General features: G+C 46.0%; 2 protein-coding genes across 3 annotated transcripts; both read right to left on the bottom strand.

Moving 5' to 3' along the window:
- Positions 1–27913: 27913 nt before the first annotated feature.
- On the bottom strand, positions 27914–102509 carry elp3 (elongator acetyltransferase complex subunit 3). Its single transcript, XM_056294774.1, has 15 exons — positions 102382–102509; positions 101541–101640; positions 99076–99214; positions 87446–87516; positions 64208–64271; positions 63526–63594; positions 58922–59076; positions 54680–54841; positions 54435–54561; positions 43669–43862; positions 43355–43445; positions 42084–42149; positions 38208–38435; positions 29873–29954; positions 27914–28828 (listed from the first exon to the last, which is right to left on the bottom strand). Exons 1-15 carry the CDS (start codon positions 102401–102403, stop codon positions 28737–28739), a joined length of 1662 nt encoding a protein of 553 aa, XP_056150749.1. The 5' UTR covers positions 102404–102509; the 3' UTR covers positions 27914–28736.
- A 13786-nt stretch (positions 102510–116295) lies between these two features.
- On the bottom strand, positions 116296–118595 carry LOC130125523 (hatching enzyme 1.2-like). 2 transcript variants are annotated; one of them, XM_056295108.1, is made up of 8 exons: positions 118550–118593; positions 118367–118413; positions 118064–118133; positions 117872–117986; positions 117004–117176; positions 116815–116896; positions 116602–116723; positions 116296–116415 (listed from the first exon to the last, which is right to left on the bottom strand). In XM_056295108.1, exons 1-8 carry the CDS (start codon positions 118572–118574, stop codon positions 116396–116398), a joined length of 654 nt encoding a protein of 217 aa, XP_056151083.1. In that variant the 5' UTR covers positions 118575–118593; the 3' UTR covers positions 116296–116395. The 2 variants fall into 2 exon arrangements, with proteins under 2 accessions (XP_056151083.1, XP_056151082.1); XM_056295107.1 differs by having other exon boundaries at positions 118367–118595.
- Positions 118596–144179: the final 25584 nt, after the last annotated feature.

Genomic DNA, 144179 nt, shown 5'->3' with positions numbered 1-144179 from the left:
CAGTTTCAGTGCGATAAAAACGTTTGGGAAGGTCGAGTTGAGCCCATGTTTGATCAACATCTGCAGCAGTTGTGTGGGGGATTGTTGACCAGGCTCATCTTTCACAAACAAAAAACGAACTGTAAAAGTTCGTCGGCCAAATCTTTTTCCAAGTCATTTGGATAAGCAGCAGCCAATTCCATGGCTCGTTTGCTAGCGTCACTCAAATCAGCAGGGCTATTTTCGAACAACACCCCAAAAAGATTGTTCACCTGCATAGAGGCCTGCAGTCGGTGATCCAGACAAGTCATTAATCGATCAGTGATAACATTAAAAGTTTCGACTCTGAACTTCTGGCTTCCTTCCAGTGATGCTGCAGGTTCGCTCGAGTCATCAGAAAACACCCTCGGCTTCCTTTTGCGATGCAGTTCATGCTGGTACTGTTTAGAAACACCGTTGACGCTTGTGGCAGATCTTTCAAAGTCTTCAAACTGATCTCGCAGCGAAGCTACAAAATTTCTCAAAGAGTCGAGTAATCCGACTGCTGTCTTTAAGTCAATGTCATTCTTTTGCAATTGAACACTTGTCATTTTAAATCGTTGCAAAACAGTGTTCCAAAATTTAGCCATAAAAACAGTGTCAAGTTCGCCCAGTTTACCGTGCAATGAAGCAGCCTCCCTTCGAGTATCAGCTGATTGATTCGCATCCTCAGATAACGCCATCAAGGCTTCTCTGATCGGGACATAACTCTGGCCAAGTGCTTTCGTTGAATCGGCTCGATAGCTCCACCTAGTATCCGATAATGTTTTCAGCGTTAGGGAGCGGCTGTCACTGTCACCAGGAAAAACTTTGTTCCAACGGTAGGTAGACGCGGAACAGAAATTACAGCGACTGTAAAACTCCCAAAAAATTACTAGCGGTTGGGCAGCTGTTCTCAACACTGTTAACCCCTACTAAATTCAGGGAGTGGGCAGCGCAAGGGATGTAGTGAATAAGAGGGTTGCGTTGTCTCAAATGGGCCTGACAACCATTGTAGCGCCCAGACATACTAGCGTTGTCATATGATTGCCCACGACAATTTTCCAGCTCCAAACCCAAGTCGGCGATCATTGATAGCACACAATCCGCGAGGCTTGCGCCGGTGTGGTTTTCTATGGGCTCAAATGCTATAAATCGTTCAACGACTTTTCCATCAGTGCTTACAAATCTAAAAACAAAGGTCAGTTGATCAACATGGGATATATCGGGCGTTGAATCCACAATTACGGAAAAATATTTGGCCTTCTGGAGTTCTGCAGCTATAACGCTTCTCATTTTTTCCCCCATCAAGTCGATAATCTCTTCACAAATTGTTGCGCTTAGATAAGAGGTCTTTCGCCTACCCTTTTGACCATATTTCTCGATATGCTGGGCTAAAAACGGATCGTATTGGGCCATTAGCTCGAGAATACCCAAATAGTTACCGTTGTGTTCAGAGCCCAATAATTCATCTCTGCCACGAAATGCCAATCCACGCTCGGCCAGAAATGTAATCACTGATACAACTTGTCGCAAGACCTCCTTCCAATAGTGACATTCTGACTCGAACTGCTGAACAAGAGCAGAATCGACAGTTCCAGTTCCCCTTGACCGATACATTAAAGCCACCATACTGTTCCGATGGTCCGGGCTTTTCTCGTGCTCTCCAACACGCTCTGGGTGCTTCCAGTCGCAGAATCCATCGACAAACGCATTCTTTTTCGTTAGAAATAATTTGCAGGCAAAACAAAAAACGCGTCCATTTGATGGAGAGTAAATCAGCCATTCACGAGCCACCTCTTCCCCGTTGGGCAAACGACATAAAAACAGTTCATTAGAAAGTGATCTTAACTTTCCATTGATTTCCCGAGCAGATGCAGGATATGTCTTGCTTCTATTCTGACAAGCTGTCGGACCCTTCTGAAGCAAACAACACATTAAATGTTCACTAATCTTCTCACCCCACTCCCCAGGATCGCTGATATATTGTTTGTGATTGTCGTCATGCTGCTCATCACCGTTTTTCTCCACGGTTGGGCTTGGCGGTTGCTCTTGCTGCAGTAACCCCCCGAACGTGGCGACAGTTAGCTCGCCTGCTGATGAGCAGCCACTTTTATCCAAATGCTGCTGCTGTCCATTCATGGCGGTTGCTGTTAACGTTAGCTCATCTTCAGTAGGCCTAACGTTGCTAGCTTCATCACAGTTGCTAACGCTTGGCGGTAGTAGCGCTTCTTGTTCTTCCTTATCCGGAGTTTGAGTTTCTTTCTTTTAAAAAAAAACTATCCAATTTTGGGATCTTTTGCAACTCGGACGCCTGTCTTTCAACTTTTTTCTGTTTTGTTTTTCTTTTAAGGAACCCACTAGCATAACGCCTCTTCTCCATTTTTGTTTTTTGTATAGCCTACAATGACGTAGCTACATACCTGAACGTGAATCATGATCGTCAAGAGCAAATCTATTGGCCCATGATGCAATTTATTTTAATTTTTTAATGATTTTTGTTTTTGTTTGTATGTGTAGCCTATAACATTTAATTGTACATTGGTGCTAATGAATACATATTTGAAATAATACAGGAATATTTTTGGCATACAATTGGAAAAAATATTTTGCCACCATGATTGAGAATTCTAGTGAAATCATGTCTTATATAAACCCTGGTAATCGACATTACCTCTAGTAATGATTATTTATAGAAGGGGTAATCATTGGGCGGATTTCAGAGGACGTAATTTCGCTAATCTTGGGGGCCCCTAGAAGGGCGAGGCCCTGGGGCCCGTGCCCGTCGGCCCATGCATTAATCCGTCCATGCCAACAACTGAAATGTTGTGCTGAAACACTGAAAATTGCTGAGTCCAATACAACAATAATAATCAAAGTAATGGTAATAGTTTTCTGTTTTTTTGTTTTAATATATTGTGGTTTGAAGTATTATTAGTTCAGTCAGACAACTCTGAAGTGCGAAAAATAAATTATTGAGCATAAGGATAGCAAGCTGAAGCACAGCATAGGGTTCTTGAACATGGCTGCAGCAGGTTTGACATCAGGCTCTGTCTCAGTTTATTCATTCCCTGAATAATGATCTGCTTGACAGACATTACAAGAATGAACAGCAGACCCCACAGAGGATCATAGAAACAGAGCCCACAGGTGGATGCTGGGGAGGTGCAGTACCTCAGGAGCAGTACGAGCAGCAGCAGCAAATGCAATAGCAAAACAGAGGCAGCAGCAGAGCAGCGGTGACGGCAGAATAGCCAGGAATGGGCAGGTAAGCATGCGACTGATCAGCTGATCAGGATGCGCGCAACTTGAGTAGTCTACCTGAACTACAGTAACTCCGCAGGCTTCACATCATTAATATCAATGCATAAACATATTTCAGGATACAGATGCAGTAAATGGGGAAATCTTAGGGATGGTCTCAAATACTATGAAGCCGAGAATAGCTACAACCACAATAACAGCCAATCAGACAATAAACCAATCAAGAAGTATAAATTCAAAACTTTAACTTTCGATACTATAAAGAGTTATCATGCACAGAAAATAAGCTGTTCAGTTAAGTTATCACAATACTAAAATAACAGTATCTTAAATGTAAATAGAATAGAAAAAGACAAATATTCATACCACACACAACAATACATGGTGTACTTGGAAGTTCAGCACAGTCCACTTCAGTGTAGCACTTTCTAACAAAGCCAAAGTATCTGTGATTCATGAGAGTTGTGTCATATAACTCGCGTGGCTTGCACCTTGGCCAGAGCGCAGGGGACAAAACACAACGTGTTGTTAAAGACAAACTCCAGGAGAACGTGTTGTTATAGACAAAACACATGGAGAACGCCAATATCTTGTGTAATCAAGAGACTTTATTAGTTAAACAAGATTTAGACAAACGTAATTCTGCTAATATTGACGTCCATTGGGCAGGGGAGTCCACAACAGACCTAAGTATGGGGATAGTGCGTGGCAGAACACCTGGGGGAGTGGCCATTCTCTGGCACAAGAAATATGATCCACTAGATTAGAGGTGGACTGGTGCATAGCAGTCCAAGTTGTACATAAGATGAATGTCTTTATAACTTTAAATGTTTACACTCCTTATGAATATTACCAAAACGAGGATGAATACCTTAATAGGCTCGCTTTTATTAGTGCATTTATCAAAGAAAGTGCAAATACATGTATATTTGTTGTGGAAGACATGAATTATTGACATGAATAAACCCAGCCACTGAGGATGCACAAGCCAGTGCATTCAGTGCTTGAATTGGAATCAAAAAGGTGCCAGTACTCTGAATCAGCAACTACTCGGCACATGCACTTGTGTTTCTCGTGGGTACCATGTGTTTTTCCTGGTTTGCCTAAATAAACCTTAGATAAACCACATAGTAGTTGATCATTTTCAGACACATTTCCCTGTAAAGAATAATAATGAGTAAAAAAACTTCAAACCTTATCTTCAAATGTATTTAATTCATATTTTTGTACAGGAAAAGAGGGTTTGCCTAAATCGATACAATGTACCGTGAGTTGGCAACTGTGTGTGGTTTTATTGTAGCTACTTGCTTTCTGCTGGCTTGTTTGTTCTGTCTCTCAGGTTGCTTGCCCTTGTCCCAGCTCTGTCATCTCTGATTGAAGTAGCATATCTGCAAATTAGACACCAACAATTAGAACAGAGGTGTGTGTGTGTGTGTGTGTGTGAGAGAGAGAGAGAGAGAGAGAGAGAGAGAGAGAGAGAGAGAGAGAGAGAGAGAGAGAGAGAGAGAGAGAGAGAGAGCGAGACAGACAGAGAGAGAGAGAGAGAGATGACCACTTGATTATACAAGTGTCTTGGAATAAAGATATCACAACTTAGATACTCACTCTTGAATTTATCTGTCTAGTCGTCTCCATCCAGAGAGGGAGACCAGTTTTCTTTTTCCATTTCTGCTCCCTGTACATAAATAGAAATATTGTTTAACTAATCACTCAAACCAATACTGTGACGGTCAAGATGGGTCAACAATTAAGTGTTCGGGTACATATTATAAATGTGTGAATAAGGAGCATAATTTTAACATACAACTTACAGTTTTAAACATTTCAGTGAGAACTTTAGAAGCAACTTATGAGAACTTGTGATTATCTGCTTATATAAGTACACATCATATAAGGAAATATTAAGTGTTTCTAGACATTTGTACAGTTTAAAACATTTTAAATCATGAAAAAGGTGGTTTTAATGTTGTGGCTGATCGGTAGGTATTCATTATATATACTTTTTCAATATTAGTATGTATTGTTTTATACTCACATTCTTAAAAAAGGCTCCAGAATGCCTTGGGAACAGCAGCAGCAGGGGCTCGACGATGTTAGCGGGAGAGAAGGCTCTGTGGAGCCACTGGACTTGGAGCAGGAGGACCGACCACAGAAGGCTCTCAGTCACACAAAGTTTCTAACACAGCATTTTCTGCATTTGCAGTTGCACCAGTATTAACTGGAGTTTCTCTCGGCTCCTTGTCCAGCAACAACCGCTCTATTTTCATACTATTAAGCCAGGCTAACGTTTTCGAAATAACGTTATGGTAGCTAGCTAACTTAGCTACATGTGGTGGGGAGTGCTTCATTGGTAGGTTGAGTGGTTGTGAATGCAGCTCCAGGCCTGACTCTTCCCTCAGCCAATCTCCTCATCAGGGCCAGGTTATCTAAGCCACCTGTGCAATCCTTTTTTTTGTCTTCTCTCTTCCTCGTTGTCACATGTGTCTGGTAGTTGGTGATACAGTTTCTGAACTTCTAGCGTGGAACCTCTAGTGTTTGCTGCCACTGTTGTGCTGGTTATCAGGAGTATTTCCTGGTGTCAAGGTTCCCTGCAGGAGGTGGTTCTGCTGCTGTTTTGCCCTAGTTTCTTTTGATTACTAACTGGGTTGACCCTTTTTTTTAGTTAGTTTTTTTGTGGACCTATTTGACTTATTTTGTTAGTTATTCCCCTCAGCGGTCTGAGTGTCATCTTGTGGGAGGCTAGGCACTTGTGGTGAGGTCCCTGCATGTGTGTGCGTGTGTGCGTGAGTAGGAGCACCAGGACACATGTGGAGAGTTCACCAGTTTGCTGTGGGTTTGCTGTGCTGCACGGAAGGTGAGTATTGGTAGCACCCCTGGGCACTCCTCAGTTAGTCTGCCTTCCACAGTTGGCCTCAGCCTAGTTTGGTTACCATTATTTGTGTAGGCTGGGCATTTTTTTGTATTTTAAAGTGGTTCTTTTACATTGTCTTAATTGTATTAAAAGATAATTTTTACAAATTATTTGTAATAAAGATTAAATGGCTTCATGTTGGTTTTAATCGTTTTTTCTTGATTTCCTTAGCAGCTCCAGTTCTGGTCCTTTCTTGTTTTGATTAATTAAACAAAGTATTTATATTTTTGAACCACGTCTCTGTCCTTTTTCAGTAGCGAGTCTGTTCAACTGGCTAAGCATCAAATCCTTAACTCTGGTTTTAAAGAAAAATAGTATTTCCTGGGGTGCAATTCCCCAGGTGGCGTTGTTGGCCCTTTTCTTCGTCTTAGCCCTCCATCACATTTTGGCGTTGTCGGCAGGATACTGATAAGGCAGAGACGTGTAGTTTTTTTCTTCTTCTTCCAACCCAGTTAGTTTATTCAGTCACTTGTATTGAGTTTTGTGTGGGCAAAACAGCAGCGGGTCTTGGACGGATCCGTGAATTGCCGGCCGGTGCTCTGATCTCTTCTGCTCTGTGTCCCACCATGGAGGAGGAACTTGCCCAGCTAAAAGACTTGGTCACACAGTTGCAAGCTGAGAATTGAAGGATGTGGCAGGAACGGGAAGCCAACCAGCCTGGGTCCACCACCACATCATTTGCTTCAGCTTCTGGGCAGTCTTCAGTCCAGGTCCCAGTAGCAGAGAGACTGATTTATCTTCCCAGAGACAGGAAGTGTCCAAGGTTCAGGGGTAGGGCTGGCCTGAGCATTGTTGAGTGGATTGAAGAGGTCCAGGCTTGTATACGGGCTCGACACTTATCCTCATCTGAGCAAGCACTTTTCATGTATGATCATTTAGAAGGAGAGGCAAGGGGAAGAGATTAAGTACCGGTCACAGGAGGAAAGGGAAGATCCAGCTAAAATGTTAGCTATATTACAAGAACTGTATGGGTGTAGTAAATCATATGTGTCCTCACAGGAAGACTTCTTTTCCAGAAAGCAGCAGGAGGGGGAAACGCTGCAAGAATTTTCTCATATTTTAATGGGTCTAATGGATAAAGTGGTCAAAAAGGCTCCTAATGGTCTTGTAAACAAAGATATGTTACTCAGAGACCAGTTTGTCGAGCATGTGTTTGACTGCTCCCTACGCGGAGAACTTAAACAATTTGTCCGGGGTCACCCTGCCACCACCTTGATAGATGTCCGCAATGAGGCCATTAGGTGGGAGCAAGAGGGGATGCCAGGGGGTGGGAGAGGTAGAAGTCATTCTGTCCCCTCTGTAATTGGTTTCCAGCACATAGTCCAGGGCGGCCATGCCAGCTATAGCAAGACAAGTAATACCTTAGTCAGTTCTGAGCTAAATGAACTGAAGGAAATTCTCAGAAATCAGCAAGAGCAGTTGAACCAGCTTACCAGAAGTTTTTCAGCCCGTAATAATGCCCCCAAAACTCAATTGAATCATCGCAAGAGAACTGACATTTGTTGGAGGTGCCAACAGCGTGGTCACTTATCCAGGGAGTGTGGTAGCGAGTATGTAGCTGCGCAGCCCCAGTCAGCCTCTGTAGCAGCGCACTCCAGCTCTGATAGGGACTGTCCTTTAAGCCAGGGAAACTTTCACCCCCTGAACTGTTGAGCCAAAGTTCAGGTGGGGGCGCCTCCAGCTCAGAGTCCGTAGCAGATGGTTCAGAAAATTTGGTGTCAGCTTGCCCAACTATGAACATACTAATGGGTGGGGTTTCAGTTCCATGTCTGGTTGACACGGGGTCAATGGTATCAACTGTGACTGAGAGTTTCTTTGTACAGCATTTTGAACTTTGGGGCCCAGAAAAACTCCATTCTTGCAACTGGTTAAAGCTAAATGCTGCTAATGGGCTGGCAATCCCATATGTAGGCTACTTTGAGTTGGATGTACAGCTATGTGGTAAAGTGATTGCCAACCGGGGATTGTTGGTGGTTAAGGATCCCCCACACAGTGTACCCTCAGTACCGGGTGTGTTGGGGATGAACATTATTAGGGAATGTTACAAGGAGTTGTTTGTACAGCATGGCCCTGCCCTCTTTAACTTTAACTGTTTTGCAGGCTCCCACCACAATTCAGCAGGCCCTCCAGTAATGTCATCAGGCCCAGGCGAATGCCCCCCCTGATCGCTCAGGTTGTGTAAAAGTGAAAGGACGGAGGGTATGTAGAGTCCCAGGGGGTACTATGAAGATTGTGGCAGCTACCTGCTCCCAACATTACCTATCAGACAATGTTTTATTTGAGCCCCTTAGTCAAGGTTTGTCTGCAGGGTTGTTGGCATCCCCAGCACTGGTCAGCGTGACTAGGGGTACTGTTTACATCCCTATTGTCAATGTAGGGACCCAGGATGTTTTGCTGTACCCACGCACTGTGCTAGGTACACTGACTCATGCTCACCTGGTGAGCTTACCTACGGGTCTTGGGGAAGAGGTAGTAGCAGCCACAGTTTCCTCTCAGACTGTTTCCAGTTCAGTGCAGGAAAAGACTGCTGCAGTTGACTTAACAGCTCTCACAGAGCCGGAGCAGTGTCAGGTCAGGTCCTTGCTGCAAAAGTATAGTGGTGTCTTTTCTGCTAATGATGGAGACATAGGCTGCACTAATCTCATTTCTCATGATATTCCTCTAGTAGATGAGGTACCTGTATGTCAGAGATATAGGCGGATCCCTCCTTCAGAGGATGAGGCAGCCAAGGCCCACATCCATCAGCTGCTTAAGGCACGGATTATCAGAGAAAGTAGTAGCCCTTTTGCCTCTCCCATTGTGCTGGTAAAGAAAAAAGACGGTAGCCTTCGTTTGTGTGTCGACTACCGGCTCTTGAACAGCAAGACCGGCTCTTGAACAGCAAGACCCGCAAGGATGCCTTTCCCTTGCCCCGTATTGAAGAGTCCCTCGATGCCCTATCAGGGGCCCGCTGGTTCTCCACCCTTGGACCTTGCTGCAGGCTATAACCAGGTACCAGTTATAGAAAAAGACAATATAAAGGCTGCATTTTGCACTCCCTTTGGGCTGTTTGAGTGGAATCGTATGCCCTTTGGGTTGTGCAATGCCCCAAGTACTTTCCAGAGACTAATGGAGAGGATTTTTGGAGACCAGCACTGTCAGTCATGGTTACTGTACTTGGATGATGTGGTTGTCTTCTCTTCCACTGTAGCAGAACACGTGGAGCGTTTGGATGCTGTGCTGGGTCGCTTTCAGCGAGAAGGTCTCAAAGCTAAGCTGGAGAAATACTCCTTCTTCAAGCCAGAGGTAGGCTATTTGGGCCATGTTATATCAAGGGATGGTGTGTCCACAGATCCCAGCAAGATTGAAGTGGTTTCAAAGTGGCCACGACCTAATCATGTGTCTGAGTTGCGCTCTTTTCTAGGATTTGCAAGCTACTACTGACGTTTCATTGAAGGGTTTGCAAAGTTAGCCGCCCCTCTGCATGGCCTAGTAGCTGAACTGACTGGCACAAAGTCCTGGAAACCAGCGGAGAAGAGCCTACCTGCTGCATGGACGGAGGAGTGTGAGCTTAGCTTCGAGGGCCTTAAAAGTAGGTTGGTGGCTGCTCCCGTCTTGGCCTATGCCAACTTCAACTTACCCTTCATTCTAGAGGTTGATGCCAGCTACAATGGACTGGGTGCTGTGCTCTCCCAAGAACAGGACGGTAAGGTTAGACCTGTAGCTTATGCTAGCCATGGCCTTAGGCCTACAGAGCGTAACATGAACAACTATAGCTCTATGAAATTGGAGTTTCTGGCCCTTAAATGGGCCATGACTGAAAAATTCAGAGACTACATACTGGGACAGAAATGTGTGGTGTACACCGATAACAACCCTCTTAGTCATTTAGCCACAGCTAAGCTAGGGGCTACAGAACAACGCTGGGCTGCACAACTTTTGGCATTTGATTTTACCATCAAGTACAGGCCTGCCTGAAGTAATCAGAATGCAGACGCCCTTTCTCGGCAGCACCCCACCAGTACAAATATAAGAGACTATGTAGCCTCTGGCATCCACATCCCAGAATCACTGCAGCAGGCTTTTAGGACTAAGCAGGCAATTCTGGCTACCGAAGCCACCATCTCAGCTTTCCCTTGTTACACAAAATCTGACTTGCATGTTTTACAGGACGCTGACCCAACCATCAAGGAATTTAGGAGATTCTGGACCAGGAGGAAGTGTCCTGATGCAGATGAGCGTTGCCAGGTCTCCAAGGAAACTCTTATGTTGGTCAGGCAGTGGGACCGGATAGTGGAACAACACGGGGTGCTATATCGTCGAGTTTGCCACCCGGAGGAAGGAGAAGTTCTTCAGCTGGTGCTACCCCTGTCACTTAAGAGCCAGGTCCTGCATCAGCTGCATAATGAACATGGACATCAAGGGGTTGAACGAACAACTGATCTGGTCTATCGGCGGTGCTATTGGCCTGGAATGCACCATGACATCAAGCAGTGGTGCCATGAGTGTGAACGTTGTCAGGTAGCTAAAGATACTCAACCTGCTGCCTGTGCTTACATGGGCCATTTGCTTGCCTCCCGCCCAAATCAAATACTAGCTGTTGATTTTACTGTGCTAGAGCCATCAAAAAATTGAATGGAGAATGTCCTTGTCATGACGGATGTTTTTTCAAAGTACACTCAGGCAGTCCCAACTCATGACCAACGGGCTTCTACGGTGGCCAAGGTGCTGGTCAATGAGTGGTTCTGCAAGTTTGGAGTGCCAGGCCGTCTCCACTCTGACCAAGGCAGGAATTTTGAGAGCCATCTCATCCAACAGCTCTGCAGTATGTATGGCATCGAGAAAAGTCACACCACTCCCTACCATCCAGCTGGTAACGGCCAATGTGAGCGGTTCAACCGCACCCTACACAACCTCCTTCGCACCCTGCCTGTCACCAAAAGGAGAGATTGGTCATGTTACCTGCCCCAAGTGACTTTCTCATACAATACCACAGTGCATCAGTCCACCGGTGAGTCACCATTCTTTTTGATGTTTGGGCAAGAGCCACAGTTGCCTGTTGATTTCTTTTTGGGCAGAGTACAGGAACCTGTGGGCGGCAGCACCCATGACTGGATCGTGGAACATCAGACCAGGCTACGCCATGCATTTGAGGGTGCCACCAAACACTTGGAGGCCACAGCTGATCAACGTAAGAAGCACTATGACCAATGTGTGCGACATGTCCCCCTGCAGGAAGGTCAGTTGGTATACCTTAGGAATGTTGGTGTTAAGGGCCATCACAAGATCCAGGACATCTGGAGCTCTATAGTGTACAAGGTGGTGAAGGCCCCCGCAGTGGGAGGATCAGTGTACACTATTGCCCCTGTGGACAACCCTCAGCATCTAAAGCATGTCCATCGTTCATTATTAAAAAGTAAACTGGATCAAGTGACTGTCTGCCCCTCTAATGAGCCATCGCAAGAGATGGAACCCCCTTCGGTGAAGGACTCTTCACAAGATGGTGAATGGCTTGTGGTGGTCCAGGAACCAACTCCTGTGCCAGTGGACAGGCGACAACGTTTGCCAGCTCATGCCATCCCTCTGTTAACCCAGCCCAAAATGACTGTGCCCCCTTCATATACAAGCCCACTGACTGATACTACTGATTCTCCAGGCACCAGCGAAGCGGCCCGGAGAAGAACCACCCGTACTAATGCTGAGAGGCACCCAAATCTCCATCATCTACCCCAGGCAGCAGGGAGTAGAGCAATAGGGGCTACAAACTCTCAGGTATCTGTGCCTATATACTCTGCTATTTTTAGACCCTGGCAGTAAGTGCCAATCGTCAGGACGACGATTTAAGAACCGGGGGGTAGATTGTGGTGGGGAGTGCTTCATTGGTAGGTTGAGTGGTTGTGAATGCAGCTCCAGGCCTGACTCTTCCCTCAGCCAATCTCCTCATCAGGGCCAGGTTATCTGAGCCACCTGTGCAATCCTTTTTTTTGTCTTCTCTCTTCTTCGTTGTCGCATGTGTCTGGTAGTTGGTGCTGCAGTTCCTGAACTTCTAGCGTGGAACCTCTAGTGTTTGCTGCCACTGTTGTGCTGGTTATCAGGAGTATTTCCTGGTGTCAAGGTTCCCTGCTGGAAGTGGTTCTACTGCTGTTTTGCCCTAGTTTCTTTCGATTACTAACGGGGTTGACCCTTTTTTTTAGTTAGTTTTTTTGTGGACCTATTTGACTTATTTTGTTAGTTATTCCCCTCAGCGGTCTGAGTGTCATCTTGTGGGAGGCTAGGCACTTGTGGTGAGGTCCCTGCATGTGTGTGCGTGTGTGCGTGAGTAGGAGCACCAGGACACATGTGGAGAGTTCACCAGTTTGCTGTGGGTTTGCTGTGCTGCACGGAAGGTGAGTATTGGTAGCACCCCTGGGCACTCCTCAGTTAGTCTGCCTTCCACAGTTGGCCTCAGCCTAGTTTGGTTACCATTATTTGTGTAGGCTGGGCATTTTTTTGTATTTTAAAGTGGTTCTTTTACATTGTCTTAATTGTATTAAAAGATAATTTTTACAAATTATTTGTAATAAAGATTAAATGGCTTCATGTTGGTTTTAATCGTTTTTTCTTGATTTCCTTAGCAGCTCCAGTTCTGGTCCTTTCTTGTTTTGATTAATTAAACAAAGTATTTATATTTTTGAACCACGTCTCTGTCCTTTTTCAGTAGCGAGTCTGTTCAACTGGCTAAGCATCAAATCCTTAACTCTGGTTTTAAATAAAAATAGTATTTCCTGGGGTGCAATTTCCCAGTTGGCGTTGTATGCCCTTTTCTTCGTCTTAGCCCTCTGTCACATACATTTTCAGTGACAAAGCACCTTTGGAGCGCTCTATCCACGTCAATACACGCGGTAATATGTTACATTCTGGGTAGAGAAGTCTTTATATGTGTAACCCGGTGGTAAAGGAGTATTAGTATAGAATGTAAAGAAATTCATTTAAATTCTTATAAACTCGGAAACCACGATTCAAGTCCCTATTTCTGTTATGACATTTATGCTACTGTAGCTTTAAGAATGGGATGTGTATCAGTGACGCTATCACGCTGTCAGGAAGTGAATAATGTTCGGTGTGGCCACGTTTTTTTGGACCATGCAGAGCAGAGAAGGCGAACAGTTGCAGACCAGATGATGGCGAGGGTCTTGTGTCCGCCATAAGAGCTTTCAACCTTTGAGGTTTGTTAAAACCGTTTACAAATGTGAATCGGATGATAAGAGTTTTGTTTGTATAACTTTGAGTTGCATATGTATGTTTGTGCATAAGAACAAGAGTTAGCTAATTGATTTCACTGTTGTAGACTTCAAGACAATAGGCTAATGCTAATACAACAGTAGGCTAATGCTAATACAACAGTGTAATGGAGATTGTTTTATTTTTATATTTTCTCATTGTATTGTAACGTGCATGGATAAGTAGACACGTTAGCCCTTGGCTAACGGTTCGGACCCTTTAGTCGAGTGGTTAGCAATGTCGCCCGCGGTGCGGGAGATACGGGTTCGCGCTGCGGCAGTTCCTGTGGTTGTCCCCCCCGAATTCGCTACATCGGTGTCAGAAGTGGGATAGTGTTTCTAACGTAGTGCTTCTCAGTTACTGCAGAGCTTTTATAAATGTAAACAGAGGGAATGTGAGAACATACGTGACTTTTCACATGCTTTGTCACAAGCCCTAACCTTAGAAACAAACTCCCGGTTCTGTGGCTAATGGAAAAGTGATACTCAGGGATCAGTTTGTTGAGGGAGTCAGAGACCATTCATTGAAACGAGAACTCCGTAAATATGTCAGAACTCGCCCAAACGCTACTATGATAGAAGTGCATGAGAAAGCTTACTTGTGGATTATGGAGGAGTCAGGAGAAAATGTAAAGGTGACTAAAAGTAAAAACGCGGGCTCTAGACATCGGACTACCGATGTGCAATGTACAACAGTTACAGCTACTGAGAAGACAGTCTCTCTAGAGGATGTGATGAAAATTATTGCAGAGCAAGGGAAAGCCATCAGTAAATTAACTCAGACAGTACAGGAATTGGCTATGCAGACCAAGGGCACTGGTGCCTTTTCAGGTAGCAAACCTAGAGCTCAGCCTTAATTCACAGACGATGGTAAGCCTATATGTTTCAAGTTCCAGACTGCAGGACATATTGCTAAGAATTGCAGACAGAAGCGTCACAATGCTTCTACAGACCTTGCCTTCACATATGCTCAGGGTAACGAGACCCCCCCAGTTGTAAAGAGTCGGGCAATTCGGGGACAGATAGACAACTCACAGAAAGTTCAGCCAACCCGAGAGCAGGTGATAGAGCGAGCAATAGGAAAATTCCCAGTAAAAGAGCTTAATATCAGTGGTACTACAGTACATTGTTTAGTGGATACTGGTAGCAATGTAAGCACCATCACTGAAAAGTTCTTTCGGAAGCACTTGGAAGGGAAGGATGTGCATTCCATCTCCAGCTGGCTTCGAATAACTGCTGCAAATGGACTAGAGATACCTTATCCAGGTTACATTGAATTGGAAGTTGAAGCAATGGGTATGAAAATCTCAGATTGTGGCTTTTTGGTTGTGAAGGACTCTAAGAGCTCCCAGATGACAGAACCCTGTATCATTGGTATGAATATCATTTGTAGGTGTTGGCAATTGGTGCAGTCTGAATTTGATACTACACTGGGTGGGACATTCGATTCAGAATGGAGAACTGTGTTTCAGCAAATGCAGACATGCAATGTTGATAAGAAAGCCATAGCCAGAGTCGCTGGTGGAGATAAGGTACACATACCTGCATCATCCGTAGCCACTGTCATGGTAAAGGGAACCCTTAAGGGGGCTGAGAAACATGCTCAACTGCTGGTAGAACCTGAGAACACACCGCTCTCTCAAGGTCTGGCGGTCATTCCAGTGCTGGTGAGTGGTCAGCGTCAAACCGTCCCAGTCCAAGTTGTCAATTTCTCACAAGAGGATTTGTGGCTCTCCCCGAGAACCCGGCTGGGTATTGTATCTCGAGTTGAGAGTGTTGACAGTGAACAGACGTGTGAAGTAAATTTTCAGCGCATCTCTGCTGATGTTTAGCAGGTCACAGTGGAGAGAAATGATTCTGATGCTCAGAGTAGAGTGCAGTCAGTTATTAACAAGCTTGACATTGGTGGCACAGTTGAAGAGAGAAACAAACTATGTGAGTTACTAGCTAAGTACATAGATGTTTTCACTGATGATGATAATGACCTTGGCTATACTTATCAGGTTAAGCATGAAATAAAGCTGGTTGATGAGGAACCAGTTGCACAACCGTACCGTCGCATTCCACCGACACAGTACAGAGAGGTCCAAGAGCACATTTCAAAGCTATTGAGGAAAGATGTCATTCAGGATAGTGACAGCTCTTATGCTTCTCTTGTGGTGATAGTACGAAAGGTTGATGGCACTATACATCTGTGTGTAGACTATAGAAAGTTAAATCAGAAGACAAAGAAAGTTGCATTCCCATTACCCCGCATCGACGAGAGCTTTGATGCTTTACAAGGCGCAACCATTGATCTTGCCAGTGGATACCACCAGGTGGCAGTAGATGAACGTGACAGGCATAAGACAGCATTTACAATGCCTTTTGGTCTGTTTGAATATCTTCGCATGCCCATGGGTGTTTGCAATGGACCTGCGACGTTCCAACGGTTAATGAAGGCAACAATGAGTGACCTGGACTTCCACATTATGCTAGTGTATTTGGACGACATAGTAGTGTATTCGCAGAGCTTCCAGGAACACTTAGAGAGGCTAAGAACAGTGCTAAAACGCCTCAAAGAGACAGGACTGAAGGTGAAGTTGGAGAAATGCCATCTCCTTCAAAAAGAAGTCAAGTTCCTGGCTCATCAAATCTCCGCAGACGGTATAGTTACAGATCCTGGAAAAGTAGCAGCTGTAAAACAATGGCCAGCCCCTGCTACATTGTAGGAACTTAGATCGTTCCTTGGATTTTGTAGTTATTATAGAAGATACTATGTTGAGGGTTTTTCAAAGATTGCCGGTCCCCTTCATGATGTTGTAAATTTGTGTCATAATGCTGGCAGACCAACTAAAGTCAACCAAATACTTTGTGCATTATGGAACACAGAATGTCAAAATGCTTTTGACACCTTGAAAGAAATACTTAACGGTGCACCCATACTTTGTTATGCTGATTTTACCCATCCATTCATATTAGAGACCGATGTGAGTAGTCATGGCTTAGGAGCGGTCCTATATCAGCAACAGGATGACAGAAAAAGGGTAATTGCATATGCCAGTCGGAGGCTGAGAAATGCAGAAAATAATGACAAGAACTATAGCAGCATGAAGCTCGAACTACTGGCACTCAAATGGGAAATAGTAGAGAAATTCCGTGGATATCTGCTTGGTTCAAATTTCACAGTAGTGACTGACAACAACCCCTTATATCATCTCAAAAGTGCAAAACTAGGGGTCATAGAGCAAAGGTGGGTAGCGCAGTTGGCCGCATTTGATTTTGAAGTTCAGTATCGTCCAGGGCGGTGCAATGCAGCAGCTGATGCCCTCTCACGGCAGTCGTTAGCAGGGGAGCCTGACACTAACGGGGAAGATGCTGAGTTTGATGACTGTGTTACCATTTGTAAGATGACATGCAGAGGAACTACGTACACAGTTCGACCTGTTGAGGGAGGGCCTGTTAAGAAAGTGAACAGGGTAGACATTAGACCATGTGTAAATCCAACTCTTCCTAGCACTGTGCCTAGAAAGAAGGTTAACATCGGTACACAAAAGAGCCACGCATATTTATGGCTCTGTTAGCGACGGGCGTTGGTAAACATCGGATCACAGAGAGCCACGCATATCAATAGCTCTGTCAACGACTCCTAGAGGATAAATTCTGAGTCTCATCACCAGCCAGTCAGACTAGCTTGGTCTAGTCAGAAAGGCACGAACTGAGGAAGCCTCTTGGATGAGAGGCGAAATGTCTTCATGAATATATACCAAGCACAGTTGCACTTGATTCAACTCCTTTGGATAACCATGACCTGGATGAATGAGAACATTCACAGACATGAGACTGCAAGATGGTGACAGGGGAGAACGTAAGCATCGGGTGGTGGTCTGTAGGATGACTTTGGAGACCAACAAGAGGAAGCGAGTGAAGGCAGAGCTGAAGATCAAATGGGGGAAGTTGAAGAAGGAAGACTGTTGTGTGGAGTTCAGGCAGGAGTTAAGACAGGCACTGGGTGGCAGTGAAGAGTTGCCGGATGGCTGGGCAACCACTGCAGAAATAGTGAGGGAGACAGCTAGGAAGTTACTTGGTGTGTTATCAGGACAGAGGAAGGAAGAAAATGAGACTTAGAGGTGGAATGAGGAAGTACAGCAAATTATACAGAGGAAAAGGCTGGCAAAGAAGAAGTGGGATAGTCAGAGAGATGAAGAAAGTAGACAGGAGTACAAGGAGACACAGCGTAAACCGAAGAGAGAGGTGGCAAAGGCAAAGGCGCATGGTGAGTTGTATGACAGGTTAAACACTAAGGAAGGAAGAAAAGGACTTTTACCGTTTGGCTAGAAAGAGGGACCGAGCTGCGAAGGATGTGCAGCAAGTTAGGGCGATCGAGGACAGAGATGGAAATGTGCTGACAAGCAAGGAGAGTGTGCTGAGAAGGTGGAAGGAGTACTATGAGGGGCTGATGAATGAAGAAAATGAGAGAGAGCGAAGGTTGGATGATGTAGGGATAGGGAATCAGGAAGTGCAGTGGATTAGAAAGGAGGAAGTGAGGGCAGCTATGAAGAGGATGAAGAGTGGAAAGGCAGTTGGTCCCGATATACCTGTCGAGGCATGGAGATGTTTAGGAGAGATGGCAGTAAGGTTTTTAACTAGATTGTTTAACACAATCTTGGAAAGTGAGGGATACCCGAGGAGTGGAGAAGAAGCATACTGGTACCGATTTTCAAGAACAAGGGCGGTGTGCAGAACTGTAGCAACTACAGAGGTATAAAGTTGATCAGCCACAACATGACGATATGGGAAAGAGTGATAGAAGCTAGGTTAAGAGGAGAGGTGACGACTAGCCAGCAGCAGTATGGTTTCATGCCACGAAAGAGCACCACAGATGCGATGTTTGCTTTGAGAATGTTGATCGAGAAGTATAGAGAAGGTCAGAAGGAGTTATTGTGTCTTTGTAGATTTAGAGAAAGCATATGACAGGGTGCCAACAGAGGAGGTGTGGTATTGTATGAGGAAGTTGCAGAGAAGTATGTAGGAGTGCTGCAGAATATGTATGAGGGAAGTGTGACAACGTTGAGGTGTGTGGTTGGAATGACAGATGGGTTCAAGGTGGAGGTGGGATTACATCAAGGATCGGCTCTGAGCCCTTTCTTGTTTGCAATGGTGATGGACAGGTTGACGGACGAGATCAGGCAGGAGTCTCCGTGGACTATGATGTTTGCGGATGACATTGTGATCTGTAGCGAGAGTAGGGTGCAGGTTGAGGAGAGCCTGGAGAGGTGGAGGTATGCACTGGAGAGAAGAGGAATGAAACTCAGTAGGAGCAAGATGGAATACCTATGCGTGAATGAGAGGGAGGACAGTAGAATGGTGAGGATGCAAGGAGTGGAGGTGACGAAGGCATATGAGTTTAAATACATGGGGTCAACTGTCCAAAGTAACGGGGAGTGCAGGAGAGAGGTGAAGAAGAGAGTGCGTGAGTGCAGGCAGGACGGAGTGGGTGGAGAAGAGTGTCAGGAGGGATTTGCGACAGAAGGGTACCAGCAAAAGTTAAAGGGAAGGTTTACAAGATGGTTGTGAGACCAGCTATGTTATATGGTTTGGAGACAGTGGCACTGACGAAAAGACAGTTGGTGGAGCTGGAGATGGCAGAGTTGAAGATGCTAATATTTCCACTGGGAGTGATGAAGGACAGGATTAGGAACGATTATATTAGAGGGACCGCTCAAGTTGGAAGGTTTAGAGACAAAGCAAGAGGGGCAAGATTGAGATGGTTTGGACATGTGTGGAGGAGAGATGCTGGGGATATTGGGAGAAGGATGCTGAATATGGAGTTGCCAGGGAAGAGAAAAAGAGGAAGGCCAAAGAGGAGGTTGATGGATGTGGTGAGGGAATGCAGGTGGTTGGTGTGACAGAGGAAGATGCAGAAGGCAGGAAGAAATGGAAATGGACGATCCGCTGTGGCGACCCCTAACAGGATCAGCCTAAAGTAGTAGTAGTAGTAGACATGAATGCTGATATCTCAGATAATAATTCCTTAATTGGCCAACACCTAATCCAGTTTTGTCAACATTGCAAGTTGGTTCTTTTTAGTAAAATGCTGCTGCCAGTAGATAGCTACACATACACCAGTGAATCATGGCATACAACATCCTGGCTGGATCACTGTATATATATAGCCGATGCTCATGATTGTTTAGAGAAAGTGGAGATCTTATGTTGTCTGGCAACAACAGATCACACTCCTGTGTCTATGATGTTAAATGTGGAGAGTCTAACTGAGTTAACCAGTTACGGTGGTGGGTCACTCGACAGAGACAGCCCTCCTTGCAGTGACAGAATCGCTGCACGCTGTGAGAGCAAACTCTCTCTCCTCTGTCCTGATACTCCTGGACCTGTCAGCTGCATTCGACACTGAACCATCAGATCCTCCTCTCTACCCTCGAGGGGCTGGGTGTCACAGGTTCTGCACTCTCAATGTTTGGATCCTATCTGACGGGTCGCTCCTACCAGGTGACATGGAGGGGATCTGTGTTGGAGCCTCGCAGACTGACTACAGGCGTTCCACAAGGTTCGGTTCTGGGTCCTCTCCTTTTCTCCCTGTACACGACATCCCTGGGTTCTGTTATTCACTCGCATGACTTCTCTTACCATTGTTATGCCGATGACACCCAAGCTGATCTTGTCCTTTCCTCCCTCTGACACACAAGTAGAGCTCAATCTGGACAAGACAGAGCTGATGTTCCTCCCGGGGAAAGGTTGCCTGCACCAAGACCTGGCCATCACCATTGACAACACCGTGATGACGCCAACTCGGACTGCAAGGAATCTGGGTGTGATCCTGGACGACCAACTGTAGTTTACTGTAAACGTTGCATCGGTTGCTCGTTCCTGCAGATTTCTCCTCTACAACATCAGGAGGATTCACTCATTCTCACCGACGAGACAGCACAGGTGCTCATTCAGGCTCTGGTCATCTCCCAGCTGGACTACGGCAACTCCCTCCTTGCTGGCGCCCCGGCGTTGGCCATCAGACCTCTGTAGCTTGTTCAGAAAGCTGCAGCTCGTCTGGTATTCAACCGCCCTAAGTTCTCCCACACAACTCCCCTTCTCATGTCCCTACACTGGCTCCCAGTAGCTGCTCGCATCCAGTTTAAGACTGTGGTGCTAGCCTACAGGGCAGTGAAAGGAACAGCTCCTTCCTATCTCCAGGCCATGGTCAAGCCCTACACCCCCGCCCGACCACTTCGCTCTGCTGCCTCGGGACGCATGGTTACCCCGTCGCTCAGAGGCTCCTGCTGCTGATCGACCCGGTCACGGCTCTTTTCTGTCCTGGCCCCACAGAGAATGAACTCCCCACTGATGTCAGGATAGCGAAGTCGCTGCCCATCTTTCGGTGCAGGTTGAAAACTCACCTCTTCAAGAACTACTACTCTGTTAATGGCTCAGCACTTATTGTATTCACTCATTTAAAAAAAATCTTTCTTGCACTTTTACTTTAACACTGGTTTTGCTCTTAGATGCTTGTTTAGAGAGAAGATGCACTTATGACCTCTGATGACTAGTAGTTCTCCTGATTTCCTACGTTAAATGCACTTATTGTAAGTCACTTTGGATAAAAGCGTCGGCTAAATGACTGTAATGTAATGTAATGTAATATGTTGTCTGTTTTACTAGTGCCAGCAATCAAAGACAAAACCGGTAAAATATCCAGCATGGAAAATTATAGGCAAATTGCTCTGGCTAGCATACTTTCCAAAGTATTAGAACGAATTCTCTTGGCTAGGCTTCAAGAATACATATCAACTACTGACAATCAGTTTGGTTTTAAAAAATAACCATGGCACTGAAGGAAGTTGTTAGTAAGTACAGAAGGCATAACACTACAGCATTTATGTGTTTCCTGGATGCATCAAAAGCTTTTGACCGAGTTGATCATGGTAAATTGTTTGTTAAACTACAAGAGCGAGGGGTCCGCTCTTATTTGATAAGGAACTTGCATTTTTGGTATTCATATCAGACCATGCAAGTCAGATGGGGTAAGAGTATATCTGCACCCTTCCCAGTGACCAATGGGGTCCGACAAGGTGGAATACTGTTACCTGTTCCCTTCAATTTGTATATGGATGATCTTTCCAAAATGCCACACCTTAGAAGTGAACTGGGGACCACGGTCAGAGACAATGTCCAGGGGGATTCCATGGAGTCGGACGACAAGGGAGACGAGAAGGTCCGCCGTCTCGGCTGCAGAGGGGAGTTTGGTGAGGGCGACAAAGTGGACGGCCTTGGAAAACCGGTGACAATGGTCAGAATGGTGTCATTGCCTAAGGACACGGGGAGGCCAGTTACAAAGTCCAAGGCAATGTGGGACCAAGGTCGGCCGGGGACAGGAAGGGGGCGCAGGAGACCTGCTGGAGAGCAATGGAGAGCCTAGCTGCGGGCGCAGGTGGTGCAGGCAGCCACGAACTCCCTGGTGTCTGCCTCTATGGTGGGCCACCAGAAGCGCCTGTGGATGAAGGCCGCCGTTCGGTGGACACTGGGGTGGCAGGCAAAACGGCTGGAGTGGCCCCACTCCAGCACCTGGGGCCGGACAGAGGGAGGCACAAATAGCCGGTTCCGGGGTCCATTGCCTGGGTCGGGTTGGGCGCACTGGGCCCTTCTCACCACCGATTCGATGGCCCAGGTGAAGGATGGTGTCTGGGGCATCAGGGGACCCCTCGGGAAACAGACGAGAGAGGGCGTCTGCCCTGACCTTCTTGGTGCCCGGGCGGTAGGTGAGGGTGAAGTTAACCGGCTGAAGAAGAGAGCCCAGCGCACATACCTGGGGTTGAGCCTCTTAGCTGTCTGCATGTAGGTCAGGTTCTTGTGATCGGACGATGCGATGAATGGCTGCCCTGCTCCCTCCAGCCAGTGTCTCCACTCCCCTAGCGAAGCGTGGACAGCCAGCAACTCTCTGTTGCCGATGTCATAGTTCTTCTCCGCAGGACTAAAACGCCGGGAGAAGAAGGCGCACGGGTGGATCTTCTGGTCCTCCTCCGATGCCCGTGTCCGATGCGTCCACCTCCACGATGAACTGCCTAGACGGGTCCGGGTGGGCGAGCACCGGAGCCGTTGTAAACAGCCTCTTCAGGGCCGAGAAGGCGGCCTCTGCCTCCGGGGTCCAGGAGAAGGGGCGGAGAGTGGAGGTGAGTGCAGTGAGGCGGGCGGCCACACGGCTGTACCCCTGATGAAGCGCCGGTAGAAATTTGCAAACCCCAGGAAGCGCTGGAGTTGCGTCCTGTTGGTGGGCCGTGCCCACTCCTCCACCGCTCGTGTCTTCCTGGGGTCGGTGCGGACGAGCCCCTTCTCCACGTTCGAACTGGGGGAGTGGCTTGAACATGCCGGGGAGGCAGCTCGGGGTGGTGTAACCACAACAGTAAGACTGGCTGTATGGTTGGGGATAGTCATTAACCATCTGATGTACGCTGACGACTTAGTTGTCCTGTCTCCTTATAGTGCTGGCCTACAGCAACTGCTCAGAGTCTGCTGAAGTTATGGTGTACAGCATGACATTAAATTTAATTCTAAAAAGAGTGTTGTCATGATTGCTAAAACCAAGGAGGACCAGAAGCAAACATTTTCCTCATTCTTCATGACAGACTGAGCACTAAATGTGGCGAACAAAGTAAAATATTTGGGTCACATCATCAGGAATAATTTATGTAACGACGATGATGTGCAACGCCTCCCATCTGTAGATACGGGCATCCGTGTCTGCAGGGATGCCCAACCAAGCGGGAGGCAACAGGAGGACTTGAACCGGCAATCCCTGTGTTGGTAGGCAATGGAATAGACCACTACGCCACCCAAATGCCACTCTTTTGTAGTTTTACCATGAGAAAAAATAACTATCATCAGCATACATTAAGATGTCACATTTTCCACTCACAGAAGATATACCATTAATGTACATGCTGAATAGGATTGGACCCAGTATAGAGCCCTGTGGGACACCAGTTGATTGATCTAGAGAATTGGATTTATAATTATCGATTTTGACAAGTTGGGAGCAAGATGAGAGGTAGAATCTGATAAGGTTGGCAAATTCTGTGGAAAGATTGAAATTGAGTAGTTTATGCAGTAGGACGTTATGATTAATGCCTGAGGAGGAAGTCTCCAAGCTTTTGCTGGACTCTTGTCCCACTACACCCCGCATTCACACACAGCATCAACTCCTCGCTTACAATGGGTGTGTTCCCCACCGAATTTAAGCAAGTTCAGGTCACCCCGCTGCTCAAAATACCTACAATCAACACATTCCAGGTTGAAAACTACAGACTGGTTTGAATCCTACCCTATCAAAAATACTTGAGCGCATGGTCTTTAACCAAGTCTCTGCATTTCTTTCCGAGAACAATCTGTATGATTGTAATCAGCCTGTCTTTAAGCGGGGTCACTCTACCGAGACTGCACTCCTGTCAGTAACAGAATCACTGCATTTGGCTAGAGCTGCTGGTCAGTCCTCAGCTGTATTGCTGCTAGATCTGTCAGCTACCTTTGACATTATTAACCACCAAATCCTCCTCTCCAAACTCAACGAGCTTGGTATATCAGGATATGACCTCCGCTAGTTCATGTCCTACCTCTCAGGGAGATCTTTTAGAGTATCTTGGAGGGGAGAAGTATCCAAACCGCATGGCTTATTAACAAGGGTCAGTGCTCGGTACCCTTCTCTTCTCTATATAGAACACCTCACTTGGTGCAATCATCCAGTCCCATGATTTCTCATACCATTGCTATGCTGACGATACCCAGCTCTTCCTATCATTCCCGCCAGATGACCTCACAGCCTCAGCACGGATATCGTCATGCCTTGCAATATCTCTACATGGATGAAAGAACGCCACCTCCTTCAGCTTAACCAATATAAGACTGAGCTCCTTGTCATTCGAGCCAGTCCATCCTTACAACAACAGATCAATAGCCAGCTCGGATAAACCCAACTCATGCCCACAAAGTCTGCCCAAAACCTGGGTGTCATGATTGATGACCAAGTAACGTTTGAAGTTCACATGGCCTCGACTGCTCGGTCGTGCCTATTTGCCCTGTACAACATTACGAAAATTAGACCTAACCTGTCGGGGCATGCAGCACAGTACAGGCTCTTGTAATATCATGCACTGACTATGGCAACTCCTTACTGGCAGGTCTCCCTGCATGTATTTTAACACCTCTGCAAATGATCCAGAACACAGCGGCGCATCTGGTCTTCAACCAACCCCAAACAGCACATCACTCCACTGTTCACATCCCTCCACTGGCTCCCAGTAGCTGCCCGCATTCAAATTCAAAACCTTAATGCTTGCTTACAAAACAACAACTAAAACGGCTCCCGGCTTCCTGAACTCCCTCATTCAGGTCTACACTCAGTCCCGCTCTCTATGCTCTGCCAATGAAAGGCACCTGTCACCTCTGACACAATGGGGCCCTAAGTCACTAGCCAGACTCTTCTCTTCTGTAGTTCCCTGGTGGTGGAACGAGTTGCCAAACTCCATTCGACCTGCTTAGTCCCTCTCCATCTTAAGAAGAAGCTAAAAACCCAGCTCTTTCTCGAACACCTCCACAGCTGATTATATATATATATATCAATACAGATGCAGGAAAAACGTTTTAATACATAGCAGTACAAGCCTGTTCCATGCGTCGTGCACTCATCAGTTGCTAGTCACTATATCTATATATATATATATATATATATACATATATATATATATATATAAGCCTGTTGACACCCATGTCTTATCGGATTTGAACCTATTTTTTTGGCATTTACTTGCGTTGTCACTTCCTGACTAGATCCTTGCTTGTGTTGCATTAACTCTCAGATGTACGTCGCTTTGGAGATAAAAGCGTCTGCTAAATGAAATCTTAACTTTGAAACATTTTAAATGAAGATACTATTATTGCTGAATGCTTTGAAAACTGGTGAGTCATTCTCTGACTGAGGAGGGAAGATAAACAATTTTTCATGTCTAATTTTGAAAAATTTGCACAGCCAAGGCAAGACAAAAATATAAACTAACCTATGAGTTCATATGTGGTTAACTGGCGCAAGATGAATACACTGAGTATAGGTTGGTTGAGCAGTGCTTTGTGAACACTTGTGCAGGGTAGCATTGTGTGGTGCAGAGATGAAGAACGTCTAGTTTTAATTACTTTTACATCTGCTCAACTGTAATGATGCTACTTAGTATATTTAAAGTTGTACTTTTCCGTCTGAACTGCCAGTTACTGCGTTTTCCTTAAATATACCTGTACGTACACCTGCGTAGGCTTTATTTTAGGTATAAGAGTAATGAGATCAGTGACATTTTATTTTTATAATAATTCTAGACAGTCATCCTGGCATTTGGTCATAACTGATGCATTGATACAAGTAATAAATAATCTAATTCCAATTCAAAATACTGGCCAAATAAAAAACAGGAGTAACCACATATTTGAGCATTTTATTGAACTTCCAATAAAATGTATACACTTGAGTGAAATTCAATTCAAATACATACTTTTGCCTTGAATAAAATATTTTTGTTCAGCTGTAGTGTAGATAAACTTATCTATTGCAGAAAGCACCGATCACCTTAACTCGAACTCCTCCAGCTTGCGGGTGAAAGACTGTTCAGATTTCACAGCTGATAGAAGTGAGCAAGCATGAAGACAGAGCAAAACGGGTCTGTTTTTCACTGTGTTCTACGACAGCATCTTGCAGCATGGCAAAGTAATGACACAGGCACTGTATATGGGAAATCATACAGGATGCGCGAAGGGAATCTTTTGGGTCTTTTCCAGAGCAAGATCAAATGGTTCTGAGCACAGAGAGAAACCATTCCTATGACAGTTCCATTACTGCACAGTTTGGCATGGAATGGTTCCAAACCTTGCTCATTTCTGGATTTTTGCCACTGGTTGATGACTGTGCTGAATGCAGCCACGTCATGTCAGTGAGGCTTCATGAAGTCGGTATTCAATAATTGGCTTTCCATTCAAGTCATGTCCAGTGATGTTAAATCTAATACAGTACTGGTGCCATTACTACACACAGCACTGATCCTACAGCACGTATCCAAATCTAAAGAGCAGGGTTTTTTCTTTTTCATCAGAAAACAAAACAAAAAAGTCCAAATCTTTATTGTGGTCGGTGAAGGAGACACTGGCATCACATCATATGCGTTTTTTTTGGGGTTTTTTTTGTTTTTTGTTTTTTTTTGTAGACAGATGCTGTTGCATGGGATCCGTTGTTATAGTCACTGCAGATTTCCTAGTCCTGATTTCATACCCAATGCTAATGGAAACACAATCGATAACCACTGAGTTTAAAACCAAGGAGTTTTAAATACGGGTAAAGACTCCATCCTGTGTTCTATCATTTCTTCCTAACTATTAAACGGTCCTACCAAGTGTTAGTGCACAGCACCGGTTAAGATTAGACCTGTTACACAGCCTATGCAATCAACACAACCACAAATGCATGTACGTGACCTTACACAACTCTTTTTCTTTCAGTACACATTTTGGAGTCATAAAAGACTAATCCAAAAAGGGGCATCAAAGCCACTAATTTGGTAGGAAGAAGCATTGAATGGGGAATTAAAAAATGGCTACTGAGCCATTGTTTGATACTTTAAGTTCTCAACCACTGCAGAAAGATGAAAAAAGAGATGGTCACAGTACGTCGAGAATGCAAGATGGGGAATATTATTCTCTGGTCTCATCTAGACCAGCGGCCTCACCCAGTGCCAATTATGCAGTGTCTTTGTCCACGTCTACATCTGCATCTAAGTTTGAGTCATCGTGTGACGTTTTTATTTTGATCGTCGATTTCGCTTGGCTGGGAGATCTGGTGCTGGATCGGCAGCGTCCTGTGGGCCCGAGGAGGAGGCACCGAGGGCAGTCTGACAGGAGGCAGAAGTGGGGCAGGCTAAGCTAACTACTAGTCCACGGCCCTGCCTGAGCGGAAACACAGAGGCGGTCTGGCGGCGGCCTCGCCTACCGTTGATTGTGCATTGTTTTTGTCTGCATCTACATTTGTGTCGTCGTGTGGAGTGTGGGGGAGGTGTGTCAAAGGTGTCTAGCTGGAAGAGCTGGCATTGTATTGGCTGAGGAAAGAGGAAACACCGAGGGCAGTCTGACAGGATACAGAGGTGGGGCAGGCTAGGCTAACTGCTAGCCCATGCAGACTGGCAGTTCCAACAGTCATCCTGGCTGGCGTTTGTTCCCTGGACGGTGGAGATTTTGGACTGTGTTGCACTGGGTGGACTGTGCTGCACTGGGTGGACCGTGTTGTTGGCTGTTTGTGTGTGCTTTTTGCTTTGTTCTCTGTTTTTGGTGGTGTTGTTTTTGGAGGTTTTTGGATATGTGTTTTTGTCTTTTGTGTTGCATTGCTGTGGGCTGGGGGAAACAGAATTTCGTTTCTTTTGTGTACATAGTACATTTAGATGAAATGACAAATAAATTGTTCCTGATTCCTGATCATAAATACAATGGTGGGTCAACAAGGTTTTTCACTTTATTACCATTTTTCAAATGAAAACCCTTTACAAAAATAGTGTGCAAACCACATGAAGCAGTCAGTGAATGTTCAGTAGACAGGGAACTGATGAAGGCATAATTAAATGGTGGTGCCAAAAGAGCCAGGAAAAGAGTAATCATCAACGGTCACCCCAAAGTGCTGGGATCACTGACAATATAGAAAGGTTCGTCAGAACTTGCTCCTGTTACTCTCCATTAAGAAAACAGCGATGTTCCATTTTACATGTCATTTTTACACTTCTTCTGTGTAATTTAGGCTTAACTCATATTGTCATCTGTGTGAAAATAAAACATCAGAACAAAAATTAAATGCAACTACCCTTGCTTTTTTTGAAATATCAAGAGCATCCTACATGTTGAGTACATGTTGTCAACAAATGCATGAAGGAAAAAGAAATAGGATTAGCTGAAGGTTTTTAAAGAACAATATGTAATGCAAAAAAAAATCCTGCTCAGTAAATAATATAATCTGCAAATACACCATTCTAGTGAGAACATCCATAATTATTTCATACAGTGATAATGAGAAGTAAATTCATGTTCTTCCTTGTAATTGTAACCTAAATATGATCAACAAACACATGAAGTTAAGAGGTTTTCTTGTTCTAGATCATCTTGGAGTAGTTTGGCACTTTATAATTTTTTCATTACAGGGGCACTGACTTCAAAGAATCAGTCATATAATAAATAAAATCATGAGTATGATTGTGTGTGGATGCATGTGTACTGTCCATATAAACATGTAATATTAAAAAAAGCCTAGCACCTGGAAGGTAGTCAATTCAGTCCTTTCCAGTTTCACAAAGGTTCTTCACCATATATGGTCCCTCCAATTCATATCCAATCTTCCTGTAGTAGTTCCTGGTCCCTACCCCTGCAGAAGAGGAGGTGTATTGAGAAGTATGACATGTGGAGTATGAGGAGTACATTACACGTAACACTTTAAAGTTCGGTGGGGATATAATCCTTTTGCTCAGTCCCCATCACGGGGAGGTGAAGGGCATTCACGAGAGTGGAAATATGGCCTTGCATATGCCCCAGCCATACTACTCAATAAGACTGGTTTGTCATTATAAAACTTTCTGCTGACCTTTCAACATGCAACCAGTGCCTTCACAGTCTGGCCCTTGTGACTGTAGTTCAAAACTTTTTTTGTAGTCTCGAGTCACTCCCATAATGAAAGTGAAGCTGTGTAGGTGTATGTGTTTCAGATTCTTTTGAGCTACCCAATGATACAATCAAAGCACACAAAAGGAACCATAATCGACATGAATGTCAGTTTTCACATGGATCTAGCAGGTCTGTAATGAAGACGTTAATGTAGCGTCAGTGGAACAGCTGGAATTTAAAGTTAATGCTATAGCATTTAACATGTAACATGCAAGCTAGTGTAACTTGCTAACAAGTTGGCTGAAAACATGTCCAATTGGTGCCACCCACTTTGCCACAGTGCTTAATTTTGCTTTTCACAAATCAATGATTACAGTGACTCTCATGCAGTAATATGAATGCTACTTTAGAGTACAGAGTCAGAAATGTTACAGAAAAGTTTAAATTTATTTTCCAAAGATGTGAAAATAAAAAAAATTCTAGAAAATGACAATCTGTATTCCTACAATATGGAGTTAATTAAATTTGTAAAATATTCCACTTAGCTATATTTAACTACTGTTGCAAAACATATTAAAAACTACTAAAGATATATTTTCTGAAATGGCACACAAATCTACATTTGAAAAATTAAGATAAAAGAAACTTTTTCTTTACTCACTTGGGAAATTCTAAAAATATCAAACATCACAAAACATGAAATATATAGAAGTAATTTTTGCACAGACATTTTAAATTATCACTGTTTTATGAACTAGTGTGTTTTAATGTTTGAGGATGATATTCTCCTGTCTCATCATGATCTCACCTGAGATAATGGCCAGCTTATTAGAGCCATGCTCCTCACAGGCAATTCTTTCTGCTTCCTCCATCAACATCATACCAAAACCCTGCAGAAGTAGGAAGACAGAAATAACTGACAGAAAAGGCAGGGTAATGACAATTCACAGCTCTAACAGTTCAGGCCCATCACATTAGGGGGAAAAGACAGTTTCCCAGCTAGCTGGGTGGTTTGGTGGTATTTTGGATATACAGTGCATCTGGAAAGTATTCACACCCCTTCACTTTCCCCATATTTTGTTATGTTACAGCCTTATTCGAAAATGGATTAAATTCCTTTTTTTCTCATCAATCTACATACAATACCCCATATTAACAAAGCGAAAAAGGTTTTGTAGACATTTTTGCAAATTTATTAAAAATAAAAAACTGAAATATTGCATGTACATAAGTATTCACACCCTTTGCTATGACACTCAAAATTGAGCTCAGGTTCATCCTGTTTCCACTGATCATCCTTGAGATGTTTCTACATCTTGATTGGAGTCCACCTGTAGTAAATTCAATTGATTGGACATGATTTGGAAAGGCACACACCTGTCTAAATAAGGTCCCATTGTTGACAGTGCATCTCAGAGCAGAAACCAAGTCATGAAGTCAAAGGAATTGTCTGTGGACATCCGAGACAGGATTGTATCGAGGCACAGATGTGGGGAAGGGTACAAAAAAATTTCTACAGCTTTGAAGGTCCCGAAGAGCACAGTGGTCTCCATCATTTGTAAATGGAATAAGTTTGGATCCACCAGGACTCTTCCTAGAGCTGGCCGCCCAGCCAAACTGAGCAATCGGGGGAGAAGGGCCTTGGTCAGGGAGGTGACCAAGAACCCGATGGTCACTCTGACAGAGCTCCAGTGTTCCTCTGTGGAGATGGGAGAACCTTCCAGAAGGACAACCATCACTGCAGCACTCCACCAATCAGGCCTCTATGGTAGAGTGGCCAGACGGAAGCCTCTGCTCAGTAAAAGGCACATGACAGCCCGCTTGGAGTTTGCCAGAAAGCACCTAAAGGACTCTCAGACCATGAGAAACAAGATTCTCTGGTCTGATGAAACCAAGATTGAACTCTTTGGCCTGAATGCCAAACGTCACATCTGGAGGAAACCAGGCACCTCTCATCACCTTGCTAATACCATCCCTACAGTGAAGCATGGTGGTGGCAGCATCATGCTGTGGGGATGTTCTTCAGCGGCAGGAACTGGGAGACTAGTCAGGATCGAGGGAAAGATGAATTGAGCAAAGTACAGAGAGATCCTTGATGAAAACCTGCTCCAGAGCGCTCAGGACCTCAGACTGGGGCGAAGGTTTACCTTTCAACACCACAACGACCCTAAGCACACAGCCAAGACAATGAAGGAGTGGCTTCGGGACAAGTCTGTGAATGTCCTTGAGTGGCCCAGCCAGAGCCCAGACTTGAACCCCATTGAACATCTCTGGAAAGACCTGAAAATAGCTGTGCAGCGACGCTCCCCATCTAACCTTACAGAGCTCGAGAGGCTCTGCAGAGAAGAATGGGAGAAATACCCCAAATATAGGTGTGCCAAGCTTGTAGCTTCATACCCAAGAAGACTTGAGGCTGTAATCGCTGCCAAGGGTGCCTCAACCAAGTACTCAGTAAAGGGTGTGAATACTTATGTACATGCGATACTTCAGTTTTTTATTTTTAATAAATTTGCAAAAATTTCTACAAAACCTTTTTCGCTTTGTCATTATGGGGTATTATATGTAGATTGATGAGAAAAAAAAAGGAATTTAATCCATTTTGGAATAAGGCTGTAACATAACAAAATGCAGGGAAAGGGAAAGGGTGTGAATACATTACATTACAGTCATTTAGCCGACGCTTTTATCCAAAGCGACTTACAATAAGTGCATTTAACGTAGGAAATCAGGAGAACTACTAGTCATCAGAAGTCATAAGTGCATCTAAACAAGCATCTAAGAGCAAAACCAGTGCTAAAGTAAAAGTGCAAGAAAGAATTTTTTTTTTAAATGAGTGAATACAATAAGTGCTAAGAACAAGTAACAGGGTAGTAGTTCTTAAAGAGGTGAGTTTTCAACCTGCGCCGAAAGATGGGCAGCGACTCCGCTGTCCTGACATCAGTGAGGAGTTCATTCCACCACTGTGGGGTTAGGACAGAAAAGAGCCGTGACCGGGTCGATCTGCAGCAAGGGCCTCTGAGCGATGGGGCAACCAGGCGTCCCGAGGCAGCAGAGCGAAGTGGTCGAGCGGGGGTGTAGGGCTTGACCATGGCCTGGAGATAGGGAGGCGCTGTTCCTTTCACTGCCCTGTAGGCTAGCACCAGAATCTTAAACTGGATGCGAGAAGCTACTGGGAGCCAGTGTAGGGACATGAGAAGGGGAGTTGTGTGGGAGAACTTAGGGCAGTTGAACACCAGACGAGCTGCAGCTTTCTGAACAAGCTCCAGAGGTCTGATGGGCGACGCTGGGGCGCCAGCAAGAAGGAAGTTGCCGTAGTCCAGCCGGGAGATGACCAGAGCCTGGATGAGCACCTGTGCCATCTCGTCGGTGAGGAATGGCCGAATCCTCCTGATGTTATAGAGGAGAAATCTGCAGGAGCGGGCAACCAATGCAACATTTTCAGCAAACGACAGTTGGTCGTCCAGGATCACACCCAGATTCCTCACAGTCCGATTTGGCGTCACTACGGCGTTGTCAATGGTGATGGCCAGGTCTCGGTGTGAGCAACCTTTCCCCGGGAGGAACATCAGCTGTCTTGTCCAGATTGAGCTTCAGGTAGTGTGTCGCCATCCACTCCGAGATGTCAGTCAAGCACACAGCAATGCGTGTCTCTACTTGTGTGTCAGAGGGAGGAAAGGACAAGATCAGCTGGGTGTCATCGGCATAACAATGGTAAGAGAAGTCATGCAAGCGAATAACGGAACCCAGGGATGTTGTGTACAGAGAGAAAAGGAGATGACCCAGAACCGAATCCTGTGGAACACCTGTAGTCAGTCTGCGAGGCTCTGACACAGATCCCCTCCATGACAACTGGTAGGAGCGATACTTTCCGGATGCACTGTATATATATTAGTGTGATTAAAAATCAACTTGGGATTACGAACATGGCTGCGAGCTGAGCACAGGCACTGACTGACATTTGCTCCCTCTAAGCTAAGCAACTAATCCTTTACTTTTATCCTAAATACTTATGATATATAAATCATAAATACTTGTTATAAAACTATATTGTGTATTCATGTGTTTGGGGTAGGGGGAATGCAGTCAGGTTCTGGGAGACAGCATTACACACACACACACATACACACACACAAATACAGACACACACGCACATACACAATATATATATCAGAATCAGAATACTTTATTCATCCCTGAGGGGAAATTGGGTCCTATTACAGACACTCACATTCTAGTAAAAATGAACTAACAAGGTACAAGATAACAAAACAATAGAAACAGAAGATAAAATAAGAAATACATTTCTTAAATACTACTACTACTGCTACTACTACTACTTTCGGCTGCTCCCGTTAGGGGTCGCGACAGCGGATCATCCGTTTCTATTTCTTCCTGTCCTCTACATCTTCCTCTGTCACACCAGCCACCTGCATGTCCTCCCTCACCACATCCATAAACCTCCTCTTTGGCCTTCCTCTTTTCCTCTTCCCTGGCAGCTCCATATTCAGCATCCGTCTCCCAATATACCCATTATCTCTCCTCCACACATGTCCAAACCATCTCAATCTTGTCTCTCTTGCTTTGTTTCCAAACAGTCCAACCAGAGCTGTCCCTCTAATATACTCATTCCTAATCCTGTTGTGGAGGATGAAAGAAAGGAGACGAGACCACTTCTCCTTTTGACCACACAGCCGTGGGGTCATTTATTTCCTCCAACAAACTCTAAGTCAGCAGTTCACTATGCTAAAAACCTCAGCCTCATGTCTACCCACAATACCCTTTGCTAACCCCTGCCCACTGCCTTAAAGGGACCGTCTCTGGCCCGCATGGTGAATATCTAACCTGCAAGTAGGTCACTACACACGCCCCCCCAGGATTCACCATGACAAAAAAAAAAAAAAATCAACGTGGCGGGGGACGAATAATGCGGCCAAAACGGCTCCTCTTGATGGGTGTAGGGGCAGGGGGGTGTCCACGCCGAGGGGGCAGGGCCAGTTGAACCGGCCTGTCCAAGTCCATTTTAGCCAGCATGAGGCCGTCCACCGAAACCCACTCCTGCTTACCACCGACATCCACAACAAAGTTCGTAGCCCCCGCCGCCAGGATATGGAAGGGGCCATCGTAGGGTGGCCACAGGAGCGTATGGTGGGCATCATGCCTGATGAAGACGTACCCGGCCAACTGCAGGTCCTTGGGGATGTAAGACTGAGGGAGGCCGTGTTGCGAAGTTGGGACTGGAATGAAAACGCCAGCAGCATCCTGGAACACAGCCCGTTGGCGGGCAGCAGACCAGGGTGCTGCGCTGTCTGGGAGAAATTCCCCCGGGACCCGCAGTGGCTGGCCGTAAACCAGCTCGGCCGACGAGGACTGGAGGTCTTCCTTAGGGGTGGTCCGCAGGCCAAGCATGACCCACGGGAGCCGGTCAACCCAGCTACTGTCTGTGAGGCTGGCCCAAAGAGCGGCCTTCATAGAACGATGAAACCGCTCACATAAACCATTGCCCTGCAGGATGTACATCGTGGTGCGGTGCAGCTTCACCCCTAGGCTTTCAGCAACTGCAGTCCAGAGCTCGGATGTGAACTGCGGGCCCTGGTCAGAAGTGAGGTCAGATGGCATGCCAAACCGGGCTACCCAGGACCCGATGAACGCCCGGGCCACCTCAGCAGATGTGGTGGCTGACAACAGAATAGCCTCTGGCTACCTAGTGGTCCTGTCCACCATGGTAAGGAGATGAGTGAAACCATGGGAGGAGGGAAGGGGTCCTACTAGGTCCACATTGACATGGTCGAAATGCCTACCAGGCACTGTGAACAGCGCCAGGGGTGCCTTGGTGTGGCGGTGAACCTTGGAGCGCTGACACGCAACGCAGGTGCCTGCCTAGTCCTTGACATCCTTCCTGAGGCCATGCCACATGAACTTGGCCCCTACCAACTTCGTTGATGCCTTCACGCCTGGGTGTGAAAGGCCATGGATGGCGTCGAAAAACTGTCGCCACCATGGGCCGGGACTGATCCATGGAGATGCCACAGAGAAGCGTGGCCCCGGCATCGTTGAACAACACATCCTTCAACTGCAGCCCGGTGTCAGCAGGCTGGTAGGCCTACACTTCTGTGTCAGCAGCCTGGCCTGCAGCCATGGCTGTGTAGTCGAGTCCCAAGTGGACGGCCCCCAACATCGCCCGGGAGAGGCAGTCAGCGACGAAGTTGTCCTTGCTGGCGACGTGCTGGATGTCAGTGGTGAACTCCGAGATGTAAGAGAGCTGGTGCTGCTGGCGCCCAGACCACGGCTCGGTGGCTTTGGCTATGGCGAATGTCAGTGGCTTGTGGTCCACAAACACAGAGAACCGGCAGCCTTCCAGCAGGAACCGGAAGGGGTGGATGGCAAGAAACAGGCCAAGAAGCTCCCGGTCGAAGGTACTGTATTTCCTCTCGCTGCTGTGCAGCTGGCGGCTGAAAAAAGCAAGCGGCTGTCAGGCTCTGCCCACCCACTGCCCCCACGGCATAATCTGAGGCATCCGTGGTGAGTGCTACTGGGGCAGTTGGTAATGGGTGCGCCAACAAGCCGGCGTCAGCCAGCGCAGCCTTAGCATTCTCAAACGCCCGGTTTCTCTCTTCCGACCAGTCCACTGGGCCCTTGGTGTCCTTACCCTTCAGAGCCTCATAAAGGGGGTGCATGAGATGAGCCACCCGGGGAATGAACCAGTTGTAAAAGTTCACCATGCCCAGGAACTCCTGCAGGGACTTCCCAGTGTTCGGCCGTGGGAACCTGGTGACAGTGTTCACCTTGTTGGGGAGAGGGGTTGCTCCGTCCTTTGTAATCCGGTGCCCGAGGAAATCAATGGCTGGCAGGCCCAACTGGCACTTTGCCGTGGTGACGACTGAGCCGTTCAAACAGCTGCCGGAGGTGCACCAGGTGCTCCGCTGCGGATGTACTGGCCACGCGAATGTCGTCCAGGTAAACAAAAAGGAATAGCATATCTTGCAGCACAGAGTCCATAAGCCGCTGAAAGGTCTGTGCAGCCCCCTTGAGCCCAAACGGCATCCTCAGGAACTCGAACAGGCCAAACGGCGTGATTACTGCCATCTTCGGCACATCCTGCGGGTGGACCGGCACCTGGTGGTATCTGCACATGAGGTCCACCTTGAAGAAGATGCCCGCCCCCGCCAAGTGCACTAGAAGTCCTGGATCTGCGGGACGGGGTAGCGGTCTGGCGTCGTGGCATTGTTGAGGCAGCAGTAATCACCACATAGGCGCCAGCCACCGTTAGCCTTCATGACCATATGCAGGGGGGAGGCCCATGGACTGTCAGAGCAGCGCACGATGCCGAGGCACTCCATGTTGGCAACAAACTCCTCCTTGGCGATGGCGAGCTTGGCTGGGTCGAAGTGCCGTGCACAGGCGTAGAATGGGGGGCCCGTGGTGGTGATGTAGTGTTCCACTCACGCTTGGTGACTACTGATGAGAAGATGGGTGTTGTGAGGTCCGGAAAATCAGCGAGCAGACGCTGAAATTCATCCCCGGTGGCAATCATGTTGGACAAGCCGATGGGGCCCGCCTCCCCTACCGTACATGGGTAGGAGCAGAAGGAGACAGTGTCAATCAAGCGGCGGTTTTTAACATTTACCAACAGTCCATAAGCGCGCAGGAAATCCGCACCCAGGAGGGCAATGGACACCTTCGCTATTACAAAGTCCCAGCCAAACCGCCGACCTCCAAAAACCACCTCCACATACCTCATGCCATAGGTGCGTATGGGGGTGCCGTTAGAAGCATCCATAGGGGGGCCGAATCCGCCGGCCATCATGTCCACTGGTCTCGCAGGCAGGATGCTCCGCTGCGTGCCCGAATCAACTAGCAACCGCCGGCCGGAGACGGTGTCCTGAATAAACAGCAGCCTGCCTTCCTGGCCAACGCTCAGGGCTACTACTGAGCGCCAGCACTGGCTTTTCCCGCCCTGCTGAAAGTGAATGGTGCACAGCATTGCTTGGCTTTGGTTCCAAACCTAGCATGGTAGAAACACAGGCCCACCGAGTCCTGCTGCCAACGAGAAACTGCTGCTGCGGCGACGTCCGCAGCCTCAACCGGCGGTGCTGGAAGAGCGTGGGCAGGCAGCAGAGCGGCCGCACACTGCTGTCGGCTGGCAAGAAAAATGCTGTCAGCCTGTGTGGCCAACTCCCGAAAATTGCTGGTGGTGGACATCTTGGAGCTGGCCAAGGCAGCACAGACGTGCGAGGGGAGCTGATGGAGGAACAGCTGGCCAAAAAGGAAGGCGGGGTCGCATGAACCCAGCATACTCAGCATCTTGTCCATTAGCTCCGATGGCCTGCCGTCTCCCAAGCCTTGCAGCGAAAACAACCAGTCTGCCTACTCCACCTCTGCTAGCTCAAAACCCTGCAGCAAGTGTCTCTTAATCGTATCGTACTTATCCACGGGCGGCGGGGCTTGCAACAGGCCCAATATCCGTGATGCCGTAGATGTTCTGAGTGCTGCCACGACATAGTGGTACTTGGTCTCATCCACGGTGATGTTCCTAATTGCGAACTGGGCTTTGATGTGAGTGAACCACGCTGCCGCAGCCGTTTCCCAGAAGTCGGGCAGTTTGAGCAAGATGGTGTTAGTCACTGCCGCTGCACTGGTAATTTCGTTCTCCATGGCTCAGGTCAGGGTCACCAATGTGGAGGATGAAAGAAAGGAGATGAGACCACTTCTCCTTTTGACCACACAACCATGGGGTCATTTATTTCCTCCAACAAACTCTAAGTCAGCAGTTCACTATGCCAAAAACCTCAGCCTCGTGTCTACCCACAATACCCTTTGCTAACCCCCGCCCACTGTCTTAAAGGGGCCGTCTCTGGCCCGCATGGTGACTATCTAACCTGCAAGTAGGTCACTACACTGTCCTTCTTCATCACTCCCAATGAAAATCTTAGCATCTTCAACTCTGCCACCTCCTGTCTTTTCATCAGTGTCACTGTCTCCAAACCATACAACATAGCTGGTCTCACAACCATAAGTATTTTCTTAAATAACCTACCTTAATTTCTTATGCCTTTTTTAATGTCAAGTGTTAATTATAACTGAGGTATCCCAACTTTTTTTGAAACTGTTCATTTCTAAGACAGTGTGTGCGAGTGTGTAACCACCTGGTGCTGGAACTTGCTGGGGTCTCGGCTGCTGACAGGGACCACGCTACCATACACATGCAACTCTCGCACAATGGACACGCCTCCCTTCAGCTCTGGTCGAAATGATTCTGGAGAGCTGCGACGCAGGCGTAGCAGGCCAATCAAGATGTCCTGCTCTGGATCCTCGTAGGACAGGAAGGTCTCCCAGCTACCATTAGCCACATAGTCCCTGCGCACAAGCTCCACCTGATGTTCCCAAGGCATAGGCATGTATTGAAAAATATAAATCAAAATTTTTTTAAATGTTCAATTCAAAAGCAGCAGCAGGCACATGGGCTTTGGATTGTTGTCGATTCTGCACAGCACAGTGGACAAAATGTCTTGCAGAAGGACTTTATTGTTACAAAGACTTAACCTCTGATAGCATAAAGTCAGACACCAGGTATTTACAAGATGTACAGCAATAAGGTAACGAACCCAGCCACTGAGGATGCACAAGCTAGTGCATTCTTAGTGCCGGTCCCAAGCCCGGATAAATGGGGAGGGTTGCGTCAGGGAGGGCATCCAGCGTAAAATCTTTGCCAAATCAAATATGCGGATCATAAATAAGATTTCCATACTGAATCGGTCGAGGCCCGGGTTACCAATGACCGCCACTGGTACTGTTAACCAGCAGGGGGCCGGTGGAAACTATGCTACTGTTGGGCGAAGGAGAAGGAGAGGGGGAAGGCATGTCCAGAGGCAGCGAGAGGAGGAAGGGTAGGAGGGTAGAGGTGAGAGTCGGGACTTTGAATGTTGGCACTATGACTGGTAAAGGGAGAGAGCTGGCTGATATGATGGAAAGAAGAAAGGTAGGCATACTGTGTGTGCAAGAGACCAGGTGGAAGGGCAGTAAGGCCAGGAGTATCGGAGGTGGGTTCAAACTCTTCTACCATGATGCGAATGGGAGGAGAAATGGGGTAGGGGTAATTCTGAAGGAAGAGTATGTCAAGAGTGTGCCGGAGGTGAAGACAGTGTCAGACAGAGTGATGAGTATGACGCTGGAAATCGAAGGTGTACCGCTAAATGTTATCAGCGCATATGTCCCGCAAGTCGGGTGTGAGATGAAAGAGAAAGAAGAATTCTGGAGTGAGTTGGATGACGTGGTAGAGAGGGTACTCAAGGAGGAGATAGTGGTGATTGGAGCGGACTTCAATGGATATGTTGGTGAAGGGAACAGAGGTGATGAGGTGATGGGTAGGTATGGTGTCAAGGAGAGAAATGTGGAAGGACAGATGGTGGTGGATTTTGTGAAAAGGATGGAAATGGCTGTGGTGAATACATATTTCGAGAAGAGGGAGGAACACAGGGTGATGTACAAGAGTGGAGGAAAGTGCACACAGGTGGACTATATCTTATGTAGAAGGCACGATCTAAAAGGGATTGGAGACTGCAAGGTGGTGACAGGGGAGAAGGTAGCTAGGCAGCATCGGACGGTGGTCTGTAGGATGACTTTGGAGACCAAGAAGAGGAAGCGAGTGAAGGCAGAGCCCAAGATCAAATGGCGGAAGTTGAAGAAAAAAGACTATTATGTGGAGTTCAGGCAGGAGTTAAGATAGGTACTGGACGGTAGTGAAAAGTTGCCGGATGGTTGGGCAAGCACTGCAGAAATAGTGAGGGAGACAGCTAGGAACGTGCTTGGTGTGTTATCAGGACAGAGGAAGGAAGACAAGGAGACTTGATGGTGGAATGAGGAAGTACAGCAAATTATACAGAGGAAGAGGTTGGCAAAGAAGAAGTGGGATAGTCAGAGAGATGAAGAAAGTAGACAGGAGTACAAGGAGACACAGCGTAAACCGAAGAGAGAGGTGGCAAAGGCAAAGTAAAAGGCATATGGTGAGATGTATGACAGGTTAGACACTAAGGAAGGACAAAATGACTTGTACCGATTGGCTAGACAGAGAGACTGAGCTGCGAAGGATGTGCAGCAAGTTAGGACGATCGAGGACAGAGATGGAAATGTGCTGACAAGCAAGGAGAGTGTACTGACAAGGTGGAAGGAGTACTATGAGGGGCTGATGAATGAAGAAAATGAGAGAGAGAGAAGGTTGGATGATGTAGGGATAGTGAATCAGGAAGTGCAGTGGATTAGCAAGGAGGAAGTGAGGGCAGCTATGAAGAGGATGAAGAGTGGAAAGGCAGTTGGTCCTGATGACATACCTGTGGAGGCATGGAGATGTTTAGGAGAGATGGCAGTGGGGTTTTTAACTAGATTGTTTAACACAATCTTGGAAAGTGAGAGGATGCCTGAGGAGTGGAGAAGAAGCATACTGGTACCGATTTTCAAGAACAAGGGCGATGTGCAGAACTGTAGCAATTACAGAGGTATAAAGTTGATCAGCCACAGCATGAAGATATGGGAAAGAGTAATAGAAGCTAGGTTAAGAGGAGAGGTGATGATCAGCGAGCAGCAGTATGGTTTCATGCCATGAAAGAGCCCCACAGATGCGATGTTTGCTTTGAGATTGTTGATCGTGAAGTATAGAGAAGGCCAGAAGGAGTTACATTGTGTCTTTGTAGATTTAGAGAAAGCATACGACATGGTGCTGAGAGAGGAGGTGTGGGATTGTATGAGGAAGTCGGAGTTGCAGAGAAGTATGTAGGAGTGGTGCAGCATATGTATGAGGGAAGTATGACAGTGGTGAGGTGTGCGGTTGGAAGGACAGATGGGTTCAAGGTGGAGATGGGATTACATCAAGGATCGGCTCTGAGCCCTTTCTTGTTTGCAATGGTGATGGACAGGTTGACGGACGAGATCAGGCAGGAGTCTCCGTGGACTATGATGTTTGCGGATGACATTGTGATCTGTAGCGAGAGTAGGGTGCAGGTTGAGGAGAGCCTGGAGAGGTGGAGGTATGCACTGGAGAGAAGAGGAATGAAACTCAGTAGGAGCAAGACGGAATACCTATGTGTGAACGAGAGGGAGGACAGTGGAATGGTCAGAATGCAAGGAGTGGGGGTGACGAAGGCATATGAGTTTAAATACATGGGGTCAACTGTCCAAAGTAACAGGAAGTGCAGTAGAGAGGTGAAGAAGAAAGTGCAGGCAGGTTGGAGAAGAGTATCAGGAGTGATTTGTGACAGAATGGTAACAGCAAGAGTTAAAGGGAAGGTTTACAAGATAGTTGTGAGACCAGCTATGTTATATGGTTTGGAGACAGTGGCACTGATGAAAAGCTGGAGGCGGCAGAGTTGAAAATGCTAAGATTTTCACTGGGAGCGACGAAGGACAGGATTAGGAATGATTATATTAGAGGGACCGCTCAAGTTGGACGGTTTGGAGACAAAGCAAGAGAGGCAAAATTGAGATGGCTTGGACATGTGTGGAGGAGAGATGCTGGGCATATTGGGAGAAGGATGCTGAATATGGAGCTGCCAGGGAAGAGGAAAAGAGGAAGGCCAAAGAGAAGTTTTATGGATGTGGTGAGGGAAGACATGCAGGTGGCTGGTGTGACACAGATGCAGAAGACAGGATGCAGAAGATGCAGAAGACAGGAAGAAATGGAAACGGATGACCCGCTGTGGTGACCCCTAACGGGAGCAGCCGAAAGTAGTAGTAGTAGTAGACAGCAATAAGGTAACGCATCTCTAGCTGTGGCCATGTATCCAGTCTGTGTGCCACAAACTGTCCCACCAGATTTAGCTAGGAATATGACTCGGAGACAGGCGTTTGGAATCATCACATAACAACATCTAGAATTCTCTGTGGTGGTTTCATTTAACTATGTTGGTCATAAAGAGGCATCAATATTTAACTGAGACTTAGAAAAAAAAAATCAGTGAAAAACTTGCACCAACTTTAAAGAGGAATGGTTTTTATGTTGAAATCCCACCCTAAAGGATCTCATCCATTACCTGGTAAGGCAGCACTTTGTGGTGTATCTCCTGGATGCCAACCTCTCTTGTTCTTACATCCCGACACTGCAGTTTGAAAAAGACAAATAGGTCAAATCCTCCCAGTCAGGCAAGTCTTAGCCTTTTAGAACAACTTGAAGGAATGCGGGATTATGTGGAATGTTTTGCTATGATCACAGAAACAGATTAAAACCCCAGCCCAAGGTTTCTTTAAAATATCAAACTTGCACACTTAATACCTGTTCAGCATATGGATGGTTGCTGCACAGGTTAATTTGCAGTTTTGACGTTCAATGAATTAACTAATTCACAGCAAACTGTCAAAAAAATAGGTTTTATTCACTTAATTTTAACTATTGGTTAATCTCTGATAGACGTACTCTATTGCCTTGTCATTTCAGTTTGTGGCTGGTTCTTTATCCAAAAAGCATTTTCTGATGGAGGATTTGGGAGGGGGGCTGTTATCCAAAGCCTTTTTGTTGGGTTTTGCATGTGGTCTTTTGTCCGTAATAGTCTGTGATGGAGATTTTACAGGATGTGGCATCAAGACATGCTTATTGTTAATGGAATCTAAATTGAGCATGGAGCACCATCCAACAAACACTTCCCTCGGCTGCTTCCCACATACAGTGTAGAGATGCACTGATCCACTTTTTCACTTTTGTAAAACCAACTGGGAATATGTTGCTTGGAGACAGACAAAATGGCCATAGATTTTCCCTGCAGCCATCGGCCTCATTACAAAGGCCCCCAGTACGCAGCTTCCGCATCCTCCGCATCCTCTGCTTCCCATTCTCTATGCGGGCAAGCAAAGCACTTCTGTCCCACGTCCCTGCACTCAAAACACTTCATACTACCTGAACTTACATGTACCATTTTATCTATGGGCATGAACTTGTATTATTACATATTTATGATTCATAAAAACATCAAACTACGGAATATGGATCGGTCATGGATCGGTAACGTCAGTCTGATATCTGATCGGTGAATAACTTCCGTATTAGCACCAAATACCGATATTGGATCGAACCAACTCTAATTCAGTGTAATTAAAACCTGAGTGCATTTTTTTATATTTTAACTTAATCTGTCACAGTTGTCCATGCAGAATATTCTTGAGTGTCAGCATTCATCTGTTGGCACCTGTCACCTTCAGAGCTCTACAGTATTTATCTGAATCCAACCAAGGTGGAAAACCCAATTAACTCTCACACTCAGAAAAGCTGACATGGAGCCTTCACATCCTTGGAGAGGCATCTCAGTCTCACCTCAGTTCCCATGTCCTTCATCCTTGCCAGTGCCAGTTCTCTCAGGTTACCATGCTCCACCCCTGAGCTCACCAGGGGCATGGGAATGTCCCTGATAGGGAAGGATAGGAGAAAGGGGGGAGCGGGACAGAATTCACAGAAAAATGACTAAAAGACCTTAAAAACTGTAAAATAAATCTATGGCTAGGAAAGCACATTTATTTATTTATTTTGTCGCATGACGGTTTTAAAACTTGGGAATGTTTCAAAAGACTTCCTCTATCTGGCAATATATTGTCAGCATTACACTGAATTGAGCGAAACTGTTTTCTCACCTCTGCACACGATAGACCCTTGTCCAGGGGGGCACCAGGGCCAGGATGCGAGCCACAAGGTCCACCAGGGTGCTGGGCGAGTAGCTCTTGTAGCGGCCGGTCTTCCACAGCTCATAAAGGCCTGTGCCTCGGATCACCAGTGTTGGGTATAGCTTCAAACCGTCGGGTCTGAATGCCGGATTCTCAAAAAATTCCTAAAATGAATGAACAACTTTCAACAGAGTCTCCAATATCAGATCATATAGGTTTGAAGTGATTTATGAATGTGATGTCATTAATTCTTGTCTTCTCTCTTTGCTTTAGGTTTTTCATCCAGAAAAACATTAAGGTCTCATATCTTCTGAGATGGATATGAAGGTGGTGGCTGATGAGAGAAGGAGGAGCACTTCTTCATACATTATACAATTTGTAATGCTTAAACATAAGGTGATTATGTAACATACGATAAAAAGTCAAGATCCTGATCTGGAAGGGTTAGTACTCTTCCATTGTGTGTATACTAAAATCCTAACCTTGTGTCTTCTCATCCAAAGCCACTGACCAGACCTTTCTGTTATGTCAGATGACTTCTCCAGGGCTGATCTTAAAAGAGTGACCTCGAATACCACATTCTTAGAGAAACCAATGCTCTAGCTACAAAACCCTGCTACACTTGTTTCAACTGGTCTAATGTTAGATTGCCATCAGTGACCCTTGCCTTACCTGCCAAATCTGCATACTAACTTTTTCCTCTCAAAGCTTCCTCCATTATGTCCTCAAATAAGCTTGTTAACACGATGAAGTACACTGTTTACGCCCTCTCTGAATGCAGAATCAAAGTCGTGGGGTCCCATGTGACTGCCTACATAAATGTGCATGTGTTGGCATTTTGTTTTACCACTAAAAGCTCTTGTCTATTTTTATCTAGTTTTTAGCCAAAATTTCACTTTACACTTTTAGATCTTGGTTGTTTTACTTATATTTTAACAAGGTCAAGTCAAGTCAAGGTAAAAAAAATTAGTCATCGAATGTTTGGATCTTAACTTAGTAGTTTTAAGTTGGCTATCAGCTGGACGTAGCTTAGTGGACTATCTCGACTGCTGCCAGCTTAACTAGGTTTATTTTTAGCCTGGTGGCTAGGCTAGCTGGTCACTTTTATTGAGGACTTTAAGCTTTTAGCACCTTTACATAATTTCATGCCAATTTTCTTGCTTATTGCCTGACAACAAACATGGTTGTGTGTGTCGATTGCCTAGCTAACTTTGCACAATTGAAGTTACCCAATGAACTGAATGTTACCCGACTGCAGGCTGAATTCAGGGAAAGGGACAAGTTAATCCTGGACCTACCATTCTTGGCCACAGCACATAGTTGTACATACGTATTCACACCCTTTGCTATGACACTCAAAATTGAGCTCAGGTTCATCCTGTTTCCACTGACCATCCTTGAGATGTTTCTACATCTTGATTGGAGTCCACCTGTAGTAAATTCAATTGATTGGACATGATTTGGAAAGGTACACACCTGTCTATATAAGGTCCCACTTTTGACAATGCATATCAGAGCAGAAACCAAGCCATGAAATCAAAGGAATTGTCTGTGGACCTCTGAGACAGGATTGTATCGAGGCACAGATGTGGGAAAGAGTACAAAAAATTTCTACAGCATTGAAGGTCCCGAAGAGCACAGTGGTCTCCATCATTTGTAAATGGAAGAAGTTTGGATCCACCAGGACTCTTCCTAGAGCTGGCCGCCCAGCCAAACTGAGCAATCGGGGGAGAAAGGCCTTGGTCAGGGAGGTGATCAAGAACCTGATGGTCACTCTGACAGAGCTCCAGCGTTCCTCTGTGGAGATGGGAGAACCTTCCAGAAGGACAACCATCTCTGCAGCACTCCACCAATCAGGCCTTTATGGTAGAGTGGCCAGACGGAAGCCTCTGCTCAGTAAAAGGCACATGACAGCCCGCTTGGAGTTTGCCAGAAAGCACCTAAAGGACTCTCAGACCATGAGAAACAAGATTCTCTGGTCTGATGAAACCAAGATTGAACTCTTTGGCCTGAATGCCAATCGTCACGTCGGGAGGAAACCAGGCACCTCTCATCATCTTGCTAATACCATCCCTACAGTGAAGCATGGTGGTGGCAGCATCATGCTGTGGGGATGTTCTTCAGCGGCAGGAACTGGGAGACTAGTCAGGATCGAGAGAAAGATGAATTGAGCAAAGTACAGAGAGACCCTTTATGAAAACCTTCTCCAGAGTGCTCAGGACCTCAGACTGGGGCGAAGGTTTACCTTTCAACACCACAACGACCCTAAGCACACAGCCAAGACAACGAAGGAGTGGCTTCGGGACAAGTCTGTGAATGTCCTTGAGTGGCCCAGCCAGAGCCCAGACTTGAACCCCATTGAACATCTCTGGAAAGACCTGAAAATAGCTGTGCAGTGACGCTCCCCATCTGACTTTACAGAGCTCGAGAGGATCTGCAGAGAAGAATGGGAGAAATACCCCAAATATAGGTGTGCCAAGCTTGTAGCTTCATACCCAAGAAGACTTGAGGCCATAATCGCTGCCAATGGTGGCTCAACCAAGTACTCAGTAAAGGGTGTGAATACTTACGTACATGCAATATGTCAGTTTTTTATTTTTAATAAATTTGCAAAAATTTCTACAAAACCTTTTCCACATTGTCATTATGGGGTATTGTGTGTAGATTGATGAAAAAAAAGGAATTTAATCCATTTTGGAAAAAGGCTGTAACATAACAAAATGTGGGGAAAGTGAAGGGGTGTGAATACTTTCCGGATGCACTGTATATATATATATATATATATATATACACACACATATATACATACACATACATTATATATTGATGTACACGTATACGAATATGCGAAGGCTTCTCGTTTTATCCTCCAATACATATGGACGCAACCAACCACTTCTTTCTACTTACAAATTTATCCAGGGGATTGTAAGACATGTGAAGGCCCAGACTATTTCTCCCAGACCCAGCAACAGCTATACATCATCATCATCAGCAGTCACTCGGGGTCGAGTATGACCATCCTCACTCCGGATCCTCAGGTGGACATAGAGACCGATCCTGGAGCTGCATAATGGGAGGACGCCTGTGCGTGACAGCTTTTTACATGGAGTGGCTGATGCACCTGCAGCCACCACACGGTCCTTGGCAGGGGGTGGCCAGAGTCCAATGGCATGGAGAACCAAGACGAATGGGGACCATCCTCTGTTGCAGCCTTCATCTACCTTCATAGTCCATGGGCCAGACGATATTTCGGTACACTCAAGGTGGCAAAACTTACTTATAATTTTTGAAAGGATCCATGTCTGTAGATGATATTTTGGTATGATAACCATTCCTGAGTGGCAGCTGTATCACAGTTATCAGCTCATGAAGTTAACCACCCGCTAAACTAAATTGCATTTTAGACGCTGGTGCATATCCTGGTTTAGCCTCATGGTCAGGACATTTTTCAATGTTCTATAATATTGTCTTTGGTATCATTTTAAAGGGGACCTTCTTAGCTTTCATTCAAGCCCTGTTGTGGATATTTCTAACAAATATAGAGGTCACTTGAGCTCTTCAACCCGTCAATAACACACATCTTTCTGCAATTTTCGCCTAAACTATATACTTTCTTTTAGCCCTGTGGCATCTAGGAATATCAGGGACACAAAACACAAAAACTGGAATACTCACAGGACTGTAAAGATTCAGAAAATGTATAATATACCCATACTATTTCATTGTGTGAGGTGATTGTGAGCCTTAAATGAGAACTAGACCAAAGCCAGTTAGGTCACAAACTGGTCTCTATACATTTGTTTAAATACACAATCAAAATACATGATAAAAAGGAATACCATAGTGAGGTAATGAACTATTTTAATATTTTAAACAACATTGACCTTTACATATACTTAGTCAATGATACATGTAATCCCATATCATTAGTGGGTATATGTAATGGTAATGGGTAGGGTAATGGGTATATGTGAATATGGTTACATTATTGTTATCAAGCTCTGGGTAACCAAGTCCAGAATCAACATCCTGTGCATCAATAGACTACTACCACAGTAATACCATCAGAATCATCACACTGTCATTCATCAAACTGCTCGTTTCTCTCATCATCTGACTCCCCAAGTTCAAAGTCCAGTTCTGGACCATCCTGCTGTTTTTGGTTACTGCAGGTCTGTAACCTGCACATGTCTGTGCATGGAAGTCCATTTGACAGGCACATGCAGCTTGGCATTTTGCATGAATGCACACACTTGCATGTTAGCATTTCCAAGACCACATCTGGTGCAGGTGGGGAGCGCATCCAGTAAATGGCCAGCTTGCCTTCATCGTCTGTCCATCCATACTCAGTAGGGCTTGGCACCACAGGGTTAGCCTGCAGACAGCACTTCCATATTGCTGCCTGATAGTTGGCTCGTTGAACATGCATAAAGAGACAGTCTCTACATGGTGGCAGCTGGCTGGACTCAACCTCTCCCCTTTTGGTGCAGAAGAGCTGGTAACGCAGTTTGTTCACCTCAGCAGTGCTGCTATTAGCAACATACATCCGACAGGTGAACTGCTCAATTTTCTGGAACAGCTCATCACTCACATTCCATGTCTGTCCCAGTTGACTAAAAGTCTCTTGGCAGGAAGTGTGCTTTCTCACTATCTTCAGGGCATTCAGCTTCCCTCGACCAGCGAATGCACTGACAGTGTCGCAGCCTGTGAAGGCATGTAAGCCAATTAGGCTGTCACAGATGCTGTCTCCAAGTGAACTTGCCAGTTTGGTGATGTCGACAAACCGTGTGCGGTTCTGAGTCCCACACTTCTGGTAGATGGGACAGGTGATTTCCTTCTGGAAGCCAAGACAAAGCACCATGACATCAGTGTCCTGAGCTGTGATGATAACTGACTTTGAGCCCGCATTTGCTGCATGCAATGCATGCAGGAGCAGACGGGTGTCAGCTTCTTCATGTGTGGAGTGCAGTTCTGCTGCTTCCTCACACCCATCTTCTGTCAACTTGTAGCAGGTTTCCTCACAGGTCATGTACAACACCTTGCCATGCAGCATAGCTCTGTATCGTGGGAGTTTCCACTCTTCCACCAGAAACTTGATGAGACTGGTCTTGTTGGAGGAACTGCACAGAAATTTTCTCCACTGCTGGACGTGGTGTCCCCCTGCAAGATTCTTGTACTGGAGAGTGATGTCTCCACCCCGGTTCAGTCGTTCAGCATCTTTGATCGAAGTCTGGTGATAGACATCAAAAACAACATCAATCCTCCCACTCTGTGCTCCCTCATGGAGGACCTGGGTCAAGGCTGACTCTGCCACCTGTGCAAAGGTTTTGTTGTTGCCATTCATTTTTTGGACCAGGTTCATCCCATCAATGATGGAAGTAGATGGGATTGGGATGTCTTCTGCAGGAGATACATTCTTTTCAAGCTCTCTGGCAAGTGCAGCCTTGTTTGTTTTTCGTAAGGACCCATCAGCATTTGCCAGTGCCCATGGTAGTGGGCCCAATGGGTAGGCAAGGACATCCTCCAGATTCACCTTTCTGCTTTCAGCCACCAGGATCATGTGACTGAAAAGGTTTCTATCTGCCTTCAGAACCACATCCTGTGCTTTCTTTCCATGAGCTTGTTTTGTGCTGACATTGGAGAATGTTTTCAGACTTTGCTTGGTCATCTTGTCGTGGACTTTCACAGGTGGTGGGTCTGCATCTAACCTTGTTTGCTGGAATGCTTGGTAGGCCTCTTCTCCTTTCTCAAGAGCTCTCGAGAGATCTATGGTCACATCAGGTGGAGCCATGTTGCCAGTGGAGAGGCTAACCAAACCAATCTCATCAGGGGACATAGGATTGAGCCAGTTATTCTCCATAAGGTCCATGAGAGACTGGACATCTGCTTCATCTCTCTTGATCCTTGGACTCTGTAGATCTGGATGAGACCATTTGCACCTGCCTTGACCTGTCAGGTCTCTCAGCTGTCTGAGGTACATGCTTCTATACTCAGCTGTGAGATAATATTTGGTCACAGCTCCTGGCTTCAAGCTGAATCCCTTTGTCCCTCCAGCTGTTTGGGTGTCTTTGTTCACCGTTTCTTCTATAGCTTGGTCAACAGGGATTCGGCCAAAGGGATTGGTGGAGCCCAGTTGGACTGAGACGCCTCCTTCCATGAATTCTGTGTACACATCTGGGTGTGTGATGGGCAGCTCAGACATCTGGGCGTAGTAGTAGGGAAGGTAGCGTGCATAATTCATCCTGTCATAAGCAAAGCACCATGGGATCATTGCTCGAATGCTAGCCAAGTGTAGCATCCAGTCTCCCTCTCTGGATGCTCGGATGAGCCCCAACAAGATTTCAACCATGTCCAAATAGGACATCCAGAAGTTCGAGAGGCTGCCGTTTCCACCTCTAAGGAACTCACGGTAGACTTCAAATAGATCCATGATGCGTGTACAAGAGCTGTTCTCGAGGACCTCCTTCAAAGCATGTTGTGAGACTTCTTTCCCAAGGCTGTCAATGGTCTTCAGTGTCTCATTCAGGTGAACCATGTCATTCCTGTGAGTTTCTTCCAACCAGGACAGGAAACCATTCAAGGTCAGTCGCATGAGAGCCTCATACAGGAGCTTGTGTAGTCGCACTGCCCTGTTGTACTTGCGGCCATCCATAACACCAGCAATTGAGCCTTTTGCAATCATGCCAGACTCAATGCAGAGGTCTTTGAGTCCAGCATCTTGGAAACGCTTTCCTATTATTGCCAGCAGTGTGCAGATGGTGTGGAATACCCCAAGCCTAACGATGATATCATGGAACTTGTCATGGTGTTTCCATGTGATCTCGACAGCCTTCGCATACAGGGCTTGGTCAAAGACACAGACAATCTTCCTCAGGCCTAAGCACTGCATGATGCTCAGTGACTGGTTAAGCACCTCGTTGACAGTAGACATTTGTGTCGCTGGAGCATTGATGGTAGGCAGATAGCCTATATTGTCGGGGATGACCGTCATCTCTCCTCGAGTCAGGATGTTGAAGCCTGTCCAGCTGCTGACTGACTGTTCTTCTTGTTGTGACATGCGTGCTAGGACCCAAAGAAGGTATTTTTCTCTGGCAAGCTTAGTATTGGCTGCAGTATCGGCATCTGACTTTTTGCTTTGTGGTGGCCCTACCCGTTGTCCAGCATTGTAAGTTGGTAACATTGGTGGGGGTCCATCAATGCTTCTCTTCTTTGTTTTGGGAACAGTGGGCATGGGTTGGACAGGAAGTGGGTTGACTGGCTTTGCTTGCACAGCAATCCCATTGACTCTGTGAGATGTTCCCTCACCACTGACAGTTTCTTCAAGACGGTCGATATTGTACCAGGCTAAAGTTGTGAATATGCCAGGATGGATGTTAGCTGGAAGGGCAATGCCACTCCCTGATGATGAGAGTTTCTGGAGACACAGGGCAGTGTTGATCTCTTCCATCTGTGAATAGGACACACTGTGACCAAGTCGGTTGAGGATGTTTATCAACTCTACATTTCCTGTCAACGATTTGATACTGAATGGCAGAACAATGTGCTTGGAAGGCTTGGTATTTCCACATGTCACTGCATATACTATGTCATGGCCAAATGACTGCAGAAGGCACTGCACTCTCTGGGATGCATGATCAGGATCATTTGAGCCTGTGAGTAGAGAGTACAGGAAGATAATGAGCGACTCTGGAATGGTAGGACATTCTGCTTCTGGTTTGACTTCAGGCGGCCAGGTTTGCGGAACATCTTGACTTTTAATGTCTGCTCTCAATTTGATGGCTGCTTTGGCTATAACATCTTGTGTACTGACACTTTTCAGGGTCTGCAGCTCCCTTTTGAGAGACTGATTTTCTTTGGCAAGTTCCCTCATGGACAAGTTATCGGGATAGAGGAGGAATTTTCCTTTCTCATCAGGGAATATCTGCAAGGCTCCAGCAAACTCACTCTCCAGGTTTCGCCTTATGTGCTTCTTGGTTGATTCCTTGACTTGGGCAATGCCTTGGGAGTTCATTGAAGCTACCAGTCTAGAAGAGAGATCAGTCATTGTCATCACTTGAGGATTGCCAAAAAGCTCCATCCTGATGAAGAGGAACAGCTCATTGTATGCCTTATTCACAGCAGCTTCATACTGGGCTGCAGCATCATCATCTTCATTGGTGGCAACCTCTCCTTTGGAAACCTCTTCTTTGGTGTAAAGTCTATAGCATGACCTGTGGTAGTGCCCTTCAGCTGCTACAAGGTCTCTACTCACAATGGCAAGGATTCTGCTGTCCCTTTTCTTTGTGGCTGCACTCCTGATCTTTGCATCAGCTCGCAGTTCTCGACACTGCACCAGTACTTCTCTCGTATTCTGTCTCTTGGAATATTTGCTGTTTTTCTGACAAAATATGCACTCTGCATCATAAGTCCTAGATGTACTTGGAGCATGTCGAGCTACTCTCTTAGATTGTTTCTCTTCAGCAGAGACACAACTTTTCTTTTCTTTTGCAAGGAGGCCATCAAGAATTTGCTTCATAGTGAAGATACTGCGACACTTTCTGTGGTAGTAGATTGCTGGAATCTGTCCCTCAGGAATGTCTTTTGCCAGTTTCAAAACTGGTGCATGATTTCGTATCTGAGCTGCCCTGAGCAGAGTTCTCCATGAGTCGACACTTTGTAGTGAAACCAGCTTATCTGTATCATCAGAACAGTGGATAATGCACTCCACCCGTGGGCGCTTTGGTATTGGGTAAAAACTTGCTTGTTCACCAGTGGCCATATTCAGTCAGTTTTCACCTGCCACATACAAACAAATACATGTAACTTAGGTGTATGAACACTACTAAAACAAAGTTTACTTTGCTTCACCAGCGTCATATTACTATTATTTATCTTACAGAGCCACAAATAGATACATTACCTAGTTGCTATGCAACAGCTGTATTTTGTCCACATGAGGCCGCTAAAATCAACAAAAGATGAAAGTTCCTCGTAGCCACTTTAACTAATCATATTAACATATACATTAAAAGAACATGCTAACATTATGGGAAATTAGCTTACAATCTTCTCCAGAGTGAGACAAGAAGATAGATACCAGTTTCCTCTATATGTGTTTAGTAGAAAGCTATCTGGCTGCACGTTAGCCTAGCTTAGCACAATGAATGGAAGTACACAGTACTGGTTATCCTTGGTTGTTGGCCAACTAAGAACTGTCCCAGAGTTTAAGCTAGGCTAATCAGTACCAGGGGTGTTGAAATGCTATATTTGTAAAAATCTGGGCAAATACACAATCGTGAGAGGCACAGAAACAGGTTTCCTGAAAGAAAAATGAAATAGCTGCTCATTTGGAAAGGTTATCATGTATTATTTTACTTCTGTTAGTGTACCAAATAAAATGGCACCAGTGAAGTTGTGTCACCTTGGGTGATATCGATATCTGGTCTGACCCATGGACTAACTGGCTTTGGTCTAGTTAGTTTCTTAGTAATAATGCCCTTCTAATTTAAGGTTCACAATCACCTCACACAATGAAATAGTATGGGTATATTATACATTTCCTGAATCTTTACAGTCCTGTGAGTATTCCAGTTTTTGTGTTTTGTGTCCCTGATATTCCTAGATGCCACAGGGCTAAAAGAAAGTATATAGTTTAGGCGAACATTGCAGAAAGATGTGTGTTATTGACGGGTTGAAGAGCTCAAGTGACCTCTATATTTGTGAGAAATATCCACAACAGGGCTTGAATGAAAGCTAAAAAGGTCCCCTTTAAAATGATACCAAAGACAATATTATAGAGCATTGAAAAATGTCCTGACCATGAGGCTAAACCAGGATATGCACCAGCGTCTAAAATGCAATTTACTTTAGGGGGTGGTTAACTTCATGAGCTGATAACTGTGATACAGCTGCCACTCAGGAATGGTTATCATACCAAAATATCATCTACAGACATGGATCCTTTCAAAAATTATAAGTAAGTTCTGCCACCTTGAGTGTACCGAAATAGGAAATTTTGGGCTCTGGCCCATGGACTATCATTGCCGTTGTGACCTGGAGACATCTTCCGCCAGTTCCGCTGTTGAGGTCTTTGTTGGATTGCACTTCATCTTGAACCTCCCCCTTGACCTATCCACCTTGGGTGATCCTACCAGGAGCCAAGCTCCAGATGGCATAGCTGTTGGGATCATTGGTACATGCAAGCTTCTCCCATCACAACAAGGTGGTGATCCAGGGGAAGCAACAGCTATACAGGTGGCCTACCACCTGTAGGAGTCACGAATTACAGTGGTGAGACAATATACCCCTTCTGACTCCCCACTAGAGCTTGATATATGATCCTGTAGGTCATGGGATTCCTTCAGGTTTCCCGCGAGACAGGAGTCAATCCTGATCACGATCAATCCCTTGAGTAGCACAGGATGGGGGAAAAAAACTCAACGGCCGTTTTTTTTTTTTTTTACTGAGTCACATGATTGGGGTGGGACTGGAGTGATCATGCAGGAGTGGGACAGGAGGGTAAATCCACTCCCGTGTCCCGCTCTATTCCCCACTCAGGAATGCACTCCCTGTGATGCCTCTGAATTGATTCTTATTTGGCATTCTAACATATTAAAAAAATATGCACAGAGCTGACGTGAAATAACAATTCCACTGGTTGGATCCAGTAAAGTAAAATGAGAGGAGAAAAAATAATTCCAATACGAATTACTGCAAATTATAAAGTATAAATGATTACATTTATCAATACTTACAACAAATTGTTCCACATCCCTCTCCAGGCCCACATTAGGAAGGTCTGGCATCATGTGGGCCACCACCTTAAAGCCTGCATCCTTTGCCAGATGGAATGACTCGCACACTGCTCGCACTGTGTGGCCCCTGGAAGATGCACACTCAGTTTATGCTCAAGATGCTCCTGAAACCCATCTCCAATCATTCACTCAACCACCCGTCATACTTTTTATCCACTCATTCATTGCAGCTTCCACAGACTGACCTGTTAGTGTCACGGGCCACATCTTCGTAGACACTCTGGACTCCTATTTCCAGTCGTGTGCAGCCATAGCCCAGCATATCACTGAGGTGCCTTTTCAGGCAGTAGTCAGGCCGTGTCTCGATGGTGATGCCTACACACTTGGTTTTACTGCACTCAGAGTACCTGGAACAGAACACCAGAGGTCTCAAGAATCCTTTAGACCTCCTTGCTAATTTTAGTTCTCTGTTGCCACTACTATAAATGTGGCTTTTTACTATATGAAACAAGTCTGAGTAGCTTAAGTATCTAATGATCTGATTTATTATTAATATTATGATTATTATTAAAATTGGGGAGGAGTTAGCATGTCAAGAGCTGCAGTTGATCTCCTAACTTTGTGGTAGGTGGTAAGAGCTATGATCATTAACTGTAACCCACAATCTACCAAGAGAAGGGGACCTTGAACCTTGTATGATCGTATGATACCAAATGAGAATTTAAAATATGGCACTGTGACGCATGCTCATGAAAATACTATTGTCACTGACACAATTAACAGAGAGCGGAAAAGCAGAGCACAGTGATTTCCAGTCATTGGCCATCACGATTCATGCATACACATCGTTTTCCCTCCACTAGCTGTCTTTATGCATGCTCAACAATCCAGGTACACTCTATATTCTGTCAAGATAAATACCCAATTGAGATATTAATGCATTACATATGTTAGTATGTCTGTTAGGAAACTAACTGACACCAAAATTAACAACTTTTAATGCTATTTTTCAAACAATTTAAAATGGCGGCTTCCAATGCCTGTAAATACTGCAACACCTCGGTGATAGTCATGGTGCGTGTATGGCAATAATCAAACATCAAGTTTAGACTATTTCTCTGCACTGGAGAACACTGGTGTGTTTCTAGGACAATGCAATGAACATCATGAAGGGTATGATGCGAACAACACACGTCAAAAATACTGACATGACGCGCACGATCACGCGCAAATTACATGCGGTCGTTTTGACTGCTCATCGTCATTTTAGGTAGATCTTATCATAACTTTGTTTTTTGTGCAATTGATCTAAAATTCATTTTAGGTCATCCTATCTGGTTATTTATGATGATGATGATTACTACTACTACAATCAATATTATCATTAATATTATTATTATGAGCCCAAGCCCTGAAGGTACTTGGCACCCTATTGTAATCCTCTATAGTTTTCTTCTGTCAATTTGACCTCAATTTTCACCAGGTTCCCACACTAGAAAACTCGTGAAATTTGGCAGCCTTTTCAGGTTGGTAGGCACTAAGAGATAGATCAAGGCCCTGCTCAGTGACAGCATAGGTGGTGTTTAGTCAAAGAAAATAATCTAATGATTTCAATCAATTTTTATGGCCACCCCAAGCTCTGACAGAACACATACAGTTACATGTTATGGTTACTTACTATGGAAATTATGGCTTTTCATTATAAAGCGTGTTCTCACTCATTCTCAATGACTGAGTAGGGACGCAAATCGTTGGCAATAAAAGTTGTGATCGACTTTGTGATTCGCTTCGCCCTTTCCGAGTTCAGTGGAAACTTTGACATCACTTGTTCACTTGTTCTCTGGTTGGCAGCAACTACAAACTGGCTGTTTTTCCTCCAACTTCGGGTGGAAATGTGAAATATGGTTTCTCATGTTTGTTGTGTTCCCAAAATATTTTATTTTCTGCATATTCTTCTGTGCTTGCCAAGATTTAAAATCTTAGATCAGGAAATATGAGATTAATTATCTTGTTTTAAAAGTTATTTACTAGTCTCTATATTTGAATTCATGGTATATTCTTAAATTGATCATGAATATGTCTTTTATGCCTCAGTTAGTCAAGAAATCTTACAATTGAGTAATTTATTGTTAAAACAAGCTATATTAGCTAGAGTAGCAATTTATACCATTCTCTTTCACACAAAAAAAACTTGTTTCAAGATTCAGTGACACAAACTCTAGTTCAATTGCGTGATTTAAGAATGACACAAGGCTTTATATATATATATATATATATATATATATATAAATATTTTTATTCAATGGCCCAACATGCTTCACCTATCACGAAATGGAAGTACACTTTGATTTCCACTGCTCAAACTTGGAAAGAGTTGTCAATAAATGTCGACAGAAATTTCACTTGTCCTGGTTTTGATTTCAGTAAAATCATGTTTCCTGTTTTAAGATGTATGCTCTGGGATTAAGGACTAGTTTTAAGTTTGGGCCTACATATTTCAAGATGAGCCAACTTGTTTCAAGTAACAGAATAATCACACTCCACTAGTATTACGTAGTTTCCACTTAAAATAGTGATTTGATTTCTTGTTCCTTTTTCAGTGTGCTGAAATTAAGAATGCAAAAAAATGAGTTAAGAATTATATGCTTCATTTGCATCTAGTAATCTTTACAGCTCTTGATTTTTTTTTTTTACAGCATCCAGCTGCTCTGACATGTATGGTTTAGCGTTGGCTGTGTCTGGGGCACCCTCCCCTGACGTGGTGGTGTAGCGGTCTAAGCATCGGCTTTGTGTCGATGCTTAGACCGCTGGGGACCGGGGTTCGCGCCTCAGTCTCGTCAGATCCGACTATGGCCGGATTCGATGAAGCAGCAATAACTGGCAGTTGGCGAACGCATACAGTACAAGGATGGGTGTTTGAACTAGAATAGGGAGTGACTGGCCACTAAATTGGGGGAAAAAGGGAAAAATCAGGAATACATTTTTTTTTAAAAAGAATTATTTACTAATATTCAGTGTATTTCACATTTTACTGTGATGTAGCAAGTCTGATCTTAAATAATTTGATCTAAAAACCAGCATTTTCTTCTTATTTCAAGCCTTTGAACACTCATCTGAGTCTACTTATTTCTAGACTGGAACCAACTTATTTTAAGATTTCTTGTCAAGTAAAATGATCTTGCTGCATGGACAGAAAATTTCACTAGTATTAAGTACTTTTCCCCTCAAATTCAGTGTTTATTTCTTGTATTTAAGCTCATGTTTTTTGCAGTGGATTTGCGCTTTAAATTTGCGATTGTTGAGGTTGTTTTTTTTTTGTTAGTTTTTTTTTATCCCCGCCCCCCTTTTTCTCCGCAAATGTATCCGGCCAATTACCCCACTCTTCCAAGCCGTCCCAGTCGCTTCTCCACCCCCTCTGCCGATCCGGGGAGGGCTGCACACTACCATGTGTCCTCCGATACACATGGAGTCGCCAGTCACTTCTTTTCACCTGACAGTGAGAAGTGTCACCAGGTGTACGTAGCACGTGGGAGGATCACGCTATTCCCCCCGGTTTCCCCTCCCCCCTGAACAGGCGCCCTGACCGACCAGAGGAGGCGCTAGTGCAGCGACCAGGACACATACCCACATCCCGTCTCTCACCCACAGACACAGCCAATTGTGTCTGTAGGGACGCCTGACCAAGCCGGAGGTAACACGATTATTGAGACATGATCTTTTATGAGAGAATCTCAATGCATCTAAGAATCGACTTTTTCCGCCTCACCCATAATAGGGACCATGTCAGAATGCCCTGTGACATGTTTTGGGAACCCATCTGATCCAAAGTCCAAAGAGGTTTTTTTTTTTCTGAATTCACATACACAGACAAGTCCCTGAAAATCAATCATGGTGGGCATAGAAAGTGAGTGTGTTCATGTTGAGGTCATCCATGGCAACAGGGTCAACCCGACTCTCTCATCTTAGCTTAAGAATTCACCCAGTAAAAATGGTCTCAGCAGCTTCTTGAATTGCTTTTAAGATGGAACTTTTAGTGATATTTAGGTTCAGTGTTAGTACTAAGATTAAAAAAAACTTACGGCCCAAGAGTTTTAGAAATTATTGCTCTGCCTGATGCTGTTGATTGAGGATTATCTGAGGCAGTAATAGTCAATAACATTCCACTGTACCTTTCACAAACCAAGCATTTAAACAGCTGACGTGCATGACCATATTTTTGATGGTTTGTAACTGAAACAACACAGGTCTTGGGGGCTATTTGTCATGATGAAAAAACAGATAAACAAGTGGAGTGGCTATATTGTTAAGAGACCCTCTTTGGGTTTGAGGGCCTGGGTTCAGGCCCTCATGTTAGTGTGCAACTGCCTGTTGAAGTGTCTACGCAAGACATGGAATCACTATTAGCTGCCATGGCACTTTTCTGAAGCCACCTTTAAACTATGACAGCAGATGGAAAAGAAGCATTTAAACATCACATTTTAAATTACCTGACCGCCTCCGCCACATTATTAGAAGTGTGACCAGATAGTGCGTCATGAAGGTTCCTGATGAAGTAATCTCTGTATTCCTCAGCCAGAGCCATGAAGGTACCACCCATAACAATGAACTCCACCTTGTCCACACTGTGGCCGAGCTGCTTTAGCTGGGGACAGGAGACATACATAACATAAACGCTTTAGCTGAGGACAGGAGCCATAACATAAATGCTTTAGCTGGGGACAGGAGACATACATAACATAAATGCTTTAGCTGGGGACAGGAGACATACATAACCTAAATGCTTTAGTTGAGGACAGGAGACATACATAACATAAATGCTTTAGCTGAGGACAGGAGACATACATAACATAAATGCTTTAGCTGGGGACAGGAAACATACATAACCTAAATGCTCAAGCTGGGGACAGGAGACGTACATAACATAAATGCTTTAGCTGGGGACAGGAGACATACATAACATAAATACTTTAGCTGGGGACAGGAGACATACATTACATAAATGCTTTAGCTAGGGACAGGAGGCATACATAATATAAATACTTTAGCTGGGGACAGGAGACATATATAACCTAAATGACAATAAATGTTTTAGCTGTGGACAGGAGACATACATAACATAAACGCTTTAGCTGGGGACAGGAGAAATACATAACATACACGCTTTAGCTGAGGACAGGAGACATACATAACATAAATACTTAAGCTGGGGACAGGAGACATACATAACATACATGCTTTACCTGAGGACAGGAGACATACGGGGTCCTCCCTATAGTCCCCGGGTCCCATATTCCCCGCTTTGTATGAGACTGGGGAATATCGGACCTTTTTGTATACAGAGGGCCCTATATTCCCCACTTTTCCCCAAAAGGGTCCTATGTTCCCCGTTTTGTATGTGCAGGGAAACATGGGACCTTTCTTTATAAAAAGGGTCCTATGTTCCCCTAGGGTACCCGGGGAACATAGGACCCTATTTATAAAGATCGGTCAGCAGGTTTGACGCTGTTTTGGCGCAAAAAGTGCCTTTTCAATAATGCATTATTTAGGGCAGATTATTAAGAAGACAATGAATCATACGATTTCTATTTTTATATCACAAAAACGAACTCACAAAGTCCAGGTTGGCTAAAGTATGTGGAAACTTTCGACACTAAACCAATTTCAACTTATTAGGCTATAGCCTATATTTGGGCGCATAACCCACCCCATATCAGTTCTCTGATATTTATGCATGAAATGTGTCACTTATCGAGGAAAATGCGCCTCACCGAGTAGGTGAGCTGGCTCGTCTGTGTCTGAATGTAATATAGTAAGCCTATGTTCCTTTGGCAATTGTACCCGGGCATAGCTCAGTCGGTAGAGCTCTCGCCTATGGGTCGCAAGGTCGTGAGTTCGATCCCGGGTGCCGCCAACTCAGCGTATGAGGAGTACATTGTGCGAGAAGTGCTGGGAGCTGAGGATAGGTGTTGTGTTCCGTCCTCAGCAGTCCATCTCCCAAAGGTCTAGCGCATTGTACCAGGGATAGACTCCTGCGTAAGCTGGCTGATACCGACAATAGGCCAATTCCGACCCACTTCTTCTATGTTCTCTAGAAAGCCGTCGTTCCCATCATAACCACACCAGCTTATTGGGAAAAGCATCTGACAGATATTAGATAGAAACCATCTGCTCAGTAAGGCCCTTTAAGCATCATAATTGTAATGATAATAATAATAATATAATAATAACATAATAATAATGACAATAATAATAATAATAGCCTAATAATGATGATGATGATGATGATGATAATAATAATAATAATAATAATAATAATAACAATATAGCCTTATATTAGAAATGCTAAAAATTGGATAATTGAAATATTTATAATTATAAAGTAGGCTAATATAGCATGGTAATAACAATAAAATAATAACAATATCTGCCTGGTCTCTTAAGATTCTAAGATGCTGTATGCTACAGAAATAACGGGACATAGGCCTAGGCTAATGAATACGCCTTTTTGACAAAATATGAATGAAAGGCTAATCAACAACGCTAAAGCTGAATCACAAAACACATATTGCTCGAAAAATAATTTATAAATAGCCAAATGCACACATGATTTCGAGTTTGGAAATATTTAAAACTTGTCGTGGATGTGTGGTCATCTGCACGCGAGTTTCCTGGCGTTCTAAACCACATGATCAAAATTCACCAATGTCTAAACCGCCTGCCAACTTGCAACAATTTGCAACAATCGGTTGTTATCGGTGATAACTCGTTAGAGGTTTTAGCCCCTCTTTGTTGAGTAGCCTAATGGACTAGGACTACTCATTTTGCTTTTTTGAAGAAGAAAAAAGCCTTAACGTTAGGCTAGTTAGGCCTTGGAGATTTTTGTTTTAGACCATGCCTTTTCTCGGGGGCTTCTGCCATTGACCAACTCTTTTTCAGCCAAGCTTTTACTAGAAGCATTTTGTTATTAATAGCCTATTATCAGTGTTACTATTGATAGTATTATGCCTGTAATTGTTATTTGTTATTAGGCCTCTTTTATAATTAGGCTATTATTATTATTATTATTATTAGGCTGTTATTATTATTATTATTATTATTATTGATATTATTACTATTACTATTATTATTGTTATTATTATTATTAAAGAAGAACATCAAAGGATGTAAGGTAGCACTCATCAAATGAAAAAAAAAGACACAATTCTCTATTTTACCATTTCATTGTTTGGCATCAGTCATTAACTTGGCCGGGTGGTCTTCTTCAGAAACCTTAATGACTGATGCCAAGCAATAAAATGGTGAAATAGAGGACTGCCTCTGTTATTTTTTTACCATTTGGTGAGTGTTACCTTACATCCTTTGATGTTCGTCTTTGATTCATGTTTTTGGTTTAGCACCTCCACAAGCCTTTAGTTTTTTGAGAAGCACATATTATTATTATTAGGCAATTAGCCTATTGTGTAAGGTAGGCGGCCCCCGTTGATGGATACTTTGTGCTGGTCCTAAATTCCAAGTCCTGGTCTAAGTTCTCTGCCTAAAAAGTTCATCATTAAAGTCTTTTTGAAAGAAAGTCTGCCAAGTGATTTAATATGGAGAACGAACTGCAAAGTAACAAGAAAGTGGCTGAAGTGTCCAGTGCTGTGCAAATTGAACTTTGAGCGAAGGTGGAAATGGCTAGGTTATACTGGTAGGCGGGCCTACTGCAAGACAAACTTGCGTTGATTGCCGACTGTCCATGCTGAGCCGGAGAGCCAACTAACTAGGCCTACTGCAGTAAATATTGGTAAGAAATAACAATAAAGCAAATTACAGCCTCCTCTAGGCCGAATTTGGATACGCACTCAAGGTGGCCTGCGATATACAACAGCCAACAATGGTAATACGGCCTAATTTAATCAGCGGAGGAATAGATTGTCGTAGCCTACAGCTCAGCCATGACCCCAGTTTTTATTATTTTGGACCCGTTAAGGAAATAATTTGCAGAAAGGGTTCTAAGTTCCCCGGTTTGTTCCTCGATTGGCAACAGTGGGGAATATAGGACCCTTTTTCCAAAAGAGGGTTCTATGTTCCCCGGTGTCTATTGCAACCGGGATTATAGGACCTTTTTAGGGGAAAAGGGGGAATATGGGACCCTTCTTTTTCGAAAGGGTCCTATGTTCCCGACCCGGGGAATATAGGACCCGAGGACTATAGGCACGGCCCCGAGACATACATAACATAAATGTTTTACCTGGGGACAGGAGACATACATAACATAAATGCTTTAGCTGGGGACAGGAGACATACATAAATGCTTTAGCTGGGGACAGGAGACATACATAACCTAAATGACAGAGGCATAACATAAATGCTTTAGCTGGGGACAGGAGACATACATAACATAAACGCTTTAGCTGGGGACAAGAGACATACATAACATAAATACTTTAGCTGGGGACAGGAGACATACATGACATAAATGCTTTACCTGGGGTCAGGAGACATACATAAAATAAATGCTTTAGCTGAGGACAGGAGACATACATAACATAAATGCTTTACCTGGGGTCAGGAGACATACATAACATAAATGCTTTAGCTGGGGACAGGAAACATACATAAATGCTTTAGCTGGGGACAGGAGACATACATAACCTAAATGACAGAGCCATAACAAAAACGCTTTAGCTGGGGACAGGAGACATACATAAATGCTTTAGCCAGAGGAAACCCACACAGACAAACATGCAAACTCCACACACGGGACAACCCGGGACCCCCAGGGCTCAAACCTGGGACCTTCTTGCTGTGAGGCGACCACGCTAACCACTGCGCCAACGTGCTGCCCAAGATAACATCACTGTTGTAATTTTACATTTGCTGTATGATTTCAAAAACTAATCAATCCTGACTGCAAACTGGCTAATGTTTGTGCAGCACCATGCACATCCAGATGTATGTAAGAGGACAAACATGCAGCAGCTACACGGTAGATGCCAAGCAGAAAAGTAAATATAATTTTCTATGCCAGTATAATGGATCCAAACCAATGTTAACAACACAGCACTTAAGACACGATACATACTAGTGCATACACCGCAACATTACTGACCTGCTCTACACGATGTCTGGTCTGAAGGTAGGGGTCATAACGCGCTCTGATGGCTCTCATAGAAGTTGGCTATAGGAAGGAAATAAAGGGGAAAAAATCAGTACATCAACCACCAAAGTGTAGTGTGAATTAAAACAAGACAAAACCGACACACGTCCCTTAAATGTTGGGACAGTTTAGTCTCAGTTGTGGCTATGAGGGTCTCTCAAAGCCACAAAACAGAACCAAGACTCTCTTAATGATCCCAGAGTTTTTCCACTGACACTGAACTAGTGCATAAACCTTAGGGACCAAATACCAGCAGAGAAGTCTACAATACCTATACTAACTTACATTTGTAGCTCATATTTTCTCATATCCACCTGCTCACGTCCACATCACAATGTCAAGGCTAAAGCAGACTTTCATACATCTTATTATTCTCATCATAGTAACATTCCAGGTTTTTCTCTCGATTACAAATTAGAGTCTGAGTGAAAGATTGGTTTTGTATATTGGAAGCCAAGTTGCTTATGATAGGTTTCAAAATGTTTAAGGTTACAAAAACCTTTGGACTTTGCTTGAGCAGAACTCTGTCACTAAAGAAACTGAGTTTGCTACATGCAGATGACTAGGAACTCAGTTCTTTCATGCACCATCCATTTGCTAAGGTGTTCATGTTAAAAAGAAAAGGGTAGCTCACCTCATAGCCAGTATAAGACTGTGTGGAGTACTCAAAGTCCGAGTCAGGCCCACCTGGACAATAGCTTCCAGAACAGAAGTTCACAAGAGTTCATTTCAACATGCCCAAACTAGATGGTCAAACATGACATATTCATGAATAATTGATTGCAGAATACCAGGTCAATCGTAGCAGATCAAAATTAAGAAACTCAATGAGGTATCCATCCATCCGTTATCCATCCATCCATCAATTATCCATCCATCCATTCATTATCCGAATCGCTTATCCTGCTCTCAGGGTCACGGGGATGCTGGAGCCTATCCTAGCAGTCATTGGGCGGCAGGCGGGGAGACACCCTGGACAGGCTGCCAGGCCATCACAGGGCCCACACACACACACACACACATACACACATACACACACACCTAGGGTGAATTTAGTACGGCTGATTCATCTGACCTACATGTCTTTGGACTGTGGGAGGAAACTGGAGCACCTGGAGGAAACCCACACAGACATGGGGTGAACATGCAAACTCCACACAGAGGACAACCCTGGACAACCCCCAAGTAGGACCACCGCAGGGCTCAAACCCAGGACCTTCTTGCTGTGAGGCAACTACCCTAACCACTGTGCCACCGTGCTGCCCTTGAGGTATCTACACTCATATTAATAGGACCATCATGGTAATATCTGGTGAAAATTTCTTTTCATCCAGAACTACGGAACCTGGGAGTTGACATGGACGTCTTTTTTTTTATAGAGGACACATGCGATAGTCGCTCAGCACACTTTACTAAAGTGCACGCACCATTTAAGTCACACATGTGCTTCAGTAAGTCACATGGGCACTTTAAGTAAGTCGCACACACACTTTACTAAAGCCCCCGCATGCTTTAGTAAGTCACCTGGTGCTTTACGCCCTAACAGCGGTCAAGTGTATCGGTGCTTGATGCAGCCAAAAAGGATGAGAGTTGCAATTCAGCAATCCTTTCTTGCCTCTGTAGCCGAATGGTTACTACATGGCCACATGATCGCAACCATGGTCCTCTTTCTCTTTCTCCCCCCCCCCTTTCCTTTCTGCCTCCACTATAAAAAATACCAAAAAAAAAATCTTAAAAAAAGATACAGGCTATAATGAATGTTACGAGGTATCGTAACGCTACCAATGGTACCAGCACCGTATCTAGGGTTGACCAAGCAGTTGCTATGGGTTGACTAGGGATCTTTTCCTGAGAGGCAATTTCCTTAAATAGGTTATATACAGGGGTTATATCAGTGGTCTGGGTACCTTCATACTGTATGTTTGGATCTAATTTCAGGATATGTTTACTGAAGAAGTCAATTTCACTTTCATGCTGATCAGAGTTCAAGTGGTAAAGAGGGTGAGCAGCCAAGTCATCCTGATGAGGAGAATATACATGGCTACTGTCAACTATACTTTTTTAAACCTAATCGGATTGTTGAATTACCCCCCACTTGTAGTCAAGTGGTTGGGGAGAGTCAAACAAGGAGACTTTAAATAGTGGCTAGGACAGGATCCGTGGTGGTGTAGTGGTCTAAGCATCGGCTTTGTGTCGATGCAGTTGCCCATTGGGGACTGGGGTTCGCACCCCGGTCTCGTCAGATCCGGCTATGGCCAGACTCGACGAAGCAGCAATAATTGGCAACGCGGTCTTCGGGAGGGGGGCGGAGTCGGCTTGTGTTCGTCATATGAATGCGTTTCTGTGTGTCGGAAAAAGCAGTGGTTCGGCCTGGATTCGCCTTGTCACGAAAGTGGCGAGGCGTCTCCTTCGAGACTGCCGGCCGGAGAGATGTAGTTGGTGAACGCCTGCATTACGAAGGTGGGTGTTTGAACTAAAATAGAGATTGATTGGCCACTAAATTGGGAGAAATCAGAAATAAATGTTATATTTAATAGTGGCTAGGACCATGGATGGTGGACCGGCGTAAGAGACACCTGATTTTCAAGTTATTTTCTACAAATAGCACATCACAATCAGTGATAACTATTATATTTATTCAACCACAATTAGCAAAACATACGCAGTGATAACTGGCACCCCTGGGTGCTGAGATGTTTTTGTATTGTTTATGACCTGATTGGGATTTTGGTTTCTCCGACAAGGCCCATGCGGGTTTTATGTAGTTTGATCTGGTTGCGACAGACCAATTTGAAAGCTGGCTCTTTCTGACCTTTTTTAACCTTGATTTGGTACACAACGGAGAAGAGTTTGGCTGTGATCATGTAAGGACCTGCCCAACGGGGAAGGAACTTGTGAGCAAGTCTTCCAGTACTCTGGTTTGCCTTTCCAGTTGGTTGGACAAAGACATAGTCCACGCCTTGTCCCCACCTGGAGTTCAGTTTTGTTGTGATCCGTTCTTTCCACTCCTCTGGAAGAGGGGAATCACTGAAGCCGAAATTGATTGTGTTTTCATGGCTTGTTGAGCTTGTGGCCATACATTCAGCAGCAGTGCTGGGTGGTTGTGACACCTTGTGCTCTTCGGCTTTGTTCAATGAGGTCGACAGTAGAGAGCGAGAGAGTGGGATGGAAAGCTCTGCTATATTATGGTTCGCTGGTACTGTTGTTATGTGCTGTCTCATTCTTGAGTAGGATAGGGACTTTGAAGGATGTGTGAGGAGGGCTTGATATGACGTAGCTACAGAAGAATAGACCACTGGGTAGACTTGATTGAGTGGAAGGCTCCACTAAGAGAGGGACTCCAATACTCGTGGGAACATTTCTGGTGTATCCATACAACACCATCTTCTCACCAGCTGGGATTACGATGGCTTTCTTGCATTGCAGTTTGACTCTCCCCACCATGCCATTGTCTTGTTCGGTTTTGTATCTGCTGTATATGCATTGAACCAGGGGTATATTGGTGCCTAAAAGGGAGGGAAAATCTTGTGTTGGACCTGCCGCCTGGAATGAGGAGAGCCAATGTGCTGACAAGCTCAGCTTTGCCTGCAACACTTTCTGGATGTTGTGGTTTCACCGCTCCGAGTTGCCTCGCCGGCACGTCCGAGTCACTCCTCCAGCTCCAACACGCCAGGAACATCTGAGCGCTCAGTTCACGCTCTGAGGAGATGAGTGCTGCACTGCACCAGGTGTTTGCCATCATCCATCAGGCACACCTGTGGCAATCAGGCAGCCCTCTACAAGAAGTCTCCCAGAACGCCTCTCTGTGCTTCAACGTACTGAACCCTGCAGTAAAAGCTCTGACAAACCTATTCCAGTGATTCCTAGTAACACTTTTCTCATGTCTATTCCCACACTGTTGTTTTGTTTCTCTCTGTGTCTAACTCATGTGTTCCATTTTTTTGTCTCGCTGTTTTTGTTTCCCTCAAGACCCGCGTCTCCCCCGCTCCTTGTCCCCAGCGACCATCACTTTTCCCCGGATCACCTCCAGCAATCTCCCTCCACTTTTCTCTCCCTGGACCCCTCCCTTCGTATTTGACTTCCTGGATCATGGACTTGGACTTCCTCGCACAACCCCTCGCTCTACGGATTTGGACTTTGGTAGCCAGGCGCACGCAAATCGTCACAACACCCTGCCAAACATATATCCATTATTATACAAGGGTAAGATTTTGCAAGTTAGACACCAGCTTTCATTTCACACACATCTCACAAACAGACCCAACTATCCGCACCATACATTCCCCCCACCTTAGATTCCCATTATTATTTTGTGGCAGTTTGTTTATTTTTATCCTGCATTAAAATTGCCTTCGGGTTTCTCAGTACTCTGTGTCCGTCTGCCTTTGGGTTTCGCTACACTGGTCTCTGGTCTTCATTCGAAAGCTGTAACAGAACATCGAAGCCAGAATGAGCCAAAGCAAACCCGAGGGGCAGGCGGTTGCTCAGACAGCTATAGCCCCTAAGCCTCAGAGCCCTATAGCTCTCGAGGCAGTGGTAAAGGACCATGGCACTCACCTCACTCAACTCCATTCAAAGCTTAGCACTACCTTCTCCCAGATCACTGAAGAAATCAGCGGGCTCCAGACTAACTTACGTACCTCGGCAAATGCCCTTGCATCACTCCGTGCAGATCGCTGCTCTGACAGTGGCAGTGTCCAAGATCAGCGATCATCCTGCTCTGACCCCAGTCCAGCTCCAGCTCCCAGTCCCTCCGAGCCTCCCTCCAGTCAACCGTATCATGATTCCCGTGTTGAGCCTAACTTCCCCTGTCCTAAAGCCTTCGGTGGGAGTTCGAGCAGTGCAGAGGTTTCCTAGGTCAGTGTGAGTTCCCGTTCAAACACCAGCCAGCCAGGTATAGGACAGGGGATGCTAAGGTAGTCCTGGTGATACCCCTGTTAACTGGCAGAGCCCTCAGTTGGGCTATGGCAGCGGTTACGAACCATTCTCTACCAACTATGATGCCTTCCACTGCGAATTGCATTTAGTGTTTGATCACCCAGCGGATGGGGAAGACGCAGCTAGCCGCCCCCATTCTATCAAGCAGGGAGCTAGGTCAGTGGCAGACTATACCCTGGAGGCTAGCATACTGGCAGCTAACAGTGGGTGGGATGACACACCCCTAAAAAGCGCGTACAGGAGGGGGCTCAGCGATTCCATCAAGGATCTCATTGTTAGAGAACAACCCTCTTCCTTCAACGAGCTCATCAACCTCACTCTCCAGATGGACAAATGGTTACGGCAGCAGCGTCTGGAGAGCGCTCAACGCGCCAGATCCTCCCATAGACTTACCCCGCCCATACTACCAGCGGGTCCCCTGTTCCAGCGTCCCGCAGCCACTCTCCGCCCTCTCAGTACCCCATGCAACCTTCGGCATCATTTGTACCCAGGTCTGAGAAGCAGCCTATGCAGTTGGGTCAGTCACGGCTTCCACTGGAGGAGCGGGAGCAGAGGATGCGTGACCGACTCTGCCTCCACTGAGGGAAGTCGGGCCATTACATCCGAACCTGCTTGACTCACCCAAAAAGACCAGACTCACTAGTGGGGGGTGTCCTAGCAAACTTGACCACCCTGCCACAGTCCAAAGAAGAGCACAACCGGTTGTTTCCTGCCACTCTCACCTGGGATAAGGAATCACTTTCTATCAGTGCCATGTTAGATTCGGGGGCAGATTAGTGTTTGACTGACATCTCGTTGGCCCGGCAAGATAGCATTCCACTCGTCCCCCTTGACACTCCCCTCACAGCCCAAGCCTTAGATGATCGTTCACTCGGTAGGATTATGCACGGCACAGCTTTTCTTACGCTCACCCTTTCAGGTAATCACGTAGAGACTGCGTGTTTTTTGGTCTTGCGCACCTCTACAGTGCCCCTAGTGTTAGGTAGACCGTGGTTGGAGAGGCACGATCCCCACATCTCATGGTCCACTGGGCGGATATTGGGTTGGAGCATTGCGTGTCATGCCAACTGCCTTCGCTCCACTCTCTCTCCATCCAGTGGCCCAAGCCCTGTGCTCTCTCCCCCGGATCTCACTGGTGTACCCTCTGTTTATCAAGATTTAGCTCCCGTGTTTAGCAAAGACAGTGCACTTTCAATTTCCCCTCACCGTCCCTATGAATGCACCATAGACCTCCTTCCCGGGGCCGCCCTCCACACCGGTTGGTTGTATAACCTCTCGGTCCTGGAGAAGGAGTCAATGTGCAATTATATCACAGAGTCCCTTGCCTCAGGAATCATAAGGCCCTCATCGTCCCCGTTTGCAGTGGGCTTCTTTTTTGTGGTGAAGAAGGATGGTAGCCTGAGGCCCTGTATAGATTATCGTCAGTTAAACGACATCACTGTTAAAAATAAGTAAGCACTTCCCCTCATGAGTTCCACTTTCGAGCCACTCACTCACGCCACGGTGTTCACTAAGTTAGACCTACACAGTGCATACCATTTGGTGCGTATTCGGGAGGGTGACGAATGGAAGACGGCCTTCGACACGCACCTAGGGCATTTCGAGTACCTTGTCATGCCCTTTGGCCTCACCAACGCCCTGGCCGTCTTCCAAGCGCTGGTCAACGACGTGTTGCGGGACATGCTTAACACGTTTGTGGTGGTGTACATGGACGACATCCTCCTGTTCTCCAGGACAGAGGAGGAACACCACCAGCACGTCCGCCTGGTCCTCCAATGGCTGCTGGAGAACAGACTGTTCGTGAAGGCCGAGAAGTGCGTGTTCCACTCCACCTCTGTGGAATTTCTTGGCCACATCATGGAGAAGGGGCACACCTGCATCGTCCCCAGGAAGAGTCGAGTGGTGGAGGAGCGGGCGCGGCCTACCGACCGAACGCAACTCCGGCGCTTCCTAGGGTTCGCCAATTTTTATCGCCGCTTCGTTAGGGGATTCAGCCGAGTGGCCACCCCCCTCACTGCACCCACCTCCACCTTCCGCCTGTTCTCCTGGACCCCGGAGGCGGAGGCCGCCTTCTCGGCCTTTAAGGGACTGTTTACGACGGCTCCGGTGCTCACTCACCCAGACCCGTCCAAGCAGTTCATTGTGGAGGTGGATGCGTCGGACACGGGCATCGGAGCCGTCCTCTCCCAGCGGTCGGAGGAGGACCAGAGAGTCCACCCGTGTGTCTTCCTCTCCTGGTGTTTCAGCCCAGCGTAAAGGAATTATGACATTGGCAACAGGGAGTTGCTGGCGGTCAATGCCGTCCTGGAGGGGAGACACTGGTTGGAGGGAGCGAAGCAGCTGTTCGTTGTGTGGCCAGACCACATGAATCTGACCTACATGTGAACAGCAATGAGGCTTAACCCTCGGCAGGTGCGCTGGGCTCTCTTTTTCTGCCAGTTCGACTTCACCCTCACCTACCGCCCGGGATCCAAGAACGTCAGGGCAGACGCCCTCTCCCGTCTGTTTCCAGAGGGGTCCTCTGATGCACTGGACACCCCTGACACCATCCTTCCCCAGCCCGGGTGGTGGGTGCCGTCACCTGGGCTATCGAATTGGTGGTGAGAAGAGCTCAGCGCGCCCAGCCTGACCCAGGCAATGGACCCCAGCATCTTCTGTTTGTGTCGTCCACCATCTGGTCCCGGGTGCTGGAGTGGGAGCACTCCAGCCGGTTCGCCTGTCATCCCGGCGTCCACCGGGCAGTGGCCTTCATCCGCATGCACTTCTGGTGGCCCACTTTGGAGGCAGACACGAAAGAGTTCATGGCCACCTGCGTCACCTGTGCCTCAGTAAGGCTACCCATCACCCACCGGTGGGCCTCCTGCGCCCCTTTCCTGTCCCCAGTCGACCTTGGTCACACATTGCCTTGGACTTCGTGACTGATCTCCCCGTGTCCCAAGGTAATGATACTATCTTGACCATTGTTGTCTGGTTCTCTAAGGCTGTCAATTTTGTCGCCTTTTCCAAGCTCCCCTCTGCGGCTGAGATGGCGGACCTCCTCGTCTCCCATGTTATCCATCTCTGGGATCCCTCAAGACATTGTCTCCGACCGTGGCCCAGTTCACTTCTAAGGCGTGGCAAGCTTTCTGTAAGGGGATTGGGGCCACGGTCAGTCCCTCCTCTGGATACCACCCCCCAGACCAATAGGCAGGCGGAGCGGGCCAACCAAGCCCGGGAGGCGGCCTTGCGTTGCGTCACCACCAGCAACCCCGCCTCCTGGAGCAAGCACCTACCCTGGGTGGAGTATTCCCTGAACACCATGGAGAGTTCTGTTTGTCCCCCTTTGAGTGTTCCCTCCGGTACTAACCCCGTCTCTTTCCCCATCAAGAGTTGGAGGTGGCGGTGCCGTCCACCAGGGCCCATCTCTGCTGGCCCGTCTGGAAAACCGCCCGGGCCGCTATGTTGCAGGCCACAGAGTGGTCCAAGTGCAGCACTAACCGGCGGAGAGTGCCAGCCCCAGTCTATCGTCCTGGGCAGAGGGTGTGGCTACTGGCCCTGGACCTGCCCCTCCTGACTCTCTCCCGGAAGCTGGCCCCTCGCTATGTTGGTCCCTACACCACATCATCAACCCCTCCGCGGTACGTCTCCTCTTCCCTGCCTCATTCAAGATCCATCCTGTGTTTCATGTCTCTCACCTCAAACCGGTAGCCTCCAGCCCCCTGTCTCCCCCTGTCCAAGCTCCTCTGCCTCCAAGGGTCCTCGACGGTCGCGATTTGGTCTGGGACGTCAACTGACTGCTCGCCGTTCGCTGCCAGGGCTGGGGTTACCAATACCTGGTGGACTGGGTTGGTTACGGGCCGGAGGACTGCAGCTGGGTGACCCGATCCTACCTGGCCAACCCCGCACTCATGGAGGAGTTCTATCGGGCTCACCCTGACACCGATGGATGGTCGCCCGGTGTCTCCTGTAGGAGCGGGGGTCCTGTTGTGGTTTCACCACCCCGAGCTGCCTTGCTGGCACGTCCGAGCCACTCCTCCAGCTCCGATGCACCAGGAACATCCGAGCGCTCAGTTCACGCTCTGAGGAGACGAGCACTGCGCTGCACCAGGTGTTCGCCATCATCCATCAGGCACACCTGTGGGCAATCAGGCAGCCCTCTACAAGAAGTCTCCCAGAATGCCTCTCTGTGCTTCGACGTACTGAACCCTGCGGTAAAAGCTCTGACAAGCCTATTCCACTGATTCCTAGTAACCAGTAGTGGACCTTGCATTTCAGACCTAGGCCTTCAGTGAGACTTCACCTCCTCATAATTACCCAAAGACAGCCATCATATCGCTACAATGTTTTAGTTTCATGCTACAAAAGTGTTTATCATCACAATCATCACCATCATCATTATTTGACACTTTTCACTTTCACAACAGCGATATTGTATGTCGACGTGGTGTAACATACAGCCTTACTGGAAGTAATCCCGCTGGGCATATAAATATGCTATCAAGAAACTCAACAAACACATCCCAGCCGGGCCGCTGGGCATAAAAACAATCAAACATTAAGCAAATCAAATCGCTGTACAAAAAAAATACATTTGACTTACCAGTGTTGTCTATTTGAAGACAAAATCCATTCTCCTTTCTTTCTGGATGAAACAGTCGATCACACGGTCATAGAGCACTCCTTTGGCTTTTAAATAAGACAAGCCAGCTTTTGGAAGTCTGTGTAGTTACATGACCCCTTCTCTGACGAGAAAAGCAAGCACGCCCAGCAGTAGATTTCCGCTTTGCTCAGATCCAGTAAGCCATGAGTACCTTTTGTAGGTGCTTGTCTGGAAATGCCACACATACATCTTCCCCGGTTGGGTCAGAGCCACTAACTGTGGAGTTGATCTGTCCATCTCCACAATCCTTTGCTTTTCCCCAAACGATCGTCTTGAAAATGGTGTGACTAATAAATATGCCACCACATCATTCACGAGTTCTCCTTGAGACATTATTCTCATTCATGGCTAGCTAGCTTAGCTAACTGAATCAAAAACACAAATGCTAGCTAACATTAGCCACCAACTATCACGACCTAGGCGCTGCTGCTGATTGGCTGAACAATCGGTCACGAGGCTGTATGCAGCGAAGGTCCTATGATGCTGTGTAAGTATAAAAGAATACCAATCTAAATCTGATTGGTCGAGTAATCTATCAATCTCGTATTAACACCTAACTTATTTAGATAGCGGAGACCTTCACTCGAGATGCCGAAGGCGCTGGCAGGAGTCTCTCACACGGTGACAACAGAGAGAAAAAGCTGATTGGATTATTTTTTTTTGGCCGAGAGACTGCAAGCAGAGCCTCCCGAATTCGTATGTGTAGTCGAAATCGAAATGTAATGCGATATTAACAAATTGATTAGAAGATTGTATTATACTTATGAAAGTGTTTTCCTTTTTCTGTGGAGTCTTGGGGCTTCACCAAAGGCCTAGAAGGCCCTGACAGTTCGCCGCAGCTAGTAACCCTTTTCTCGTGTCTATTCCCATGCTGTTGTTGTGTTTCTCCCAGTGTCTAACTCCTGTGTCCCTGTTTTTCGTCTCGCTGTTTTTTCCCCTCAAGACCCTCCTTTCGCGACTTCCACAGCTCCCCGCGTCTCCCTTGCTCCTCGTCCCCAGTGACCATCACTTTTCCCTGGACCCCCTCCAGCGATCTCCCTCCATGTCTCTCTCCCTGGACCCCTCCCTCCGGATTTGACTTCCTGGATCATGGGCTCGCACTTCCTCGGTCAAGCCCTCGCTCTACGGATTTGGACTTTAGTAGCCAGGTGCACGCACATCGTCACAACACCCCGCCAAACATATTTCCATTATTACACTTAGGTAAGATTTTGCAAGTTAGACACCAGCTTTCATTACATACTACATATATTATAGCACACTATGTTTGTGTAATGAGGAGTGTGTCCATTTTGGGATCCTCAGAATTGCATCTCTGCTCTTTGCAGATGATGTGGTTTTGTTGGCTTCATCAGAACGCAACCTCCGGCACACACTGGGGCAGTTTGCAGCTGAGTGTGAAATGGCTGGGATGAGAGTAAGCACCTCCAAGTCTGAGGCCATGGTTCCCTACCAGAATATGGTGGATTGCTCCCTCTGGGTAGGGGATGAGTTGTTGCCTCAAGTTTAGGAGTTTGGAACATTCCACAGGTGAACAGGTTAATTGGAAACAGGTGAGTGTTATGATTGGGTATAAAAGGAGTGTCCCCAAAAGGCTCAGTCGTTCACAAGCAAGGATGGGGCGAGGTTCACCACTTTGTGAACAACTGCGTGAGCAAATAGTCCAACATTTTAAGAACAATGTTTCTCAACGTACAATTGAAAGTAATTTAGGGATTTCATCATCTACAGTCCATAATATCATCAAAAGATTCAAAGAATTCGGAGAAATCTCTGAACGTAAGCGGCAAGGCCGAAAACCAACACTGAATGCCCGTGACCTTCAATCCCTCAAGCGGCATTGCTTTAAAAACCGACATCATTCTGTAAAGGATATTACCACGTGGACTAAGGAACACTTTGGAAAACAAGCGTCAGTTAACAGAGTTCGTGGCTACATCTACAAGTGCAAGTTAAAACTCTACCATGCAAAGCGAAAGCCATATATCATCAACACCCAGAAACGCCGCCAGCTTCTCTGGGCCCAAGCTCATCTGAGATGGACCGACGCACAGTGGAAAAGTGTGCTGTGGTCTGACGAGTCCGCATTTCATATTGTTTTTGGAAATCATGGGCGTCGTGTCCTCTGGGCTAAAGAGGAAAAGGACCATCCAGATTGTTATCAGCACAAAGTTCAAAAGCCAGCATATGTGATGGTATGGGGGGGGGGGGTTAGTGTCCATGGCATGGGTAACTTGCACATCTGTGAAGGCACCATTAATGCTGAAAGGTACATACAGGTTTTGGAGCAACATATGCTGCCATCCAAGCGATGTCTCTTTCAGGGACATCCCTGCTTATTTCAGCAAGACAATGCCAAGCCACATTCTGCACGTGTTACAACAGTGTGGCTTTGTAGTAAGAGTGCGGGTACTAGACCGGCCTGTCTGCAGTCCAGACCTGTCTCCCATTGAAAACATGTGGCGCATTATGAAGCGCAAAATATGACAAGAGACCCCGGACTGTTGAGCAACTGAAGTCGTACATCAAGCAAGAATGGGAAAGAATTCCACCTACAAAGCTTCAACAATTAGTGTCCTCAGTTCCCAAACAATTACTGAGTGTTGTTAAAAGGAAAGGTGATATAACACAGTGGTAAACATGCCCCTGTCCCAGCTTTTTTGGAATGTGTTGCAGGCATCAAATTCAAAATGAGTGAATATTTGCAAAAAAACAATAAAGTTTATCAGTTTGAACATTAAATATCTTGTCTTTATTGTGTATTCAATTGAATATACACTCACTGGCCACTTTATTAGGTACACCTTGCTAGTACCGGGTTGGACCCCCTTTTGCCTTCAGAACTGCCTTAATCCTTTGTGGCATAGATTCAACAAGGTACTGGAAACATTCCTCAGAGAGTTTGGTCCATATTGACATGATAGCATCACGCAGTTGCTGCAGATTTGTCGGCTGCACATCCATGATGCGAATCTCCCGGTACACCACATCCCAAAGGTGCTCTATTGGATTGAGATCCGGTGACTGTGGAGGCCATTTGAGTACAATGAACTCATTGTCATGTTCAAGAAACCAGTCTGAGATGATTCGAGCTTTATGACATGGCGCGTTATCCTGCTGGAAGTAGCCATCAGAAGATGGGAACACTGTGGTCATAAAGGGATGGACATGATCAGCAACAATACTCAGGTAGGCTGTGGCGTTGACACGATGCTCAGTTGGTACTAAGGGGCCCAAAGTGTGCCAAGAAAATATCCCCCACACCATTACACCACCACCACCAGCCTGAACCGTTGATACAAGGCAGGATGGATCCATGCTTTCATGTTGTTGACGCCAAATTCTGACCCTACCATCCGAATGTCGCAGCAGAAATCGAGACTCATCAGACCAGGCAACGTTTTTCCAATCTTCTATTGTCCAATTTTGGTGAGCCTGTGCGAATTGTAGCCTCAGTTTCCTGTTCTTAGCTGACAGGAGTGGCACCCGGTGTGGTCTTCTGCTGCTGTGGCCCATCTGCCTCAAGGTTCGACGTGTTGTGCGTTCAGAGATGCTCTTCTGCATACCTCAGTTGTAATGAGTGGTTATTTGAGTTACTGTTGCCTTTCTATCAGCTCGAACCAGTCTGGCCATTCTCCTCTGACCTCTGGCATCAACAAGGCATTTTCGCCCACAGAACTGCTGCTCACTGGATATTTTCTCTTTTTCGGACCATTCTCTGTAAACCCTAGAGATGGTTGTGCGTGAAAATCCCAGTAGATCAGCAGTTTCTGAAATACTCAGACCAGCCCATCTGGCACCAACAACCACGCCACGTTCAAAGTCACTCAAATCCCCTTTCTTCCCCATTCTGATGCTCTGCAGCAGATCGTCTTGACCATGTCTACATGCCTAAATGCATTGAGTTGCTGCCATGTGATTGGCTGATTAGAAATTTGCGTTAACGAGCAGTTGGACAGGTGTGCCTAATAAAGTGGCCGGTGAGTGTAGGTCGAAAAGGATTTGCAAATCATTGTATTCTGTTTTTATTTACGTTTTACACAACGTCCCAACTTCATTGGAATTGGGGTTTGTATCTCGGGGTCTTATTCGCCAGTGAGGGTAGGATGGAGCGGGAGATTGACAAGCAGATTGGTGCAGCAACAGCAGTAATGCAGATGTTGTACCAGACTGTTGTGGCGAAGAAGGAGCTGAGCCGGGAGGCAAAGCTCTCAATTTACCAGTCAATCTTCGTTCCAATCCTCACCTATGGTCATGAGCTTTGGGTAGTGACCAAAAGGGTGAGATCGCGGATACAAGCGGCTGAAATTAGTTTCCTCCATAGGGTGTCTGGGCTCAGCCTTAGAGATAGGGTGAGGAGCTTGGATACCCGCAGGGAGCTTGGAGTAGAGCCGCTGCTCGTTCGCATCGAAAGGAGCGAGTTGAGATGGTCCAGGCATCTGATTAGGATGCCTCCCAGGCACCTTCCTTTGGAGGTTTACTGGGCACGGCCAATTGGGAGGAGACCTCGGGGTAGACCCAGAACGTGCTGGAGGGACTACATGTCCAATCTGGCCTGGGAACGCCTTGGGATCCCCCAGGAGGAGCTGGAGGGCATTGCTGGGGAGAGGGACATCTGGAGTGCCCTACTCAGCTTGCTGCCACCGCGACCCAACCCCAGAAAAGCAGCTGAAGATGAGAGATGAGAGAGAGTATAGCAGACATCTCACAAACAGACCCTGCTATCTGCACCATACATTATTCCCCCACCTTAGATTCTCCTGTTATTATTTTGTGGCAGTTTGTTTATTTTTATCCTGCATTAAAATTGCTTTCAGGTTTCTCAGTACTCTGTGTCCGTCTGCCTTTGGGTTTTGCTACACTGGTCTCTGGTCTTCATTCGAAAGCCGTAACACTGGAAGCAGTATGTTGACCTCGACATAGCCTAGGTAAGGCACAGCTTGACCTCCAGCACCCTCCACTTCAAGGATTTTTCTGAGGGGCAGGATTGGCAGAGAAGGCAGGTAAGTATCTTGAAAAGACTTGGAAATGGTAGTCACCCGTGAGCCTGAGTCAAGAATTGAATTACACTCGATTCCTTCAATAGTGATAACAGCAGCCTTGTAAACTACAAGTTGGAGCAAATTCTGATGCTGCAAAGCGTCTGACACCAGGAGTCCACTCCACTGAGGGATACAGGTTCATACAGGCGCATCTGCTGTGAAAGACTCTAGATTTCAGAGATCCCAGTTAACTGGGTAGTGAGCCAGACTGTAATAGTGACTTTGACTTTGTGAAACGGATCCCCTTCCTTGCTCATCGTGTGGTAGGACAGACACAGACACAAATTGCGTGTTTTCAATGAATTGGCAGGAGTAGTTGCAAACTCCCAAGACGCTGCAGAGTTCAGAAACATTTGCTGTTGCCTTGATGTTTGCAATGCGTTGACCGCAGCTCACCTGTGGTTCCACACCCTCTAACCCCACAAGGAGGTTCACGTAGTTTACCTTGGTCTTACACCATTGACATTTGGAAAGACAGATCTTTGCACCAACAGTAGTAAGTTGCCTGAGCACATGATCGATCGCTTCCAGGTGAGATTCCAGAGTGAGACTTTGTATCAAGATGTGATCAACATATATAAGTGTGCCCCCGACCGCAAGCTTATTCATGAAGATGTTGAATTCAGCAGGTGAGTTGGCATAACCAAATGGGGACCTGTTACAGGCATATTGCCTGTTTGCAAACAAAGGTGAATGCCAACTTATGTTGGTCTGCAACATGCACTGGGATAGTCCAGAACCCATTGATGCTCATCATCATCAGCGGTCACTCGAGGTCGAGTTTGACTGTCCTCCTTCTAGGTCCTTGTGGATATCCTTGTGGGAGGACACCCGCGCATGACATTTTTTTTATGTGGATTGGCTGATGCGCATGCAGTCACCACATGGTCCTTGGCAGAGGGTTGCCAGAGTCCACTTTTTTTCTGGGGACCCACTTTTTAAAAATAACAAACCATTACAACCCAGTTCACAATGGGTGTTATCTATAAATCTTGAGCACAGCGAATTCGTGCATAAATGAATGTTCCTTACCATTTTTACTCCCATTTCCACATCATCTTGTTGAACAGGTAAAGCAGCCATTTCGATTCAATCAATCAATCAAGTTGCATTTTATATAGCGCTTTTCTTTTTTTTTCAAAATAATTTTATTGCTTTTCACACAGGAAGGCAAATGCATTTATACAGTTATACAGTAGAATTAAGAATGATTGTGTTAGCAGTGGAACAATAAAGACAACAGTGTTATAATTGTCCTGCTAGTGATACAAAAACCCATCCCTCAAAGCAAGCCCACCCAATTCTCGAAACCCCCCACCCCACCACCCATCCCATGAACCCCCCTCCCCACCACCCATCCCATGAACCCTCCTCCCCACCACCCATCCCATGAACCCCCTTCCCCACCCTCCACTCCAGTCCCCCCCCCCCCCGCCCACTATCCCGCCCGTTCCCCTGGGGTCACATTCATACACACACATTCATTTCAAGGGAGAAGGGAAGGAGGAGGGAAAAAAGGGGGGGGGGCAACTAAAGAGAGTTGAGAGTAAACATGGTAAACGAAGAGAGATGGGAAACTAAAAGGAATAAAATAAGGATAACATGAAAAGAGTGAATAATGAATAATAAAAAAGAGGGGGGGGGTCAGCTCTGATCAGTCAGTTTCTTCATTGATAGTTAAGGTGTCAATGTGTTCTAAGAGGGGTTGCCAAGTTTTATGGAATGTCTGTAGAGAACCCTTTAATGAGTATCTAATTTTCTCAAGCTTGATGCAGTGTAGTATCCGCTGAATCCAGCTATTGTGAGTGGGAGGGGAAGAGTGGGTCCATTTAAGAAGTATGAGCCTTCGGGCAAGTAAAGTAGTAAATGCAATAACTTGGTTTGTGGCCTTAGGAAACATAGGTTGGGATTCGGCAATTCCAAGGAGGGCAGTGAGAGGGACAGGGTCTATCACTGTCTCCAAGATGGTACTTAATGTATCAAAAATGTTTGTCCAGAATTCAGCAAGCCGCGGACATGACCAGAACATATGTATGTAATCAGCTGGAGACTGTTTACATCTGTTACATGAGTCTGTTCTGTCTGGATAAATCCTAGCTAGTCTAGCGTTGGTATAGTGGACTCTATGTAAAACCTTACACTGCAATAAACTGTGTCTTGCGCATATAGAAGAAGTGTGTACAAGGTCTAGTGCCTGCCACCATTGCTCATCTGTCATAGTGGTCCCGAGGTCCTGGTCCCAAGCGGCTCTCAGGGAGTCTAGGTGAGTTGGGTTTAGTCTGAGTATGTTATTGTATAGGATTGAGATGAGACCCTTACAACTAGCGTCTAGACACAGAAACGAGTCTAACTGTGTTTCTGGTGGGCGACCAGGGAACTGTGGGAACTGGTTTTTAACAAAGTGCCTGATTTGGAAGAAGCGGAACAGGTGGGTGTGTGGAAGGTTAAATTTTGTTGACAGCTGTGCAAAGGAGAAAACACCATTAGCATACAGATTGTAGATGGTTAATAGTCCTTTTTCTGACCAAATTGGGAACACTGGATCAGAGCAAGATGGTAAGAAGAGGTGGTTTCTATATACTGGGACTAGACCCGTTGGAGAGTGCAGGCCAAACTGCTTCCTAAACTGGTTCCAGATCCTTCAATTGTTTGTGACTACTGGGTTCTGTGATATTTTTCTAGCTGAGGGGGGTAACTGCGAGCAGACCACCGACCAGAGTGAGAGACGTGCAGAGGCCAGCTCCATCTGTGCCCAGAGAGGCAGGTTATCCTGTGCCGCCATGGTTTTCCAGAAGAGAATCTTACCGATATTACACGCCCAGTAATAGTAGCGGATATTTGGCAAGGCCAGACCACCTTCACACTTGGGGAGTTGAAGGGCTGAGCTTTTGATACGTGCCCTTTTACTGCCCCACAGAAATGAGTTAATCATCTGATTGAGTGTAGAAAAAAAGATTTCTTGATGAAAATCGGGATGTGGAGGAACACATAAAGAAAACGAGGAGCAACTGTCATTTTAATCAGATTTGCGCGTCCTGAAAGTGATAGCGGGAGGGAGGACCACCTAGACAGGTCAGACCTAAGACGATCTAACAGGGGTTGGACATTTTTTGCGAATAGCTCAGTAAAAGATTTGGTGAAGAAGACTCCTAAGTATTTGAATCCCTCGGTGACTCGTCTAAAGGGAAATGGAGCCTGGGGGAGTCTCTCCGCGGGAGGGTTAATAGGTAGATATTCACTTTTCTGGAGGTTAAGTTTGTATCCAGAAAGCTTTTTGAATTGTTCCAGAATGTTCAGGATTACGGGAATGGAAGACAGTGGGTCGGAAACGTAGAGCAGCAAATCGTCAGCGTATAAAGACAGTTTATGAGACACCCCAAACCGTGTAATGCCCTTAAATCTGTCCTCTCCACGGAGCCAAATGGCTAGTGGTTCCACGGCCAAGGCGAACAATAATGGGGATAATGGACAACCTTGGCGGGTGCCGCGGTAGAGTGAGAACTGGCTTGATCTAGTGCCATTAATATAGACCGACGCTACAGGGGAGGAGTACAGGACTTTTATCCAAGAGACAAAATTGGCACCTAGACCAAATTTTTCAAGTATGTAAAACAAGTACCCCCACTCCACCCTGTCAAACGCCTTTTCCGCGTCTAAGGAGAGCACTATTTCAGGTGAGTCGGTGGCGGAGGAAAAGAGTATATTAAACAACCTTCTAGTGTTAAAAAAGGATTGTCTTCCGTGGATGAAACCCGTCTGATCGGGGTGAATCAGAGACGGCACGACTTTTTGGAGACGACACGACAGAACCTTGGCCAGTATTTTTAAGTCCACATTAAGAAGAGAGATCGGCCTGTAACTGCCACAGAGGAGTGGGTCCTTAGACTTTTTGAGCAGCAGTGTAATTGAAGCCTCTGATAAAGTAGAGGGCAAACAGCCTACTAAGAAGTTATCATTGTAGATCCTCACTAAGATTGGGGCAAGTACTTTTGAAAAGGTTTTATAGAACTCAGTGGTGTAGCCATCAGGCCCAGGTGCCTTACTGCTTTGTAGTGACTTTATTGCATCCTTAACTTCTAGAATTGTTATGGGAGCGACCAGCTCGCTAGAGTCATCCACCTGGGGAAGAGTCAACAGATCTAGAGGATTCAAGTTGTCCCAGTCAAACAGTGATGACTCGGATGAGTATAATTTAGAGTAGTATTCAGAGAAGACGTTACTAATTTTTATAGGGTCTGTTGTGACCTCGCCAATGTGTGACTGTATTTTAGGTATCAGCCGGGATGTACTTCCGCACGTGCTTGGTATGCAAGAAGTTTTCCTGGCTTATCTCCCTGTTCGAAAAAGCGCTGTCTGGTATGCAGGAGGAGTCTCTCAACTTGACCGGTTGATAGTAAATCGTACTGCGATTGAAGTTGAAGCCGTTTTGTATATAGAGCTGGAGAGGGGTTATGTGAGTATTGTCTATCCAGTTCTCGTATTGCATCTGAAATTTCTATCAATTTTGAACGTTCTTGCTTCTTGAAATGGGAGACAAACGAAATTATATGTCCGCGGAGGCACACCTTAAAGGACTCCCAAAGTGTGCCACTACTAACATCTGATGTGTCATTTATGTCAAAGAAGACCTGAATTTGTGTAGCAAGAAAGCTTTTAAAATCCGGGTCAGCTAATAAATGTGTATTAAATGTCCATGGTTTGGAAGGTGGTCTGCCATGAGGGAAATTAACCTCTACAGATGTGGGGGCGTGGTCAGAGATAACTATGCTGTGATAGTCACAGGAGCGAACATTGTGAGATAGATTATTATCAGGTAAAAAGAAATCTATCCGTGAATAAGTGTGGTGAACATGTGAGAAGAATGAGTAAACCTTGTTGGAGGGGAATTTAGTTCTCCAAGGGTCTATTAAGCCCAGTTGCTCAGCATGATATTTTAAAATGTTGGCGGACTTTGACGTTGTTGAGAGTGTGGAAGATGACCTGTCTAGTACTGTATCCTGAACCTGATTGAAGTCCCCACCAATGATAATATAGTGATCATTGATATTAGGTAAGGAGGAGAAAAAATTAGACATGAATTTGTCGTCATCCCAGGTTGGAGCATACAGTGAGGCCAGGACCATGGGAGTATTCTGTAATCTACCTGTCACTATAACATAACGACCACTGGTGTCGGCTATGGTGGTGACTGGTTCAAAAGCCACATTCTTGTTTATAATAATTGCGGCACCTCTAGCTCTCTCAGAGAAATCTGAGTGGAACAGGTGTCCCATCCATGATCTTTTGATTCGAGAAATGTCTGAGGTGCGGATATTTGTCTCCTGTAAAAAACAAAGGTCACCTTTAAGATGCTGCAAGTGACTGGTCACTTTGTTAGCTTTGATGGCAGTATTCATCCCTTTAACATTCCAGGAGATGAAGCGGATGTTTCTACCACTCACTGACATGGTTCCCTAAGTCGTACCTGTACCTGAAATTGAGCTGAGAGGGGGGGGGGCAAAAAAGGGGGACCAACACGCATCACACACTCACACACATACCCCAGGGGGACCCCAGTCCTGCAGGAAACTGCAAGCTTACGTATCTCCCTGGATACAATCCTTCCTGGATAAACATATCCTTCCCAGGTTAATCTCCCTCCCCAATGAAATAAAACAATTCCCATCTTAAACCTTTGTATAGAGAAATGTAAAACATAGAACATTGTGTATGAAGAGAGGGAAAGTGGAAAAAAAGACTGTAATGGTCGGTTCTGACATCCCTTCTCAACCATACCTTTCTCAAATATTAAACTAAATATGGCCAGTCAACTGTGCTGGGTGTAGCATTAACATCAGGCACGGAAGCATCCATTTGTGTACTTACAAGTAATGTAGCCCAACACTGATCAGAAATGAAAGAAAAATAAAAGCAACATATGAACCGGCATGGAAGCTTTAAGCGCAGTCAGTAATAACATGTTAACGTTAAGTAACCTGTAACGTTGGTAAAATAAACAAGAGGCAGGAGAAAGTAACGTTACCGACATAATAAATGTTAGCATGTCAAAGCTAGCGAGTCAGCCAATTAGCCGTTTAGCTACCGCGTTACCATTAGCTACATAGCGTATCGGAGCGACGTGGAGTGTCTGGTTTATGGAGCTGATTTACGAGTGACTGCTCTAAAGATATTTCTTAGCTGCATCCACAGACGAAAGCCGCACCCTGTCTCCGTTCTCTGTCGTAATCATCAACCTGGCTGGGTACTGGAGGCTGGGCTTGAGACCACGCTGGTAGAGTTGCTCCATCACTTCACGGTAGGGAGCCCGCTGTTCCTGCACATCAGGGCTGTAGTCTTCGTAGAAGGTGATCGGCTTGTTCTGATAGCGGAGCTCTGCTCTGACCCGGGCTCTGCTCTGACCCGGGCTCTGCTCTGACCCGGAGCTCTGCTCTGACCCGGGCTCTGCTCTGACCCGGGCTCTGCTCGTCTTCTCCGGGCCTCGCGGAGCACTTTCTCTTTCGTTTGGAATTTGTGGAACCAAATAATGACAGGCCTCGGTCTTTCGCCCGGTCCTGGTTTCGCTGTCAGCGACCTGTGGGCCCTGTCAAGTTCGGGGGGGTTGGGCAAGATGTCAGTCCCCAGGAGCTGGTGCAGGAATTCGGAGAAAACAGCAGTTGGTTGTGGACCCTCGACCGATTCTGGGAGCCCAACGATGCGGATGTTGCTGCGTCTGCTCCGGGATTCGAGATCTGCGGTTTTAGCTTTTAATTTGGCGTTACTGGTCATCAGTTCGTTGCACTTAGTTTCCAGTGCCTTCAGGCGATCGTCTGTAGATACAGTGCTTGTCTCCAGAGAGGTGATCTGCTGCCCCTGATCGGTTACCGTTAGCTGTATCATGTCGAGTTTGCTTTCCAGTGGAGAGATGGCGGCCATCTTGAATTCTGCAGAGAGAGCTTCCTTGTGGGTTTCAAGCAGGTTGACAATGGCAGCCATGCTCACAGCGCCATTAGCCATGCTAGTAGTCTGGTCGATGACAGCTTCAGCTTTAGACATGATGGCAGGGTCTTTTTTGTTCCTCTCTGACTTCTTATTTACTGGTTTACCTTCAGGTTTCGATTGGCTCATGTTTTTTAGCAAGCTAGCACAGTTTAAGATGTAATAAAACATCTGAATTTCAGACACCTGTTATAACAGAACACAAGCCGTTTTCTGCACAATCGCTACCTATTTGAAAAATGTATAGTGACTATTGTGAATGTTTTAATCTTGATAACAGTATGTGGAATAGCAATGACTGTTCAGAATCAGTACTGCAGTTGGAGTGTTGAATTCATCTTAACCAGCTAGTTCTAAAACAGGTGTGAGCAACCATATGGCATGGAGTGCCATGACTATGCAGGTTTTCCACCCAGCCATTTCACTGTTTATTCTGTCTTCTTTGGTTGAAGGTGTATGAATCAGTCAAATCCCTTGGTGCAGTGTTCGGTTGGATGGAGAACATCCACTCATGCCAATGCATAGCACATGGTTGCCTTTTCCTGTTCTAGAAGAAATATCAAAAATATTTGCCCACTGAAGGACAATCTATTGTGGAAAACTAATACCGCCATATAAAACGAAAATTTCATTGTGCAGCATTTTTTACCCCCATAATAAACACAACTTGTCAGACTTTAAGATATTGTTTAAAAAAATCATAACTGTTCTGTTAACCTTCACAGTTGAAATAGTATGTCCGATGCCGTAAGACACCTAGAATCTACTGATATAACCATGCCAATATCCTGGCTCTAGTTTGAAGTCTAGTTGAAGAGATATATGTTTGATAAATCACAACTGTGTTTTATGCACGTGTTATTGAAAAAAATATACACATACATATATGTTCAATACTTTATAAATGAGACCAGATACATGCATTTGGGCGGCGTTAACAGGCTATCTTGTGTTGTTTGACTCTAGGGACTTATCGTTCAGCAGAATGCAGGTGATTAGAGAGCCTGCTAGGTTTAAACCTACTCCACAGTCAACTAGTTTAGTGAACATGTTAGTCAGGAAATTTCTCAGTGTAGATTATCAGACTGACAACTCGGTCTACAACATTAAGACTGTCTCCCTACCCTGCTGTATTGCTCCCAGGCTCTCCTCTCTTAAATGTGAGAATCACAATAATCTAATAACCATTCCTACGACTGGATGTGGTAAAATGTGCAACGAAGTACCTAATAATCCACAGAACCAAACATCTGATATTATCAAAAGTGTGACCACACATCGTTCAAAGCTTAGGTCTTCAAAATTGTCAAGTAATAATACAACGTGTCTAATTCCAGTTAATATTTCACCTATTGGTAGCTCAAAAGATCTGCTGACTACTGATCACTTCCACAAGACTCTTAAATGTGGTTTCATATGGATCAGATCATTGTCTACCAAAGCCTTACTAATAAATGATCTGATTCTTGAACACAGTTTTGATATGTTTGGGTTATATGAAACATGGCTGAAACCAAATGTTTCCTTTCCAGGTGAAGTGAGCTGCCGGGTGCTGCACGGCAGCTGCCCACTGCTCCTAGCTACACAGCTAGGATGGGTTAAATGCAGACGATGTATTTCCCCACAGGGATTAATAATAAAGTATATCTTCTTCATTGTCTTCCTTTATAACTTGCGAATTTTTTGGATTTTCAAAAATCTTTTAATAATTTTTCATCATGTCGCTGCCCGATCTGAGTCAACTGTAGATGCAAGTTGCACATGTGCGAGCGTTGACAGTTTACCCAGCTTTATTATATTATGAAAAGTATTATTTTTGGTTCAGTCAGTGTTCGCCAGGTCTCCTGCGCTGAGATCAGCAGTGAAGGATTTGCTGACCTGCGAAATACGATCGACTTCTCATTTATGAAACTTGACCCCTATCCAAATACATAATGTTTTGACTTCACAATCCAAGTCAACCGTGCACATGCATGTGCAACTCACATCTACGGTTGACTCAGAATAGGCAGTGACAGAAAGCAGCATTGGTCGAGCGAGCTGGAGAGTGAACGAAGAGAGGGAGTGACAGTAGCGAGAACAAATGTTTCTCAAAGGTTTTGAATCACTGCAACCACAAGAGATTCTTGATAATAGTCACAACTGCACAAAAATATTAGGCAGAGTCCAGCACACACACACACACACAGACACACACACACTACCCCCTCCAGTATCCCCTAATGCTGGACACAAGAATGGGCTGAAGTGAAATAAGTTAAAATAACAAGTTACTTACACACAGATGTTTCCTGTGAAGCTGATGTGTGGACAGCGATGGGGCTTGCACATCACAGCCACTACTGCAATCTGAAAAGACGACACAGAATGTTGTCATTTCTCTACTGTCTATCCATGTTACTCACTTTAATCTGTGCCCTTCACAGTAAACGAAGGAAACCTGGTACTCCGCTTTGTTTGCACTCTACTTATGATCATGTTATAGGAAATGTCACCTGCTGGGTTTTTCCTGGTGACTGTTTCTCCCAAGGACATGAGTTGTTAAACATACTGTGTTGGTGAAAATTAAACGCCACATGGTGAATACACATGTTTCTCTTCTCCATGTGTCCATTGGTTGTAGTAATTTGAGTGCAAATTTGTTAGAGATGCTACATCATTCAAAGGGCCTTTGCATTGGATGGTTTTGGAGCAGCTCCGTGTTCAAATGACGCATCAGTGTGTTCTGCCTCGGAGGGTATGGTGAACATAAACTAATCTGAGCATCTTTTGGGAAGGATCATAAACTTTTTTCTCTGTTTTTCTCTCCAATTATATCCGGCCAATTACCTCACTCTTCCCAGCCATCCTGGTCGCTGCGCCACCCCCTCTGCCGATCCGGGGAGGGCTGCAGACTACCACATGCCTCCTCCGATACATGTGGAGTCACCAGCCACTTCTTTTCACCTGACAGGGAGGAGTCTCACCAGGGGGATGTAGCACGTTGGAGGATCACACCATTCCCCCCAGTTCCCCCTCCCCCCGAACAGGTGCCCTGACTGACCGGAGGAGGTGCTAGTGCAGCGACCAGGACACATACCCACATCTGGCTTCCCACCCGCAGGCCTGCCAATTGTTTCTGTAGGGAAGCCCGACCAAGCCGGAGGTAACGCGGGGATTCGAACTGCCGATCCCCATGTTGGTAGGCAACGGAATAGACCGCTACGTTATCCGCATGCCCCAGGAGCATAAACTTTTACTCACTATCAGCAACCAAAAACATCACAGGGCTATATATATATACACACACACACACACACACACACACACACACACACACAGACATACATGAACACACATAAAAGATAATCATAACATATGTATACATGTAAATATCTCTACATACATACAAATATACATGCATGTAAAATGAATTAATTAATTAAACAGAAAATAGAATTAAAAAAATTAAGAAAGAAGAGGATGAGGGAGGGGGAGAGGAAAACAGGGAGGGAGCTCAGCTATCCTCTCAGGGTCAGGTAGAACTGTCACATTATTTATATTGTCCAAGAAGGGTCTCCATGTTTTATTAAAGGATCTCAGGACGCCTTTAAGGGAGAATCTGATGTTCTCAAGCTTGATCTATTGTAGAACCTCTTTGATCCATCGGTCATGAGTGGGAGGTGAAATACGTTTCCACTTTAAAAGGATGAGATGACGGGCCAGTAAAGCTGTGAAAGCCAGGAGCTTTTGCAATGGTAAAGGAAAGTTTACTTCGGGTGGAATGCCAAATATTGCTGTAAATGGGTTAGAATCAATGATCATGTTATAAGCATCCCCCAGAACTTCAAATATTTTTGTGCAGTAGTCTAGTAGCCTTGGACAGGACCAAAACATATGTATAAGGTTAGCGGGTGAGTGTTTACACCTACTACAAGTGTCACTGACGTTGGGGTTCATCTTTGCTAACCTAGCACTGGTATAATGGATTCTATGCAGAATCTTTAATGTAGCACGCCATGCCTGGCATGAATTGAGGATGAGTTCAATACCTAGGTCTATCTCCCAGGAGTTTTTTGTTTGGGCAAGAAGGCCTGAGGTTAGTGAGTCAATTAGGCTGTAAATACTAGTAGCGATGAGGCGTTTCTGCAGTGGATCCAGGGTTTATAACTCTGGATGCACATTGGTGACTCAGGGGGGCGGCGATTGGGGAAGTGAGGGAACTGTCTTTGTACAGTGATTGTGATTTGAGAAAAATGAAACTTGTGGGAATTGGGTAGCCCAAACCAAGTGGAGAGTTCAGCAAAAAACATGAATGTGGCTAGAGATGTAATGGTATGAAAATTTCATATCATGATTATAGTGACCAAAATTATCACGGTTATCAGTATTATCGCGGTATTGTTAAAATGTGCTGAAAATGTTCAAAAAGTACTGATACACACACGGAAATCATTCCACCAAGTTTTATTTTGAAAACCACAAATAAAATTAGCAGCACTATGCACTTTTTGTTTGCATAAACATTAAAATAATAAAAATAAATAAAATAATAACATTCCTTATGTAAACGTATGAAAAAAACCATACAAATGTGCATTAAAGATGTCACCATGTGGCCATGAGAGGTAACTGCACTTTTGCATATTGCAAATAAGAAAACAGCAACCAAAAAGACATTTCTTCACATTTTAACAAGCTTTGGATATAATCTGCATTAGGAATGCTGTTTTGGTATAGATAAGCATATGAAACAGTTTTATTTAGCTCAGTGCTCATGCTGAACATTAGGGCTACTGTCACTTTAAGAAGATCGCAAATTTCTGTGTAAGTGAACCAGGAAGCGTCTAGATTTGTGAGTGTTGAGTCGGCGGTGATTTTGGAGACTGAAGCTATACAGTTTTCTTACCGTAGCCATAGTAATAACGTGGCAGTGATAGCCAGCCTTAGTTGTAGTTTAGGAAATTATTATTTGATTACTCCTGTATGAAGATTTCGCTGTGGAACCGGAATAAATTTTCGTTTTGTTATCTTTTTACACCGGAGTCCTGTGGAGGTTTTTTCCTTGCTTTTCCTTAAGAACGTACTACACACGAGTAGCTAACTTTAGCCAGTGCCACGAGTAGCTAACTTTAGCCAGTGGCACGAGTAGCTAACTTTAGCCAGTGGGACGGACTGTCGGCCCTCACAAAGAGTAACGTTTGGTAGCATGAAAGCTCAAGTTTACATTATTGACAAGCTATTAGCAAGTTAGACCTGCAAACCATGACATTTTCCCCCATTCCGAAGTCCCCTCATCAGGCATTCAGCTAAAAGTTAACTCATCTTGCATTCACTGTAAAGTTGTGGATGGTGGTCACGGAAATGACTCATAAGATTAGAGGTGTTGCCCCCTTTCACAGCGATTTTCTTTCTGCATGTTCTGCTGACAGGGTAACCATCTTCGATCAATTTTCCCTCAGCGCTCTTATAAAAACCAAAATACGACCACTTCAGACTTAGTCCTCTTAGTAGGCAAAAAAATCTCTGAGCGCCGTCACTGCCTGTGCCTTCCATGTTTCATTGAGGCAAAACAAACCCATGTTGTATGCTGTGCCTGCGTCTGAGAGACTGCTGGACAGTATTTACCTTGAGTTTTTCAAAGTGCGGTAATCAAACACGGTTTTTAATGATAATTAAAATTTGAAACGGTAATACTAACCGTCGGGAATTTTACCGCGGTTAATCATTAAACCGGTAACTGTTACATCCCTAAATGTACCATTAATGTAAAGATCATCAATGGTCTTAATGCCACCGTTAAACCAAATACGGAATGAATAGTCTGCCATTGAAGGTCCAAATGTGCAATTATTAAAAACTGGAGCATAAGTAGAGGGCCTATGCAAACCAAAACGTTTGCTGAACTGGGACCATTTTTTTACTGACTGTGTCACTACTGAATTTGTACTGAAGGTAATGGGGTAGTGGCAATTGGGAGGAGATAACAGAGCGCAATGAAAAGGGGGCAGATAACTGTTCCATATGGGCCCAAATAGGAGATTCATCATCTGGATTATGCAGCTAATATAGAATCTTCTAAAAATTACAAGCCCAGTAGTACTGTGTGAAGACCTCCCATATTTTTTGGGACCTGTAATAAAGCCTTCCTAATACAGGTGGGCCCGTTACTCCAAATGAAAGAAGAGATGAGTTTATCCAAGTCAGCAAAATCTTTTTCTTAAGGAACTGGAATGTGCTGGAAAAGATACAAGAACTTAGGTAATGACCATCTTGACCATACTTACACGACCTCAGTTTATTGAGCCTGTTTGCATCCGCTACCCTCAATCTGCTGCCCCAACACACAACAGCAAACAAGAGAATACTGGCCACCACAGAATCATACCACATCTTAAGCATTGTCTGGCAGATGTTGAAGGACCTAAGCTTCCTCAAAAAGTAGAGACGGCTCTGTCTCTTCTTGTAGAGGGCATCAGTGTTCTTAGCCCAGTCCAGTTTATTGACTATATACACCCCCAAGTACTTGTAGTATTCCAGTGTCCACACTGACCCCCTGGATGGAGACGGGGGTCACTGGTGTCATGTCCCTCCTCAGATCAACAACCAGTTCCTTTCTCTAAGTCACGTTGAGCTGCAGATGGTTCCACTCACACCATGTGACAAAGTTTCCCACCACAGCCCTGTACTCAGCCTCCTCATCCGTACTGATGCACCCGAGTATAGCAGAGTCATCAGAGAACTTCTGAACATGGCAGGACTCTGTGTGGTAGTTGAAGTCTGTGGTGTAGAGGGTGAAAAGGAAGGGAGACAGGACTGTCCCCTATGGAGCCCCAGTATTGCTGACCACTCTGTCTGACACAGTGTTGCAAGCGCACATACTGTGGTCTACCAGTAAGGTAGTCAACAATCCAGGACACAAGGGGGGCATCTACCTGCACTGCTGTAAGCTTCTCACCCAATACAGCTGGCCTGATGGTATTGAAGGCACTAGAAAAGCCAAAGAACATGACCTCCATAGTGCATGCTGGCTTATCCAGGTGGGTGTAGGCACGGTTAAGCAGGAAAATAATGGCATCCTCAACTCCCAGTCGGTGTTGATAGGCGAACTGGAGGGGGTCTAAGTGTGGCTTGACCGTGGGCTGAAGCTGCTCCAGCATGAGTCTTTCCAGAGTCTTCATCATGTGTAAAGTCAATGTTACTGGTCTGTAGTCCTTGAAGTCCCTGGGATGTGGCGTTTTAGGCACCGAAACGAGGCAGGACATCTTCCACAGCACGGGGACCGTTTAAGGATTAAATAATAAATATCCCTTTAAGGATTTCATAATAAAAATCCCAAGGTATTTAAACCCAACGTCTGCCCTTCTGAAATGGAAGGATGAGAGTGGGAGTTCCTCACCCAGAGAATTAACTGGTAGCAACTCACTTTTATTGAGGTTCAGTTTGTATCCTGACAGTTTGCCAAATTGATCCAGGATGCGCAACACAGCCGGGAGGGAAGACATCAGATTAGAGATGTAAAGCAGTAGATCATATGAATACAGCCACAATTTGTGGGTCAGGCCTAGCCGGGAAATACAAACCCCAATTCCAATGAAGTTGGGACGTTGTGTAAAACGTAAATAAAAACAGAATACAATGATTTTCAAATCCTTTTCGACCTATATTCAATTGAATACGCTACAAAGACAAGATATTTAATGTTCAAACTGATAAACTTTATTGGTTTTTTTTGCAAATATTCCCTCATTTTGAATTTGATGCCTGCAACACATTCCAAAAAAGCTGGGACAGGGTTATGTTCACCACTGTGTTACATCACCTTTCCTTTTAACAATACTCAATAAGCGTTTGGGAACTGAGGACACTAATTGTTGAAGCTTTGTAGGTGGAATTCTTTCCCATTCTTGCTTGATGTACGACTTCAGTTGCTCAACAGTCCGGGGTCTCCATTGTCGTATTTTGCGCTTCATAATGCACCACACATTTTCAATGGGAGACGGGTCTGGACTGCAGGCAGGCCAGTCTAGTACCCGCACTCTTTTACTACGAAGCCACGCTGTTGTAACACGTGCAGAATGTGGCTTGGCATTGTCTAGCTGAAATAAGCAGGGATGTCCCTGAAAAAAACGTCGCTTGGATGGCAGCATATGTTGCTCCAAAACCTGTATGTACCTTTCAGCATTAATGGTGCCTTCACAGATGTGCAAGCTACCCATGCCATGGGCACTAACACACCCCCATACCATCACAGATGCTGGCTTTGGAACTTTGTGCTGATAACAATCTGGATGGTCCTCTTCCTCTTTAGCCCGGAGGACGTGACGTCCATGGTTTCCAAAAACAATTTGACAGGTGGACTCGTCAGACCACAGCACACTTTTCCACTTTGCGTCAGTCCATCTCAGATGAGCTTGGGCCCAGAGAATCCGGCGGCGTTTCTGGGTGTTGTTGATATATGGCTTTCGCTTTGCATGGTAGAGTTTTAACTTGCACTTGTAGAAGTAGCGACGAACTGTGTTAACTGACAATGGTTTTCCGAAGTGTTCCTGAGCCCACGTGGTAATATCCTTTACACAATGATGTCAGTTTTTAATGCAGTGCCGCCTGAGGGATCGAAGGTCACGGGCATTCAATGTTGGTTTTCGGCCTTGCCACTTATGTGCAGAGATTTCTCCGGATTCTCTTGATCTTTCGATGATATTATGGACTGTAGATGATGAAATCCCTAAATTCCTTGCAATTATACGTTGAGAAACGTTGTTCTTAAACTGTTGGACTATTTGCTCACGCAGTTGTTCACAAAGTGGTGAACCTCGCCCCATCCTTGCTTGTGAACGGCTGAGCCTTTCCGGGATGCTCCTTTTATACCCAATGATGACGCTCACCTGTTTCCAGTTAACCCGCTCACCTGTGGAATGTTCCAAACAGGTGTTTTTTGAGCATTCCTCAACTTTTCCAGTCTTTTGTTGCCCCTGTCCCAGCTTCTTTGGAACGTGTTGCAGGCATCAAATTCAAAATCAGTGAATATTTCCAAAAAACAAAGTTTATCAGTTTGAACATTAAATATCTTGTCTTTGTAGTGTATTCAATTGAATATAGGTGGAAAAGGATTTGCAGATCATTGTATTCTGTTTTTATCCACGTTTTACACAACGTCCCAACTTCATTGGAATTGGGGTTTGTACCTTCAAACTCCTCCTCACGGAGCCAGATGGCTAGAGACTCCATTGCAACGGCGAAGAGCAGCGGCGAAAGCGGTTAGCCTTATCTAGTGCCATGATGCAGGGGGAAAGTTTGACTGCACTGAAGCCATAGGGGCAGTATAAAGTAGCCTAATCCATGAATTAAAATTAATACCAAAACCAAATTTATCCAAAACATAAAAAGGTACCTCCATTCCACCATATCAAAGGCCTTCTCAGCATCCTGGGATACCACAACCTCTGGCATGTGTGAGGTGGTTGTACTGAGTATATTAAGAAGTCTTCTGGTGTTATTAAAAGATTGTCTTCCCAACATAAATCCCGTTTGATCTGTTGAAATCATTTGGGGAACTGCTTGCTGAAGTCATAGGGACAAAATCTTTGCCAATTTTGTATTCAATATTTAAAAGGGAGATAGGTCTGTAGCTACTGCTGAGTAGAGGGTGTTTGCCTTTTTTAATCAGCAGGGTGATTGAGGCCTCCGATAGGGTAGGTGGCAGGCGGCCATTTTCGAATGCTTCATTATATAATTTTTGTAAGACTGGTGTCAAAGGAGTGATAATTGTCTTAAAAAATTCAGTGGAGAACCTGTCAGGGCTGGGAGATTTACCAGATTGTAATAAATTGATTGATGTATTTTGTTTATAGATATGGGGTTGCCCAGTGTTCTAATTAAGTTGTCATTAATTTTTGGAAATCTCATCCAGTCAAGAGGCTGGTCCCCCTCAGAAATCGGGGGGAGGTCAGAGGTGTATAGCTCAGAATAAAATGCAGCAAACGTGTCATTGATATTAACTGGATCTGAGAAAACCTCTCCTGCCAGAGATTTAAATCTCGGGATTAATATTGAGGCCGCAACGGCTCTGGCTTGAAGGGCCAAGAAGCGCTGCTTAGATTTAAGCAGTTGAAGTTCTGCTTTAAGGGTAGTTAGGAGGTCAAGTTCAGCATGGAGCTGTAAACGTTTTTTTATATAGTTCAGGGTCGGGGGAAATAGCATATTGACTGTCCAGGCGGTGAAGATCCCAAAGTATCTCCATCAACCTGGCCTTATCAGCTTTCTTCATTTTTGAGACATATGAAATGGATTGGCCCCATAGATAGGCTTTGAAGGCTTCCCAGAGAGTCCCCCTTGTGTCATGGGTCTCAAAAAAGCACTATTTGTTAATTTAAAAGCTGTCCAAATGAGTACTCGGCCAATAAAGAGGAAGTGAAATGCCATTGTTTAAGGAGAAGGATGGGAGGGTTGAGACTAATATCGATACAAACAGGGGCATGATCCGAAATGGCAATGCTATGATATTCACAGGCGGTTATTTTTGAAATCTATTAGAAAGAAATCTATTTGTGAGTATGAGTGATGGACATAAGAAAAAAAAGAAAAGGCCTTACTTGAGGGGAATTTGGCTCTCCATGGGTCAGACAGCCATTTGACACATTTGTCTAGTACCTTTGCTGAATTAGCTAGCACGTAAGGTTTGTCTGAGGATCTGTCGAGGGTGGCATCCTGGACCAAATTGAAATCAACACCTATGGTTATATGCTTTCTGTCAATATCAGGAAGAAGTGTGAAAAACCTGGAAATGAACTGAGCATTGTCCCAGTTGGGTGCATACACGCTTTCTAGTACAAGAGGGATGTCCCTTAGTCTCCCGGACAGAATAACGAAATGTCTGTTAGGATCAGACAGGACATTTGTTGGTTCGAATGGGGTGTTTTTATGAATCTGAATGGCAGTGCCTCTAGCTCTCCCATTGAATTTCGAATGGTATAGTTGGCCTACCCCAACCTTTTTAAGTCACAATATATCACCAGTTTGAAGGTGAATTTCCTGGAGAAAGAAAATGTCCCCCCTGAGATGGTGAAGATGAGCCATAATTCTGCGTATCTCTGTGGGATTATTGGCTCCCTTGGCGTTCCGTGTGATGAAGCAGATGTTACTGTTGTTTATTGTCTTGGCCATTATTACAAAGGGGATGCATGATGCAGACTATCCGACACCTGGACGGCTGAGCAGGAAAGAAAGGGGAAAAGAAGAGAGGGAGGGCAAAACAAAAAAAGGAAAAAAAAAACAAGAAACATCCAATATCCACATCTTGGTGCAAAAATCCCACACTTCTTGCACGCTAGTGCCCCTCTTAGCCATTCTTCCTTACAGGAAATATCCGGTATCCCATATCCCACATTTAAGTACAATTATAGTAACCCATAGTTCAATGTTGGTACCCTTCTGTCACAAATCACTCCTGACACTCTTCTCCACCCACTCCACCCTGCCTGCACTCTCTTCTTCACCTCTCTTCTGCACTCCCCGTTACTTTGGACAGCTGACCCCAAGTATTTAAATGCATATGCCTTCATCACATCCACTCCTTGCATCCTGACCATTCCACTGTCCTCCCTCTCATTCAAGCATAGGTATTCCGTCTTGCTCCTACTGACTTTCATTCCTCTTCTCTCCAGTGCATACCTCCACCTCTCCAGGCTCTCCTCAACCTCATCAGTACCACTGTCTCCAAACCATATAACATAGCTGGTCTCACAACAATCTTGTAAACCATCCCTTTAACTCTTGCTGGTACCCTTCTGTTGCAAATCACTCCTGACACTCTTCTCCACCCACTCCACTCTGCCTGCACTCTCTCCTTCACTACTCTTCTGCACTCCCTATTACTTTGAACAGTTGACCCCAAGTATTTAAACTCATACGCCTTTGTCACCTCTACTCCTTGCATCCTCACAATTTTCATGCGCTATCCCTGTTGCAGATTGACAAAGATGGCAGAACAAAAGACCCCAGCACACTGTCCTCTATACTTACAGTCAGAGCTATATAGTAGTTAATAAAGTTTCAGTGCACAGACCTTCATCAGGTTATTTAAAGAGATACTTGCATCAAAATCTGACTTTTCCTGTTGTTAATCGATGTAAGGATTGTGGATGTGATCGATGAGACAAATGGTAGCCCTAAAATCACATTTATGGCCAGACAAGTAACTGATTTCCAGTTGGCGAAAATGTGGTAACTTGCCGCGTCACGAAATACCATTAGCACAGAGGGCATGTCTGTAGCAGGAAGCTATAAAAGCGGAGACGCACCATGTTGGCTCGAAGGAATACGGCTGTATTGGCTGAGCAACATATTCGTGAAGCGGGTAGTCAACTTCCACTGAGAAAGAGGAATCGTCTTCCACTTCCACATCCTCAACCTCAATGCTGCTGTTGGTGGTCTCGTCGCTCACCATTTTTTTTCTTTTGTTTTGGTAAAGTGACGACGGAGCAGGAAGGGGGCTGTCACCAATGAATTTCTCGTTTTCTACGGCAAGCGGTTTAGCCCCAGTGTTTAGCCCACCCAGCCACACTCACACGACTGCACTTAATTTCAGTAGCCAATAGCTATGAGATCATAAAACTACACCTACCTTTCGGCTGTAATTCAAACCACCCATGTTAAAAATGTGCTCAGAAACAGCATGAAAGTATCTCTTTGAATGACCAGATGAAGGTCATTATTAGAACATTTGCACACAAAAAAAAGTATACATCAAAATTCAACAACGTTATTGCCATAAACTTGCTGCAGTTTTGTGGGAAAGATGTAGTCTAGACTAATTCATAGAACACTCTACTCTTCACAAAATATGGAAATTTAAATTTAGACCATGATCCTGTCACCTCGGATCCTGGTCAACTTCTACCATTGGATAATGGATTTATACTACACCTGTTATTAATACAGCTCTTTTTGTATAGTTAAACATATCGTATTTATTATAGTCTTTTATAGTTTGATTTTTAGTCTTTTAAAGTTTAGTTTTTAGTCTTTTACAGTTTAGTTTTTAGTCTTTTATAGTTTAGTTTTTTAGCTGGAGACACTTCCTGAGAGCTTACAGACCTCTTTTCGTTGTAAATGTACTTGTACTGTCCGCAATGACAATAAAGTTGAAGTGAATGATCATTGAAAGCTGAGGTCTTGTCTTTCTCCAATAATGCAGTTCTATGTTTCAGAGGTAAATGTCAGAGCATCCTCCGTTTCACAAAACAAACTGGGTTGTTCCTGCTCTGTTTCTCATCAGGTACGTTCTACTTTTGTAGGAACTAAGTGTTCCCTCTTCCATCTGACGATGTGACCATGAAACCCTCATGACCATGAAACTCATGTGTGGCATGCGACACAGGCTTTCAGTGTTTTCCACAGTGCTCATGTGTCATCCTCTGAGGAAAACATGCACTTATGTCAGTGTAGCAATGTGATACCTCAGTGAACTGAGTCATAAAATGCGTTGTCTTGTCACTAACAAAATGTTTGCCATGAGGGGACTGTTTAGTTAGCACATTAAGATCCTTTGAATTAATCTGCCATTACTCTTGTGTATATGTCTACATTCATTGCCATCAATTAAGGTTACATTTTTGTCCAACAATCCATCCGTTTCATGAAATAGATTTCCATCAGAACAAATTTGCTAAAATACTTAATTTAACAATTTATTTGAATTGATTTTCATGGAAAATAAAATTGTAGTCATTTTCACCCACAAAACTCAATTCTGTGGACAAAATTAAGTAGTGCTGACTATTATGTGCAAAAATTAAAAAAAATAAGTTTTTGGATTCTTGTGCAGTTCGTTTTGTTTCTGCAACGAAATAATTTTGTGCACCAAACTGACAAGTTTAAACTTGGTGCCCCACAAGAGAAGCAAATACAAATGTTAATGGTACATACCCCACTGGCAGTGCGGATAGGTTTGGCTTTTAGTTTCGGCACTAGAGTACGATGGTAGTGAGGTGGGACAGCAGCGATGATGTCCACCAACCGAGGCTGTGCAGACAGACCATATTTAGCTGAGGTTTTGGTTTTCACTCTGTTGAAGCACAAAAGTGGATGGGAGAAGTATTATCATAAACAGAATTAACATGTAGTAAGAGAAAATCCTTCTTAAAAAAAATTCAGCTACAGAAAAAAGAGAGGAGAAAAAGAGAAGAAAAAAATAATGTGGAGCAAGTGTCACAGGCGGGAGCAGGAGGTAAGTCAAAAGCAGACAGCAAGGACAGGCTGGGTTTGAACACAGTTTTAATAACAAAAAAAAAACACAAAAAAAAACTTACACAAAAGCAGGAACAGACGGCAGGTACAGACAGCGGAAGAGCCGCTCAGTAAACAGACTTCACAGGCGAGGCGGCGGAAGGGCCACTCGGTAAACTGACTACGAAGGCGGTGGAAGGGCCACTTGGGAAACAGACTTCAGAGGCAGCAGAAGGGCTGCTCGGGAAACAGACTTCGGAGCCAGTGGAAGGGCCACTTGGGAAACGGACCTTGGGGACATCGGAAGGGCCGCTCAGGAAACGGACCTCGGGGTCACAGAAGGACCGCTCGGGAAACGGACCTCGGAGGCATCGGAAGGGCCACTGCTCGGGAAACGGAGCTCGGAGGTATTGGAAGGGCCGCCGCTTGGGAAACGGACCTCGGAGGCGTTGGAAGGGCTGATGCTCAGGAAACGGACCTCGGAGGTGTCGGAAGGACCGCCACTCAGGGACCAGACTTCGGAGGCATCAGAAGGGCTGCCGCTTGGAGACCAGCCTTCAGAGGCATCGGAAGAGCTGCCGCTCGGGGACCGGACTTCGGAGGTGGCGGAAGGGCCGCCGATTGAGGACCAAATTTCGGAGGCAGCGGAAGGGCCGCCGCTCAGGGACCAGACTTCGGAGGTGGCGGAAGGGCCACTGCTCGGCGATCAGGCTTTGGAGGCAGCGGAAGGGCCGCCACTCGGGGAGCCAGCTTCAGAGGGGGCGGGCCAGCCACCCAGGGAGCTGGCTGGGCAGCCGCTCGGGAAGCTGGCTTTGGAGGCAGGGGGGCAGCCACTCGGGGAGCTGGCTTTGGAGGCGGCGGGTCAGCCACTGGGGGAGCAGCCTTCAGAGGCCGTGGGCCAACTGCTCGGGGATCACGCTTTGGAGGCAGCAGGCCAGCCAACCGCTAATGAACAGACAGCCCATCGGCAAAGATGGCTGATGGCACAGGAAACGTCGGCAAGGACGGCCAGCAGCACAGGAACAGACCGTACGTCAGCAAGGACGGCCGGCGGCACAGGAACAGACAGACCATTCTGGAACTCTGGGATGCTGGGTGGCTGAGGCTCTGGGACGCTGGGCGGCTGAGGCTCTGGGACGCCGGGCGACTGAGGCTCTGGGATGCTGGGCAGCTGAGGTTCAGGGGCGCCGGGCGACTTAGACCAAGGGGCACCGGGTGGCTTAGGCTCGGGGGCACTGAGTAGCTTAGGCTTGCAGGCGCCGGGTGGCTCAGGCTGGTGGGCACCGGACGGCTCAGGCTAAGGGGCGCCGGGCAGCTCAGGCTCGGGGGTGCTGGGCAGCTTAGGCGCCATCTTGCAATGCTATCTCAGGGTCCCGCTTCTAGAGTACAGCGAGAAGCCCAAAGAAGGCCGGCTCTTCATGGAGGAAAGTGTCCCTCGACACCCCAAAATCCTCACACGTATATGGTAGATACAGACAGCGGGAAAGCACACAAACTGACGAGGCACTCTGGCGACCAAGAGTCTTGGTGTGTGTCTCTGGGAGTGTCTCAGTGAGAGTGTGAGGTGAACCGACAACGAGCCAGAGCAACCAAGGGGCCCCCAGTGAGGCCAATCAGAGTGCACAGGACTCGTACAACCAACCGGAGAAAGGGGAGGGAGATTGGCCGCAGGTGCGCAGGGCAGGGCAAGAACCGGACAGCCAATCGGAGAAAGGGGAGGTGAGTGAAACCAGGCAATCAGGGTCATTCAAGCACACAAGCGCAGGTGAACTAAAACACCAATCAGGGGATGGGGGAGCATCGATGACCAAGATCACACCCATGACAGCAAGCTAATTACATACAACTAACTGAAATTATAACTTATGTAAAATATACGTCTGCAGAAGTAAACTCAGCGTAAGTCATATCTCAGCTGGTTAGCTTTTCAGTATTTGTCCAAAGTTTCGATTTTTACAGCAGTGTAAGAAAAATGATTGAAAAATTAATCAAAATCATTAATCGATAAGAGTTAAAGGGAAGGTTTACCGCACTCGGGACTTGTACTTGTGTGTACGTGACAAATAAAACTCTTGAATCTTGAATCATATCATATGGGAGGGATTGCGCTAATTAGTTAAAGTAATAATAACTAGTGAAATCAACGACGGCCGAGGAACACTTACTTGTTGAGGTTAATGTCTTTGCCCTCTTCATGCGCCTCAACCAGCTGCTTAATGACATCGGCAATAGTCATCATCATGAGCTCAGCCCGGCTCAGGTCACCTAGTAAAGAGCACATTAGGCGGTAGGCTGCAAACATCTATCGAGGCAGAAACACCACTGTAATGTTTACAGATATGCACATTACAGTGTTTAATATTTACGACAGTGACGTATTGCCGTCATCTGCAGTCATACTTTACGTGACGGAGAACCCACAAAATAAGTTAGTCAGACAGTAGTTCATAGTACGGCTGTACACATTGAACCTGAGCTTCTCCAGTTAAGTTCCGCGTTTGTTTAATAAGTTGTCTGTCTATTTGTATTACACACGAGAACATCACAACCACATAGCAAACAGTAAATCCGCACACGATTTAAGTATTTCGTGAGAAGGTTAAAATTGGCCAATTTTGCCAAGGAAGAAACAAGGAATAATCCCAGAAAATTGAATCCAGATGAACTGATAAAACTTTCTGGGATTTCTTGACCTGGATGACTGAGCATGCATCAAGCCAAAGATGCATAATTTTAGTCGGTAAACCGACAAACGAATAATAACTGCTCAGCAACATGCATTTAAAAAATACAATAGTTACATCTAGCTACATCTTATCGCGAATACTTTAAGCGGTGACACAAACATGTTATTTTAGCCTATTTATGCTTTGTCTATAAAGTTGTCATGTCACAGGTCCCACCGGAGACGCAGCAGACCTAGCCTACGTTAGCATGACCAACAACCTCTATCCTGGTCACTTCAAACACCTATTTTGGATATGTGAATGCCATTTCCAAGCTTACACTTCTTCCGTGGTTTCCCCATGTCTTCTTGTAGACAAACAGCTATAATTCGCTGACGTAGATGCTTATTAAACGACTAAAAATTGCACTGAAAACATTGGGAACAGTCGTGAGACGTAAACTATCAAAACAATCCTTAGTATTAGAACACGGTTCGTGCCGTTCAACGATCAAAAGTGTCGTGAAATAGTGTCGCAAAAGTTATGACCTACTCTTTCTTTCTTTTTTCTTTTTTTTAAATAATTGTCATCGGTAAGATCTAAGAATGGAGGACAGACTTGCAAAGCAGGTGGATGTAAACTAAACCTATTCGCATTTTATTCTTTGCGACGTTAGAAACGTTGGCTTAAAATGCGCCTGACAAATGAACGGAAAAATGCCTTCTGACTGATTGTCGCTTGCGGAGTTTTTTTTTTTTAGTAATAAATGCGTTCTGTCAGAGGTATTCACTAACCTCACATGTGCCCCATATACATTGTCAACATTTTTTCAATAGCTCATCAGTATAGACTACATTCATCATTCGGCAGGATAAGGGCCAAAATCATAAAGTGCCTTTGGTGTCCTCATCAGAATCATACAGTCATCATGAACATATTGCGAAATAATGACCTTCTGGTGTGTTATTATGAATGGCCAAACATTTACACACATGTCGGTAGGATGATATGTCTCTTAAGATGTGTTTCCCTCATTTTATACCATTTTCTCTGTTTGGGTGTACACGATTTTGGCTTTTATTTTTTATTTTATTTATTTTATAAAATAAATGAGTGATGTGATAGAGTGCATTCTGGGTAAAAGTTGAGTGGATAACATAGTTTCCAAGAGACACTCCGCGTTGTCCCTCCTCTCCATCAACAGACTGTGTCGCACGTCCCAATCCGCACCACCTATATACAACGATGAAACTAACGCCAATGTGTTCATGTGACTCTCCATAAATTTCAAGGCTTTTGGAATTCGTAATTTCCCTTTTGTTGATGTTATATCAATTATCAATCACATATGTTCATTAACAGTTATGATCCGCATAAGAAAATTTGCTGAATAAGGAGCTGCCAGGGAAGAGGGAAAGAGCAAGGCCAAAGAGGAGGTTTATGGATGTGGTGAGGGAAGATATGCAGGTTGTATTGATATGACAAGTACATGCAGTATCAGTTCATGATGTTATACCGCTGCACCAGTAGGTGGCAGTAGTGTAAGGTTGTCGTGCCATCCTAGTTTTATATGTGGAAAGAGCGACGAATAAAAACACTGTAGAGGAGCTCAAGCAGGAGTCGTGGCACTTTTCCGCCTTGGCCCCGAACTTTGCATGGTAAAAGCACAGGCCGGGCTCTTGTCGCAGACCGGGGGTTGCCGCGGCGACCATCATGGAGTCACCAGGTGGTGGCGTGTGGGGGTGGGCAGGGGTGAGCGCGGACGCGCAGTGCTGCTGTTGGCTGGCCAGGAAGAACTTGTCAGCTTCTTCAGCTAGCTTGCAGCAATCGGTAATGCTGGTGTTAGCCAAAGCGGTCCGCACCTGAGCAGGCAGTTGTCGCAGAAATAGTTGTACAATGTGGTGACCCACATCTATATAACTAGAGACATTCACGTAAGAGGTCAGATAATGCACTTCCGCTTCCGGTACACAGTTCAGTGTCGTTGTCGAACGTATGACATGCAAAGTTGGAGCTAGTAAACTACCTCGACTACGTCTACTCTCACGTCTCCTGTCTCGTTGTTTTCTAACTCCACATTGGTGACCCCGACGTGATCGAACTACTAATACGAGTATGTCTGACAACGACGACGCCGGTGCTAACAACATGGCTATTGCTAACGCTAGCATTTACACCGCTACTGTGAAGCTACGCGACTTTTGGCAGCATAATCCACGGCCGTGGTTTCAACATGTGGAAGCCCAGTTCCAGCTGAGAGGGATGACGCAGGATGCAACGCAGTACTTCCACGTAGTGGCGGCGTTAGACGCATCGACAACGGCGCGAGCAATGACGCTGTTGGAAGCTCCGCCAGCTGCTGGCAAGTACGATGCTATAAAGACATTCCTCCTGAAACTATTTGAACTGTCGGAGCTGGAGAAGGCAGACGGTTTACTGTCCCCGAATGGCCTCGGCGACGGCAAACCGTCTGAGTTAATGGAAAAAATGCTGTCTGTGCTGGGATCGGCTGATCCGGCCTTTCTTTTCACACACATTTTTCTGAGGCAGCTCCCCGCACCTGTACGCACAGCACTGGTCAGTTCTCCTCTCGCCGCCTCCAAGGACTACCGTTCTCTGGCTGCTGAAGCAGACAGGGTTTTCCTGGCCAACCGGCAACAGTTTGTGCATGCCCTGCTACCCCACCAGACCGCCCCACCACCACCTGTGTACGACTATATGGACACCGCGGCTGCGGTGACAGCCCGCCGCCAACCTGACGACGGGCTCTGTTATTACCATGCCAGGTGTTGAGATATGACACTATTGTATTTGTATGACTATGTGTTACTGTGTACTATTATTTTGTTTATGACTTTGTTTGTCCACAAGTGGGCGGTGTTGCGCTTGCATGCGCGGATTGATTACGTCACTGAGACGCTCTTTATTTTCTTCTTCTCCCAAAACGACCGAATAAAACGGAGGCTGCATTTTTCCCTCCAGCAGAAGTTCGGTAGTCAGTACGATTCTTTATAACGGTTTAATAATCCACTTCATATGCGCAGAGATAGACATAAAGTATTAGTCTAGTCTTCTAACAGGTTATGGGCCCAGATAACATTGGATTATTTAGTAGTTTGATAAAAGAAGTACACGAAGTGTGATAACCTCGGATGGCGGGATGCGCGCAGGTTAGCACGGAGTTGCAAGTTAGCAAGTGTGAAGCTAGTTAGCATCGAGAGAGGCTATCGGGAAGCTAACGGAACGCTAAGCTAACGCTACCTAGGGAGATGGAGCGAAAGAAGAGCAGGTGGCCCACATTCAACGGACAGGCCGATGAGTATGAACTGTGGGAAGAGCGAATGCTCTGTTGCATGCGTGGTGTGGGGCTGAAAACCACCATTCTTACCGAGCCCGTGAGACCTTTGACAGTGGAAGAGCAGGCCCTAGACGAGAAGCGGAACGCGGACGCCTACTGCGCATTGGCGCCTTTATTGGACAACACAAGCTTGGGATTGATCTTCAGAGAAACGAAGGACAAAGGCAGAGAGAGTCTACGGGTGTTGCGGGAACATTACATTGGTAAGGGCAGACCCCGGATTGTCACTCTGTATGTAACATTGACTGGGCTAAAGAAAGCTGATAATGAGACGATAACCGAATACATTATCCGAGCTGAACAAATCATTACGGCTCTCAAAGGGGCGGGAGAAGCACCGAGTGAGGGACTAATGATGGCCATGGTGATGAGGGGGTTACCTGAGAGATATAAGCCATTCACTCTAATGGTGACACATGGCGACAGTGAGTTGACATTGGGACAATTTAAGGGCAAATTGAGAAACTTTGAGGCGGCAGAGGATGTAGCTAATGCTACAGCATCGGACGAGACGTCCGAGAGGGTGATGAAGGCCCACGCAGCGCCTAAGAAAAAGCCAGTGAAACGCTGTGAGGGAGATGATGAACAAACGGTGTGCTGGCGATGCGTTGACAAAGGCCATCGGAAAACGGACTGTTCACGCAGCGTGTGGTGCAGCTTCTGCCGGGTCAAGGGTCACACGGACAAAGTGTGCAAGAAGGACCGCGCTGATGGAGCCAGGTGTGCACGCGAGCAAGGTGGCGGCGGCGGTGGTGGTCACGGAGCAGGTCGAGGTCAGGGACCGGGGAATGCTGCGGAAGAAGAGAACTACATCTTCAGAGTGCAGGCTGGAGAGACCAGCTCAGCAGGACCAGGACGACGGCAACAGTTCAAACCAGGATTGATTGTGGACTGTGGGGCTTCTTCCCACATAGTCAATGATAAGAAGAAGTTCAAGAGCTTTGACAGCTCGTTCGAGCCAGAGAAACACTGCATGGAGCTGGCGGACGGTAAGCGCACCTTTGGTGTGGTGCAGGGCAGGGGAGATGTTACGGTATGTCTGCTCGACAGTGAGGGGCAACGGTGTAGAGTGACACTGCGGAACGCACTATATATTCCATCGTACCCCCAAGAGCTCTTCTCTGTGAAGTCTGCGACAGCACACGGAGCCAGTGTGTTCTTCGAAGAGGGCAGAGATGCCTTGATGTCACTGGATGGTACCAGTTTGACATTTTTGTACAGGGGAAAATGTACTATTTGCAAACTGAATGTGTTGTTGAAAAGTGCCATGTGAGCCATGATATAGAAACTTGGCATGAGATAATGGGCCACTGCAACTATGACGATATCATAAAGCTACAGGATATCACTAATGGTATGCATATAAAGGGTAAAGTGTGTAAACCTGACAAAGAGTGTGCAGTATGCATAGAAGGGAAGTTTACCCAAAACAGAAACAGATGCTTCAACAAGCACACAGGCACTACGCCATACACGGCAATGACAGGAAAAAAGTGCAACATGGCTAGAATGCAAAAGTTCGGGACAGAATGCTATGCTTAGCAGCAGGACAAGGGAAAGTTAGATTCTAGATGTGAGAGGGGGCGTTTTGTAGGACACGACAAGAACAGCCCGGCCTACCTAGTCTACTACCCTGACCAAGAGAAAGTACAGAAACACAGACTAGTTAAGTTTGTACACAAGGCAACTAGTGAAAATGAGACTCAGACACCAGGTCTACACCCAGAAGACTGGGTAAGAGAGAGAAAGTCTGTTGAGACAGCTGCAACTCAGCCTAGAGTACAGAAAAATGTACAGACTGACGGTACACAGTCAGCACCCGAGGATGATGACGAGGAGCACCCAAGGGTGACGTCACAAGCCTCAGCCAGTGGGAGGTACCCCCAAAGGGAACGCAACCCTCCGAGATACTTGATTGACTATAGTCAGGGCGACAGTGATGACAGCTCACTCACTACTATAGATTATGCATACGGGGCAGTGTGCGGTGTCCCTCTGACCTTTAAAGAGGCTATGGAATCGCCAGAATCAGAAAAGTGGTCCAGGGCAATGGACGAGGAAATGGAGTCTCTAAGAGACAACAAAACATTCACCCTTATGAAATTGCCAGAGGGCAAGAAAACAGTGGGAGGAAGGTGGGTGTATTCGATAAAGACAGATATAGACGGACACGACAAGTACAAGGCTAGATTTGTAGCAAAGGGATATAGCCAGAGAGCTGGGGTGGATTATGGGGAGACATTTTCGCCAACAGCCAACCTAACAAGTGTTTGAGTGCTTCTACAGAAGGCGGCTCAATATGACTTGATTTTACACCAGATGGATGTAAAGACGGCCTATCTTCATGCCCCCATAGACTATGACATATACATGGAACAACCTGATAGTAATATTGAGAAGGGAGAAAAACTAGTGTGTAAACTAGAGAAGTCAATCTACGGCCTCAAGCAGTCTGGCCGCAATTGGAACTCACTGTTACACGAGTGTTTGACAGGTGATGGTTTTACACAAAACCAATCAGACCATTGTGTGTACTCCAAGGAGTCAAAGGAAAGGATGTCATTGGTGTATTGCCCTACAGACGAAATGGTTGCGGATGTAATGACGAAGCCCGCATCCAAGGTAAAACTGAAGACATTTGCTAAGGCAATGTTTGGTGTGTGAAATGTGAGTGGTATGGGTTATACCAAGTTTTTTTTTATTTTGTTCTATGAATATGAAAAGGTATACAGTAAGCTCATGATTCATAAGTGGGAGTGTTGAGATATGACACTAGTGTATTTGTATGACTATGTGTTACTGTGTACTATTATTTTGTTTACGACTTTGTTTGTCCACAAGTGGGCGGTGTTGCGCTTGCATGCGCGGATTGATTACGTCACTGAGACGCGCTTCATTTTCTTCTCCCAAAACGACCGAATAAAACGGAGGCTGCATTTTTCCCTCCAGCAGAAGTTCGGTAGTCAGTACGATTCTTTATAACGGTTTAATAATCCACTTCATCTGCGCAAAGATAGACATAAAGTATTAGTCTAGTCTTCTAACACCAGGTTTGGGGCAAAAGCAAAACGGTGTCGCAAACCCTGCAGTTACAGGGTTCAGGGAAACGCCAAGGCCGGCGCTCGTTAACGGCTATGGGCGCCGGCCGTGACTGCAAGCTGTTGTTCATCAGAGACTCCTTGTCGGGCCAGCGGCTGCTGGTTGACTCTGGCGCTCAACGCAGCATACCACCAGCACAAGCTGTGGACACGATGACCGACAGTCACGGCCCCCAGATGGACGCCGCCAACGGCACGTCCATTCGGACGTACGGTATCAGACATGTGGACGTGTGTTTTGGCGGCCGACGTTTCGGCTGGGACTTTGTGATGGCTGCTGTATCCACCCCGCTCCTAGGTGCGGATTTCCTCTGTGCTTTCAACCTGCTGGTGGATGTTAAAAACTGTCGCGTGATTGATGCCGTCTCTTTTGCGTCATACCCCTGCACGCTTGGGGGCGCTGGAGCGCTGTGCCTCGCTAACACACTCTCCGCCGGGGATCCATACCAACGCCTGCTCGCAAATTTCCCCGAGCTCACCACACCCACCTTCTCCTCGGCGGTGGCCAAGCACGGCGTGGAACATCATATCACCGCAGTGGGCCCCCCAGTTTACGCCCGGGCCCGACGCCTCGACTCGGCCAAGCTCGCAATAGCCAGGGAGGAGTTTTCGACTATGGAGCGCCTCGGCATTGTCCGCCGTTCTGACAACCCGTGGGCTTCCCCTCTTCACATGGTTACTAAGGCCAACGGGGGTTGGCGCCCGTGCGGGGACTACCGTCGCCTAAACAATGCCACGACCCCCGACCGGTACCCCATACCGCACATACAAGATTTCTCTACCCACCTGGCGGGCGCTGCCATCTATTCCAAAATCGACTTAGTGCGGGGGTATCACCAAGTGCCGGTCCACCCACTGGATGTCCCAAAAACGGCTGTCATCACACCCTTTGGGCTCTTTGAGTTTTTACGTATGCCTTTCGGCCTTAAAGGGGCGGCGCAGACGTTTCAGCGCCTTATGGATTCTGTGCTCCGCGACATGCCATTTTTGTTTGTGTACTTAGACGACATCCTCGTGGCCAGCGCGTCGGCGGAGGAACACATGACGCACCTCAGACAGCTGTTTGACAGGCTCAGCGAACACGGTCTCATCATCAACCCAGCTAAGTGTCAGTTCGGGGAGTCGTCCATCACCTTCCTCGGGCACCACATCACTCCACAGGGGGCCGTTCCCCTCCCTGCCAGGGTTGAGGCTGTCACCATGTTCCCCCGCCCCCGCACTGTACAGTCGCTGCAGGAATTCCAGGGCATGGTGAACTTTTATAACCGTTTCCTGTCCCGTGCCGCCCACATCATGCGTCCCCTGTATGAGGCCCTGCGGGGTAAGAAGTCTAAGGACGAGCTGGACTGGTCTTCGGGGATGGACGAGGCTTTTGTGGCCGCCAAGACCGCGCTGGCCAACGCTGCGCTGCTAGCTCACCCGTCGCCTGCCGCCCCCATAGCCCTTACAACGGATGCCTCCGACTACGCCGTGGGGGCCGTGTGTGAGCAGTGGGTGGGGGGGGGGGGGCTGGCAGCCGTTGGCGTTCTTCAGTAAACAACTCCGTGAGAGCGAGCGCAAATACAGCACCTTTGATAGGGAACTACTGGGTCTCTTCCTCGCAACCAGACACTTTAGGTTCCTATTGGAGGGCCGACAGTTCACCGCTTTCGTGGACCACAAACCGCTGACGTTCGGTATGGCCAAAACCTCAGAACCGTGGTCTGGGCGTCAGCAGCACCATCTCGCGGCCGTTTCCGAGTTTACCACGGACATACAACACGTGTCGGGCAAGGATAACTTCGTCGCCGACTGCCTTTCACGGGCGGTTGTTAACGCCGTTCACTTGGGACTCGACTACGCCGCTATGGCAGCGGACCAAGCCAAGGACGCGACCGTTCAAGCCTACCGGTCGACCCCTACGGCGCTACGGCTGGAGGACGTGACGTTCGACGCGGCCAACACCACCCTCCTCTGTGACATCTCCACCGGTCAACCGCGCCCCCTGGTGCCTACTTCCTGGCGGCGCCGAGTTTTCGACACCGTCCACGGCCTTTCCCACCCGGGAGTGAAGGCCTCGACCAAGCTGGTGAGCGTCAAGCTTGTTTGGCCTGGGCTCCGTAAGGATGTTAGAGCCTGGGCCGGCTCGTGTGTGGCGTGCCAACGCGCCAAGGTGCACCGCCATACCAAGGCCCCTTTGGCGCCGTTTGTGGTTCCAGAGAGGCGGTTTGACCACGTCAATGTTGACCTGGTGGGTCCCCCTGCCCCCCTCCCGTGGTTATACGTTCCTCCTCACTATTGTGGACAGGGCCACCAGGTGGCCAGAGGCTATTCCCTTGTCCTCCACGACGGCAGCAGAGGTAGCACGGGCGTTCATCGGCTGCTGGGTGGCCCGTTTCGGCAGGCCGGGTGACATCACGAGCGACCGGGGCTCCCAGTTTACCTCGGAGCTCTGGACGGCGGTCGCTGAGCACCTGGGGATGAAGATCCACCGCACTACGGCGTACAACCCGCAGAGCAACGGACTTTGTGAGCGGTTCCATCGGGACATGAAAGCCGCTCTGCGGGCAAGCCTCACTGGCTGCGACTGGATGGACCGGCTCCCGTGGGTCATGCTCGGCCTGCGTTCGGCCCCGAAGGAAGACCTCCAGACCTCCTCCGCTGAGCTGGTGTATGGCCAGCCCCTGCGGGTTCCAGGGGAGTTTCTTCCGGATGCTACGGCTCCCTGGTCGGCCGCCTCTCACCTCAGTGCGTCCCGGAGCGCTGCCGGTGCCTTCGCTGCCGTTCCGATGTCTCAACACTGCCTCCCCCGGTCCTACGTCCCCAAGGATCTGCCATCGGCGAGGTACGTCTTCATTAGGCACGACAGCCATCGGTCCCCGCTGCAGCCCCCATACGACGGGCCCTTCCGCGTCCTGGAGGCGGGGGATAAGAACTTTGTGGTGGACATGGGGGGCAGGCCGGAGCGGGTCGCTATAGACCGTCTCAAGCCCGCTCACTTGGACATTGGGGAGCCAATGCAATTGGCCCTACCCCCGCGGCGGGGGCGCCCTCCTAGGTCGGCCCCGGCACCTGCCTCTGTTCCTGCTTCGGCCCCGCCTATGGCCCGGGTTTCGGCCCCATCTGTTTCCCCTCCTGTGAAGCGCAGCCGTTATGGCCGCAGGGTCCGCCCCCCGACTCGTCACTTGTTTTCCCCGTGACTTTGCACTATGTCATTGACTGTTCTGTTGTAGAGTATTTTTATGTTCATGGCTTGCGCTTTTGCTGTTTTGTGTAGGTGAATTCTGGGGGGGCCTGTGTGGTGACCCACATCTATATAACTAGAGACGTTCACCTAAGAGGTCAGATAATGCACTTCCGCTTCCGGTACACAGTTCAGTGTCGTTGTCGAACGTATGACATGCAAAGTTGGAGCTAGTAAACTACCTCGACTACGTCTACTCTCACGTCTCCTGTCTCGTTGTTTTCTAACTCCACAACAAAGAGGAAATCAGGTGTGTGCGCCGGTCCCAGCAGATTCAGCATTTTGTCCATGAGCTCGGATGGCTTGCTGTCACCCAAGCCTTGCAGAGAAAAGAGACGGTGGGCCCTCTCGGCGTCGGACAGTTCAAACATCTTCAAGAGGTGGTCTTTGAGCCCCTTGTATTTGTCTGCCGCCGGAGGATTTGTAAGGAGACTCACCACTCTAGTTGCAGTCGAACATCCGAGCGCCGATACCACGTAGTAATATTTAGTAGCATCATCCGTTATCTTGAGAAACCGCGTTGATTTCGTCAACCATGTTCGTTCGAAAGATTGTCTCTGATAACTACCAAGAGACAAACGTCGGGGTCACCAGTGTAGAGGAGCTCAAGCAGGAGTCGTGACAACTTTCTCTTTCGGCTACACAACGTGCACCATTTATTCCTTCCCCCATTACAACAACAAAAAACCCGCCGGGCGGAAGTGTGTCACTGTAAACCCGAACCGAGGAAACAGCAGCTGTAAACTAACGTTCCTACTAGCTCAATAAGGGGAATTATGTAGCCGCATAACCACTACAACACTCTGAATCAAGACTCCGGTGTGCAAGCCTCGTCAATGCATGGTACCAGGAGAAAAATTAAATTGAAAGGACGGACAATGAACTCCCTTCGTCAGCCAGACGAGTTAAATTTGACTGGGAACGTCGACGAAAACTGAAAAGCTTTCAAGGAAAGTTTTGAACTGTATTTTTTTTAAATAGCCTTTAGTTCAGTAACGGTAATGACGCTTTCGACCAGAAGATGGCCGCTGTTTTGTGCCCCCCCCCTCCCTTTTTTTCTCCCCAATTGTATCTGGCCAATTACCCCGTTCTTTTTTGAGCCGTCTCGGTCGCTGCTCCACCCCCTCTCTGCCGATTTGGGGGGCGCCCCGACTGACCAGAGGAGGCGCTAGTGTAGCGACCAGGACAAATACCCACGTCCGACTTCCCATCCACAAACACGGCCAATTGTGTCTGTAGGGACGCCCGACCAAGCCGGATGTAACACGGGGATTCAATCCAGCGATCCCGTGTGGGTAGTTTTGAACTGTATACTCTTGCTATCGGTCTAAAAGACGACGAAGAAAAGCGGAAAATAGCATTTTTGCCAACTGTAGCAGGACGCGCCGCACTGGACGTGTACAACACGTTTGTTTTTGGGGATGCGGAAAAAGACAAGTACGAGGCTGTAATAACGAAATTTGACCAGTACTGCACACCGAGAAAAAACGTGACCTACGAAGGGTATGTTTTCAGAAGTCGTCTGCAAAAGGAGTCAGAGTCAATTCCCAGCTATGGGTTAAATAGTGCCACTGCCTAGTGGATACCTTGGGAGAGGAATAGGCTACGGGAGTAAACCCCTACAGAAAATCAACGTGTGTAGTGTTGTTTTTTATTTTTCTTGCCCTTTTGTGTCTGTTTAAGTCGGAGAGTACTGCTGGCGTCGTGTGTGCCTGCCGCTTCTCCCTCTCGTAGTCCCCATTCCCATCCATCCCTGTATGTTTGTGCTGTGTTTATCTGTTGTCTTGTTTCACCCCGTTTACTGTAAAGCGACTTTGAGTATAAGAAGAGCGCTATATAAGATGTATTTATTATTATTATTACTATTAACAGTATGTCACGGACTTACGGCTAAAAAGTCGTTCGTGTAACTTCGGGACATTATGTGAATCCCTGATCACAGATCAAATAGTGATTGGAGTGAGGGACAAGAAGGTGAGGATGCAACTTCTCAAAGACACGGACCTCACGTTAGAGAAGGCAATACAGATTTGCCAAACGTTTGAAAGCACGAGGGTGCAAATAAAGACTTTTGACAACGGCGCCGCGGCTGAAACAGCTGAGGTGGATGCTGTGCGGCTGAAACAGCCGAGGTGGATGCTGTGCGGCTGAAAGAAAAGAGAAGAAGCAACGTCAAGTCTAACAGAAAAGCGCCTCAAAAGCAGGAGAGCGCGGGCTGCAGTCGGTGTGGCAACAGGCACGCGCCTAAACAGTGCCCAGCCGTGGGGAAGGACTGCAGTTAGTGCGGAGGTAAAAATCACTTCGCCAAATGTTGCTTCGCAAAGAAGAAAGTGCAGCTTGTGGAGAAAAAGGGTGACAGCAGCAGTGCTGAGGATGAGACACCGTTCTTCGTGGAAACAGTCAAGCTCGTGGATGAAGTGAGTGACAAAGAGGAAGAGGAGCCTCCAATCTACGTCGACCTGGTGAATGATGCTGAGAGCACTACAGACGACGAATGGATAGCACATGTGGATGTGAACGGCACAGATGTTTCACTGAAACTGGACACAGGGGCGCAGGTAAATATCCTGCCAATGAAAGACTTCTACAGTCTGAGAAAAAAGCCCAAGGTGCGTGATAAAAAGGTAAATCTAAGAACTTATGATGACAAGCCTATACCTACAAAGGGAGTGTGTAGAGCTAACCTATCTTGCAATGGTAAAAATGTGAATGCACTTTTTGTTCTTGTAGATGGGGAAAGGCAAGCACTACTGGGGTTGAAAGCCTGCATGGCTTTAGGACTAATAAAAAGAGTCCATGTCATTAACACAGAGAAAATGACACAAAAGCAGACAACAGAAGCCAATAACTGGTTAAAGAATACAGAGAGGTGTTCAAAGGAATAGGCCGCTTGCCAGGTGAACACAAAATTAAGCTGAGGGCTGATGCAGAGCCAGTCGTACACCCAGCAAGGAAAGTGCCAGTTGCATTCAAAAAGAGGCTGAGAGCGAAGCTAGATACCCTGATAGAAGAAAACATTGTAAGGAAGATTGACGAGCCAACAGAATGGGTTAATTCTTACTAGAAAAGTCAGATGGTAATCTGAGACTGTGCATAGATCCCAAGGATTTAAATAAAGGGACTCAGCGGGAGCATTACAGGTTACCAAATCAGACATAACCAGTGCTATGGGTGGAGCACGCTACTTCTCCAAACTCGATGCCTTATATGTTTCTACCAAATAGTGCTAGATGAAGAGAGTGCCAAGTTATGCACATTCAATACACCATTCGGGAGGCATTGTTTCTTAAAACTACCTTTTGGTATAAGTTCTGCCCCAAAGTATTCCACAAAACTATACAGCAGCTGTTTGATGGAATAGAAGGGGTTGGGGTATTCATTGATGATGTGGTAATCTGGGGTCGCACGAAACAGGAACATGATGACAGGCTTCGAAGAGTGCTCAACAAAGCACAAGAAGCAGGTTTAAAACTGAACAAAAAGAAGTGCCAATTTGGTGTGAGTGACATAACTTACCTGGGGGGAAAGCTATCAGAAGCTGGGGTGCAGCCGGACCCCGAGAAAATCCGAGCTATAGCAGAAATGCCCATACCAGAAGACAAGAAGGACCTGCAAAGAGCCTTAGATTTAGTGAACTACCTAGGGAATTTTATTCCTTACTTATCTAACACGAGGGCGTTGAGAAGCCTGCTAGAGTCAGACACAGTGTGGCAGTGGACCACAGAGCATGTGAGTGAGTGGTTAAAGGACACTTTGACAATAGAGCCTGTCTTGAGATTCTGCGATGAAGAAAGGCCACTTAAAGTTTCCACAAATGCTTCAAAAGCCGGCCTAGGTACTGTGCTACTCCAAAAACATGACAGAGTGGTTACCAGCAGCATATGCCTCCCGCACTATGACATCAGCAGAGAGGAAGCACAAATAGAAAAGGAGACACTAGGGGCAGTGTACGGCTGTGAGAAGTTTCATGAGTACGTATATGGGAGGTCAGCCATTTTAGAGACAGATCACAAACCTCTAATAGCCATATCTCAGAAACCACTAGGAGATGCGCCACCACGTATACAGCGTCTAATGCTACGTCTCCAAAAATACGACTTGAAGTTCGAGTTCACACCTGGCAAACACTTAATAGTAGCTGATACATTAAGCAGGGCCAGCTTGCAGCATGACAAAAGTACTACTGAGGATGATGTGCAAATCCATGTGTATTATGTCAGAACACAAATGCCAGTGTCAAAAGCAAAATGGACATGGGAGAAAACCCACGCAGACACGGGGAAAACATGCAAACTTCACACAGAGGACGTCCTGGGGTTCGAACCCAGGACCTTCTTGCGGTGAGGCAACAGTGCTAGGGCCACCGTACCGCTCTATCATGACTGATGGACTTTGTGATGCTATTAAGTCGTAATTTCGTCCTTTTGTGGTAAAGAGTTTGAACAATTATTTAATTACATCCATTTTTGATAATATTGTTGCCACATTTAAATGCATGACATTCAACACCAAACAGTTCGCTGATTTTACCCAATATATGATGCACATGGAAAACGCGATTGCTCACAAGAATTACTCTGTACACAGCAGTTTTATTTTATCCTTGGGGAAGGTTTAGGGCAAAAAGCCTTCAACCTCCAATTCCATGAACTCCAACCTCCTCCATGACAAGTTTTTACAAGTTTGCTCGTTCATCTAGAGAGAGAAAAAAAATTGTTGGCGAGTTATTTCAGAAGGTCAGTGGCTAAATAGAGGGAAATTTGTGAAGTGGGAAATACAAAAAATTAGGCTGATAAAATGCACAGTTGCGTCTATGTGCTTGTATGCAGTTTGTAGTGCAAGAGTGGAGGGTGATAAAACATATTGAGACCATATTATTACCACAATGGTAGAGTCTCTTAATTTTTTCTATATCTAGTTTGCTGAGGTGTTTTCTCTGACCAATCTGCACTCCATCCTTCTTGGGCAAAATAGTAGGACTTAAATCTGCAGTGAAGAAGTATCTGTAAAACAGAAAAGTCATGCCATTTTCTGCAATAGCCGTGTTGTAAATACTTAACTGAGAAGAGAAAAACCAAGAAGTGCAAAACTTACTTCCCATAATGCATGATAGAACTGAGGTCATATGGCAGGTTTAAAGTATCCCCCTCCTTCATCATGAAGTTCTTCTCTTTACCTTTTGACAGAGTTGTTACATGCCGTTTTACCTTGGTTGCCAGACAAAACTTCCATGGCACAATGTCTTGCAATGAAATGTGACCTTTGCTCTCTTGATGTACGTACCTGTCTTGATACTCTGCCACTGCACAGTAATGTGTTCATCACGATCCGTGCGTGTGTGCTCATGATGCATGCCAAGAGCATGGATGATCTCATGGCACAGGTTCCCGATACTACAGGAATGGGAATAGTACACTGGCTGGGCCCCTCCCCGACAACCAACGTAGGAAGCACAGCTACATCCAGAAAGCAGCACAGAGTAAAGGCAGTAAGAGGATTTAATAGAGAATAGGTATTAATAACACCAAGAGCAGATTAGGAGTTATTTATTTATTTTCGGATTTTTCTCCCCAGTTGTATTCGGCCAATTACCCCACTCTTCTGAGCCGTCCCAGTCACTGCTCCACCCCCTCTGCCGATCCTGGGAAGGCTGCAGACTACCGCATATCTCCTCCGATACATGTGGAGTCACCAGCCACTTCTTTTCACCTGACAGTGAGGAGTCTCACCAAGGGGATGTAGCACGTGGGAGGATCACGCTATTCCCCTCAGTTCCCCCTCCCCCCTGAACAGGCACCCCGACCGACCAGTGGAGGCGCTACTGCAGCGACCAGGACACACCCACATCCGGCATCCCACCCGCAGACACGGCCAATTGTGTCTGTAGAGACGCCCGACCAAGCCGGAGGTAACACGGGGATTCGAACCAAAGATCCTTGTATAGGTGTTGGTAGACAACGGACTAGATCGCTACGCCACCCGGACACCCTAAGGAGTAATTTATTTAAAGATGCACCCCTGGTTTTGGTCAGGAATACCACCAAAAGAAACAAGGAACTGGGCTTGTAAATATTTTTGTAACATCTTCAGATCATTCATGCGTGACTGCTCAAGCAAGAAGGAAATAAAACATGGATTTGTCATGAATTACCCTTTGCCATTGAGGAACTTTATGTAGTTCAGCTCCGTGGTGCGTCTATGAAAGCGTAAACAGGTGTTTTCTGAGATCATCTTGAAGGCTGCTAGAATGTTTGCTTCTCTATCCTCTACCAAGAAAAAAAAAGAACAAACTGATGTTTTTCTGTCCATAAGTCAGACCTGGATTAAAATCTCAAGTACTCACCCAAATCACCACTAATTACGTAGGGTATGGAGACATCTGACCAGAGATTCACCACAGCATTTCTGTCCTCCTATGGAGTTCAAAGAGCTTTAGAGACACTTTTGACCATGATGAGCCCACTTTGCATACAAGCAGTGAAATTTCTCACATTGTTAAATTTGTAAAAAAAAAAATATATATATATATATATATATATATATATATATATTAAAAAAAAACGTGGCTTACAAATGGCATAAGTTTTACATTCATCCAGCTTGTATGAGACAAAGCTATCTTTACGTATATAAAGGGCAACCTTACCTGCATCAAAATGTCTCCTTCTTGGATCAGAAGGTCCCCCTCAATCTCTATGATAATCAACATGAGTGCAAGAGACATTCAACTCTGTAGATTTCACTTATGCATTAAAACCCTTAAATTGTGTATCATTCATGGCTGAGGCATCTGCATGTTATGCACATCTGAAATAAATTAAAAGGTTACCCTCCAAGGTTTCACCATCATCCATTTGTGGCAGGGAGAGCAGCCTTCCCACAGCAGGAGCAGCACCTAAGGCAATGTGACCATTTGATTTATCAACACAAACGTGAAACCAAAACACAGAATAATTTCTGCCCATTCAGAGAAATAACATCAGACCTGTGGCAGAGGAAGCATTTTCACTTCTGTTAAAGGGAACTGCACCAACTAGAATTGAGAAAGCCAGTGAATAGTCGTCTTTGTTCATATTTAATTGCTATAAAACAAACAGTAAGTGTGCTGGATGCACCAATATCTACCTTCTACAATGAAGATCAAGACCAGCAGCCTCATGATGATAGATAAGCAAATTTTAAAGAATTAAGATTCTTTAAATGGAGGAACCGAGCATTGCTGGAATTTGACAGCTTTCTACCCTCAAGAGAGGCACCACAACAACAGGTGTTATCACTTACATTAATTATAACCTCCCGACGTCAGACTTCACCTGACACTGTTCAGGATACTTCTCGTGACTAGTGTCAGGCTAGGTCTATGCTGTTCCAAGTCATTTGGAATTTACCCATAACCTGCAACACTGTTAACGTGCATCTCTAATGTATCCTCAAGACCTGCTTTGTTTCACTGCTTATATTACGCCATTATCTTTTGTAGGCTTAATGCGTACTTTGAATTAACAACATGAACAAACACAGTCCTGCTTTATATTGTCCTGGGAATCTGAGGGGATGAGTTTTGTTTTCCCTGTGCAAGTCTATTAGGCTCAGCAGATGTAAATCAGTCAGTAAATGATTTCACCTGTACCTAGTTAGGGGTTATCGCTGATTCTGGGGGAAAGTGACAAGAGGGAGGAGCTCGGCTCCAGTGGAATTCTCGGTAGCAGTATGTGGCTTAAGAATTAGAATCAACCTTATTGGCCACGTGTACCTGTGCACACGAGGAATTTGACTCCCGTTCACAGCAGCTTGTAGCACTAGAATATAAGCTATGGGGCTCGTGTCAGTCATGCTGAGGCTCATGATATCTTTCCATCAGCTTCCCTCTTTCCAGTGTTGAAGATTCTATAGATCTGAATACTGTAGAATGGACACAAGGAGTCAGGAGGGGTTGAGTCTGTTATATGTTGTGATTATACCTGATCCGTTGCTGCGACCTATGGGCGAACCAGGGTATTGATATTACGGGTGACTTGAGGAGGACACGTTACAGTTTTTGTGAATCAACTATACCGGCTGTCATGACGGCTAATTTCGAATCCGTCTCCCGACTAATTTATGTTGTAAACCTAGCAGTATAAGTTGGGCAATAGAAACTCAGGAGGATGAAACACTTAAGAGTGTGATCAAACAGATTAGCTGACCTGGCAAAGTGAAACTAGTCAAGCCATACCAGCACTTTAAGGGTGAGTTACAATCTGTGGTGGACGGGGTTCTGTTAAAGGGCACACAGATAGTAGTCCCCACCTCCATGAAATCACAAATGCTGAAGTTAGTGCACGAGGGACACTTGGGTATTGAAAAGTGTAAGAGACGTGCACGTGATGTTCTGTATTGGCCGAACATGCATAGAGACATTCAGACATTGGTGCAACGCTGTGAGGTCTGCCAGCGACATCAATACCAACAGCCTAAGGAGCCAATGATGTCACATGATAAACCACAACAGCCATGGGAAAAGGTTGGAATGGACTTATTTCAGCTAAAAGGCAAGGATTACCTACTTGTGATTGATTACCCTAGCAATTACCCATAATTCTGTCAGCTGTCCACCACCACGGCAGAACATGTAATTGCACACACAAAGGCCATATTCGCACGACATGGGATTGCATCCACTGTGATAAGTGACAATGGGCCTCAATTCAGCAGCCGGAGTTTCAAGGAGTTTGCAGGAACTTATGGTTTTGAACACATAACTTATCCAAAGGAGTTGAATCAAGTGCAACTGGACTTGGTATATATCCGTGAGGACGTTTCGCCTCTCATCCAAGAGGCTTCCTCAGTTCGTGCCTTTCTGACTAGACCAAGCTAGTCTGACTGGCTGGTGATAAGAATCAGAATTTATCCTCTAGGAATCATTGTCAGAGCTACTGATATGCGTGGCTCTTTGTGATCCGATGTTTACCAATGCCCGTCGCTAACAGAGCCATAGATATGAGTGGCTCTTTTGTGTACCAATGTTTGGCTGCGCCTTCTAAAGAAAGCCATAGAAAACTGTGAGGACCCGTATCTGGCTATTCTTAACTACCGAGCCTCACCACTGGAGAATGGACTTTCACCAGCAGAGATGCTCATGAAAAGGAAGCTGAGGACCAGGCTTCCAGCAGCAAAACTGAGGATGGAGCACAGTGTGTCAAACATTTCTAAAGAGTGTCAGAATCAACGCTTACAACAGAACAGCAGTGCCACTGAAACCCCTGGCCCAAGAGGAAACTGTGCGGGTCAGATGTGATGGACAGTGGGGACCACTGGCTAAAGTGATTAAAGAGACAACACCAAGGTCATATGAGGTCATCACAGAGCATGGACTGACACTAAGGCGAAACAGGAGACACCTGCTCAAGGTGCCTCAGAGGAATATCGAGATTATGGATAATAACAAGGACATGGCAGCTCAAGGACAAAGCGAACAACCAAACATGACAAAACAACCGGATGTGACAATCCTGCCTGAGGAAACAGGAATGAAAGAAACCAAGAGCAGTGATACTACACTGAGAGAACGCCGTAAGAGGCAGATAGAAAAACCAAAAAGACCGATTGAAGAAATGTGAAAAAAAAGATTGTAAAGAGCATGTAAAAGAAATGAGAAATGTGTATACATGGGCCTACAGTAAAATGTTTTGTTTATAATTGAGTGAGTTGCTCAAGGAATTTATGTTATAGTTTGACAGTGTAAAAGCAGAAATTTTGGGTTAATTAAAAAAGACAGGGCTATGGTTCATAGCATGTTATCTGTTTTTATTTTCTTTAAAAAAAGAAAGGTGTATTGATATGACAAGTACATGCAGTATCAGTTCATGATGTTATACCGCTGCACCAGTAGGTGGCAGTAGCGTAAGGTTGTCGTGCCATCCTAGTTTTATATGTGGAAAGAGCGACGAATAAAAACACTGAATCAAGACTCCGGTGTACAAGCCTCGTCAATCCGCCCATTTCACGCCGCGGCCATCTTGGATTTTTAAAAAAACCAAGCGGTGGGAGCTTAGCCACGCCCCCTTCTTACTCAATCGGAAATCAATGCAGCCGGGGCCAGCAGCAAACATGGTTTGGACTACCAACATCGAGCACCTACCGTCATTTACCACGATATAAAAACTAAGCTGGATCTTTTCTTTTTCGAGTACTTTCTGCCTCTCCTGTGCCAGTGAGGAGAGACACACACACACAGGGCTGTATTCAAAAAAGCTGTTTAATCACAATAAAATAAAAAATAAGACACATTTCATTTTTATACTGTACATTCAATATTTATACATTAGATTGTCCCATCTACAATATTTTCATTCTTTATCCTTTAACTTTAACAAAACTTGGTTCATTTTAAACTAAAATATGTTCGGTCAACTGTCATTCTGTTGTAGCAATAAACTGGAACTTGCTACCAACTCAAATCATCAATTTTTTATTAAACTAAGATAGTGATTGCTCATCTCAATGTGTGGTTTAAAAAAATGGGACTGTACTGAAATTAAGTTAAATATGTTTCAATCTATCTAAGGTTTGTGTGCACTATTTTCTTGTCAGCTGAATTTAACAAAGGTTTAAACAGTGGTCCCTGAAAATGTGTTAGGAGAGCACACACAGTCCACAGTTGGTTGACTGTTCCACTTAGTGAAAGGGGTATGACTCCATCAAAAATGTGGTACCCCTTTATGCGTCTTATTGACCGTTCGACGTGTATTCTCAAGCCAGCAATACTCTGTGTGTCTGTGAGCTCATCACAGCTAAACTGTCCACTTGGGCCTAAAAATGCAGGGATGACAAGTTTTACATCTATTTCATCGAGCAGGTCTTTGATAAGGAAGCCCTTATCGGCCATGACCTCATCACCTGACTCTAAGAGGTCCAGAACACCTGACCTCTTAGTTATCTCCTTATCAGAAATACATCCTGTGTATAGATTACTTACCAGGCTAACTGACCCCGAGGGAGTGATCCCAATTAGGGATTTCAGTGTAGTGTTACTTTTATAATGGGAGTATGTCATGGTGTTCAAAACCTTCGAACTAGCTGTCTCGATGCAGATCTCTGTGCAGTCTACTATCACTCTTGTGTTTGGGTAGAATTCCCCGAATACTGGTGGCATTAGCTCGTCTACCGCTGCTCTCCTAGGCCATATTGGGAGGGTCCCTAACATAAAGAGCAAATAGTTGGCCCACGTCGTACAGTTCCTGCTGACTGTGGCCGGCGACACGTTGAATAATACAGATAAATCCATAGCAAAAAAGCCCTGCCTCACACGGCACAAGAACAGGAAAAACTGATCAATCAGCGATAAATGCTCTGCATGGAAGCCAGACACAGAAATGTATTCTAGGTTATGGCTGTTCCTTTGCATTTGAGTCCATCGCACCATGGACTCTGCAGTAGGCTGTAAAGCTAGGAAGAGTGCTTTGAGGGTGTGGTAATCCTTAAAACCAGTGTAAAACCTGATCAGATTGGGCGCACACTGGACGCGTTCTAGACCAAAACGCTCACTTTTCAGCTTTTTATTTTCGTCCTCCAGGAAAGTGATGCGTTTCTTTACTGCGTCAAGCTGGTCTTCCACAGAAAGGGGCTTCACGTCGTAGTCATGATCAGGGAGAGTCGCCCAAACCTCACTGGACACATGAGGATATGTCATACATGTGGGTAGCAATATAAATCCACACATTTTCCTGTTATCAAGATGATGTGTCAGAACAGAGCTATCCACTATTGAAAGATTAGTGAATATATATATATATATATATATATATATATATATTATACAATGCAGTAATCTACATGTTTGAAAAATTGTATTGTACTGACAGTAACAACTCACCTATCTCCCTCATGTTCCTCTTCATGTTCCTCTTTATCTTCTTCCGCTATTAAGTCACCAATGCGACTACAAACAGGAGCAAACATTTTTCAATGTCAAAATTCTGTCTCCCTTCTAATGTTTTAGTCACAGTGAAACTGGTCACCCAAATATTATTTAACTGGCTGTACATGGTGCAACCTCTGCAGCTCAATGCATACAGTAACGTTAAATGTACATGCAACCTCTGCAGCTCAATGCATATAGTAGGCATGTACATAATGTCTGTTGCAATAATAGCAGGAGGAGTAAACATTTAGCCATATGGCATCTTAATGTGGAATTTAGTTGTAAACATGAGTGCACAACTGTAAACGTTACTAACTCATCTGCTGACTCGGGTGTCACCTCCCCAGCAGGTTGACCACCACGAACAGGAACCCTAAAAATACAAGCTATTAATGGCAGGTATTATGTTTCATTTCATCAACATCCTAAAATCATTTTCATGACAACATCCAGCTAACGTTATTATAGCTCTGTATGACCTACCGTGATGTCTGTCTGCTAGTAAAGTTAGTAAACTTAGCTACCTCCTCGGCGTAGGTTGATTTGACCATGGGAAAATGGTCGGTAGAGTTTCGGGTTTCAGTTTTGTCAGCCCAAGAAACGTCTTGCGAAAACAGTCCTCGGTGAAGTGCTTTGAGCACACCCTGGTGTTGTCTGTGATCTATAATGACACATGATATCTGACGTTACTGTCAGCAACATGTTAACTGTTATGGTTGTAGTTAGACCAGAAAGCTAGCTAACAACGTTGCTAGGGAGCTAGGTAAAGGTGAAGGTATTGGTAGTTACCTGAAAATGTGGCCCTGTATCCCTCTTAATTTTCACCACCCATGCCTTACGGGTGTGCAGGCGTTTGGGGAAGCGGTGAAACGTCAAGGATTTATCTCTTTCTTTTCTTTGATAAGAGTTGCAGGATGGTACACAGCAGTACGACATGTTGCTTCCAGCGGTGCTTTCAATGAAGTAAGAAGGGGGCGTGGCTAAATTCCCACCGCTTGGTTTTTTAATCCAAGATGGCCGCGGCGTGAAATGGGCGTGGCTGGCGTGACAGAGGAAGATGCTGAAGACAGGAAGAAATCGAAACGGATGATCCGCTGTGGCGACCCCTAACGGGAGCAGCCGAAAATAGTAGTAGATATATTCATGAACATTGTTTTCAATGACGTTTGAACCGCACCACGTAGGAAGACGAAACGAACACTAGTGTGTTCAAGATGATCCTTCAAAGAGTACAGTGTTTGGATTTTCCAGTTTTCCATTGATTGATTTTATATTCTTTTTAATCGGTTAATTGTGAATATTTTCAGTAACTTCTGAACTGCACCACCCAGGAGAACGAAACTAACGCCAGTGTGTTCAGGATGACCCCCTGCAGATTGTGCCGCTTTCGGATGTGTGACTATATTTGTTTGAGGTGTCATACATCCACAGCAACAGCCTCTCTGGCATCCTGCATGGGAGCATACAGAATCCAAACACACTCCTGCACCACGAGCATGCACCATCTAAACACTCCTGCATCACGAGCATGCGCCATCTAAACACACTCCTGCACCACGAGCATGCACCATCTAAACACTCCTGCATCACGAGCATGCACCATCTAAACACACTCCTACACCACGAGCATGCACCATCTAAACACACTCCTACACCACGAGCATGTATAACCAAGTATCTATTTGTTCTTCTTTAAAAAGGAATAAATCTAGATGAGACCAGATTGAAATTGCATTGTAACAGGAAATGTATTTCAGGGTATGGTAGTAGTTGTCATATACGGTAATATATGTGAGCATATACTGTAGTATTTACGGTAATTGAAAGCGTTTGCGCTAGTACTGTATTGTTCCGGGAGTGCTGTATGTTGTTGACTGCCTCGTAGTTTCATTAAAACTGACTGACGCTACAAGAAGCCTCCTTTCCGTCATTCACATGGGATCAGAAGTACACGGAAAAAGTGAGCGTGATAAGCCATGGCTAAATTCAATTCGCCATCAAACCTTGCCTTCGACAAGCCGGGTGAGTGGCCGGACCGGCGCCAGTGTTTTCTGAGGTAAAGGACTGCCACTAAGTTGGACAAGGATGATGGCGCCGTCCAGGTGAGCTGCCTGATACACGCCATGGGAAACGAGTCTGAAAACATTTTTCGGTCCTTTGTATTCACCGACGAGGCCCATGAAAATGACTTTGAAAGAGTGCTCGCTAAATTCGACGAGTATTTTGTCCCCAGAAGGAACGTAATTCACGAACGTGCATGCTTCCATCAGCGCGTTCAGAGACCGGGTGAGAAAGCGGAGACTTTCATAAGGGCCTTGGACGAGTTGTCAGAACATTGCGAATTCGGCGCGAGCAGGGATGAAAACACCCGTGACCGGATAGTTGTCGGCATACTCAACAAGGAGGTCTCCCGAAAATTGCAGCTGACAAAGGACCTGACACTAGCACTGACCATAGAGACAGTCGGGCAGGCTGAGGAGGTTACAGCACAAATTAGCATGCAAGGTGAAGCAACGGGGGCCGTTCATGAAGTCACCCAGAGGCGCAGCCAAAAGGGGTAGATAGCAGCAGGGCCAAAATAAGCAGCAGGGCCAATGTGGAAAGTGTGGAAAAGTGAGGCATAATAAGGATGAAAACTGCCCAGCTAAAAAATCCACATGTAACAAAGTTGGACACTGGAGTAGAGTGTGCAGGAGTCGGAGAGCGGTGAGTGAGGTGGTGACAGAGCCAATGGAGCAGCAGCAGTCATATTTCCTTGGGGCTGTGAGTGAGGCAGACGGGGAAGCAGAGCAACGGGCTGTCCAGTTGCTAGTGGGCTCCACACTCCTTGAGTTCAAGATCGACACGGGGGCTGATGTGACTGTCATCGTTTTGGAAGCCTACCACTCAATCACTCCCACCACACCACTAGAGACTGCATACATTCCCCTTGATAGCTCTGGCAGCGAGCCACAGTGCCTAGGGCAGATCCAGAGTGCTGTAGGCAAGACTTACCCACTCACAGCATATGTCGTCCGTGGACACTCCGTGAACAACTTACTCAGCTGGAAAAAGCCTGTGGAGATGAACCTGGTGAGGAGAGTGGAGGAACCTGTGTGCAAGGGAGCACATATGTATGCACAGGCATATGGTGAGCATGGGACATTAAAGACTGAACCTGTAAAGATACAGCTGAAAGACAATGCTCAGCCATATGCTGTGTATGCCGCAAGACGTGTGCCCTCCCCATGCTGCTAAAAGTAAAGGAAGAACTCCAGAGGATGGAGAGAAACGGTGTCATAGAGAAAGTGACGCCCACTGAGTGGTGTGCACCGATGGTGTCAGTATTAAAGAAAACCACAGGCAAAGCGCGTATCTGCACCGACTTCAAGAGGCTCAATGAGGCTGTCAAGAGAGAACAGTACGTTCTGCCAACAGCAGATGAGATTATAGCAAAGCTCAGCAGAGCCACACTCTTCTCCTCACTGGGTGCAGCCAGCGGGTTCTTCCAAATACCGCTACACCCAGATAGCTGTAAACCCACCACCTTCATCACGCCGTTTGAAAGGTTCAATTTCAAGCGGCTGTCATTTGGCATAACAAGTGCACCCGAAATCTTCCAGAGGAAGATGGCAGAGACCCTCCAGGGGTTGGAGGGTGTCGAGGTGTTTATGGACGACATCCTTGTCTATGGTGCTACAGAGGAGGAGCATGACAGTCGCCTTGGGAAGGTGATGCAGCATATAGAGAGCGCTGGTCTGAAGCTGAACTGAGAAAAGTGCTCCTTCAGGCAGCTGCGGTTTCTTGAGCACCTCATCGACCGATGAGGGGTCCGGCTGGACCCGGATAAAGTGGAAGCCATACAGCAGCTCTCACCACCCACAGACGTGCACGAGTTAAAGAGGATATTGTGAATGGTGAACTATCTTGGAAAATATGTTCCCAACGTTGCAACCGTGGGAGAGCCTCTGTATGAACTTTTGAAACACAAAAACACATGGACATGAGGTCACGCACAACAAGCGGCATTCGAACAGATCAAAAGGCTGCTGACGTCCGCACCCGTACTCACTTACTATGATGCGACCAAACCCACCAAACCCAGCAGCTACGGGTTAGGGAGCGTACTGCTTCAACTCCACGGGGAGCAGTGGAAACCAGTGGCGTATTTCTCCAGACGCCTAACTGAAGCAGAGACTCGCTATACCCAAATTGAGAAGGAGCAGCTGGCGGGTGTGTGGGCATGCGAGATATTTGACAGATATCTTGTGGGACTGGAGCAGTACAGACTGATAACTGACCACAAGCCGCTAGTGCCTCTCATAAACAGCCGCAGCCTGCACAACGTCCCCATACGTTGTCAGCGCCTTCTCATGAGGCTCATGAAATTTAATGCAGTAGCAGAGTGTTGTGTTGCTAAGGGACCACTCGAAGACACACATCTGTTAGCATATGCTTCTTTACTTGAACAACTCACGTCACACTCCTTCTCCCCTCTTATAGTCACTTACATCCTATCTTGTCCTCTAGCTCCCCCTACTGTCCTCCAACTGCATCAACTCAAGACATCACATATCCCCTTTGCAAAAGATAACATTTCCATCACTAACTATACAATCACTGCGGTGCTTATGCTGAACTGTATAAGCTATGAACAGTCTTACAATAACAACAGAATACCTTGACCATAAAACAAATAACAGTTTCGAAATAACAGTCTCATGCAGACACTACTAGGTCATTAAAAAATAAGTTTTGAAATAACAGTTTCATACCAACAATAGGCTACTCTTGTTTTAGTTTACCGTCCTCACATAACATAGTCCTGTGCCCAAGCGGGCAGTCTCCTGACCCTGACCACTCGCAGAGGGGGCTGAGCATGTAGTGGGTCAGGCTGGACTCGGCTACAGTCTATGTCAGGCCCCTCGGGAGGAAGGGCCTGCCCAGGGTCCGCGTGATCCTGAAGGGGTAGGGCTGACGAGAGACAGAATGCATTCCAGGTGCGCCCATCAGACAGTCTGTAAGTGTACTGGCCTCTTTGCTCATGCGCCTGAAGAGGGCGAGAGTACTTTGACTGTCTCTTGCGTAGTATACCTGGTCTCCTAACTCTGACCCAAGACCCAGGAGGAAAGTGCACTGCTTTTGCCCTTCTCTTCTTGTCTGCATACTCCTTCATTTTCCTCTGCTTTGCTTTCACTGTTTGTGCTGTGTTTTGTGCTTGTAGGGATGTGGCAGGATGTGGTTTGCGCAGGCCTTGTCACATGGAGTTTGGTGTGCATCTGACGTCCGTGCAACAGCTCTGCAGGGGAGCATTGAGTGGTAGCATACCTGGTTGCCCTGTAGACCTGAATAAAGTCTCTGGTTGATGCTGTCCACTCCTTTCCTTCTATTTTCGCAGTCAGTATACTATCCTTCAGACATCCATTAAATCTCTCAATTTCCCCATTGGCCTGGGGGTAGTAGAGTGAGGAGCGTTTGTGTGCAATTGCCCTGTCCTTGAGAAAACATTCCATTTCCTGTGAAATCAGTTGACTACCATTGTCTGAGATTAACTCTTTTGGGTTTCCTTCCCTGCTGAACACTGTAGACAGGAAGTGGATCACTGATGCAGAAGTAACTTGGAACATGAATGCAACCTCAGGCCACTTGCTAAAGTAATCTATGAGGGTAATAGCAAAATGGCAACCAGGGGCTGTGGACTCAAAAGGGCCTACAATGTCTATTGCTACTTTTTCCCATGCAGCATTGGGGAATGGAACAGGTTGCATAGGCATAGTATGTGTAACAGCTGTCTTGTCATGCTGCTGACATGAGGCAAGATTTGATTGTGGCTTCGACTTGTGCATCCATCCCAGGCCACCCGTAGAGGTCCCTGAGATGTTGTTTCGTTCTGACAATGCCCTGATGTGTCTCGTGAGCCAGTCGTATCAGTTGTGGCTGCAGTTGCTGTGGCACCAGTAGACGGTGGTCTCCTGGTAAGACACATCCATCCACTATGGACAGTTCTGCTCTCAGTCTGTAGTAGGGTGTCAGTGTTGGATCCAGACCTGAGTGTGGCCATCTTGTGGCGATGAACTTGCGCAGCTGTGACTGAACAGGGCATGCTTGACAGGCCTCCTTGAATTCATCTGCAGACACAGCTAAGAAACTGCCGATGAGTGCCACCACCTCCAGCTCGTCCTCCTGTCCCTGATCAGCAGTTAGCAACGGGAGCCTGGACACAGTCAGCTGTAACATTTTCTGTGCCAGGTCTGTACTGCATGTCATAATTAAACGACAGCAACCTAGCCAACTACCTAGCAAAACGCATACCAGCTCTGTCCAGGCCCTTAGACGAGAGTAGTGTAGTGAGGGGGCTGTGGTCTGTACATAACGTGAAGCGTCTGCCCCACAGGTAGGTCCTCCATTTCTCTGTAGCCCAGACACACCCCAAAGCTTCTTTCTCCACCATGGAGTGCTTCCGCTCTGCTGATGAAAGCGTGCGCAACGCAAACACCACTGTTCTCTTGGAGTTGTCTGGGTGTATTTGAGTTAGCACAGCCCCAACCCCATAATCTGAAGCGTCAGTGGTTACAATGGTGGGCAGATCAGGGTCAAACATGGTCAGCACGGGACTGTGCACAATCAACTGCTTCACTGTTTCAAAGCTCTGCTGTGCACTTGCGGTCCAGACATATGCAGCATCTCCTCACAACAGGCTGCACATAGGCTCCACCACTGAGGAGTAGTTGGGAATGAACTTCGCATACCATGAAGTGAGCCCCAGAAAGGAGCGGAGGCCAGAGGCATCCTTGGGGGCAGGTGCCTGCAACACTGCCTCCACATGACAGGGGTCTGGCTGTATCCCCTGGGATGACACCCTGTGGCCCAGGAAGCCAAGCTCTTCCTGCCTGAATTTGCACTTTCTCATGTTCAGTTTCAGTCCTGATGCATTGATGGCCTGGAGTACTTCTCGGAGATGGGCATCATGTTGTTCCCTGGTTTTCCCATGGATGATCACATCATCCATGGGTAAGTCTTTCAGTATGGTCGTCATCATCTGCTGGAAGCAGCTAGGCCCTGAAACCAGTCCATATGGGGCACATTTAAACCTTAAGAGACCCTCGTGTGGGATGAAAGCTGTGAGATTTCTGCTGTCCTCATGGAGCAGCACCTGATGATATGCACTCTGCAGGTCCAGTGTGGAGAAAACAGTTCCCCCTCTGAGCTCTGAAAACATTTCCTCCATGGGTGGGAGAGGGTAGCTGTCCACCACTATAGCCTTATTAGGCTCCCTTAAGTCCACACATAACCTAATAGCTCCCCCTTTCTTTGCGGTCACTACAATAGGGGAAACTCACTCTCATGACTCGATAGGCTCTATAATGTCCTGCCTTTGAAGCTTCTCAAGCTCCTGTGTAACTGCACCTCTCACTGCAAAAGGTAGGCGGCGCAGTCTTTGCTGAATTGGGGTTACATCTGTGCGCACTTTGATGTTGTGAACAAATCCTTTTGCATAGCTCAGTGTCTCCCCATTGCCCTGTTCTGAAATGGATGAAACAGCATCTGGGTGACATGTGACTGGGGAGCAGGTTGGACTTGCAACCTGACCATTCACTAACTGCATATCAAGTCCAGCAAGCAAGTGTCTGCCTAGAATGGCCGTGCCCAAGTGTGTAACATATATCTCACTCCTCATACTTTTACTGGCGTATGGCAGTGGCATGTAGAGTTCCACTCACAGGAATAGGATTGCCTGCGTAACTCACAACTTTCAGTGTCGGTGTACTCAGTGGGGCATTTGGGAAAAGTTGCATTAACATTGCATTGTGAAGGATTGAAACGGCAGAGCCCGTGTCCAGCATAAGTTCCACATTTTGTGTTGTCTGCCCCTCAACAGACATCTGTACTGTGCACATTATTTTATTCCCAGTGCGAGCTACAGTGTCTACATTTAATATAGTCACTTCAGGCACAGTGCCCTCTACTTGTTCCACATCATCTGTAATTTCACGTACTCTCTTTGGCCCCCTGCACACCTTTGCAACCTGTTTCCTGCAGTTATTACAGCGGGCCGTCCTGGCGGGGCAAGATGGGTAGGAAGCTTTATGGTTGCGTGCTCCACATCTGAAGCATTTTAGCCCTTGTTCAGAGGTGTAGCCAGGACTTTTTTACTGGAGAGGGGGCCAGCTGGGGCCAGCCATTTAATTAGGGTGGCACTTGTCAAAACTACCATTTTAAAACTACTTTCAAAGATTATGATAGCCCTTTTAACAATGCCATGGATTGTGTAAAGCTAAAGGGTATGGAATGGTATCATTCATCTATCTACATGTCCCATGCACGGGTGTTAATGCAATGGGTATGGTTTAAGTGTTGTAAAGTGTAAAGACCGAACACAGAAATGTCATTTAGTATTTCAATTGCAATTTCAATTGCATGAAGGGAAAATGTACACAATGATGCCAACATTTCCATATCCTGAAGACACACAACTAAATAAACTACATCACTTGGACTTGCAATGCTGCACTTACACACTCTTGCTTTTACACTTGGATTTACACACGCTGCACTTTTTACTCCTCATTAAATTCTTTCTTGATCTTAAAAATCCCTTAAAAATGGCCCATTGGGCTCATAACTTTAGTGGCAAAGGACAAGACTTAATAATAATAGGCTAATAATAATAATGCATGTATTTCAGCTTCCATTTGACTGTTTCTGTGCAGGCGTTTTTTTTTACCCACTCGGGACAGGGAAAGGGGGCGGGGGGACCAGCGGGGGGGCCGTGTTCTGACCAATGGGGGCCACGGCCCCCCCGGGCCCCCACGTGGCCACGCCCCTGCCCTTGTCTCTTGGCGTTGTCTCTCGTGGACGCTGGCGGTCCCCTGGTTGTGTCCACCGGCTGCACACCCACAGCTGCCGCGGGCGGCGCTGCAGTCGCAGTTCTCCGGTCCACGATTTTAGCATTAGATGTGACGGACTCAATTAGTCCAGCAATAGTCACAGCCTTTTCCAGAGTTAGGGGCACCTCCAGCAGCAAACGCTCTCTTATCCGATTGGAGTTTGTCTTTTCCACCAACTGGTCCCATAGCATCCCATCCTCGTCGCCAATATGTTGTGTTGCTAAGGGACCACTCGAAGACACACGTCTGTTAGCATATGCTTCTTTACTTGAACAACCCACGTCACACTCCTTCTCCCCTCTTATAGTCACTTACATCCTATCTTGCCCTCTAGCTCCCCCTACTGTCCTCCAACTGCATCAACTCAAGACATCACACAGAGTACGCTCCTGGAAAAACTCTGCTGGTAGCAGACACCCTGTCACGCAGTCCACCAGCCGGCATGGGCAAAGTGAGTAACACAGACAGCGAGGTGGCTTTCTACGTGGCCAGTGTAGAGGGGGCAATTCCCGCATCCAAGAGTAAGATGGATGAAATTAAAGCGGCGACTGCAGCTGATGTCGAACTGATGTTTGTCATGCAGCTTATAAAGAGAGGATGGCCTGAGCACTCACAGACTGTACCTAACAAAGCTAAAGCATACTTCCAAGTCAGATCAAAGCTATCAGAGTATGATGGCCTCGTCCTAAGAGGAAGCAGGATTGTAATACCGAGTCAATGAGGGCAGAGATCCTTCAAAAGATTCACGAAGGGCACCAGGGCCTCACAAAATGTAGGGAGAGAGCATATTCATCCGTGTGGTGGCCCAGACTCGCTACGGAGATTAACAGGCTAGTGTTGAAGTGCCACGTGTGCTGTGAAATGAAAAGAACTCAGCAGAAGGAACCTCTCATTTCCACACCTCTCCCAGCACGACCCTGGAAGAGAATTGCCATGTACCTCTGCGAGCTCAATCACTGCAGTTACCTGGTAATATCAGACTATTACTCGAGGTTTTTAGAAATACTGCACCTTCCCTCCACAACTAGCGCACAAGTCATCCAAGTCAGCCAGCGGTGATCTCAGGTGAGAGCTCTACCCCAAGAGCCTTTGTCATCACGACGCATAATGGAGAGGTGCTGCGATGGAACCAGGGCCGGTTCCCCAACCCACCACAGCAGCGCCGGATGAGAACTCAGGGACAGATAACCTCTCTGACACAGCCACCATGATAGAGACTGTTCCTGTCGGTCAGAGTGTGGCTACTCCCACATCCCCTCTGCCCGGTCAGACTGTGACCAGATCTGGACGGGTGTCCAAGGTAGTTAACAGGATGAACCTGTAGACACTATTGTATCGATCTATGGCCTTTTTTGGGGGGGGGTGATAAAAAATGGGGGGGGGGTAAAGTGAAGAAACTGAAGAAATGTGTTGACATTTATGTTTGCATTGTTCATGTTGTGGGAAGTTAATTAAATTGAAATTCATTGATAATTGTTGTGAAACTGTTTACAATTGTATTACAGTGCCTTTGTTGAGTCAGAATAGGGACCAGTAATAGTATGTCGAACTGTCTCAATTTAAATAATCTTTGGGTTAGGTTATGTGCCATTGAGAATGGTCATTCTCTAAGTTTTCCCAGCAGGTTATTTAAATAACACTCAAAAAGGAGGGCGGTAATTAAAAGTGCTTGCACTAGTACTGTATTATTCGGGAGTGCTGTATGTTGTTGCCTGCCTCGTAGTTTCATTAAAACTGACTGACGCTACAAGAAGCCTCATTTCTATCATTCACAGTAGTATGCTACCTAAGTCCAAATTCTCTGTTGTAAACCAATAGACTGGAACGTATCCTCCCTAAAAAAAAAATACAGTCAACCCTTTATTTTAAGTAAACGCACAAATAAAATAAAATAAAATAACATCTTCTGCTGTAATTTGTAAGTTATGACTTATAAACGAAAGAGAATGAATGACAACATAACACGCATGAATGAACGACATTAAAGAGTTAGTTTAGCTATTAAGAAAATAAAAGAAATCAAATTCTTGTTCAATATTTTTTCTTTCAGTCTTGATCAAAATTGGGAAAAAAAATTGACAGGTAAACCTCCTGCAAAGGAAGAATGCCTTTATTGTGGTGACCCACATCTATATAACTAGAGACATTCACCTAAGAGGACGGTGTACCTTTAAGGGAAGAGGCGAGGGGTCAGATAATGCACTTCCGCTTCCGGTTCACAGTTCAGTGTCGTTGTCTAATGTATGACATGCTAAGTTGGAGCTAGTAAACTACGTCTACTCTCACGTCTCCTGTCTCGTTGTTTTCTAACTCCACATTATCCTTAATTTGATTCTCCTCGATCCATGCGAAAACACTCCCAACAAACAGCTGAAACAAAACAAAAGTTGGGTACACACACACACACACACACACATATATATGTAGAGGAGCTCAAGCAGGAGTTGTGACAACTTTTTCTTTCGGCTACACAACGTGCACCATTTATTCCTTCACCATTACAACAACAACAACACAAAAACCTGCGCAGCGGAAGTGTATCACAGTAAACCCGAACCGAGAAAACAGCAGCTGTAAACCAGCGTTCCTACTAGCTCAATAAGGGGACTTATGTATCCCTATAAATATATATACACTACCGTTCAAAAGTTTGGGATCACCCAAACAATTTCGTGTTTTCCATGAAAAGTCACACTTATTCACCACCATATGTTGTGAAATGAATAGAAAATAGAGTCAAGACATTGACAAGGTTAGAAATAATGATTTGTATTTGAAATAAGATTTTTTTTTACATCAAACTTTGCTTTCGTCAAAGAATCCTCCATTTGCAGCAATTACAGCATTGCAGACCTTTGGCATTCTAGCTGTTAATTTGTTGAGGTAATCTGGAGAAATTGCACCCCACGCTTCCAGAAGCAGCTCCCACAAGTTGGATTGGTTGGATGGGCACTTCTTTGAGCAGATTGAGTTTCTGGAGCATCACATTTGTGGGGTCAATTAAACGCTCAAAATGGCCAGAAAAAGAGAACTTTCATCTGAAACTCGACAGTCTATTCTTGTTCTTAGAAATGAAGGCTATTCCATGCGAGAAATTGCTAAGAAATTGAAGATTTCCTACACCGGTGTGTACTACTCCCTTCAGAGGACAGCACAAACAGGCTCTAACAGGTACTATTTAATGAAGATGCCAGTTGGGGACCTGTGAGGCGTCTGTTTCTCAAACTAGAGACTCTAATGTACTTATCTTCTTGCTCAGTTGTGCAACGCGGCCTCCCACTTCTTTTTCTACTCTGGTTAGAGCCTGTTTGTGCTGTCCTCTGAAGGGAGTAGTACACACCGGTGTAGGAAATCTTCAATTTCTTAGCAATTTCTCGCATGGAATAGCCTTCATTTCTAAGAACAAGAATAGACTGTCGAGTTTCAGATGAAAGTTCTCTTTTTCTGGCCATTTTGAGCGTTTAATTGACCCCAAAAATGTGATGCTCCAGAAACTCAATCTGCTCAAAGAAGTGCCCATCCAACCAATCCAACTTGTGGGAGCTGCTTCTGGAAGCGTGGGGTGCAATTTCTCCAGATTACCTCAACAAATTAACAGCTAGAATGCCAAAGGTCTGCAATGCTGTAATTGCTGCAAATGGAGGATTCTTTGACGAAAGCAAAGTTTGATGTAAAAAAAATCTTATTTCAAATACAAATCATTATTTCTAACCTTGTCAATGTCTTGACTCTATTTTCTATTCATTTCACAACATATGGTGGTGAATAAGTGTGACTTTTCATGGAAAACACAAAATTGTTTGGGTGATCCCAAACTTTTGAACGGTAGTGTATATATATATATATATATATATATATATATATATATATATATATATATATATATATCATAGTGCTCGTTATCAAAGAAATATGCTCTCTGATACTCAAGTGACCCGAGAACAGAAGTAGTTGATGGTGGCCAACTCGTCTTCAGGGTCCAAGGGAAATTATGTAATCTACTCAGCTCCCGTCCCATCCATCGGCTACCAGGAAAACATGGCAGAGAGCGGTGATCTGACAATAAGAAAGGCTAGACACTGGCAACGCTTGGCCAAATCTTCTCTCTTCTTCTTCTCTCATCTAGTCAAGTGAAGCCGCAAGCTCTCTCGCTATGAGATCCCCACTCTACAGCCGTAAAGCTGTGCTCACGGTCGGCACTCTTAAAGAGACAGTGTACTTATTAACACTGAATCAACTGTTTGATAACCGGGTGGACTGACACTGTGCTGCCTACAAGTAAACCTGGAATCAAGCTGGTAGTCCTTGAGGCAGGCTGGGGGAGCTCGCCTCCTCGGTGGCCTACTCTGTGTCTGGGATTGACTATTTTCAGGTTCTTACAACCCGGAAACTCAGAGGCATCAGGGTTCAAGGAGCGTTGCGACTGAGATTCACTTTGTGTCTCTAACATCTCACTCTCAGGTGCTTGAGATGGCATATGGCTTGAGATGGCTTCTTCCCTCAGGGTTGAAAGGTCTCGGTTTTCTCCTACCTCCACATCCCTGATAAATGGGTATTCTTTGACTTCCTGCTTCTCATCAGTTGTCGTGGAAACCGGACTAGGTACACTATGAACAGCATCCTCACTTTGTATTTCCAAATTTGCAGGCAAGAAACCACAAGGAAGCTGTAATACTTTGTGGTTTCGCTATAGTCACTCTTACAGTGGTCTTACAGGAAATTGACAGGAGACGATATCATGTCTGACTACTCTTTATTGCAGCGTCCATCTTGTGTGTTTCAGTCATGCAGCAAGCATCCTCATATAACCCTGATGTATGCAAATGAGGCGTCATGTCAGCCAATTATATCCTAGACTATGTCTAGCTACAGGACATTACATCCCCTTCTTTTGTAATGAAACAACATAACATTAGAAAATAATTGTTTAGTAATGGTGTGACAACATTTTATCACTTAAAGTACATGACAACGACTAATGCAGATCTAATCATAATAATAATTTCACTTTTCAAAGTTTCACTTGAACAATATGCTAAACAGTGCATTGACCCTATTCTCCTTGCAGAACAGGTAAGTAATAGGTATGTTGAACAAACACATTTCAACTGCATTTCACTTTTTCACATTTGGGATTCAATTAGCATTGTAACAGGATTTTTTTCTTTTCTTTTTTTTATAGGGCAGCGATCCGCCTACACCCTTTACAATTACAAGTCCAGCACTTTTCTCGGCTTGACTCTGCACCCAGACCTGGTAGTGAAACAAGGTGTTTGCCCGCCAATGGCAGAGTCCTCAGTGCCAGAGGTGTCTGCAAGTAAGTTCTGGGTCGTTTGAATGTCCAGCCCGTCACACACTTCAGCTGTGTGTTGTGGCTCGCATTCTTTGGTCTGAAGGAGGCAACGGCAGTTGCGGCGGTAAGTTTGGCCCTCGGCAGTGCGGACGTGGTAAGACCTGTCCGTATCTGCAGGTTGAAGGATGGTTGCAGGTTTCCACTGTCCATTTTACAGTTGGTGGCGTACAGTGTCTCCAGCCTGCAATGCTGACAGCGGCCTGGCATTTGGGTTGTAGTACCGGCGCTGCTGAAGTTGCCGCTGTTCTCGCCTCTCTCTCTCTCACTGACTTTTGGCAGACGACCTGGGGTTGAAGGTGTGTCGCTGTGGTGGGGAGACTGGATCCCAGCCTTCGGCTCATAAGCAGCTGTACTGGTGACTTGAAGCCATCTACTGGAGTGTTCCGGTACTCCAGCAGACTGAGGTAGGGATCCGTCTTTTCAGGCTGTGCCTTGTCCAGCATCGCTTTGGGGGTCTGGGCTGTTTTTTTCTGCAAGCCCGTTGCTTTACGGGTAATGGGGGCTTGTTGTTGTGTGTTTAAAGTCCCATGCACTCGCAAAGTTCTTGAATTCTTGTCAGCTATATTGCGGGCTGTTGTCTGAGATTCAGAGGTGGAAAAACCCGGTCCAGAAAGTAAAAACCCTAACCATGTCTTTACTCCATCCATGTATTAAACCAGCTAATTTGGGAAACTAGTCAGTGCAATCTGATGGTTTAGTACATGGGTGGAGTAAAGACACAGTTAGGGTTTTTACTTTCTGGACCGGGTTTTTCCACCTCTGCCGAGATTACCTTTTCAGAAACGCCATTCCGGGAGAACGTGGCTTTCAGCTTTTGGATCACTGCTGATGAGGCGGTAGAATACAGCCTCTCAAGCTCTAAGTACCTGTTGTAGTAATCAACAGCTACTACAAAGTCCTCTCCCTTCCAGGAAAACAGATCAGTGGCAATGACTTGCCCCGGCCTCTGTGGAATTTCGTGTGACATCATTGGCTCTTTTGGGTTTGATTTTTGATGTTCAAGGCAGATGGCGCACTTCTCCACCATGGCCTCAATTTCTTTTCCCATTCCTGGCCAGAACAGGATGTCTCTGGCTCTCTGCTTACTTTTCTCCATGCCCAGATGTGGAGTGTGTATGCATGTAAGCGTGTTTGCTCTGAGAAAGTGTAGGACGATGATTTTCTCACCTTTGAATAGGATTCCATCCATTTCGGATACTTCATCCCTGTGGTTCCAGTATTCAGCTATGGTGAGCGGGCATCTTTTTCTCACCTCAGGCCCTCCTGACAGTATTGTCTGCTTCAACACGGTGAGCTGAGTGTCCGGTTCAGTTGCTGCTCTGATGTCAGTAAGCTTTCTGTCACTCACTGGCAGGTTGCTGATGACTGTGTGAACCTGAGTATCCATGCCTTCGCTCAGAGTGTGGTCACTGTAGGCTATTGACCTCCTGGAGAGCCTGTCTGCGACATGAATATCTTTACCTGGACGATGGATGATGGCGATGTCATATTTCTGCAACTGTAAGGAGGAGCTGCAAGCGTGGAGGAGCTGCTGCAAGGGGCTTTCTCAGTATCGGCTTGTGATCTGATTCTACGATGACCTTGCGCCCGTAGACATATTGGTGAAAACGTTTACACCCAAAGAGAACAGCAAATAGTTCTTTCTCTACTTATTTCAGCATAGTTTTCTTCTGTGGCTGTGAGTGATTTGGAAGTGTATGCGATGGACTTACCTTCCTGTAGGAGCACTGCCCCTAAGCCATTCTTAGATGTGTTGACTTGGAGCCTCAGCTCCCTGTTATGGTCATAGTAGGTGAACACAGGTCCTGGCTCCCGTGTGATGAGGTCCTTCATCTGCTGGAAAGCAGTGGTGCGTTTCATCCCATACAAACACACTGCTTTGCTTCGGGAGCTGATGGAGGGGTGCATTTACTTCAGACATCCTGGGGGCAAATCGAGCCAGGTAGTTCACCATCCCCAGAATGGCCTGCAGTTCAGCCTTGTTCTGTGGTGGCTCCATCTCCTTCACTGCTTTTACCTTATCAGGGTCCAGTTTGATGCCGTCATGTGTGAGTCTGTGTCCAAAGTAACTGACCTCTGTGATGCAGATCTTGCTCATTTCTGGGTTGAGATGCTCTCCCCTCTCTCTGGTCCTCTCCAGCATGGCTCGCATGTTGGCATCATGCTCCTCCTTGGTCCAGCCATAAACCAGGATGTCATCGACGATTGCAGCAACACCACTCAGCCCTTCGTAGGTTTCATCTATTTTTCTCTGGAACTCATCCTAGGCCGAAATGATGCCAAAAGGAGGGCAGGGGAACCTGTATCGGTAAACCACAGTATTGAATGTCGTTAACATGGAGTGTGTGTTAGCTTAATTGACTGGTAGCCTGACCTTGCACCCATGACGCTGAAGAACTGCGCTCCTGCCAGTTTGGGAGTGATGTCATCCAGCGTGGGAAGTGGGTGGTGTGGTCTTTTGATGGCTTCATTCAAATTGCGGGGATCTAGGCATATCCTCAGTTTGCCTGTGTGGGGCTTCTCTACAACCACCAATGCATTTGTCACTTGGTGACGAAGTCTGCCTTTTTCTCACGTGTTTCGCAGATCGACGTTCAACCAATGATACGCCTTCTCCCCATGAACTGAGTAACGCTCTGCATGCCTTTTCCCAATTATCTTGATTGTGCCCAGGTGTAGTAAATTGAGAGACTCCTTTAAATGAGGAGACCAAGCAGGACCTGAAGAGAACGACAGCGGCCACGGTTGGCTGTCGCAGGCGCTCCCTGAAGAGGAGACCAGATGCCTCGGACCGACAAAATTGGGATGAGTAGCCTACATGGAATACAGGAATCCTTGCAGTATCGGATTATAGGAACCTTTTGGATTACGGATCTAGAAACACTGTTTGGAATGTTTTGTAGCCTATAGGAAAGCCACAAAAGACACTATTTTTATGGACATATTTCAATGGACAATTCTTTTAAACGGTTTTTCTACTTTTTCCTTAAATAAATTGCTACCTCAAGAAATACCTGTTGTCGGTCGTCTGTCCTGAATTTGCACTGGGGCGCAAAAGAACTTGAGCACATCGATTGTGACACATTCACCCAGTCTGTAGGTTCGGTCACCTTGGTGATGATTCCGGTCTTTTCCATGTCATCCAGCTCATCCCTCAGACGGCTGCAGAGAGTGAATGGGATTGTCCGTGGTGGATATATGACTGGTGTGGCTGTGGGGTCCAGGTGTATGCTGCATTCACCTGGAAACTGTCCGATCCCCTGAAAAACATCTGTAAATTCCTCCATCACATCACAGCTTTCAGCTTGTGCAGCATTCACAGACAGGACCAGTTTAATTAGATCCATGTCAAGACAGGCTTTCAGTCCTAAGACAGGTGGAGCTTGGGTGCTGACTATGTAAAATTCAAGTGTCATGGCAGTGCTCTTGTACTTACAGCTCAGATTACAGGTCCCTTTAACATTAAGCGGTTCACCACCATAGCTTGTGAGACGGCGGGCTGTGGGTTTTAGTAACACACGTCCAAACAGTTTGTGAAAACGGTTAGCTAGAATAATGTTGACCTGAGCACCTGTATTTAACTTGACCGATTTCAACCTCAGCAATGGCCTGCTCCCTGTCTGTGCCTTTCTGTTCTTTTGTAACTGTGTCAATGTACAGTTCATCCTGTTCCTCTATATCACTGCCCTCTACTGTATGCACTGGCCTGGGCCTGTGTGGCTGCTGGGACCTACATGCCTTGGCGAAGTGATTGAATTTTTTGACTTATTGCATTGCCGTCCTTTTGCTGGGCATTCCTGTTGTCCACTGTGCCCCCTTGCACAATTCCCACACGTTTTGTAACGTTTGGCACTGTCTCCACTGCTTTGGAACGTTTTTCCGTGACTGTTGTTTTTCGGAGCGTCGCTGTGTGTCTTGCCCCGGCTCACTGCATGGTTAGCTGATGGCGCGTGATTGTTCACCACAACTTTCATCTGCTCTTGTGCTAGCTCGTGTGAACGCACGATGTCCAACACCTTTGCTAAGTCTTGTGTAGCTCCATAGCTAAGCAGTTCCTCTCGGACTTTAGGCGAGTTGGTTGCTATGTCTAGTGCAGCTCCATGGCTAAGCAGCTTCTCTCAGACTTTGGGCGAGTTGGTTGCTGAGTCTAGTGCAGCTCCATGGCTAAGCAGGGGTCTCTCGGACTTTAGGCGAGTTGGTTGCTAAGCCTAGTGTAGCGCCAAGGCTAAGTAGTTTCTCTCGGACTTTAGGCGAGTTGGTTGCCAAGTCTAGTGTAGCTCCATGGCTAAGCAGTTTCTCTTGGACTTTAGGCGAGTTGGTTGCTAAGTGTAGTGTAGCTCCATGGCTAAGCAGTTTCTCTCGGACTTTAGGCGAGTTTGTTGCGAAAACAATACGGTCCCTAACCATTTCGTCTCCATTAGCATAGCCGCAGTCTTTGACTAGCAGTTTCAAGTCTGTTACAAATTGTTCAAACGATTCGCTAGCACCTTGCATTCTCTCTTGAAATGTATATCTAGCAAAGATTGGGTTAGCTTACGGGATAACATACTCCTCGAATTTATCATAGTACGTTTGCAGTACCTTTGCCTGGTCCGCTGTCAGTGTCCATGTATTGAAAATATCCCGTCCTTTGTCTCCGACCCACAGAAGGAGGTAGCTGCACTTATCCTCCTTGCTCTTTGCCTTCAACTGTCCAGTGAACATTAGCTGCACATGTTGCTTGAACCTTCTCCACGACTCTGGTAAATTGGTCGAGTCCCAATCCATTCTCTGTATTGGAACACCCGAGCAATCCATTTTGAATGGTAGACGATGACTCCGCTATTCTGACACCATTTAATACTTTGTGGTTTCGCTATAGTCACTCTTACAGTGGTCTTATAGGAAATTGACAGGAGACGATATCACGTCTGACTACTCTTTATTGCAGCGTCCATCTTGTGTTTTTCAGTCATCCAGCAAGCATCCTCACCTGTACACATTCCTGGGAGTGTTGGCTGGCCTGGCCATTTGAGTGGTTCCTCCAGGTTGTAAGGGACATCACCCTCACTACATAAAAGAGTTTCAGTGGCAGGTATCTCAAACTCATCTTCTGCACTTCCCTCTGACATTGCAAGGACTTTCACACCGTGACGCAAACACAGAATATCCAGAGCCTCTCCATCAAGGACATTAAACTCCTCAGAGGACAGGCTAGTGTAAGGGATTGAAAATAGCCTCAATAAAAAGTTTATCTTAAAAACTATACCCCCCCCCTATTTTTTAGATTTAGATCTAACTTAGATACGTGATTGCAACGCAGTAAGGGTGTTTCTCCACCAAGCCAGTAGAGGGCGCTGTAGCGCTTCTGTGGATCCCCGGAGTCAAGCTACTCCCAGCTTCCTAACCAGCTCAGAATAAACTGGTTCGAGCTGGAGTGAACATGGACTCATGCGTTTCTCTTCTATGATCCACAGTTTATCTACCCAGCTCACCTCACCGGTCCACAGTACCCACTGTCTGTGGATCCTTGCTACCGCCCAGATTCCCCTAGGTCTAGGCCGGTAACACTAGCACGATCCATAAGACTGGATATTTTATGATCTAACTCCACCACTCTTTATCCTCTTGTGAGAGCTCCTGAGGCCGACGAGACAGCCCATCTTAATCAACATTAAGTTGGACAGATTTGTAGTGGATATCAAAGTTGTGTAGTACTGATAGGGCAGCAAGCCACCTGTGGCTTGTGGCATCAAGCCTGACACTTGTGAGGACGTAGGTTAAAGGGTTATTATCAGTAAACACCTTAAATTTCTCACTTACTGCCCATTTGAGTGCAAGAAACTCTAACTTGTGGGCAGGGTAGTTTTTCTCACTTTCAGAAAGCCCACGACTAGCGTAGGCCACGACTCGAGGCTGGCCGTCTTGGATCTGGTATAGAACCGCACCGAACCCTGTTGCACTAACGTCAGTATGTACCACATGGGACAGTCGCCAATCTGCGAAGCCAAGGACTGGTGCTGATGTCAATTTCTCAATTATAAGTTCAAATGTTTCCTGACAGCAATTGGTCCAACTGCTTGTGAGAGAAGATGACTTTATTCTTTTCCAGTGGCTCTGGCTTTTGTATCTGGGAGAAAACTCTACTTTCAAGAGGCAATTGAGAGGCTTGACGATTCTGGAATAATCATGGACAAATCTCCTATAATATCCAGTGAAACCTAGAAATGATCTACGTTCTCTAACCCTCTGAGGGCTTGGCCATTGCCTGATGGCTGCTACTTCATCCGGATCAGGCTGGATTCCCTGGGCAGATATCACATGTCCCAGATATTTCACTTTTGTCTGGAAAATTTGC

This window comes from Lampris incognitus, chromosome 15 (genome assembly GCF_029633865.1).
Source record: "Lampris incognitus isolate fLamInc1 chromosome 15, fLamInc1.hap2, whole genome shotgun sequence".
Taxonomy (NCBI): Eukaryota; Metazoa; Chordata; class Actinopteri; order Lampriformes; family Lampridae; genus Lampris; species Lampris incognitus.
This window is presented reverse-complemented; position numbering and strand designations above follow the sequence as displayed.

Excerpts from the sequence above, each read along its gene's own strand:
- elp3 (XM_056294774.1), bottom strand. The coding sequence starts at position 102,403 with ATGGGGAAACCACGGAAGAAGT. Across the intron at positions 54,562-54,679 it reads GTGGCCCGTGACACTAACAG|GGGCCACACAGTGCGAGCAG; the intron begins GTCAGTCTGTGG and ends TGCATCTTCCAG. Across the intron at positions 42,150-43,354 it reads TGAAGGACATGGGAACTGAG|TGTCGGGATGTAAGAACAAG; the intron begins GTGAGACTGAGA and ends TTCAAACTGCAG.
- LOC130125523 (XM_056295107.1), bottom strand. The coding sequence starts at position 118,444 with ATGTCTCTTGCACTCATGTTGATTATCATAGAGATTGAGGGGGACCTT. Across the intron at positions 116,724-116,814 it reads TCTATCATGCATTATGGGAA|ATACTTCTTCACTGCAGATT; the intron begins GTAAGTTTTGCA and ends TCTGTTTTACAG. Across the intron at positions 116,416-116,601 it reads TAAGAGACTCTACCATTGTG|ATGAACGAGCAAACTTGTAA; the intron begins GTAATAATATGG and ends TTCTCTCTCTAG.